At 42.3% G+C, this 144,179-nt stretch overlaps 1 protein-coding gene across 6 annotated transcripts; it reads right to left on the reverse strand.

Moving 5' to 3' along the window:
• Positions 1-13,037: 13,037 nt before the first annotated feature.
• On the reverse strand, positions 13,038-119,609 carry FLRT2 (fibronectin leucine rich transmembrane protein 2). 6 transcript variants are annotated; one of them, XM_061156499.1, is made up of 3 exons: positions 119,449-119,609; positions 65,420-65,549; positions 13,038-19,927 (listed from the first exon to the last, which is right to left on the reverse strand). In XM_061156499.1, the coding sequence occupies exon 3, from the start codon at positions 19,541-19,543 to the stop codon at positions 17,561-17,563; it is 1,983 nt and encodes a 660-aa protein (XP_061012482.1). In that variant the 5' UTR covers positions 19,544-19,927; positions 65,420-65,549; positions 119,449-119,609; the 3' UTR covers positions 13,038-17,560. The 6 variants fall into 6 exon arrangements, with proteins under 6 accessions (XP_061012482.1, XP_061012480.1, XP_061012481.1 ...); XM_061156497.1 differs by lacking the exon at positions 119,449-119,609 and adding an exon at positions 116,019-116,145; XM_061156498.1 differs by lacking the exon at positions 65,420-65,549 and having other exon boundaries at positions 119,449-119,608.
• Positions 119,610-144,179: the final 24,570 nt, after the last annotated feature.

Genomic DNA, 144,179 nt, shown 5'->3' on the forward strand with positions numbered 1-144,179 from the left:
AGTTATACTTTACGTTTTTCAACAAGTAAGGAATACCTTTAAGTTCAGCCTCACCCTTTCATAAAATGATAGTTGGATCTGCAGTGAAATTTAAACCTTGAGCAGGAGGCTCAAGAAGGAGGCTTCCAGGGAAGGCTGCATGATTAGCATGCAAAAGACTTAATTGCAAGGACTCTTGCAATCCACAGCTGTGAAAGGGAAGAATAAGAGGGAAGTTCAGGGTAGGGAGAGAAGTGAAGCTGCTACGAAATCTTAAATGAAGCCTAAACTGAACCTGCAGCCCATTTGTAAGAAGACTTGACCCCTCTGAGCTGATCCAAGTTGCAGTAAAATGCCCAGACCAAGACAACCATCACCAGGCAATGGTGATGGTGACCTGGAGAAGAGGATCTAGGTGAATATTCTCTTTGCTGTTGTTTAGTCACTAAGTCATGTCCAACTCTGTCTGCCACCGTCTGGACTGTAGCCCACCAGGCTCCTCTGTCCATGGGATTTCCCAGGCAAGAATACTTGAGCGGGTTGCCATTTCCTTCTCCAGGGATCTTTCCAACCCAGGGATCAAACCCACATCTTCTGCACTGGCAGGCAGATTCTTTAGCACTGAGCCACCAAGGAAGCCCCACTCTCTCTTTAGACTCAAGCTTTCCACCAATAGCACTGGAGATGTTTCTGGACTGCCAGCCACACAGGCATATCTTGCTCTCCTTAATGTTGCTCCCAAATTTGGCATCCCTTCTGGTGGCTATTCATCTTAGTGGCCTCTGCTCCAAACTTCTCCATCTTTCCTCTTTCCATCTATACTCAATTGTCTTGTTCCATCCTCTACTGCTAATTGTTGGGATAAGACACATATCTCCAACTTGTACCATAATAGCTAGTAAATGCTCCACTTCTTAAAAATTTTGGTAACATGGACTCCTTTTGGTAATGATGCCTGGTATCAAGGGAATGAAGACACTGGTGGCAACTCCAAGCAGAGCGGAGGATGACGGAACAAAGAATGAAAACAACAGGAAATTTAAACTCCTTTTGTATGACATAACTATGGGCTACACACAGCTTCCCTGGTGGCTCAGATGGTAAAGCGTCTGCCTGCAGTGCGGGAGACCTGGGTTTGATCCCTGGGTTGGGAAGATCCCCTGGAGAAGGAAATAGCAACCCACTCCAGTACTCTTGCCTGGTAAATCCCATGGACAGAGGAGCCTGGGAAGCTATAGTCCATGGGGTCACAAAGAGTCAGACACGACTGAGTGACTTCACTATTCTTTCTTTCTTTTATGAGCGGCATAGAGTTAACCTTACTGATATACTGTTGAGAGATTACATCACGTGAGATTTGCAAACATGCCTCATCAGCTCTCCCAGAGATATCCACAGAAATGCCGAAGGAAATGACTATGTTTTAAATCTTAAAGTAATAATTCAAGCAATAGATGAGTATACCTAAACTATGGCAGCATTGATGGGTCCCTGCTCAGAGCTCCATCACTCCTGAACTCATGAGACAGCATCTCTCTTTAGTTGAGGATCTCAGGGAAGTGCATACTGTGAGACCCATGTCAGGAGTTCAGGAAGGCACTTAGTTCTTCCAGAAGGGATAGCAAGGGAAAGGAAAGAGACCAGAAATTACAGGAAGAGGTTGGATGTGGGATGCTTCACCAGGACCGGAGGCCGCCTTAATGCCCGATCCAGGGCCAGGTGAAGTTTCTGCAACAGCCACTGCTCCTCCACCAGCTTTCCCGGAGTTCGTAGAGCCGCCGTTTGGGCAGGCTCCGACCCCGGTGACAGAAGCCTCTGGCCAACACTTCCAGGATCAGGCTCCAACCGAGCCGCCCAAGCTATACCTGCCTCTCCCGTTAAAGTTGCAGGTATTGTCCCTTGACCCACCACACCAGAGCAAAGAAGGCATACCACGCTGACCCGGAGGATGCCAAGTGGACCACCCAGAAGGACCCCACCGACCCACGGGAAACCAAGATCATTCTGAAGAGGAAGAAGAAAACGAGGTCCCGGACGAGCCCTCTACAGGATGGAGCTGGGTAAACGACTCCTGCTGCTCGGCCTCACCAATGCAATTCTGAACCTGACCACTGCTCCTGCACAGGACAACGTCTTCATCTCGTGGGCCACAACTCTGCCAACTGTTGGGTATGTGGGGCTATGCCCCTGTCAATAATGGACAGACTCCCCTGGTGGATATCGCCACTCCGTTCCTCTCTCTCACCAACCATAACCTTTCTTTGCTCTCCTGGTGTAAGAAGAAGCCATCAATGGGCCAGGAACATAGGGTTACATTTAACATGAACACCAGCCTTATGGAGATAACAAAGGCTTATACTCATATATGAAAATTAAAGAGGAAAAGGGCTCCCTTAACAAAAGGGGGACAGGCCTCCCGGTACCTTGAGCAATACTACCAGGCCTGGGATGAATATTTCTGGATGACTCCTGAGAAAGGACAGTTGATTACCCCTGCTACTACTTGCTGGGAACTAAAGGAACAGAAAGTTGGATTTGGAGACCACCCCCTAGACCCAAAAGAATTAAAATATATGGGTTATTTGTCCCTTGAATAATGTAAACAAATCTTGGAAGTTACCTATCACCCCAATCAGTCTGTTCAGTGGCCTGGTTCCGACTGAAAATATAATCCTGGAATCTGCTGGGTAGCCCCCAATGGGACTCAGTGGCTCTGTGGGCTTAACTTATGACCATGGTTACCAGTTGGCTGGGTGGGGCATTGCACATTAGGATTTGCTTTCGCCCATGGCAGAATTAAGCCTAGCCTACACCAGCCTCCAGTAAACCTGCCTTGTTTGTACCCTCTATAGGGACAACGGATATCATGGTTAAGGTAGAGGCCTTAACTAATTTCACTAAACAGGCCCTCTTAGACAGTACAAAAGCCATTCAAGCTTTGAACGAGGAACAAATTCAGATGAGGAAGGCAGTAATTCAAAGTAGGATGGCATTAGACATACTCACAGCAGCCCAAGGAGGGGCTTGCGCCGTAATTAAAGTCAAATGTTGCGTGTACATCCCTGACCTGTCTGGAAATGTATCTACTGCCTTGGAAGATATGCAAAATCAAGTGAAAGCCATGTCTAGTGAAAATATTCCCTTTTGGACTTCAGTCCTCTCCTGGGTAAAGGGAGACTGGTGGAAAACCATTGTAACTGTTGTTATAGTAATCTTAATCATACTGCTCTGTGGGCCCTGCTTCCTGCAATGTCTTGTGAATTTTGTGACACAGAGGTTGATAGCATTCTCTCATGTGGGTGGCAGGAGGGCTAAGGTACAATATATCTCAATGAATGATGCTCATTACAGAAACTAAGAGCATCAAGAGGGGGGAATGAAGAAGGAATTCATAGGGCCTGGACTCCATCTCAGGCCTGTCTGTGCTGATCGTGCTTGGCCACCTCTCCAGTGGACTCTGAACTCTGCTTAGTGCCTGTGGGAACGATAATGGAAGGATAAGACCCCCTCTGGACAGGGGAACCTTGAAGATCATATCCAGGTTACTCATCACCTAAGAGAAAACAGACACTAATCACCCCTGCCTCCGGACACTATCTATCAGAATGTAAACACAGGCTTATCGGTTATTAACTATTTGGAATGTAACTGCGGGCTTATTGATTATTGACTGTTTGAACACATAACACGTGAATGATGGGGTTATTGTAAAAAAAAAAAAAAAAAAAGAGGTTGGATGCAGTTAATGTAGTGAAGTGACTGCTCTGAACTAGGTGTGCCTCTAGTAACTTTAAATGAATTCTCTCAGTAACACTATGGGAGATGTTTTTATCACATCTTTAAATATATATATACACCAAGTATTAAAGAAGTTAGTTATTGACTAGGGAAAACAGCTGGTAAGTGAATGAACCAAGCATTTGAACTCCAAAACGAAGGCTTTTCCCATCATCTCACACCCTTATATGCCTTAGGCCATGGGGATTCTTAACCAACTTTTTTTTTTTTGTAAATTTTGGCAATGCTGGGTCTTCATTGCACTGCGTGGTTTGTCTAGTTGTGGCATGTAGACTTAGTTGCTCAGTGGCCCGTAGGATCTTATTCCCAGAGCAGGGATGGAACTTGTGTTCCCTTCACTGGAAGTGGGACTCTTAACCAGCAGACCCCCAGGGAATTCTCTTAAACAAGTTTCAATGAGAGCAGTTCAATTTTCTAGCACTTAGAGGATTAGTATTTTAAACTGCTTGTTAATATTTTTTAATAACTTCCTGGTTGAGAGGTAAATATTCTCATATTTTCTAAATGAGCCCTGGTTATTTTAACTTGTACCTGTGCCATAAATGATTTATGTATTTAAATACATTTACTCTTATGTCCATAATACACGTTGCCTCTTTTTCTGTTAAAAAAAACAAAAAACAAAACAGCACTTAACACCATTATTTCCTGGTCTGTACTTTGATCACTCTGCTGTAAAATATATATGTTTATGTTTTTTATTTGTGTGTGTGTGTATTTGCCTGTTAAAATAGTAGCAATGTACAGTCATTTTGTTTTTCTTTCTTTTTTCATTATGCTGCTTTTGTTGGTTTGTTTTGGTTTACTTTTCAGATCATCTTAGCTCTTTAAAATAGACTCACTATAGTAATGCTTTCATTAATAAATTCTATCTTTATTAAAATAAATGATTTCCAAAACATGTCTATGAAGTTTTGAATTTCTCTCACTATGGAAAATTAGTTAAGATAAAAAAAGAATGTGTTTTTCCTTGAGGTGACTCCATCTTTCATTTATTTATATTTAAGTATTTAATTTATTTATATTTATTTATATTTAAGTATAAATAAATTTATTTATATTTAAGTATTAAAGATGTTTCTAAACTGCTAGGTAGAATTTCAATGTTTGAAAAAATACTATTAAATAATTGCATAAAGTCTACTTTGATAAATCATTTTTTTTAATGCTATTTTGGTCTTTTATAAAGGCAGAACAATATTTACTTAACTAACATTAAAAAATAATTATTTTACTAATTTGGTTTCATTTGATTAAATTCCCTTTCTAGAATTAATGGACTTTAAAAACTTGATAACAAAGAGCTAATGAATAAGAATCATAAATAACAGCTTGTAAAAAGCTAAACAGAGATGCTTCACCTGAGCTCCAAGGATGACTTTCCAAACATGCCACTAAAAGTCATTCATTTAAATTCCGCATATAACTGGTAACACGTGATGCCTGTCTTTATGGGAAAAAAACCTAAAGAAAGAGTGGCCATTTGCATTTGTATGGCTGATCCCCGCTTCTGCGAAGCTTGAGGTGCTGTGACCCAGCAGTGTGACCAGCTGCGCATGCGCGCGTGTCTGTGCCGCAGGCTCGACTTTGCAGCCCGCGGACTGTGCGCGCCAGGCCCCTCTGCTCATGGACTTGTCCAGGGAAGAACCCTGGAGTGGGCTGCCATTTCCTACCCCAGGAGAAATCACCTGAATGCTCCAATAAAAATTATAAAGTTATTCACTTAAAGTATCAGTCAGTCTGCTATCAGCTATTAGAAAGTCTGCATTAGGGAACATACTTAATAAAACAATGTCTCATTACTAAGTTCAGATGTATGACATAATCAAATAAAGATACTGTTTACTGTTTACTGCAGGGATTCTTAGGTAACGATATTGAGGCTAAACATTTTGAAATTAATATCCCACTGTTATATAAGCAGTGGTTTTATAAATATATTGAAGGTCTTGAAAAGAAGCATTTTCTAATTATTTGAAATGCTTGTCCTTTATTTTTTTTAGACCACAACTGTATACTTTTTGAAGGTTTAAAGATAAGAAACGGCAGAGTCAGGGATAGAATCTGTTTCATTTCATCTAAAATAAACATTTTTCAATCATCATTTTCCTGGATATTCTTCTCATAATTTTCTGTTGGATATTTAGTTTAATAGTTACTGTATAAAAGGCCAGCAAAGATACAGATGAATTTAATATTTTAAGAAACAATTTTGCCTTTTACAGTTGTAGGGAAATCTACCTTTGATATTTTTCATTGAGACAAGGTATTTTATAAATGTGTCTACTTAGTAATATTGCTTGAATTTTCCTGTTTTGAAGGGAAGGTAATTGCATTAATCAGAAAGAGGATTGTTCCTCTTTCTTCTCTTTCTATTCATTTGTAACATTTCAGCAGTAGTGGTTACGAATGAATCCCTGTCACTGCACTGAGCTCTTGAAATAAATTATCTCACTGAGTCCTCAAACGTTTCAGTACCCCATTTCACATGTGAGGAGACTGAGGCTCAGGGACTGTAAATAATGTCATACAGGTACAAAGTGGAAGTTGTATCCCACAACTTGTTATTTTAATGACTGTACATGTTGCTTCCCAGACATATTGAGTTTACTCTTGTTATCGCTAATGGGAGACATGCCAGTCTTTATGATAAAAATTAATGAAACTCCCTGATTAATGAATGAGCATTAATGAATGCTCCCTGATTTCCACTGCATACACATTTTTCTAAAATTGATAAGAACATAGGACATAAAGCAGTCCAATTAAATAAACCTAAACTTCAAAGAAAAACTAACAAGGATGAAACGGAATTTAAAGAACTTAAAAAATCAACCAAACTCTAATGCTTTCAAGTACAAAAAAGAAGCCTGAGAAGTGAATGGTCTCACCCAAAATGCAAGAGAGACTTGAGCTATGTAGCCCAAAGTTTGAACATTAATTCCATATATTTCCAGAAAGTAAGCAACAATTATTGAGCACTTGGTATGTGTCAAGCATGGTGCTGTATTGTTGCTGAGGTAAATTTTGCAATTACCCTTTGTACATTTGAGAGAATTGAAGCATAAATGTGTCCAAGGCCCAAGCATTAGTATGGGTTGCAGTAAGGATGAATCCGGCTCTCGAAAGCTTTGAACTCGGAATGAAAGCAATTCACCATCTTTCAGTAATTTGGCTTCCCACCCAACAGGCAGTATAGAAGCTGCTGGTCTCTATCGGGTGTAATTGGCCTCTATTACAAAGCAATTGTTTTTCCCTTACTTCAGATACACTTCAGGAGCATCCTATATTCCAACTAACCAGGGCCGCCTCTGTGTGAAATATTTAACAATAGAAAGAGCTGTGGGCCAATCTATCAAAACAGACACTGGCCCAAACAGAAGAGAAATTGGCTCTGGACCAAGGGATTGGTAGCATCACCTTACAACTACCAAAGAATTGGCCTGAAACCAATTACACTCTGCGGTCCAGGACTAGAATAGAAAGTATTTTTTTTTTTCTTCCCCCAGCATCAGAATATTTGACCTTCTGCATTTATTGATCAAGGAAAGATGGGATTAAAAAGAAAATAAGGTTAATATAAACCCCGGTGAGGGAGCTGCTTTGAGACTATTTTAACAACCATGAGCAGAGAGTATACAGAAGGGAAAGAAAAAAAAATAAAAAACAGCTGAGGAGGATGCATGTTTCTTAGTTACAACTAGATTAGGAAACCAAGAATGGTATTGATTGCAGAAAGGAACTGTGTGACAGCTGGTAGACCATCGCATCTTCACTGCAGAGCCATTATAACCCTCTTCCTTCACTCTCAATCAAGCGTGGATGCACCCTGCCATAGTCTGTGGTGTAGCAGAATGAAATGCACCTATGTCACTTACCATTATAGATTTCTGAAACAGAAAGTTATTACCTTGATTTTTTTGTTAAGTGTCTCAATTTCTTGATGTCTTTGGAACGCTCGTTCTGATACTCACCCATATGAAACAGTTCCTGAATTAATTTCAGGATAACCATTCCAACCTGTCCTCTGCAGATCAGAGAGGGAATAGCCACACTACACAGAAGTCAATCCTCTCTGTAGGAGAGTGTTCTATCCTGTTCAATGTATCCCACTCACCGATGAGACAGAAGACCTGGTATTGCTTTGTGTTACGGTAGGGAATCTCCTTTTCCCCAACTGTTCAAGAGAAAAGAATGTGTGTGTGTGTGCTCCGTCACATCTGACTCTTTGAGACCACATGGACTGTAGCCCACCAGGCTCCTCTGTCCATGGAATTTTCCAGGTAAGAATATTGGAGTAGGTTGCCAATTCCTACTAAGGGCATCTTCCTGCCCAGGGATCAAAGCCAAGTCTCTTGTGTCTCCTTCAATGGCAGGTAGATTCTTTACCACTGTACCACCTGAAAAGCCCAGTACATGAAAAAAGAATAGAGAAAATAAAAAACTGCCTGTCAAACTTGTATTGAGAATGGTTATACACAGTGATGTTTGATTTTGAATGCTAACTACCTCTAAAGAGATGATTCCTAACAATCTGATTTTAATAATTCTGATAACTATTCTGATCTTAATTCTCAAGAAGCTTCATTTCACCATGTAAAGTTGGCTACATGTCACCCTGTGCTTGTGAATTGGGTTTGTCTAGAAAATACAGAGGCTGAATGTCATTTATTTCAATCCCAGATGATGCATTAACTACTATGCTTGGGTGCTAAGTCACTTCAGTCTTGTCTGACTCTTTGCGATCCTTTGGACTATAGCCCACCAGGCTCTTCTGTCCATGGGGATTCTCCAGGCAAGAATACTGGAGTGGGTTGCCATGCCCTCCTCCAGGGGATCTTCCCAATGCAGGGATTGGACCTGAGTCTCTTACGTCTCCTGCATTGGCAGGCAGGCTCTTTACCTGGGAAGCCCATTAACTGCCATGTGCGCCAGTCACTAGGTCGTGTCCAACTCTTTGCAACCCCATGGACTGTAGCTTGCTGGGCTCCTCTGTACAAGGGACTCTCCAGCCAAGAATACTGGAGTGGATTGCCATTTCCTTCTCCAGGGGATCTTTCCGACCCAGGGATCAAACCCAGGTCTCCTGCAATGAGGCGGATTCTTTACCAGCTGAGTCGCTAGGGAAGACCACCAGCTGCTATGCATGCCTTCAGTTCTGTCAGCCACCACACGTGTTAGTCTTCACTATCTCCATCTAAGGTAAAAGAAACTGATAACCCTAAAGTGTAAGTTACTAGCAAGGCCAATTGGCAGGTCAGTGACAGAGGCAGGTTTCAAAAAAAAAAAAAAAAAAAATCAGCCTGATACAAATTTAAATAACTATCACTCTCCACTGCTTCCTTCTTTATGGGAATATCATTTCTAGGAGAGACTATTTATTCTCATGGTAATAACCAAGATAATGCAATGTGAACCTTTAAATGATATATGCTGTATTTTTGGTATAGGATGTGACACAGTGAATAATGACTGTCCCCTTTGATATTGCTGATGGAAAAAAAAAGTCTAACTCTGTTTTTTATATGTGAAGAATTCATTCTGACTAGCAAACTGTCAAAATGTTTTTCTTTGACTCTGCGTTGCCCAATGCTTTGCATATTTTTCACCACGGTGACATTTTGTTGCAAGAAGATTCTTTAAGATAGCTCTTTATATGCCTTTTGCAAGCTGGCTCAGTTTTGAGGTTGTGTGTAAAATATTCTTTGAATCATTTTAATAGTTCTCTTAAACATATCCTGAGTCCATTTCAAGCTTTCGTATCAGTTAATGTGTGACTATCGTATAGTCACAAAAACAAAATTCTGCAAAAAATAGCAATGGGTTACCGAAAAATATTAAAGAAAATATATGTTTTGCTTTTGAGCAAAACTTATTCTACATAATTCACAATTCTACAGCTCTTTCTGAGGCTTAAAAAAAAAAAAAATCCAGCCACAGTAGATTGACTGGGTATCTGCTTTCTGAGATGCTGTTGTGTGTGAACAGCTGATTCCACAGAGAGCCTGACGTCACCACAGGGGCCCCTGTCCTCCAGTCACGTTTTCTCCAGAAGCGCATATGGGGCACGTGCCAGGGACTGGACACCGTCCTCAGCACTGGATGAGACAACTATCGATGGAAAACCCAGAGCATAGGCACGAAGCAGACGGATGAGAAGTTCCAAGCTATCAGTGGCACAAGAAAAAGGGTATTAAACTTAGAGTAACTGCACAGAGAAGTCACATCTTGGAGAGGTGTGGCCCAAGAAGCTTTCCAAGTCAACCCTTGTTGGGGGTGGTGGTACATTTGAATTGTATCTTGAAGGACAAAAATGTCATCAGACAAGGTGCTTGAGATCTTTGGAGTTAGACTTAAAGATTTTAATTCATTTACTCATTTAAAGTATATATCTGATCCACCATCCATAACACATGAGGAAGAAATACGGTAAGGAGTGCCAGGCAGAAATGTGTGGCAGGACACGTATGTTACACAAAGAGTTTGGTTTCTCTCTTAAGGTCATGTTAATGAAACATTTTGAAATTCAGACAGTGTCACACCAGGTATTCTTTATAGATTACCCTTTGTCCCTCTGGCAAGGCTGAAGTGGAAAGAGAGGAGAGGAAGGGGCTTAAGCATGTCACACATTTGAGAGATTAAGTACTGGAACTAGGATTGTTAGCTGATTGTTTTATAGGTGCCTGAACTCTCCAAGCATTTCCCTGGTAGCTCAGATGGTAAAGAATCTGCCTGCAATGCAGGAGATCCAGGTCTGATCCCTGGGTTGAGAGAAGATCCCCTGGAGAAGGGAAGGTCTACCCACTCCAGGATTCTTGCCTAGAGAATTCCATGGACAAAGGAGGGGAGCTCTCCAAAAAGGCAAAGAGGGGGAAAGAGTGTAGGCTGTGAGTTGAACACTAGTGGCTTCCAGGAAAGATTTTTGATGATGCAAAGTTAAGCCTCCTGGAAAACTGTCTTACTCAGCACCAAAACTTACCTGGTCTCAGCGAATATTTGCTGAATGAAAACAAAACTAATAAAGACCCATACGAACCCAAAGCAGGGAGTTTAATAGACTCACAGTTTTATATGTGATTGGGAAAAGATAGACCCATGAAGGAGGCTTATTATGACAAAGGATGAGAATTCCCCTAAAGGGTACATTGAAATGTTCATCTAGTTGAGACCTCATGCCAAGAACATGGACAAATGAGACCATCAGTAGCTGTGTATGTTCCAGTGACACCAGGTTTGGAGTTAAACATTAAAAATTCTTTACCCTTGACTTTCTGTAAAGCTAATGAAATAAAGCTTGTATAGTAGCCTCTAAAGCAAACATTCTATATTTGTGCTATGAAAAAAAGGTCTAACTCCAGAAGCCAGTTTGCTAACACCCTAATAGATTCTGACATATGAGCATCTTCAGCAGGATTTACAAAATATTTAAAGCAATCTCTCAAGTATGAAACAAATTCATTACCCAAAATAACCTGACTCAAGTCCTTTTAATACTTCTCTCAGCTCACCCTGTGGATATACACAGAGCTTGATTCTATCTGAAGCTTTCAAGTCACATCAGTGTGCAGACGTCAAATAATCACAAAAACAGAACTACTGTTAAAATCTAGGAGTGGATGACCAAGAAAATTCAAAGATATTTGGAGGTTTGTAAAAATATTCCTTTGATTTGTCACAAAAAAATATAATTAGTAAATGTGTCCAGTGGGTGAAGTTGTGGTATCTCCATCATTAAAAATCTTAAACACTAAGAATTTGTCCTGAAGACTAGTCAGTCTTAAGGCTAGTCAAAAAATTAAGAGGCAAGAAAACAGTTAAGAAGGGTCCATGGAGTCAGGCGCCGTTGTTATTATTATTTTGGATTGATTTCCATTCTGGTGCTTAACGGGAATTTAAGAGGTTGCTGTCTGTAATCACCAAAAACAACTCTGAAATTTTCAATGACTTGGTGTAAACTTGAAAAGTTAACTCAATTGAAGTCTGATTTTATTAAGGCACAGTCACTTTGCTTCATCTACTAAACACCAAGGTCATCTATCATTTTTCTACCTAACATATGAATTTGATGCATGATCACATTTATCAACACGTATGTACACCTCTTTTCGTATCTTAGCTATCCCATTGAGTTTTTAATGAGAGAGTGTCAAGTTATTACATGAGCTCTGAGACACTTGGATGTGTTAAAAAAACAAGTTTATTACACAGTCTGTGGGCTTCTTAGCAGCAGAGTCATGTTTTTCTCTGAATCCCCAGTAGAACCTAACAAAATGCTCTGTAAAAAGTAGATGAGAAGTAAATATATGGGATGAACAAATGAAGTTCTTTAGAGACATGGTGGAGGGGAAGATATTCTTGACTTGGCCATGCCTGTATTTTATTATTCTATCAAATCTCTGAACTCAGGCCAGCACCTCAAACAAGGTCGATGTCTCATAAACCTTTTTGAATGAGCAGTATTCCTTGATTAAGGAGCTAGTCTCCATAGAGTAAAGTCTGCACCTCTTGGCAAAAGTAACCAAGAATATGTAAATGTTGTATGTAAAATCTCCCAAATGTAATATGGATCACCTGCTTGCGCTTTCATAGTTAATTCCCCAACAGAGATTCTGCAAATCATTAATACTAGTAACTGGAGTGTCATCATTTTATTTCCTAGTTCCGTCTCTGTCAAATACACTATTAGTAAAAGGCCAAGAGGGATCAGAGAAAGGGGGTTCAGGAAAAATCAGGAGATTAATCCCGAGTTGAACTTGAGCATAGGAATAAACACGTTTTCATGAGTGCTCAGTGAACGGATGGGTGGATGAGCCATAAACAATTCTGAAGAAGAAAGTACCATGAGCATTCTTAAGTGAAATGACATTTTAAATTGATATATTATGAAATAGGGAAAATGACTATTCTGATGAGGTGACTACATTGGTATTTATCTATATTCTAAACACAGATTTCACAAACATAAAATAATATGCTCAGGTAGGTGTGTATATTCAAAAGATATTCACAGGAACATAACAGTTTAGTCAGGAAGTAGAAAACAGCATGACAATTTCATATAAAGCCCTCACACAAAACAGGAGTCAAATGGCCTTAACACACAGAAGTTGTGTTCAAGGTAAGAGAAAGTGAAAAACCCTATTACCTCCTCCAGCCTTCTCAACCTCCAGCATCCGGAAGCGTCTCTCATTTCTCTTTGACTTGAACCCAGAAATGATGGGCCGTAACCCAATGAACTTACTCAGATAAACACAATGAGGTTTCTTTTTAAAATAAGCCTTTACTGAATATATCAACAAGGTACTGTATCGTGTAGAGTGAAGCATCTAGTTAACAAAGTGTGCGGCGCGGTCGGCCTCAGAGGACATGTGATGCGCTCTCCCAGCCCCCTTGCAGCCCCTCGTCAGCGAGAACACACCACAGAAACCAGGAGCGAATCGGCTGTGGCTCAAACGAAAACCCATCATGAGGATTCACCGTCAGTGGCTATATACTGGTCCTAGGACAGACACGGGGGCGGCGCCTTCACCTTGCCTCAGAAAGGGTTATACATCTTCCATCCCGAGGATGTAACTGTGAACACCCCGGTGCGTGGTGTGCGTGTGCATGTATGCAAGTGTGTGTGTGATACTAGCTTCAAAATGCCTGTCGTGATGGCCTTGCTTTGTGCTCTTCTGGTGACTGTGCTGCTAGAAAAACTAAAACTATAGCAAGAGAAGGTGATTTTTTGTTATAACAACAGGATCCCATGTGTACAAAACTGTCTCCCATAATCAGGGACAAGCACCCCGTTTGTCAGCTCTCTTTTCACCCTCGCTCGGGAAGAAATTAGAGAAGGGGGGTAAACTACTGCTCCCTACATGACTTAAAGAAAGTGCCTCAGGCAAGGCTGGACAAGACTACTAAAGAAGGAGGTCTGGGGCTTGCTTTGCATATCTCTTCCTCTTTGGGAAGCTCTTTTCTGTTCTGCTTTCCCATGCAGTTGGAAAGGTAAATCATGAGCAAAACCATGATTCTCCTGTTCTAAAGTGAAACACTGTCTCCTTTTCATAAGGTAGTGAGAAAAATGTTACAAGCAAAGAAGTAATGGAAATTGATGACTTCTAGGTCTAAGGTTGCAATGGATGCTGCAAGTGAGATTAGCTGACCAAGCCATCTGCTTCCTGTGGGGAGCAAGTGTATCACCTTGTGTCTGGAATGGATACTTTGCTCACAACACCCAGACTTTGTCCTTCTCAGTGGGAAAGAAGTTCTGATTCCTGTGGAATGACTAGGACCATTATGATCCAGTAGGAAATGGAGCCATAATATTAGCTATTTTATTCATCCTTTTTACCAGACTGGTCACATTATACCTTTTTTTTTTTTTTTTTTTTTAAATCTCAGGGAAAACATCCAATAAATATTCAACAAACATCCAGATAACTAGAAATTGCATGATTTCTCACGGTAGACTTTTTTGCACTTTTCACACAAGAGAAATAGGCAGGGGAACCCTTTTTTCTCTCTGCTTTTGCTTGTCCCATGTGATGAGCTGCTGATGCATTTGGCAGTTTGAAGGAAGCTAGGGGCCTCTCCACGTTCAAACACGTCTCCCTAAATGAGTAGGTATCCATGACAACCCTGGGTATGAATAATGGTCAGCAATATCTGTGTGCTCCTGGTTATGCCTTTTCCTTTTGGAATTTCTTCTGCACAATAACAGTTACTAGCTCTAAAAGTAGACACATTGTATCTGACGTCACTCCCATTGGGTCAGACAAGCATCAAGCTCTTTATCAACTGGAAAGTATGGCTTTGTTCCTGGTCTTGTCCTGCTCCTTTAATTTTGACTCTTGGTAACCTCAAAATGCATAATAATGATGAGCACAAGAGAGGTCCAACATACAGATGTATCAGCAAAACATTCCCATGACAAAAGTGCCAATCAAAGCAGAATCTGCCACTGATGGTCCTTCAGTGGTTTTCCTAAGACATGTAAGACAGTGCAGATTCCGTGATGTGCTTTTCTATTATGATTCGGGTGAGAGTCCCAGGTATGCTGTTACAAATGGGAGACCAATCTTGGTTTGAGCAGGCTCTGTCATGTTGTACACAAGCTTAGAATTAAGCCTCTAACTAGATTCTATCTCCTCCTAGGAATGCCTTCTAGCAAAAGAACCATTTCAGATCATCCTAATCTTTTCACATGACCAGGTCTCCATCATAGGACTTAAGCCCCAGATAATTCTGCGGATCTCATAAGACATTATAGAAACCTCCCTAACCTTGGTCTTCTTGGCTCAAAGCAAAGACATTTGTTTCAGCAGCCACATATCCCACTGGAGGTTATACACACAATACAAATAAATGAGAATGATTATTTTGTAGATAAAAGGACAAAAAAGAAACTTCAAAAATCAAAGTACCATCATTTGAACACATATTTTTATCTACACAGCCAAGGAGAAAAGGACAGTGGAAGGGAATTATCCAGTTAAATACACAAAGCCCCGTGTCATGGTCCTGCATTTCGGATGGCTTACTGCTACACTAATCGTTTTCACAGATTGTCTTTTCCCTTCACTGTGTGGACCTAGCTTTAAAAAAGCAACAGTCAAAATGAGCTAGCTAATAGACTAAAATGAAAACCAACGTCACTTTAGAATTAATTCAAATTAATTCATAGTTAATTTCAGCTTGACTGCACAGTTTCGATTCTTGTGTCTGCAACACTATAACTTCAGTTATATTTTCGGCTTATTCTGAGGGACAAGGGAGATTAAAACATACTACTTGGGGATATATTATTAAAGAAAATAAAGCTCTTACTATAAAGAAAAACTTGCATAGCATTTTATACCTAAACTTTTACAAAGAAGACACATCACAGTTCTATTTTGTTAAAAGTAAGAGGGACAGAGAAAGCCAAAGCAACATGATTGTGACGTTAACATCATGGGTTCCTAAAATAATGACCAGTGATCAAGGAAATATGCAACACAGTGAAATGCCTAAATTTGCTTTTCAAAAGAATTTTCCAAGGGTGTACTTTTTAGATAAGGTGTGTATGTGATCGATAGCCCTTCTACATCTAAGGGATGGAGAGGAGGACATTATACATGCTTTCTGAAGATGGACTTTGCTTCAAAAAGTATTTAGAATGAAGCCTGGACATCCTTCTCTTCTCTATGCCCTCTGCTCAATGCCCTGCGCTGCCAAGATTAGGGGAACAAGCCTTCCCTCCCAGACTTGTTCATTTTTCATCTGTTATCCTGTTAATATAAGATTGATCATCCCTCACAATTCCCAAAGAAGAGGAACATCCACAATTTAAAAAGAATAAATGAAATTTTAAAAAAAATGGAAGCGGATCAAAGTCAGTTCAAGGTGGAGACACAGTATTGCTTTAAAAAAAATATACGGTATTTTGCCAGCTTTGATGTGTCTTTACAGAGCTATTAGCAGGGAGAATTAGTATACATTTTAAAGTGAGTATGGATATTTTGTGCAACCAAGACTGGCATCCATAGTTTTCTTTCAATTTTTTTAGCAGAGGGGTGACCAACAAATGTATCATCAACAGCTAATTATGAAAATATACGTGAGGTGATTGGAAGACAAGAATTTCCAAGGGGATAAAGGTATTAATTCAAGCTATTTCAACATGATACTAACAAAGTTAGTTGATACAGTATAATGGGACCACTGATTACGTGCTTTTGTCTAAAGGGTATCAATAGTTTTAAAATAACCAGTTCAGTACCAGTTCAGTTTTAAAATAACCAGTTCCAAACATTGATCCCTTGTGGGTCTAAATATCATGTTGACATAGCTGCAGTGAATCTACCCAAATAATTCTCATTATCAAAAATAATTCCATTCAATATAATTCTTCCCATTATTTTATTAGCCTCTTCTAAAAAAGTATTCTAGAATATATCTCTGTTGAATGTGATTCAACCTGATGTATAATTTGAATAGTAACACTTTTAAAGGGAGTTTTCTTGCTGGAATATCCTACCTGCCCCGAAGATGACTGAAATCAGACTCAGGTTTCTGTTTCACATAGGGCCAGGGGAGCCTGAAGGGTGATTTTTCAAGTTCCCAGTCAGAAAGCCAACCCCTGGATTCAAAGGTCTTTTCAAATCTTGTCTCATTTTCTGGATTCTGCCAGGATGGGTTAACTTATCTCATAGGAACTGACTTCCTCCAGAGATGCCTTCTGCATTTCCTCCTTTGGGTCAAAACAGGGTGACTACCTCCTTTCTTAGGTTCTACAAGCTTTCGCTTTTCTTCCAGACCCAGAAGTATAGAAATAGTATGAAGATATCTGGGGTGCATTTCTTGTTTTAAGACTATTATCTGCCCTACTCTGATGAGTCCACTTTAACCTGCCCTTTTATCTGACCACCAACTCTAGGAAACGAATTTGTTCTGAAGCATCCACAGTGAAGTGGCGAATTGCATCAGGAGGAAGAATCACTCATTCTTTCACCCTGGCATTGGGTTCTCATTGTACAACCCTGCACAGTACTTCAGCAACTATTTTTTTTTTTTTTTTTTTTTTTTTAAGATTTAAAAAGCAAAGAGTTACAAAACTGCTTGTAATTAACTTGGAATAGAAAAGATAGCACTTTTTTTTTTTTTAAATCCCATTATATAGTACACCGTATAAATTACAGAGTATGCAAATGCACAAATGCATCTGTGTAACATTTATCAAATGTAATCCGCGTGTCTCTATGTGCACACACGTGTGTGTTCTCGAGTCTCCGTGTCCGTCCGCTTCGGCGTCTGTCCGTCACGTATGGCAGTGCTCCAGGTCTGGCACGCTGCTATTGCAGTATCGCATGTTGTTGGGGATGTGGCAGTCTGTGTAGTTAATGCCCCCATTCGGGGTGTAGATGGGCTGCAGTCTGAAATCTCCTTTAAGGAGCTGATCGTTATTTAAGGAGACGATCTGGAAGCTGGTCTCCGTCATCTCCAGGATGGAATTGTCCTTCTTGGTGCCCGCCTCGCAGTAGTCGTCTTTCCGCCGGCCTCGGTTGTATTTCCACTTCTGGGAGGTGTAGCGCCCCCTTCTGTGCATGTGCCAACAGAACACGCCGAGCAGGACCACGAGCACAAATATCACGGCGCCCCCTATCAGGCCGGCCAGCAGGAAGGGGGAGCCCATGCTGTGCGAAGTCGTCTGCTCGTGGCTGGAGGCCGTGTTGCTGCCGTTGTTCACATAGGCGTCGTGGGTGGTGGCCTCCGAGCACACCGTGTCTTCCACAGCCCGGTAGTTGAACGCATCCAGGGGTACCAAACAAATCCGGTAGGTGGATCTGGGCTCCAGATTCACCAGGCTCAGATGCTGCTTCTCCCCGCTGACGATGCGCTCCTGAACGATGCCCCCCACCAGACTGTGGCCCATTTTCACCCACGTGAGCTTGTAAGCCATCACAGTGAAGAGAGACAGCCAGCTGACTTGGATGGAGGTGTCATTCACGAAATGGATGGAGAGCTGGATCCGTTCGGAAAGCGGCGGGGTCACCCTTTCTCTGCCGTCCCAGTCGGGAATCGTGGGAGGCTTGGATGCTGTGGGACTCAGGGGTGTGTAGCTTCTGCTGGGGATCGGGGCGGAGAACGTGGGGGGCTGAGTCACGGGAGGAGCTGAACTCGGGGCTGGAGTGAGGGGAGGCAGGCCGGGGGTCGTGGTGGGGCAGGACAACAGATTCATATTCAGCTCCCGCACGGCCATGCCCCTGACTTGCTCGGGACCTTGGCACATGAAACCTCGCACGTTGAGCGAGGCGGGGATGTGTCTGAGCCACTCTGTGACCCATTTAATGCTGCAGTCACAGAACCAAGGGTTGTTCCGAGCGGTGAGCTGCTTCAGATTGGAGAGGTTGTCAAAGACCCCTTGAGTCAACACGCGCAGCTGGTTGTTGGAGATGTCCAGCCGTTCCAGCTTCCGGAGGTTGGAGAAGGCCGTCAAAGGGATGTGGCTGATCTGGTTGTCCTGCAGGTAGAGCCTGACCAGGTGCGTACCCGGGAGGTCAGGAGGCGGGCGGGAGAGCGAGTTCCGGACGATGGAGAATTCCTTGAGCTTGGTGAGGTGGCCGAAGGTGCCCTCGGCGATGCCCTTGTTGGTCAGGAGGTTCCCGTCCACGATCAGACGCTCCAGGCTCGTGAGGTTCTGGAAGGCCATGTCTGAGATGACGGCGATGCGGTTCTCGTCCACGCGCAGCTCCTGCAGGTCCACGGGAAGGCCCACCGGGACGCTGCTCAAGTGGTTCTTGGACAGGAACAGCAGCTTGAGGCTCAGGGCCTCGCGGAAGGCCCCGTCTTCCACGCCCACGGTGGAGATGGAGTTGTCGTCCAGGTGCAGCTCTTCCAGCTTCAGGAGCTGGGCCAGGGCCGCCCGTGAAATGGTCTGAATATTGTTTTCCTGCAGGTGGAGGATGCGGACGTTCTTGGGGAGGTTCATGGGGAACTCGTCCAGCTGGTTGCCGTAAAGGTAGACGGTGTGCACAGACTGAATGCTGTGTAATTCTGCAGGAAACCCAGCATTATTAATTTGGTTGTTATGGAGGTAGAGTACCGTGACGCCCTCCGGGATCCCAAGAGGCACTGAGGTCAAGCTTCGCTCGTTGCAGTAGACGAAGTTCCTGTCACAGCGGCACACGCTGGGGCACGCCAGGAATTTTGACACTTGGGAGGAGAGCCCCAGGGAAATGAGAAGCCACGATTTCAGGAAAAAAGCCCCCTGGCCGGGCCCCTGTGTGATCTGGAGGCCCATTTCTGAAGTACAGAAATCAAACACACTGCTGTAGGGAAAAGAAAAGTAAAAAAAATAAAAATAAAAAATAGAAGCACACAGCCAAACCAAAATAATTGAACAGGGTTCTCAAGTCCAGAACTCCAACTAGAGGAAATGTCCTGAAGGCCAAGGTCAAGGAATCTTCTTGAGGTCTCTGGTCTTCTCAGCCTGTGTTGGCCTCTTTGCTGTTGTCCTCCATGTGCAAAAATATTTCAATAGGAAGAATTTTCCACCCAGGCAACAAGTGAAGCCAAGTTATCTGCGGCCAAGAGGGGCCCAACCAGGCCGGCAGAATTTCTTCTGTGGTCAGTTAGGTCACTGTGGATCAGCCCAGGAGCTTCTTGGTTAAGCTCAATCTGCAATCTGTTGTAGGAAAGAAGAGAGAAAAGAGTCAGTGAAGGGTAGACAATGGCTTAAGTGCTGATCTGACTGTAGGCTTTTCAAAAATGCTGTGATTGGGACTAAACACCCAGAGGCCAGGACTTGGCATTAAGTGATGTGTTAAGTAATAATAATTCACTTGAAAAAGTATTCAAGAAATGAAAACGATTTGTCTTCATCATCAAAAGAAAATCATATTGTTGCCTCTCATTATCAATGATCATGCAGTGAATTTTACATCACAGTCAGCATCTTCTCTCAGAGATCTATTTGCATATCCAAACAGAGAGGCATAAGAGGCCTGAGGCTGAATCTACTGAATCAAGGATGACTATTTATAAATGCAACTGGTCACAGTCATATTTCACCATGAAACGACTGACTGAGCAAAAAATACAATTTAAGTGGAAAAATGTGAAACCCTTTCCAGTTATAAATAAATGCAAAATGGAGACTGATAAAGTTATTTGGAAAGATGCATCTTTTTCATTTGCCATTTTTTAATATATAAAAAACTGAATTGGTACACCTGAAATTAAAACATTGTAAATCACTTACGTTTCAATAAAAAATTATCAAGTAAAAAAGTGATAAATGAAAAAGATGCATCTTTCTAGATAATTTTTTCCCCATTTTGCATCTGGTTTCCCTGGTGGCTCTTACGGTAAAGGATCCACTTGCAATTCAGGAGACCGAGTTCTATCCCTGGGTCGGGGGAGAGATCTCCTGGAGAAGGGAATGGCTACCCACTCCAGTATTCTTGCTTGGACAATACCATGGAAAGAGCAGCCTGGCCGGCTACAGTCCATGGGAGCGCAAAGAGTTGGACACAACTAAGCTACTAAGCACGTGAATATGTATCAACTATACATAAAACATAAAGATGCATCCTTTTGATCTGACACTGTGATGAGGCAGCTGAAAGGTGACTACAGATGCACGTGTGAAGGCAGAGGGATGACTTCTCTTTCCCTCCCCACTCCCTGCCTCCTCTCATCTCTGTCTGCCTCCCAAAGAGCTCACACTTGAGTTACCACCTAGAATGACCAAACTCCAGTCCATGACACATTTCCACTTATCCCCTCTTTTGAGGCCTCTAGGTACAGATGAAACACACCAGTGTGATTCCTTTGAGAGCTGACAAGCTCATGACTAGGAATAAATTATCTTTCAACAACGCAACCTTCCTCCCATCTGTGAGTGTTTTCCTGCTTCTAGAAAAGGACTTTCAGCAAACTTTGAAATGACAGGAGACACAATTGGGGAAGTAAAGGCAATCTGCAGATACTAATCAAACCTTCTTGCTCCAGAACTCTTCCATCTATTTTTGTATTAGAGACGTAAAGATGTTAATTGAAAGATGTCAGGTTTGATTTCCCTATAAAATAAGCTAACATGACAGGACATGGCAGGCTCGAAGTCGCTTAATTCTCACCAATGTGCAGTAATGAGACAGCTTGTATCTCATGCACAGAGGAACCATTTGAAACTGTTTCCTTGGCTATCTTTACGTGCATGAGAACTAAGTCACTTCAGCTGTGTTCAACTCTTTGCAAGCCCATAGACGGTAACCCGCCAGGTTTCCCTGTCCAGGCAGGATTCTCCAGGCAGGAAAACTGGAGTGGGTTGCCATGCCCTCCTCCTGGGGATTGTCCGGACTCAGGGATCGAACTCTCATGTCTTACGTCTCCTGCATTGTAGGCAGGTTCTTTACTATTAGCACCACTTGGGAAGTCCTCTGTTTATGTTTTTAACCACAGTTAAAAAAGAAAAAAAAAAAAGTAACCTCTATTCAAGTGTCCAGAATGTTAAATTTGATCTACCATTAAAAAGATTGTGAGCCATCTAAAAAATGCCTTTGCTTACCAGAAGTGGTAATATACATTTTCAGTTGTTCAGAAAACTTAAAAAAAAAAAAAGGAGGTTGGTTGAGGGAGTCTTTTTTCCACGCAAAAAGGATGGGTGTGATACTTTATTAAAAATCAAGAATTATTTAATTTGTTAAAAATTACAAATATGTGTTTTGTCACAGGAGACAGGAGCGATCTCCTCTAGCAAAAATCTTCCTATAAGCTTACTGAATAATTTAGAAAAAAAAACTAAGGGTAGTGCGGGAAAAGTGAATTCAATGCCATCAGCTTGATGCCATCCCTAGCTTAGGTTTCAAATTATCAAACCATCCCAACATTCCCTCATAGCTGCTACTCAAGTGTGGCCTTTGGTGCAACAACATGAACCTGACCTGGGAAGTGGCTGGAAACACAGAATGCGTGCATTAGCAAGAGCCTAGGGCATGCACAATGAAATTTGGGAAACACTGCTCCAAACACAGTGCCGTCTTTCTTAATCATCCAAATGCTTTAATTTATTAAATGTAAAATAAATGCAAGAGCATGTCAAGTGACTGATTTGAGAAGAGCAAAAGCATAAGGCATACTAATCACTTTGGTCCCGGGGAGATGGTCTCAAATTACATCTTATATGTAAATGACATCTTATAAGGAGAGTAGCACAATGACCAAATATATCACTTGGCTTCAACAGATCCTTGGAGATGTATGTCTGAATGAAAGACACTAATAGCCAGTAGGAGCTAAAAGAGTTATTTGTAATCAGAGGAACACACTCTCATGAAGTGTGATTTATTTAAGAACAAAAATCTGTTTGGTGCTATTAGCATTTCCTCTTCAAAAGAGGTAGGAAAGTGAGACTAAAAGAATAGAATCTAACACATTTTTGAGGATTCCACAGGAATCTTCCAAGTGTGAAAGTAGTGCACAAAGAACATAATTTTCCAAGGGAGAAAAAAATAACTTCCCCAGGGTCTTCAAATTCTTATGTAAAAATAACAGATGCTTCTTCACTGCATTTAAAAGCCCAGTTTTAAGGTCCTAGAAACAGCAAACCAATGTCTGAAGACAGTAGGATTTGTTTAGAAACTTTATCCGTGAATAGCCTCAAGGCACTCATGACTGAAGCAACAACTCACTGGAAAAGACCCTGATACTGGGAAAGATTGAAGGCAAAAGGAGAAGGGGACGACAAAAGATGAGTTGGCTAGAGAGCCTCACTGACTCCATGGACGTGAATTTGAGCAAACTGTGGGAGACAGGGCAGGAGAGAGGAGCCCGGCGTGCTGCAGGCCATGGGGTCGCAAAGAGTGGGACATGACTTAGCGACTGAACAACAGCCGTGATAATGATTGGGCGCCAACAAAGTTTTCAGGAATGGAGCTGGGGCCATCACTGTGCATCCAAATGGCAAATACTCCACTTGCTACAATCGTGTTCCCTGAAAGGGGAGAAGAAAAACCCTAGCAGCCAACCCTTTGCCCCAGGTCTTGGTCTCTGGCAGGTGTGCTTTACTTATCAGTGGTTCTTGGATAATTACATAAGAAGAGGATGTGGTCCTGAAGAAAGCTCCTAATGGGATTACATGGGGCAAACTGTCACTGTTTATCCCCCTCAACAGGAGAAAAACCCCATCTAGATCACACTGTCTTGATCAGCTATGACAAGTTCAATGTTGAATGAAAACAAACTCTCAGGGCTTCCTTTGTGCTTCTTGGGAATCCCACAAAATAACTGTGCATGGTAGACTTGTTCTAATTCTTGGATCAACGACAGTCTATACATTATGTCAGCCAGTAGACTGTATCTTTGTTCAAATCAGTGCAAGTGTAAAATCGCAGCCACCTAGGCAATAATGATTTTTAAGTCAAGCAGGCTGAAATCTCCATATTTTCAGCTGTAACTCCTACTAAATACTAAGGGGCGAAATCCTTCTTCGGAGAAGTCTGCTTTGGAAACTTCTTAAGAGAAATCCTAAGATAGAGACTGAATTTATAGAGACAGTAGCAGAGTATAATGGTCAAAAGCATAGCATCTGAGTCCTCACTCCACCTCTGGTCCCGAGGAGCTGGATAAATTACTTAAACCTTTTAAATCTTAGTTTCCTTATTTGAAAAATGAGGATAAAATAGTTCCTAACTCCACAGCACTGTTGAGAGGATTAAATAGGATAATATTTGTGAAAAGCTGTATGGGGCCAGACATGTGACAAGGACATAATACATAAAACTGTTATTCTCGATGTACTTGTTATGATTCATGATATCCAAAGAGGTGAACTCCAAAATGTAGAGTAAAATAAAAATCAGCTTTGACCATCCAGGTTCTCCGTACTGACAGCTATTCCATGATTTCTCAACATTAGCACTATTCAAATTTTGAGCCAGATAATTCTTCTGCTCTGGAGCTGCTGGGAATGTCCAGAGACGTCTCCAGGTATAGGTAAGTCCCCCGGGGAGGCAAAATGCCTCCAGTTAAGAGTCGCTGACCTAGCCCATCTTTCAAGTACCTTAAAAGTTTAGTATTTTTATTCTGGTTTTATAGAGTAAATTAAAGACAAATTTCTAATAAACAGAGCCTAAAAGTGCTTCATGCCATGGATACCAAAAAGCATGGAAACACAATATGTTTTTCATTTATTTATTCAGCCAGGATATTTGTGGGGGGGAGCACTGGAATGAGTGTACCATCACGCATAGCTGATACGGTTTTTGACTTTGTGAGCCTTAAAAACATAATGAGGGGAGAGAAGTGAATAAGCAAGGAATTATGGTGCTGTGTAAAGATTTCCAGCCTCAGGGCATCAGGGAGCTATGGGACCTTATAAAAAGCTCTAATCTAGTCCATGGGGTAACAGGAAGAAGATATCAGCAGGAGGATTGCCTTTGTGAAGATCTGAAGGATAGGAGGGTGCAAGCCGGAGAAGAGATTTCAGAAGTTCTGCCCGGGGACAGCCATAACGTGGATGCAGAGGGGAAAGCCAGGCCCGCTCAGAGAAGGAACGGAGCTGGGACCACACACAACTTTCCTCCAACTCTGACTGCTTCCCGCTGAGACCGTGCTATTTCTAGAAGCTAAGAAACCAACCTGTGTTTCAAAATCATTAGACACTTCATAATGGTTGGATATGAAAAGATTCTGCTTTACAAGATGACTTTAAAATACTGAGAGCAAAAGTTGTGGGTTTTTGTTTTTTTTTCTTTTTCTTCTTTCATCTTTCCTGTTTGTTTGAATATTGCACTGACTGTGTCTCCTCTCCAGGAAAGGAGAGATTATGAAGAAAGACTTAATGGAAGATGGTAGGTAAAAACAGAACTTTTCATTTAAATCAGAAAACACAGTTTCAAAAGCCTAAGTATAAATCAACATGCAACCAGTTCTCTTTGGAGACAGCAAGAACCTGGCCCTGACTGTCTGTTAAAGATGACAGTAACAGCAATTATCCCAGGCGCCTTTAATTTAACTCTTTCCATAAAAACTGAGATTTAAAAGACATAAATCAGGTCAAAGCTTTCTGTACAGTGTTTCTCTCCTAGTGCTACCTACAAAGGTTGTTTTTTGTTTTTTTCCTTTTTTAATTAATTCCAGGAGCTTGTATTCCAGGAGCCCTTAATAAACTCAGACTATAAAAATCATAGTACAGAAAATAGGGATTGTCAATAAGCACCACCGATTGCATAGTATAGTGACATCAGGCCAAACCTAATGAAATCTTAAATGGTTCGGCACTGAATGGATCATGCCAAGAGACAACACAGTGCCTGAAGTGATGCTACCAGTGAAAAAGCTAACTTGACAAGGAGTTCTCCTAGAAAAGTGTCCCTGGGCACATCGGATTTAGAGCTTCTGGAGTTATGTTTGTGCTTAAAAATCAGACACACACAGGTGCAGAATCCATAGGCCCAAGTACACTGCAAATGTCTTTGTTGCAATCTGGAAACACTAAAGCAATTTATAGATCTTGTGCACATTTCCACATTCCTCTAGATAGGTTATAAATACTGTCCCTACAACAATCAGGAGAGTTCTATACTTAGCTGGCCAAGATGTGGGGATTAGCAGAGGAATTTAAAGAAAAATACAATAGCTACCCCCTAACTTGAAACCATTTTTCCATCTCATTCACTGAAGCTTAATCAAGCCCCTTGAAGTTTTTCTCATTAGACAAATATTTTTCTTCGCTAAAACAAAGAGAGAGAAAGAAGGGAAAATGGGTGAAAGGAGGGAAGGAAAGAAAGGAAACACTTTATTTAAACAGTTGACAATTTTCTGGCTCCAGCCAGTCTAGAATTGAAAACATTAAAATTGGACCAAAAAAAAGAAGAAGGAAAACTATTCTCCTGACAAGCATAAAATTCTCTAACACATTTGAAGAGTTGTTCTCACATGGATTTCAATGCATTGGTTTAAATAATAGGGGTAAGTTTAGAACTAGTTACAACGTTACAAGCTCAAATGCATAAACTTTGAGGACACATTTATTACTGCCATACGGCTGCTCTCGATCCACTGGGGAGCTCCCACTGACCATCGCCGGGGTTCATGTAAATCTGCATAATCGAGGGCTACAAGACTGAGTCTTTAGGATATTTCATAAGCCCAGTGGTGAACAGACACTAACAGAGAAGAATTTCATTGAGGCATCACCAATAGGGTAAAAAAAAAAGAGGAAAAAAAGCATATGGTCCATAAAGGATGGAATTTGCCATAGCTCATGAATATACACTTTTCAACCCATTTTAAAGGGAGGTAGTTCAGTCATTCATTCATTTGCTCAGATACTAAGCATCTCATAGTTCAGGCAGGAAAAAAAAACAAAAAACAAAAAAACCTGGTATTTTTTAGACTCATCTTTTGGAGAGATTTTCCCATCATTTGATCCAGTGATTTCCCATCCCCAGGGGTCATCAAAAACACTTGGGGAAGATGATGAACCATTAAGGTTTTTGGGTCCTACCCCGGTAGATTCTGGTTTGACTGGTCTTCAACGAAGTCTGGGCAGGGACATTTGTCAACTTTCCCCAGATGGGTCCGATGATCAATCACTTCAGGGTCCTACCACCCAGACATGCACTGATCAGAAACTGCTTTCAGGAAGTTGAGACAACTGGTCTTTCTTGTGTCTAGACCAAACCAACAAGTGAGAGGTAGAAGTGAGGTGGGGGCCTGGGAAGACCAAAGGGTGTCAGGATTGAGTAGAGCCAGAATTTAATCTGACCTCAGCTCAGAATTCCAGAGAATAGCAAGGAGAGATAAGAAGGCCTTCTTAAATGAAAAATGCAAAGAAACATAGGAAAATTCCCATTCTAGAATGGGAAAGGCTAGAGATTTCCAGAAAGTTGGAGATATCAAGGGAACATTCTGTGGAAGGATGGGTATGATAAAGAAAAGATAAGGACCTAATAGAAGCAGAAGATATTAAGAAGAGATGGAAAGAATACACAGAAGAACCATATAAAAAGAGTCTTCGTGACCCAGATAACTGGGTGTTATCTGGGTGTGGTCACTCACCTAGAGCCAGACAACCTGAAGTGTCAAGTCAAGTGGGCCTTAGGACTAGCATTTCTGTGAACAAACTTAGAGGAGAGAATTCCAGGAGAGCTATTTATAATCCTGAAAGATGATGCTGTGAAACTGATGCCCTCAATACATCAGGAAATTTGGAAAACAGCAGGGCCACAGAACTGGAAAAGGTCAGTTTTTCATTCCAATCCCAAAGAAAGGCAATGTCAAAGAATGTCTAGACTACAGTACAATTGTGCTCATTCCATATGCTGGTAAGTTTATACTCAAAATCCTTCAAGTCAGGCTTCAACAGTACATGAACTGAGAACTTTCAGACTTACAAGCTGCATTTAGAAAAGGTAGAGAAACCAGAGACCATATTTCCAACATCCATTGGATCATAGAAAAAGCAACAGAATTCCAGAAAAAAACATCTACTTCTGTTTCAGTGACTACACTAAAGCCTTTGACTGTGTGGATCACAACAAATTGTGGAAAATTCTTAAAGAGATGGGAATACCAGACCACCTTACCTGCCTCCTGTGAAACCTGTATGCAGGTCAAGAAGCAACTAAGAAGCAAGTTAGAACCGGACATGGAAAAACAGTCTGGTTCCAGATTGGGAAAGGAGTATGACAAGGCTGTATATGGTCACCCTGCTTACTTAACTTCTATGCAAAGTATATCATGTGAAATGCCAGCAGGCTGGATGAATCACAAGCTGGAATCAAAATAGCCAGGAGAAATATCAATAACCTCAGATATGCAGATGATACCACTCTAATGGCAGAAAGTGAAGAGGAATTAAAGATCCTCTAGTTGAGGGTGAAAGAGGAGAGTGAAAATGCTGGCTTGAAACTCAGCATTCAAAAAACGAAGATCATGGCACCCAGTTCCACCACTTCATGGCAAATAGATGGGGGGAAAGTGGCAGCAGTGACAGATTTTGTCTTCTTGGGCTCCAAAATCACTGTGGATGGTGACTGCAAGCATGAAATTAAAAGATGCTTGCTCCCTGGAAGGAAAGCCAAGACAAACCTAGATGGCATATTAAAAAGCAGAGCTATCAGTTTGCTGACGATGGTCCATATAGTCAAAGCTGTGGTTCTTCCAGGAGTCATGCAGAAATGTGAGACTTGAACCATAAAGAAGGGTAAATTGAAACATAAAGAAGGGTAAAACACTGAAGAATTGATGCCTTTGAACTGCGGTATTGGAGAAGACTCTCGAGAGTCCCTTGGACTGCAAGGCAATCCAACCAGTCCATCCTAAAAGAGATCAGTTCTGAGTGTTCATTGGAAGGACTGGTGCTGAAGCTGAAACCCCAATAGTTTGGCCACCTGATACGAAGAGTTGACTCATTGGAAAAGATCCTGATGGTGGGAAGGATTGAGGGCAGGAGGAGAAGGGGACGACAGAGGATGAAATGATTGGATGGCATCACCAACGCAATGGACACGAACTGGGGCAGACTCCCAGGGACAGTGGAGGACGGAGGAACCTGGTGAGGTTCATTCCATCAGATCAAAAAGAGTCAGATAGAAGTTAGTGACTGGACAACAAGAAACAACAGCTCAGCCACTTCTATTAAGGGAAGGACAGTGGACACTTAACCTCTTTCAACATGGCTTTTTTATGTCATAAGGAGATAATAAGTGATGGGAATTGCTGGGAACACTAAATGTAATGCATATGAAGTAAACCAAAAGCACACGGTGATTCAGAAAGGTAGAGATTGCATTGGGTTGACCAAAAAGTTTGTTATATCCTATGGAAGGGCTTGAACAAACTTCTTGGCCAACTCAATGTAAGAGAGAGAGCCTGTCTCTGGGGGCAGCTGACTTGGATAGCTTTTCCAGACCAGCTGTGCTAACTTGGGCACATTACTTCATTTCCCTATGCCCTCGTTCACTCACATGCAAGATGGGGAAAGCGATGATGCTAATCTTATGGTGGCTGTAGGACTATAAATCAGACGATTTTATCTAACATATGGAAAACATGCCTTCAGTGTACCATTTCTATTATAAACATTTTGAAAACTAACAAAAAACCCTTGTTTCAGGGAGCTTTTGTCCCTAATTTAGTAGAGAGGAGCTTCTTTTGAATTCAAGTTTTATCTTCCTCTGGCTTTCATTCCCTATTTTTACCATAGTTCTTTCCTATCTAGACACATACACCGTTCCATACATTAACCTTACAAATATGTGAAGACTTTTATTGTGTCTCTGAGCTTGTCTCCTTTCCCCGTGTAAATGTCACTTCTATTTCATGTGTTCCAGGATCTCAGCAATGCTGATGCCTTCGTTGGTAATGCCTTTCTTGATATGCATTGCTCGGAATGGAAGATAAGGCTCATCATGCTCTGACCAGCAGCAAGTACAGCTTAGGAAATACTCAGGAAACATCCATTCCCTGCCAGGCATGGAGCTGGTTACCAGATAGCTATGACATGCCCCTTGGTTATTGAGTGAGTAAAGGTTCATGTCAGATCAAATAACTCTTTGTGTAGGCTCTTTATGGGGCTTCCCAGGTGGCTCAGTGGTAAGGAATCTGCCTACCAATGCAGGAGACACAGGTTCCATCTCTGGGTCAGGAAGACCCCCTGGAGGAGGGCATGGTGCCCCACTTCAGTGTTCTTGTCTGGAGAATCCCATGGACAGAGCAGCCTGGCAGGCTACATACAGTCCATGGGGTTGCAAAGGAGTCAGATACTACTTAGCGACTAAAAACAAAACATAGACTCTTTAATATCCAATGCATTTTAATATGTTTCATTTTATCTAATCCCACAACAACCCATCAGAGATATTTTTATCAACCTCAAATGAAGTCCACAGAGATGACATAATTTGCCTGAAGCCACATAGACAGCACAGAAAATCAGTATGATCAATTTTTTACATGAAAATGCAAGCTTCAGGTATAATTTTATGAATGGTGTTACAGTGGTGTTGAAACCAGGACCCACCTTCCTGCAAATCTAAAGCCCCTCCTCAGTGCTGAAATTTACAAAGCTAGCAGCAGCCTGGCATTTAAGTGGGTACCACTTGCAAGCAGCACTGGTACATAAGTAAAGGATGATTACACCAGGGGGCCCATTACTGCTCTCCCTAAGTGACTTCAGTGCTCAGCAGGAATGGGAAATCAAGGGCTGCCCAGCTGATGAGCAGCAGCAAGGAGCCAAGGATTGGAGGCACTGAAGGACAAGTGGCTACTGATAAGTTGGCAGCAAGACAGACAGCAAAGTCTCCTTGTGTGTTAGTTGCTCAGTCGTGTCTGACTCTTTGCGACCCCATGGACTGCAGCCCACAAGGCTCCTCTGCCCATGGAATTCTCCAGGCAAGAATATTGGAGTGGCTTGCCATTTCCTCCTCCAGGGGACCTTCCCCATCCGGGGATCAAACCCGAGTCTCCTGCATTGCAGATTCTTTCCTGTTTGAGCCAGCAGGGAAGCTCCTTGCCCCCTTCATATCCAAGAGTCCTAAATTTGTCCCCACTACATTCTACAGTTTGGGAAAATCTTTATGTGGGATCACTATAGGAAACGTAAGAGACGTGGATTTGATCCCTAGGTCAGGAAGATCCCCTGGAGGAAGGCATGGCCACCGACCCCAGTATCCTTGCCTGGAGAATCCCATGGACCGAGAAGCCTGGTGGGCTACAGTCCACGGGGTCACAAAGAGTCTGACATGACTGAAGTGACTTCGCGCACATGCTCGCACGTGCTTCAGGAAAAGCCACTGAAATCATAAAGTAATTGACAACTGTCTATCATACAGCCACATTATGTACACTCTGCAAATGAAATGTTGTAGGTGTCCTGAGTTCCTTGAATTCCAAGTGAAAACATCTGTAGAAAGTGGGAAATGTAAGCTACCAAACAGTACTTTTAGGGAAAATCCTTGCTCTGTCTTCCTTTACTCTACAAGAGGCTGTGTTCAGACAGTCCCATAAAAGCACCGGACACCAGGGAGTCTAAAAGGCTCCCCCCTCCTTCCCCCGGGGAATTCAGCACGCAGCGCTCATTCTGAATATGTGTGCTCCTTCCCATACTGTCCCCCAAGTGCAATCTGCCAGCATTGACCTGGAGGAGCGGATGAGAATGAGAATTTGCCTCTTTTCCTCAGTCCTGCCTCTCTCTTTATCCGAAGGCAAGCTATGCAGTGCTAGAACAAAAGATTCGGGCTTCAATTTTAAACAGTTCCTGATAGTTCAAAAGAAGGAATAAGCAAATAACTCTACCCACATTATTCACCACTAGGCTCCCGTATATAGCCAACTTGAGTTCAGATTCAGCTAAATATTCTAGTACCTACTGATAGCTAGCTACAACTAGTCTCGCGAAATACCTTACAGAAGCCTGAGAAATAAGTCATCACTAATTTACAAATGAGGAAACAAGCTTGGAGAAATCGGTGACTTCTACCCATTCAAATAATAGCATATCCCAGAAACAGAACTGGGATATGCAACTCAGTTTTCCTGGCTAAAATACATCAGTGCTCCACCCACGACACCACATTTCTCTCCTTATCAGTTTAGGATATACAATCTCTCATTTAAAAACTTCCTCTGCCAACACCCCAGGTTCTCTTGTCCTCGATTCTTTCATGACACCAATCAAGCAAACACTTGACTCCCATGTCCGCCCTGACTTTCAGATTCCCATCCAAGAAAGTCACTTAACACCAGAGGCTATGTCTATCTTAAAGAAGAAATCCCAGGGACTTTCCTGGTCATCCGATGGTTAAGAATCTGACTTTCAATGCAGGAGAGTCAGGTTCGATTCCTGGTAGGAGAACTAAGATCCCATATGCCATGGAGCAACAAAGCCCACATGCCACAGCTAAAAACACCCATGTGCTGCAACTTGAGAGAAGCCCATGGCCCCACCTAGCAATTTTACTGTATTCATACTTCTCTGGAAGGCACCCTCTCCCATTCTCCTCAAAGATGGCATTAACCTTCAGTCTCTTTACACCTCCACTCGCAATAAAACAATGCATTTTCTACTGCTATGATCCCCACAGAGGGAGTGGCTCCAAGTTATTAATAAGTAGCTTCTCCAAAGCAGATCAGCAGAAAAGAGACACGGATGGACTTGACCTCAGGCGTGGTCTGCAAGGCCTTGCTCCTAACCTGTGTTCTGTCTCCCTGTAAACTCCACACAGTTGCGGGATGGTCTGCTCGTGCTCACTATTGTCTCCCCAGAGTCTAGAGCGGCACGTGGCAGGCATTCAAGAAGTGTCTGCAGAATAAATGGACATATCAAAGGGCGACCTTCAGATGACTACTTTGTTTGAAGAAGCAGTCTGTAAAAACTCTTCCACATCTTCAATCTGAGGTCCCATAAGGAATCATGGAGATAATATTTCAGAACTGGCTTCAAGAGTTTTACGCTACACTAACCTAGCTGGAGAGATTGATGGATAAATAGTCCCCAAACACAAAAGAACTAAATGACTTTAGGAAAAGACACAGACCACGCAAGTGGAAAATAATTGTAATTACTACAGCACTGTACTTGTTTTACAAAATGACATCAAATTCTCTGCTCTTCTTCAGCAAGAGTACCACTCACATAAGATCAGTGTGATCTATAACTACAAACTCTGTTTGATGAAAGGCATGTTTGAGCACGCTAGCTACTTAACACCTCAGTTCTAAAATGGTGATGATCTGAATGCAGGTAAGTCTTTACAGTCTATAGCAAATATGTGTTTGTGCACATATATACCAACAGCTTATAAATATTTACATACATTCGGTGTGACAGTTCAACTGTGTTTTAATTGTGCATCACTTTACCACTTCACATAGTTAGAATCACCACGAAATAGGCCAGTTTGAGAGCTATAAAAACACTCATGGAAAAAATAAGCTGAATCCAAAAATATAAACATGGCCTATTTTCACACCAACATACTGCACCCCATATGTGATAGATATAATGAGACAAAATCTCATGTCTCCTTCACAAGGAGAATGCAGGTTTCAGGCATGATATCGATTAGGCACGTGAAATGAAATTACATAGTGTGTATTTCCAGGTAAGCTATCTTTTTTTGAGCCTAAAAAAATGAAACATTCATTGCTTAAGCCTATTTCCGTATGAAAGGAATGGCTCTGAATGTAAATGGTGTAAAATTCCCTCACTGAATAAATAGGCTTTACAATGCACTTTCTCATCTTCAGAATACCTGTCATGCAGAAGTGTTCAGGAGACTGTTTCTGGATTTGGGAGATGAGAAGGGACAAGAAACAGAAGAAAGACGATTATTTCTTATCCTTAGCCCTCTCCTTCTCTCAAGGACATTCTGCCTTGCCCTGACCCTGGATCACATTCAGAGAGGGGCTAAGATTAAATCAAGGGATTTCTGAGACATAAAATAAAACCTCAGATGAGAGTCATCAATACCATGTTCATTATGGCTACAGAATTCAGAAAAGAAACAGTTCATAAAAAAGCAACAATAATAAAAAACCTACACAACAGATTTTGAAAGCTACTTATAAAAAATCTATACTGGTGGCCTTTCTCATCTAAATGAATTTTGAAATATGCCCCCCCGCAATTCTTAGCAATTGAAACATACAAGCAGATCCTTTTATAGGTTTACACACAGTCAGAGTCCTGCTTTCATTTATAAACTCTGCAGGTTTCCAGCTTTACCCCACATGCAAAAAGCTTGTATTCTCTAAAGTATATGCTGCCAAACAATTTCAAACACTTTAGTCTTTGTTTAAATAAATAAATAAATAAAAATAAAAGAGCTTCCACCAAAAGAAGAGAAAAGAAAAAAAAAAATTTAGGAAAACCTGGTAACATTTCTTTTCTTTTTTAAGGAAAGCAAGCCACAGTCTGACTTAGTCCATGTCACCCAGGCCCATGAGCACAGAGCTGGCACTGAAGAGAGGCAACAAAGCTGTAAGATGATCCCAGTAAAACACACACACAGACACACACACACACAGACACACACACACACAGACACACACACACACACACACACACACACACACACGAGTTACATGAAAAAGAAAGTTTTGACTGGCTTTTCATGTTTGTCTCAGCTACTTTATAGTTGTTCAGAAAAGAGTTCCTATCTTCCCTTGTAAATAAAACTAAAATCCCATATACTGGAGAGTAATGTGAAGTTTGGGATGATAAAGCAGATTTTAAAGACCATGAATGGGAAGCAGAGCATCACATGTTTGAAATCAGATCGTATTACTCATTCCTTCCTTAGCTACACTTTCACACTTGACTGAAATGCAGGGGCCCCTGGTCCTTGGGAATATTGTGGTGGGTCTAACAAGTTTTAACTTCTAAAGTATTACATCTAAATGGCAGGTCTGTTCTCTTAGACAAAACACTCAAGAAACAGATCAAGGAAGAAGACTCGTGGGTGGGCAGCCACTTAATGTGACATGGTTTCCCAATGGACCCCTGTTTCCTTAAAAACCTTTTTACACCAGCTTCCTGACACAATTTCACAATTATAAGCCAATTTCTTTGGACTAGAATGTTACCCTCTCTAGAAATCCAAATATCCTTGGCAGACATTCTAAATCAAGTGGAGTGTACAGACTTTCTCCTAAAGCTAGTGTTTCTCATTCATTCATTCATCAAACAAGTGTTGAGTGGCTATTCTGTGCCAGACACAGCTCAAGGTCCTTGGGATACAAAGATGAACAAGACAGATAAAGTCCCTACAGTGAGAAAGGTGATATATTTCAAAAGCAAGACGGAAAAGAAATATCAAATAACAACTACAAACCTGAGACTGGAAATAATAAAATTACAAGCGATGTCCAGAAGGACATAAAGAAGTATGATAATACTGGGGAGCTGTGAGTGTGGACTTAAATATGGTGCACGTGGGTGGCATCTTGGAGGACGGGATTTCCCAAAATGAGCAGTCGATACCCGCGGGGGACCTGGGGCCAGGCAGAGCAGAGGCTAACCCAGCAGGCAGCTCTGAGTGTGAGCAGGGGCAAAGTCAGAAGGGAAGAAGACTGCTCTTTCCCGGAAAGTCCAAGACCAGTGTAGCTGGGGACGCTTTGGGGAAGAATGGGGTGCGTAAGGGGGCCAAGGGTTCTGAAGGGCCTGGACACACAAGGCCTTGAGGCTTTGATAAACTACTTGGATTTTTATTCTAAGGGAAATGGAAAGACTGCAACTAAATGCACTAGAGCAGCCAGGGAGAAGGAAGGTAAAGATGAAAACGGACGACCTGACGCTGTACAGCCTGGAAGGGAAAGAAGTCTGGGGGGAGGGGAAGTAAGGATGAAGCAAAAGAGGCAGTTTTATCAACAGGATGAGTGGGGGGGGGGGGGGGGGGAGAGAAAAACACCTCCAACCTGCTAATGTCTGAATTGTTGCCGCAAACGTCCTGTTTCAGAGAACCCCCCCAAGACTGCCCCGCTTCCATTTTATCATTTCTCCAATTCTCTTTGGAAATAGACGCTGCATACATAATGAATAAATAAAAGCAACACGGCTCTCCCTGAAGAATCTGGAAGACAAAGCGAGGTACCCATGCGGCATAAAGATACCACGCCATTCATTAGAAAGCTCCCCCCGTCATTCATTAGAAAGCTCCCCCCAACTTTTATTGCGAGCCCTGAAGCCTGTCACCCTGCTTGGCAGGCTGTCCCTTCCACCGGGAAAGGTGCAGACCACCCACTGTTCCCAAGCAAGTCAATGGGTCCCTCGCTATAAATTATTCTGTGTGGTGAAGAAAAGCATTGGCTTTTTAACATTTTTTTCTGAAGCTTTATGAACATAGCCCGGCAAGTCACCATAGGTAGTTCTGAAAACGCGGCTTTTCATGACCCGGTGACCCACGAGTCGCTCCTGTGGTCGGGTTTGGCATCCACAAGGGGTCAGGCCATCTCACGGGGGTGCAGGTGTGCACCTCCGCCCCGGCTCCCTGCAGGCGAGGGGGGCACCCCACTTCCTGCCTTTACCCAAAATCTGTTCACACGTGTCCAGACCTGAATCTCCTCACAAGGAGCAAACCGGTCTTTGGGGGAGACTTCACAGGTGCAGAAGCTGCGGGTGTTTAGCGTCAGGATGTAATGAAGTGAATTCCCACGTGAAACAACCACCTCTGTCTGCTTCCTTTGAACGTGGCTAAGCCCTGACCCTGGGCTTGCCTGGTGGCTCAGAGGGTAAAGAATCCACCAGCCCTGCAGGAAACCTGGGTTCGATCCCTGGGTCGAGAAGATGCCCTGGAGAAGGGATAGGCTACCCACTCCAGTATTCTTGCCTGAGGAATTCCAGGGACAGGGAGCCTGGCAGGCAGGCTATAGTCCATGGGGTCGAAAAGAGTCACACACGACTCAGCGAATAACACACAAGCTCTGACCCTGGTGTTTTCTCCGAAAGTTCTGATTGCCGGACTCTCCTGCTCACGCTTCAAGGAAGCCAGACTATAAGGATAATCTCAAAGCTAGTGTGAGGTCCTGAAGGCACTGAAGCTGATCAGACAACCACGCTCAGACCACGACCATCAGGGCAAGGAGCGCAGGGGCCAAACACCGTGCCCGCCTGAAGGCTGGGTGGCACCTGCCTAGCTGCACACTTTGTAGCCGAGGTCCAGAACTCCCTGCCGCAGGCCTTCTCCCCGGGCTGGGTGATTCGCTCACGGGTCTGTCCTCTCGAGGTTCCGACACCTCCAGCTGCGGCTTGCTTCCCTGGGGGAGGAGAGTGCAGAGCTGGTAGGCGGGGGCCAAGCCCCCTGTGGTTCAGGATGGGACCCCTTTGGGAACAGAAGAGGCTTGGGACCAACTCTCTCTTCTGCTCCTTTCCACGCAGCACTGGTGGAGTCAGACTTCTAAAGTCAAACCTGCCTGGCCTTCCAGGACATTCTGAAAGACAGTTCAATCACAGGTCCAAGGTAGGAGGACTGTACAGACTTTATGAACAACCTTAATAAGAGATAACTTTTCAAAGACTAGATCTGTGGCCGGCCTCTCTCTAACCCTTGCTCAGGGGCCTGCGAATGTTTGGGACATACCCGCTGATGGCAGGGCCTCTTCACATGATGAGAGAACCTTCCTCCGTGAAGACTGGTGAAGAGTTACTCAATAAATATGAACGTCACCTTGGGACTTAACTTCCTAAGCGTATCTTCAGGGTAACAGAAATATAACAAATTTAAGAAATTTATCAATAACTCACATGTATTGCTAGAATTGCTAATTCTTCAAGCAGCAGAAATATGAATAAATAATTCATTTGTAGGACCTCCGTGGCGGTCCAGTGGTTAAGACTCTGTGCTTCCACTGCAGGGTCATGGTTTCTATCCCTGGTCAGGGAACTAGGATCCCTCATGTTGCCAAAACCAAAGAACAAAACAAAAATCCATTCATTCATTCATCGTCAAATGCTCACTACCCAACTGGTAATGGATTGTTATGAACTGAACTGTGTCCTTTGAAACTCAAATGTCAAAGTTCTAATTCCTAGGACCTCCGAATGTGACATGAGGACTTTAAAGAGGCATTGAGTTAAAATGAGGTCATTACAGTGGGCCCTAATCCAATATGACTGGTGTCCTTGTAAGAAGAGATTATAGGACATGGACACACCCAGAAGGAAGGCCAGGAGGACACAGGGAGAAAATGACCACCTACAAGCCAGGAAGGGAAGCCTCAGAAGGGGAGCCTTGATTTTGAATTTCTAACCTCCAGAGTGATGAAAAAATAAATTTCTGTTGTTTAAGCCACCCAGTATGTGGTACTTCGTAGCATCAGTCCAAGCAAACTAATACAGAGATACGCTCAGTTTGATGATTCATAACACAGTGGAAAAGAAATATATGCCAAAACTAATCATAAGACAAGGTGATTAAAAACAGCTCACTTACATCCAACTCTTAGAGCAAGACTGCAAAGCAGACTTGTTTGTAAACTGAAGGAAGGTTTTTCTTCTCAACATCCACTTTAAACCTAATTTCAGCTTCTAGAACTCCCCAGAAGGATTTCTCACTCTTGGAGCCGAAAACGTTCTTTTCCCAGGTGCCATGGTCATGTCCCCAGCAGTTCCAAGAATCCACCCATCAGATTATTTTCCCTCGAGGTTATTAAAACACAGTGAGTGTAGTTCCCTGTGCTATATAGTAGGCCCTTGTTAGTTATCTATTTTAAATATAGCAGTGTGTATATGTTGATCCCGTCCTCCTAATTTATATTCCCACTTCCCCTTTGGCCGCCATAATTTATTTTCTAAGTCTGGGAGTGTACTTCTGTTTGGTAAACAAGTTCATTTGTATCTATTTTCCGATTCCACATGCAAGCAATATATATGATATTTGTCCTCAATTTGACTTACTTTACTTATCACACTTTAGTATGATAATCTCTAGGCCCACCCGTGTTGCTACAAATGCCATTATTTCAGTCTTTTACATGGCTGAGTAATATTCTATTGTATGTTTATAGCACAACTTCTTTATCCATTCATCTGTTGATTAATATTTAAGCTGCTTCCATTATAAAAAGTGTTGCTATGAACACCATGGGGTGTGTATCTTTCTGAATTACCGTTTTCATCTTTTCTGGACATATGTCCAGGAATGGGATTGCTGGATCATATAGTAGGTTTGTTTTCAGATTTTTAAGGACTTGCCTAGAGCTCTTCACAGTGGCTGCACCAATTTACATTCCAGTCCACAGTGCAGGAGGGTTCCCTTCTCTCTATCCCCTCTCCAGCATTTATTTACAGGCTTTTTGAAGGCGACCATTCTGACTGGAATGAGTTTTAATTTGCATTTCTCTAATAATTAGGGATTATGCAAACTCTGCATTATAATTAATTAGAAAAAAATTTACAATGCAATAAAATAGGGAAACAAAAAAGAGCTATTCATTGTATGTAAAACTACTTAAGTGGCTTAGAAACATTCCTGAAAGACAAGTTAGTCAAAGTTTCTAGCAAATTAGGGCTCATGGAAGTAAGGTGAGGATAGAATCTTAAGAATCTGAAATGATTCTACACTCAGGTTATTCCCCACGCGCCTAATGCTTTTATTTCAATATAAGAAACTAGAAATCAGAGTTGATGCATTAGGGGAAGGAAAACAAGATTAATCCAATCAGTGGGTCCACAGGCAGGCAATAACTTGGACCCTACATCAGAATATTGGCAAGGTAGTGTCCATTCAGACAGTTTTGTGTTTCACTGAGCAAATATTTTTATGACTTCTTAATTTAACTGAAATTATCAAAATTATGTCTGACATTAGATTACTTGTACACTACATTTGTTTTCAAATATATAACATGGTTCTATTAGCCCTAAAATGTGGGGTGGGGGGGGGAAGACCTCTGACTTATTATTGAGGCAAAACTTAAACTTAAGCAGTGGTGCTGAGCACCATCCAATGGAGAGACTTAACCATCACTGAAATAAATGATGCTCCTTACTTCAAGTTATATTTGTAAGTTATTGAAAGAGTAATGTGGCCAAGAGAGATAAAACAAGGGAGTTTCTTGACAGAAGAGAGCTAGAGACAGAGGCAGCAAAATAGAGACAGAGAAGAGATGGAGAGAGACAGAGAGGGAAGCAGGTGAGGGGGGAGATTTTAATCAGATGGAAGGGAGGCCAGGGATAATATTAAAGGAAAAGATGAAAACGCTCAAGAGTCTCCCATACCCAGGCACTTCTGACTACCTGAATTATTTATCAGGTTCACTGCAGTTAGGCCCCCAAAGGGCTGTGAATTCTTAGTGGTGTCTTCTTTGTAACCTGTGATGATTCTGAAATTTCGCTAAGAGTCATGCCTTTGCTAAACAGCAGTACAGCGGAAGAGGCTCTAGGGCCACTGTGGTCTTCCCATTTTCTTTCCTAATCCCCCCATCCCACCCCTCTGGGCAAAAGCAGCAGGAAAGACTAATTTCTTCCCACTTTCTAAGCACTCTTTGAAGGCATTTCCCTAGGACTGCTCTGAACGGCAGCTATTTAGAGCAATTTAGTTTATCTGCATCCTTTTATTCCTGCTACCATTAGTCCAATTTCAAAAACAGTAAGAACAACACAAAAAAATCTTCTCAGTTTTAAAAACAATCTTTAGGCTTATTTGTGGTGCTTCTGATTTTTCTTCTTTTTCATTTTGGTGGAGCTTTCCACCTCTCACTCAATTTCTTCATCCACAGTAATTTGGGCAAACAAATGCTGCCTCCAGCAATCATTAATCCTGAAAGGAGGGCCTACTGTGAATAATAATGTTCAAAGACTTGGGCTTGGTCGTAAGAGGCCAAAAGAAGTCAAGATATGATCCGAGTCCCTAAACCATGTACATTATAGTTTCATAAACAAAATATACACATTAGAGGAGATTACGAAGCAGCAGATAAACATGTGAAATATAAACGAAATAAGGTATAAGTGAAGGAGGATCCAGATAAGTGGTAGGAAATAAATCATGACTTAACTCCTAAACATTCCACTGATATAGGCAAGCCACTTAGTTTCCCTGGGCATCCAATCAGACATCTTTATGGAATGGATGGATTCCCCATTATATCTAAGCTCCTTTCTTTCTGTCCATCCCACCCCCCGCCAAAAAAAAATCAACAAAACACTTCACAAAAATGTTTTCAAAAACTCATAAAACGAGGTAGGGTTAACTTAGGTGGGACCAGCTTTGACATTCTTGAGTTCATAAAAATACATTATAGAAAGCAACAGATGGGGGTTTTAACCAAAGCAGCACATTTTAACATTGTTAAAATGGTCCCATTAAGACACAATGAAAAGTCACCTTTTGCTATCCAGAAACCTATACAGTTTTAATCTCTGATCCTTCTCCCTTCTTCATTCAGGACTCAAATACCTGCCAAGATTTGACAAAAAAGAAAAAGAAGGAAAAGTAAAGAGGGAACCCTTTCATCTTCTATTAGAAGTTATCTGTCCTTATCTTGTCCTCAGCAGAAAGCATCACTCATCAACGAACAATAAGAAAGACAGGGGCATTTTTTAATATGCCGGTTTTAAGCTTATCAGTTATTCGGTCAATGCTGTTTTTTATAGAAAGAATTATGACACGCCTTTTTTTTTCTTCCTTCCTTAATAATCAAGGCCCAGATCCTCAGCTTTCCTATCCTCTATGGATACAAGCAGAGGGGTCTTCATCGGCTCTTGCCTGGAGCTCCCCTCACTGGAGCAACAGCAGTTACCAAGTGAGCCTGTATGAAGCACAGGGCTCGAGACTACAGCTTCAGGGAATTCAGAAACGAATGAGTCCAAGTCCTTGCCCGCATGTTCCTTAGGAGACCGGAAGACAAGGAAGAAGGATAAATGAATAATTGAAGGCAGAAGGTCATAAATGCCATAACTGGAGGTATCAACACAATTATATACAGGCAGAAAAAAAGGGAATATTTGATTGGGAATATCTGAAAGACTTGGAAAGTAAGTGGCATTTGAGATTAGCTCTAGTTCTAACTCCTTACTGAGCTGTAAAGAAGAAAACCAAAAAAAAAAAAAAAAAGAAGAAAACCACTTCACAACCCCCAAACTCCCTAAATAAACCTGAGCACAGAGATAATCATTAATATGGGGCTAAACAGATTTTTCTCTGCAGTGTATCTTAAATACAGTTATTAATTTGTTTTAAGCAGGAATGAAGAGTCCCCACACAGAATTCACATGCATCAAAGGATATGCTATAAACTCAGAATATTCAAGTAACTTGTTTCCTAATAAATAATTTGCCAGATATATTCAGCTAAAGGGCAAATAATGTGATGTGAAGCTAAAGTTCCTAAAGCAAAATTATGCCCACTCTTTCTATTTGACTCTCTATAATAATCAGAGGTTTTGTGAACTCGCAGTTTTCTGTACTGAACGTAGCACTCCATCCATTAAGCTACTCTGGCTTTGAGAACTCGAAGTTGGCTCTGAACAAACACTGGCAAAGACAAAGAGAGCACAGAAAACAATCAATCCTGATTTCTCCCATTTGTTCCCTGAGCTACAGGGTGCTGCAATGAAGGCGGAAATGCCAACTCCCTGCAGTGAGGAAGGTAGACAGAAAGAAGAGCCAAGAGTGGCCCAGGGATGATTCTTGAATGATAACAACAAATCTGAGCCCAGAGACTATTTCAAGGTTGTTTTAGCAAGATGGTTAACTTTGAGAAACCGGAACGAATGTATCATTATTTGAAAAGACAACGTTGTAGGATACAGCAAAGAAAATAAGGTAGTTATGTATGTATGTTCATGCAACAGACATATACATTTTTATATGCTTTTTGTAAAATGAGATCAAACTGTCAACATTCGTTGGATCATAGAGAAAGCAAGGGAGTTCCAGAAAAAAATCTGCTTCTGCTTTCTGGTCTACATTAAAACCTTTCAGTGTGTGATCACAACACACTGTGGAGAATTCTTAAAGAAATGGGAGTCCCAAACCACCTGACCTGCCTCCTGAGAAACCTGCATGCAGGTCAAGAAGAAACAGTTAGAACTGGACATGGAACATGGAAAGGAGTACATCAAGACAGTACATTGTCACAATGCTTTTTTAACTTACATGCACAGTATAATGGGAAATGCCGGGCTGGAACCAAGATTGCTGGGAGAGATGTCAATAACCTCAGATATGCAGATGACACCACTCTAAAGGCAGAAAGTGAAGAGGAATTAAGGAGTCTTTTGATGAGGGTGAAACAGGAGAGTGAAAAAGCTGGCTTAAAATTTTTAACACTCTAAAAAAGAAGTCATGGCATCAAGTCCCATGGCTAGTAGAGGGAAGAAAAAGCAGAAGCAGTGAGAGATTTTATGTTTTACTATGGATGGTGACTGCAGCCATGAAATTAAAAGATGCTTGCTCCTTGGAAGGAAAGCTATGACAAACCTAGACAGCATATTATAAAGCAGAGACATCACTTTGCCGACAAAGGTCCATATAGTCAAAGCTGTGGTTTTTCCAGTAGCCACGTACGGATGTGAGAGTTGGACCATAAAGAAGGTGGAGCGCCGAAGAACTGATGCTTTCGAATTATGGCATTGGAGAAGGCTCTTGTGGGTCTCTTGGACAGCAAGGAGATCAAACCAGTGAATCCTAAAGGAAATGAATCCTGAACATTCACTGGAAGGACTGATGCTGAAGCTGAAGCTCCAATACTTTGGCCACATGATGGGAAGAGCTGACCCATTGGGGGAAAACAAAACAAAACAACAACAACAAAAAAAAAAACTTGATTCTGGGAAATACTGTAGATAAAAGGAGAAGGGGGTGGTGGAGGAAGAGATGGTTAGATAGTATCACCAACTCAGTGGACATGAATTTGAGCACTCTCCGGGAGATAGTGAAGGGCATGGAAGCCTGGCATGCTGCAGTCCGTGGGGTCACAAGAGTTGAACACGATTTAGTGACTGAACAGAAAGATGAGTGTGTATATGTATTTATTCACAAAATATACTTATACCCTCAAAATCAACTTCCCTACCCTTTCCTGTAAATATTTCATGACAAATTTCAGATATGGCTTTTAAAAAAGTGTTTACTGCAGAAAGGGCCTTCCTCTATACAGACAAAGAGATCTTCTTTTTTGTGGACAAAGAGATTCTCTACCTGAACTTCCAGAGCAACCATCTGTATAGCCTGGTGATCAGAACACTCCACAGTAGACTCAAGGATACCACTCCCATATGTGAGTACTGGATGTCAGATATGGGGCAAGCCTTTTGCTAGCCATATTTCTTAGCCATTCACATCTCTGTGGCTTTTCCAACAATAATGATGGTTGTTTAAAAAAAGTAACATTTGCATGTAACTTAAAATTTACAAAAGACCCTCCCATATGTCTAATTTGATCTTCACAACAACTCTATAAGGCAAGTCTGTCATTGGTCCCATCTTGTAAATGCAGAAGTGAGGCTCAGGCAGTTTCAGAGATTTGCTTAAACTTATCTAGGTAGTAGTGGGGGCATCCATGGTGGCTCAGATGGTAAAGAATCCACTTGCAATACAGGAGACCTGGCTTCAGTCCCTGGGTTGGGAAGATCCCCTGAAGGAGAGCATGGTAACTCACTCCAGTATTCTTGCCTGGAGAATCCCCATGGACAGAGGAGCCTGGTGGACTATAGTCCAGGGGGTCACAAAGAGTTGGATATGACTGAGCGACTAAGCACATCTAGGTAGTGGGTAGCAAGGCTGGGGTTTAAGTCCAAGTGTTCTGCTTCCAGAGTTGTGCTCTTTGCTTTGGGGTGGGAAGAGCTTTAGAGCTTTTCTCCCCAGGCCATTAATCCACTGCAGCCTGCCATTCCGCAGCTGCTAGAGCAGCCTGCTGCCTTCCATTATCCGGAGACCTGCGGTCTCCCTGGAGAATTGGTGATGTGGGGCATGATTTTAGCCCTGGATGCCTGGCTGTGCTCCAGGACCTCTTTATTAGGCTCACACTGTGTCCTTCAAAGTTCAGTAGGGCTTGTGAGCTGACAAAATGGCTCTCCGATGGTCTCTGAGTCTACACAAGTTCCACGCAGTCCTGACGGATCTGGGCTGCTGGTTCCCTGCCAGCCCAGGGCCACACTCGGTCAGGGATTCTCTTCCGCATTTGTCTTCCCTCCAGGCTCATCGTGTCCTCTTTCCAGGACTTCTGTTCTGTCCCTGCAGCCTCACCGCCTTTCTGAGCATCATCCCCACCTGGCCATCGGCTGAACCTGCTCCTTTCTGACGTTAACCTGTGTCCTTCATCCCCATCACCCTGCTTACCATTGGACGTGGTTTCCAGTTGTTTCTTTGAGATCATGAATCTTTAAATGTATAAAATGAGGGGAATGTCTAGCTTTCTGATTGGATAAAAGGTCAAATTAGTCATTCAACAAACTGGATGAGGCCATGGATAGCATCTCGAACTAGGTCTTCGGTGATGACCAAGATGATCAGGTCTCCATGATTCCAAAAACTCGTTCCCAGCACTGGGAGTCTGTCAAACTTCCAGTCCACCTTTCTCCTTGCCTTCTTGTACGTTACATTATGTCTATTTCCTACCATCTGGATCTTTATAATTCAGTTCACACTATCCTTAAATACTTTTGAAACTTCTTTCTCAGAAGTCCACATTATGATTTCATAATATAGAACCCAAAAGTCTCTTTCAATCTTCCTTCACCCTGACTTTTCTGCAAGGAGCAATCCTGACCACCTTTCCTTTCCCTAAACTCTCCCCTTCTTCAGTTTCTCTGATATCCCATCAGTTTTCCTTTTACTTTGCTAAACCCATTTGCTTTTGTCCCAGTCTCTAAATGTGGACAGTCCTGACAGTCCTGTCCTCATTCACCTTCTATTCGGTGCCTGATTCAAAAATAAATACAATGTTACTGCTTTAATCCTACGAGTCTCGATCCCAAATCTCCAAAACAGTTCCAACACCCCATAGGAAATCCAGTCCCTACATTTCCATGTCCATAGACATCAACAGCCATACATCAAATCAGGATCTTCCTTTGACTTCTTCATTTGGACCATGGCATCGGCATTCTCTTAGCTACCCACAGTGAAGAGATCACCACTGCCTCCTGCTTCCTCCTAACTTACCAGGCAAATGAGTCACTGGTGAGTAACTTTAAATCTCCCTCTTCTGATACTGCTAACTCCATAAATAAGCTAAACTGAAGTTGCCTCATATCTTCTCCTCACCAGTTTCTCTTTTTTATTCACCCTCAACTAGTTACAGATGAATATCCTGAAAGTATCACTGTACTGCTCTACTCAAAACTTTATATCTACTGCCTGTGCAGATACTATAATTTAAACTTTTCCGTCACTGGATGCAGTTTTTATATTTGGGTCTTGGCTTGGAGGCCCAGATGCATCACTTCCTGGCTGTATGGCCTTGGGGAAGTTACTTAAACTTCCTGTGGTTGCCTCATCTGTAAAATGCTTATGCGTTTAACTCACTGATAAAAGAAAGCAAGGATGAATGATCAAACTGAATGTCTAAGGTCAAATTAAGAAGGAGAAATTCATTTTGTTGTGCATGGCACCGTTAGACTTACTTGATAATTTTTTAAATTTTTAATTAATACTTTAATTTTGTTGGTCCATTATGGTACAGAGGGAAACATATAAACTTTACAGTTAGAGAAACCAGTGCTCAACTAAATATTCTATTGAGTATCTGTATGACATTGTGAAAGTCATGAGTAATGGTTTTTTCCTAGTAAATAGGAATAACAATACTAACCCTACAGAATTACTTGCAGAATTAGGAATAGCATCACGTTATAACTATAGTAGCCACCAATTCGATGGTAGCTACTAAGGCTAGTTCAAGAATGGTATAAGGAGGGGAATTTAGAACATGGCCATCTATAACACTGGGAAGTATTTTTCATCTATAGATTCAAGAATCTTTCATGAAGTCAAAAGCTACTTGCATTTGTCATTTGAATTTAAAGCAAACAAACCCATGTCTGCATTTTATCCTAATGCATTGCTTTGTAAAATGTGATGTATATGACTAAATCTATTACTCAACAGTACTTTATAACGAGAGGCTGTCTAAACAGTCAAAAGATGTAAAGTCATGGATTCCAGAAACCTGGCTCTTTGTCATAGTTTTGTCACAAACTAGATGTGTGGCCTTGGGGAAAGTCATTTCATTTTCTAAGCTTGAGTATTAAAACCGCAAGGGGAAGGGGGTTTTTCTATTGCCTAAGGTCTCTTTCAGGTTGAAAACCACACAAGTCTCTTCGATGGAGTGCTACCCATTGGCAACTGGGAAATGGTTTTAAGATTTGAAGGACTTCTCTGAGCACCTGAATATCCCCAGAAGAAATCAGGGCTTAGGATGAATAGAGTGGACATAAAGCATTGAGGAGGATGACAAAGAAGACTTGATTTCTTAATTCTGTTTCTAGTAAGCATCATCTGTGTACTGCAACCAAAAATCACATGAAAAATCTAAGGAGGTTTAGAATTCCAGTAAAATATCTTTACTCGGTTGAGAAACCTGCTTAGCTCCAGGAGGAATATATACAGCCAGAGAGACTTGTGTGTCCGAACACTTTCCCTGTCATTAACGAGCTGTAGGCAAATATTCAGCAAATCATTTAGCTTCTCTAATCCAAAATTTCCTTACAACACGGTTGTAAAGATTAAATGAGGGCATTTATGCAAAGCTTTTACTTAGTAAATGGCCTGAATGGAATAAGTGCTCAATAAATGGCATTCATGATTTTCATCATTTGACTTAGACTGTGTCTATAAGAAGGAACCAAATTAACAGTTTTGAATGAAACAATTACACTGAAATAGTGACACGTGTAGAGAAGCCATTAAAGAGAGTCTAAAACTCAGGAGATCAAAGGTTTATTTTCCAACTGTAGACAATTATGCTTATGACTGTAAATAAGTCGTTTTGTTGCTGTAAAAACAAAATATGCCACCAGAGCATATTATCTCTAGAGTCCCACTCAGCGGTCACACTCTATCAGTATGTAATTTTAAGTCACACACTTTACCGTGTAATTCACCAGTGACGGAAGCATAGAGACACACAGTATCTCTGTGAACAGACCAGACTTCTCACAGGTTGTTTAAACCCCTAAGTATCCTTAAGTTGACTGCATCTTAGCATCTCTGGCATTCCGTTCTAACAATGAAAACAAACAGTGCAATTTAAGAAAAATATCACCCCCTAGGTTTTTAAAAAATAAATTGGGGGATAACTGCTACGCTGTGTTGTATTCATTTCTCCTATGGATCAGCCATAAGTGCCGGTATGTCCCCTCCCTCACGAGCCTCCCTCCCACCCCCTCACCCCCAGGCCGTCACAGAGCACCTTGAGAAAGAGTAATTCAAAGAGATGCCCACATTGAAGCACTGTTTACAAAAATCAGGACACAGGAGCAACCGAGATGTCCACTGACAGGAATGGCCAGAAGCTGGGGCACACGTGAGCACAACGGAATACTGCCCCATAGGCTTCCGTCATTCCCTTGGGGACGACAGTCGGCAAAATCTAACAGAACAGATGAAGAAAGCAAACCTACAGTGGGACCTCCAAGTCTCTTCCCATAAAGAGATCAAATGTCTCCAAAAGACTCACCTTGTTGGCCCACGCATCTCTCACTTCATAGGAGACCGTGTAGCGAGTACTACATACACACATGTAGGTCATGCCTAAATGCCTAATTTTCCTCTTCATTTCTCTTTCACACCCTGCCACATTTTCCCTCATTTTCCAACTCCTTAAATTACATTTTTCCTTATTATATTTTAATTGACTTTTCATATTATATCTTGCTGGAAAGGCAGATCTGAGTTCAAAAGCACCAAGCCCTGTATCTTTGGAGCAGAGCCTTATGCTGTGTTTAATTTGATCCAGACTTTGATAGCAAATTCTGGTTTTCCTCTTTCTGTGTTCTTCTTCTCCACACACTACAATATGATAAAGGCAGAGCTAATAATCATAAAGATGGAAGAAGTAGTTTCTGTCATTCAAACCCTCCGATTTCACCTTGAGTTTCACACTAGTGAAGCTCTATCATTTTAAAATGTTTGCCTGCTTTCTGAGAATCAAATCGTTAAAACCATATGCTATCTCCCAGCCTGGCATCCTCATTACCATTTAAAGTGGGCTTAAAATCAATTGAAAGTCAACACATCACATAACAAGGCCCAGCTAACATGTTCTGATCTGTGTAGCTGCACAGTAACTGCTTGCCTATGAAACATCTGAATTCTCCCAGGTATCGTGGTGAGAGGCAGAAAGAGCTTAAACAGTGAAAATGTTTAAAAGAGAAGCAAAAAAAAAAAAAAGAAAGAAAGAAAATCTCCCAAAAGATGACGGGTTCAGTTACTTTAGAAATTCTAAATCTGAAGTTCTTTTATCTTCTTGCACCTTGGACAAATCCGGAAAATTAATTCTCACATGAAAGTCCTTTTCCCCTTAAGAAAAGAAAAAGTTACTTCAAAAAAGAGCCCGCCTTGTGTTCCTATCTAATCTCTAGTTTGGTCCATGGCTCGACAAGGCATAAACATGACAAACAGCAAACAAATGTGAGGGAGCTTCTGAAAAAAGGGAAAACAAAAAACTACATGAAAAGTGCGTGTTGGACAGCTTTAATATTTGCAGTAATGTCTGACTCCTGTGAGGATTCTTGTGAAGATGAGGGCTGGTGGTTATTGAAGTGACCCCACCCAAATCCTAGAGGATAGATTCTGTGTCAGTCTGCAGATCTGGAAGAGAAGATAACCTGTGAAAACAAACCGCGGCGAAAGTTCAGAGGAGCGTGTTTCCTGGCCCCTGGGTGAGATGTGGCCTCCCTGCCCTCTTCAGGGAGAGGCTGTTTGTTTGTTGGATGTCAGTATTTTCAAAGGCCCTTCCTGAACAGTCAAAAATGAACTGTAATTTCCTGAGAGAGGCAGCCACAAGTCTGTCCGAAGATGAATGAAAAAAAACTCCCAGCTCCAACAGCAGAAATCTCAAAACCCTCCACATCCTTCCCAGGAGACCCGCAGAAGTTGACTCCAAGCGACAGACCAAGCAAGGAACATGCTCGCCTTTTGCCAGTCAACTGAGCCGTTCTAAGGCACCAGGAGAATATATACGTGAAGACAGGAAAATTCAGCAAGACAGATATGGCCCAGTTGTCCCACGGGGCCTGTTACTTGATATTGAGAACTTATCCCCCTTAGAAATAGCTACGGGTTTCACTTCCAGGCCTTTCTGCATTAAGACTTCAAAGAAAATTCGGAATATTAATCCTATTGATGCTATTTGAACATGGTAGGCACTTATACCTTGGATAGCAGCAGGACATTAATTCCTAAGCTCTTTTCATACAGACTTCAAAAGGTTCTTTCTTCCCTATCTTTGAAAGGAATCCATGAGTTCTCCTAGCTCTGTGCGTATCCACATACAGAAATAAATAGGCATGAATATACATTCAAAATGTGTCTAGGAACTATGGACTCTCAGGCCAAGCACCTTGTCGGGCATTTCTTTACGTCTTATCACTAATCCTCAGAAAACCCGTGCAGGTACCTCATTACTGAGATCTTTTTAAAATCTAAACTTAATTAAAGTGAAATAATTTGATCAAATTCACACAGATTATACACACCGGTTTTGAACCTAGGATGATGTGAACATCAGATCCCAGGGTCATTCAGACACATCACAGGTTTCCCGTTAGGTCATGACCAGGGCTGTGTATGAAGCTGTGGAGAAAACGGTTGAGTTCTTAGCCAGATTATATGAAAATGGAGTGGGAGGACTTCGAATCCAGTGTCCCAGAAGATAAAAGCCTCTTGTATGTTTACAGACTGAAAATGACAGAGATGAGGACAACATTTTTCTTTTTTTTTGGTACAAATTCAGTGTAATATCTCTACCAGAAGCAAATTAGTTTTAATTAATTTTTTGGCCATGCCTCACAGCATGTCGGATCTTAGTTCCCTGACCAGGGATCAAACCCACGATCCCCTGCAGCAGAAGCAGAGTCTGCACCACTGGATGGCCAGGGAAGTCCCAGGGACAGCTTTTAGGGTCCACATTCTTCCAGAGCTCAGAAAGAACACGCCTCACTGCTTATCAAGCACCTGCTAAGGGGAGAGGGACTTGGGTGTGTGGTGAAGGGCCGAGTGGGTACAATTTTAAATAAGGCGTTTGAGCTGAGACTTGCAGGAGGGAAGGAGTTGGACACACAGTTACCTGAGAGAAGCGATTCAAGGAAGTTCTGCCGTCACACACACAGACACACACACACACAAAGCCACACTCTGAAGTCACACATTCACACACACACTCCATTCCAGAGGCAACAAATCCTCCGTCCTCCCCGGAGTAGTGATTGCACCCGCATTTCTCCGGCTTTCCTTCTACTGAGGACAAGCTTAGAAACACAGATGGAACCTGAGCAAAACTCTTGCACCCATTTAAAAAGTCACTCCACCACACAAACCACATTTCCAATCCCCAGCCAAATGTGTGACTTCCTCATACAGATCTGCAACTAGCCTTAGGGTTAAGCCCTGCTTCTTGACATACATGGGGCGTGTTTGCGGGATTTTTTTTCTCCTTTTATTCCGTTGCTGTTTCCTTCAGTCAGATGGTTTGTTCCCTCTGTCTTTTCCTTTCTAAAATCACCTCCATGGGCTTATTCTTATTCTAAGTTAGAAATCAACCTTAAAAAAAAAAAAAAAAAAAAAAAGAAAGAAAGAAATCTCATCCTGTTGTAAGGGTTTAAGACCCCCCTCCAATCAAGATAAACTTTTATTGCAAAATGCATTCTTATCTGAAGAAAAGCTCTGGAAGGGTTCACAGGAAGGAAGGCACACTGATGGGTAATAGATGCAGGGCATCCAGCCCGCTCTGTCTCCTGCCTCCCGTCCACGATTCACGTTCTCAGCCATAGGAAGAGGCTCATCTCAGTCACATCGAGGCAGAATCTAGCTGTTGTTCATGTGGCTGTGGAATTACCTAGGCCAACCAACTGCAATTTGAATTTTCTAGAGAGACTGTCCTGAGGAGCTTAAACCTAGTATTGGCTCATTAAAATATTCAGAAAGCCACAATTGGAGCAGACTGAAAATCTCATTTCTGTTGAAAATCTGAATTTTAGCTTAGATAAATTATTTTCGGTTAAAGAACATTAGTCATTCATCTACTGATAAAAGTTTCATTGTTAGTTTGTTTAATATTATTCAAGTAGTCACATTTAAGTAGTATATTGTTGCTCAGTTGCTCAGTCCTGTCCGACTCTTTGTGACCCCATGGACTGCAATGTGCCAGCTTTCCCTATCTTTCACATTCTCCCGGAGCTTGCTCAGACTCATGTCCATCGAGTCGGTGATGCCATCCAACCATCTCATCCTCTGTCGTCCCCTTCTGCTCCTGCCTTCAATATTTCCCAGCATCAGTGTAAGTAATATATACTTCATATTAAATACTGTTTTTAGATGAACTTGAAAACAAATTAGTAGCAGATACTTGTGACTGGCATGTTCTAAACAAGCAAACAGATGTTAGAATCTATAGTATATAAGAGGGATAGAAACTTTTAAAATACTATTTCTAGAAATCAGATATTGAGATGTTTTAACGTTCAGAACCAGGCATAAAATAATTTCAAATCAAGAAAAAAAACCACACAGGCAACTAAGAGCCCTGTAAACAATGCTAAACAACCAAAAAGCACAGTTAAGGAAGAGTTGGCAGGGCTATAAAGAGTTCACAATCTATAAAACATTATTAATTGGTTTCCAGATAGACTATAAAGATCCAACAATATCCCTCAGTTCCAATCCCCAGAAAATACACGACATATTTAAAATCCTACTGGCACCTACTGATTTTGACTGAACACGTTTAACCTTATCAAATCAACAGGGTTTCAACTGTACTTAAAAAGACATTATGTGAAAGGCACGACAAGCCTTAAATTAACCTACTGGCCATGCAGTCAGGAGATGGGCTACAGAAAAAAAGAGCTTGAACATCATAGGAAGAATCAGCTTTTAGTTTCATGGAATGTGCAGCACAGAATGGGGACACACAGACATCACAGAAAAACTTGGACATGTTTTAAATAACTAGCTCCTGGGAGCCTGCTGTAGGGCAGAGGGAGCCCAGCCCCATGCTCTGTGGTGACCTAGATGGGTAGGAAGAAGGTGGGGGTGGGAGGGAGACTCGAGAGGGAGGGGATCCATATACACATGTAGCTGGTTCACTTTGTGGTACAGCAGAACCTCGGGAAGCAATTATATGCCAATAAAAACAGGAAAAGTCTAGTAACTCATCAATTAAGCATTAATCTAGAGTTAGTATACATACATCGAGACAAGTACCCCTCTTCTCCTTTCTTCGGAAGCAGCATCACTTCTTACATTCTTAAACATAAGAGGAAAAGAAAATGTTACCCTTATCCAGATGTGTACTGAGATTTAGTGTAGGGTAGATGAAGATGAATTTTGTGTATTTTCCACCCACGGATTTGAAAATATTATGCAAAATATTTACGTAATTTGCAAACAGTATGGCATGCCTACAAAGAGAGCCCTGCGCTTGTAAACAGCCAATGGAGCATGTTCTGCATGTCTGGAGCCCCCACAGCACTCAGCAGGGCAACCTGCAGAACAGGTGCAGAATTAATGTGGGTACAGTTTCTGACTGAGCAAGTGATACCAGTCCTTCATTGTACATACCAGATTCCACTTACTTTCAGAGTTGATGCACTTGTATGCCCAAAGGTTAAAGGATGTACCCGTCCTTCTTATCTGATAAAGAAGCAAGGGAAAGAGGAAGTCTCCATCTTCTATGTGTCCCACAATTTGCAGCCCAGTGTCCTACACAATTGGGTGGGAAACCAGGGATGCCGCTACTAGGATGATCAGCGCAGAAGAAAGGAGCTGCCTCTGCTTTTCTCTAGAGCTCGCTCCTTCCTTTTCTATTTTGTCCTCCATCATCACAGAATATATTGATTAACACTAAGAAACCAGAAAGTCATCTTTATCCTACCACTTTGTTATTGCTGTTAAAAAGAGTCTTATAAAATATTTTTGCTTTCTTTGCATCACATCTCTCTCTTTTTTTTTTTTAATCACATCTGTTTTTAACGACCCATCTCAAACAGAGTTCAGCGGTAAAGAATCTACCTGCCAAGCAGGAGACCCAAGCATGATCCCTGGGTCAGGAAGATCCCCTGGAGAAGGGAATGGCAACCCACTCCAGTATTCTTGCCTGCAGAATTCCATGGACAAGGAGCCTGAAGGGCTACAATCCATGGGGTCGCAAAAGACTGGGACACAACTTAGCAACTAAACATCTCAGACAAGGTGAAAACTACTACGCAGAGGTAGAGAAATATTTAATTTGACACTTAAAAGTCAATTTGCAGTTTATTTTGCTGTTTCAGTTTACTGGAGTGACTCATTCATGTCTTGACTGTTACATGTGTTTAAAAAGCTAAGATAAATGCATATTAAGTTTATATAGCATTCTATGTAAGTCTAATGCCCCTTTACTTTCCACATCCATAAGAGTCAGGGTTTAGCTCGTGAAATATTTATTAAGCAATAAAAATGCTATATATTCAGCAAACAAAACTCCACCTCATTTATAAATTAGATACCCATGTATACTTGTCACACAATAAATCAAAAGCAATTAAAAAGAATTACATTGAGTTGCCTGCTAATCTATATTTATAAAGATTTACTTTACTCTCACCTAACTATTTTATGTGCTCACTGGCAAAAACAATTTGATGGCTGTTTTGGAAGCCTGAGGTGATAGGATTTCTCATCACCTAAGCGTTCACCTAGGTTACCTTTTAGGAGCTATTGGAACCTGCCCCATACATTCCTCAAGCCCGAGGCAGGGGTCTGGTCTGTCCTCTGCCTGTGTATCTTCAGACCCTCAGGGTGCACGCATTTTTCTTTTTATAATTTTATTGATTTATTTATTTTCCTCCTCGCTGGGTCTTCCTTGTTGCTCCTGCTTTTCTCTGGTTGTGGAGAGCGGGGGCCTCTCTGGAGTTGCAGGGCGTCGGCTTCTCCAGGCAGAGGCTTCTGTTGTTGCAGAGCTGGGGCTTTAGGACACTCGGGCTTCAGTAGTTGCGGTACCTGGGCTTAGATGCTCTGCAGTCCATAGGATCTTCCTGGATCAGGGATCGAACCTGTGTCTGCTGCATTGGCAGGCGGATTCTTTACCCCTGACCCACCAGGGGCATCCCAAAGCACTTTCTCACTGCAGACTTTCTAACCTTTGGAATAAATTCCCACGGGACCATGCACTTCAAATGCACAGACCCTGAAAGAGGGCGAGACGCGCCCTCCGCTCCTATGAAATGAACGGATGACACCGACGATGTGTGCCTTCACTACCTTTTTCCAAAATGGTTTTGTATTTATACCCAAATCCTCAGCTACGAGAAGGCCTGAGGAAGTGTCTACCGCCGAGAAAACCGAAACCAACGAGGACTTGGGAAAGGTGTGTGTGGCTACCTCTTAGCTTTCTTCTTAAAAGTATTTTATGTACTGATGGCTGATCAATGGACTATTTCATCTGGAAAGTCAGTTATCTCAGTGAACGCATATCCTTTTCCTTTTCAAAAATTGTATTTACTTTTCACTAAACCGGATGTCTTAGAGTTCCTTCCAAAATGTTTAGGAATAAACACACCACTCTCCAAAGTGAAAGGTAAAAGGCATGGTGATGGAAGGATGGTTCTCATTTTCTCAAAAAGAAAAAAAAAAAAAAAAAGAGGAAGCACAAATGATTCAGTGACTTGCTGAAGGCCACTTAGTGATTCAGAGAAAACAGTGATAGAGGTCTGACACAGCAAACACACATTCAGCAAGCAAGAGAGATGAACACTTTAATTTACTGTCTGGCTCTTCATGCGCGCGGCTATGAGTATGATATTGCCTGTATAAGGCACAGATCCGTCACCATTTTACACTGACCACACCCACAGTGAGAACAGGAAGGTGTTTGTCAAAGAACTCGGTCCATCCTCAAGATGAACAAGCAGACGCTAACCATCACTTGCTAAGGACTAAATCTCTGTGTTCAGAAGAAAGAAAGGAGAGAGAACAGAAGCTGGTCACTGTTGCTATGTCCTGTATGAACCGGGAGTGGCGAGACAGTAGGAAGAGTGAAAGTGAAAGTCGCTCAGTCGTGTCCAACTCTGGGTGACCCCATGGACAGTCCATGGAATTCTCCAGGCCAGAATGCTGGAGTGGGTAGCCTTTCCCTTCTCCAGGGGATCTTCCCAACCCAGGGATCGAACCCAGGTCTCCTGCATTGTAGGCGGATTCTTTGCTAGCTGAGCCACAAGGGAAGGCCAAGAAGACTGGAGTGGGTAGCCTATCCCTTCTCCGGGGGATCTTCCCAACCCAGGGATCGAACCGGGGTCTCCTGCATTGCAGGCGGGTTCTTTGCCAGCTGAGCCTTCAGGGAGGCCCAAGAAGAGTTAAGAGGAAGGGAATCCGTCTAAAACATCCGCAAGCTCTGCCACGTAACTGGCACAGTGATTCTCAGTCTGGCCATTCTGCCCCCCTCCCAGGGGACGTTGGGCAATACTGGAGACTTTTTACTAGTCATGGTTAGGGCTGCAGCTGGCATTTAGAGGGAAGAGACGGTGGATGAGACCATGGATGTTGCTCAGTCTCCAAGAAGGCAGAGTGCAGCTTCCCACAACAAGGAGCTAATTTCAGTTCAAACTGTGGATAGTGCTGCAGTGAGAAACCCTGAACCAGTGACATGACCTCGAATAAGTTACTGAACTTCGGGAAACGCAAGTCTCTTTATCTGTATAATACTATTAATATAGCCGTCCCTACCTTGATGGGTGGGTGAGCTACTGCAAGAGATAATTCAAGGGAAGCCCTTCATTCTGTTATTGGAATGTTTAGAGAGCTGGAAGTATTTTTAAATTATTTTTTGTTAATAATAAAGCCCATGTCACTTCACGTAACAGCACGTGAAGAAAGGAAAATATATGGACACCAGAATAATGCAACAGTTTAAGCTTATGATAGTATTAAAAAATAAAATTCAGAATCAGTCTCATTTGGTTCAGTCTAGACTATTTTAATTTAATCCCATTCCCACCAATAAGAAAAACTATAATGGAGTCAACCCCCCAGAACATTCCTCATCATTTACCCTGTGAGAGTTCTAGAGATTTCCCTAAAAGGATGATTCAGACAATACAGCCTTACAGTTTTGTGGGGAGTGTTTCATCAGGAGAAATTTATGCTAAAAGGGGATGTTTAAAATTATTATCATTTTAATATCATCTTTGAAATCCGAGCTTTTATTCCAAGAATGATTTTTTATTTCAAGTCTTCAGGGTTTTGATTTCATTCTTTTGAACTGTCAGCTGTGACCACATCTAAAGAGACAGTTTGCATTTGTCTGCTGAACCCATGGTAGGGTTTGAGTAACAGCAAAGTGTTTACTTAAAAAAAAAAAATTCCACAGTCAAGCCCTTTAATTTGTTGAAACAGTTAGAAGCTGGGCGAGTTCTAGTTAAAATGAACTAAGAATCGAATATGTTTTTCTGCTTTAGGTGGTGAAAGGGGCCAGGAACCACAAGATTATATATCAAGTGAGCAAACAAAACAAATCTGGGAAATCTTGGACAGCAGAAGTAGCTCTTCCTTGGGAATTCTTTGGAGCTGTTGGCACACTGCTGTCTGCTGTCAGTGACAATTAGAGTGACCAAAATAAGCTCTGTTATTTTTCGTTCCTTAGCCAGCTACAAACTAGATGACAAAGCAGTTTCAAGGCTGAAATCTACTTGGGCCCATGTCCTGAAATGATGAACGAATGTAAACGTGTTTTTTCTTAATATCATTTTGAAAACAAAGTAAAAGTGAGCTTCCTCATTTGATGGTTACCTTTTCGAACACATAACCAAGGGTCAAAAATCAAATAAGCTATTGCTTATATAACATAGTGTAGGTTTGCCTGTAGCCAAACTGGAGAATACTGATCTATAAAGGAAAGTCAACTCAAAAATAAAAACCTGTACTATCTTTAACATTCATATGCTACCTGGGAATGTCTTTGACATATCTAAATTCCATGAGAACCGGCTTACCTTTCTGCGTTGATCTCTTGGATTTGAACATTTTTCTTCTGATTTTGAGACATATCATGGCCTCATTATATAAATGTTGGGATCATTACTAAACTGATGCCATGTCTACCATGCCCATGAGAATTTGCCTGACTGGTGTTGGTGTTCTAGCTTCAAATGTTTTTTCCTTTTTTTAATTAAACAAAATCCTCCTTTTACTTTGATACACACACATAGATATAAATATATAGATATATATAATGAACATTACATTTCCAATTCCTAAACTGTGGAATCACTTCATGGCAAATATATGGGGAAACAGTGGAAACAGTGGCTAACTTTATTTTTCTGGGCTCCAAAATCACTGCAGATGGTGACTGCAGCCATGAAATTAAAAGACACTTACTCTTTAGAAGGAAAGTTATGGCCAACCTAGACAGCATATTAAAAAGCAGAGACATTACTTTGCCAATAAAGGTCCGTCTAGTCAAGGCTATGGTTTTTCCAGTGGTCATGTATGGATGTGAGAGTTGGACTATAAGGAGAGCTGAGTGCCAAAGAATTGATGCTTTTGAACTGTGGTGTTGAAGAAGACTCTTGAGAGTTCCTTGGACTGCAAGGACATCCAACCAGTCCATCCTAAAGGAGATCAGTCCTGGGTGTTCATTGGAAGGACTGATGCTGAAGCTGAAACTCCAATACTCTGGCCACCTCATGCGAAGAGCTGACTCATTTGAAAAGACCCTGATGCTGGGAGGGATTGGGGGCAGGAGGAGAAGGGGACAACAGAGGATGAGATGGCTGGATGGCATCACAGACTCGATGGACATGAGTTTGAGTAAACTCCGGGAGCTGGTGATGGACAGGGAGGCCTGGTGTGCTGTGATTCATGGGGTCGCAAAGAGTCAGACACGACTGAGCGACTGAACTGAACTGAACTGAACTGAAACTGTGGAAAGATTGACACATAAAGATGAGTTTTACCAAGACTGTAAAATGCTGCTTTGGGACATTATTTCATATCACTTTTTTTTTTATTTTATTGTGGTAAGAGCATTTAGCAAGGTGACCCTCAACAAATAAAGTGCAAAATGCAGCAATTGTTCATATAGACACAACGCTGTAATACAGATCACTAAACCTTACTCATCTTTGCATAACTGAAACTTCATGCTCCTCGATCACTATTTCTTACACCAGCATTATCAGTGCAGTGAGCAGAACAGATAAAAAGCTCACGCTCCACAGCACCTGGGGCTGAAGCTGGCCTCTGTTGTTAGAAGCTGTGTGGTGTGTGGGCGAGTTACTAACCTCTCTGTGCCCCATTTTCCTCCTCTATAAAAAGAAATAAATCATATATGTGTATATGCTATATATATTATATATATTATATATTAGTATGTGTGTGTGGCATGTAGAACTAATGCCAAGAAGAGAGATAACATAAAAACATTTGCAATCATTATCACTATCAGCAAGTTGAAGCACTGGTACGACAAGAACATCAAGAAAGGAAAATGTATACGCCTTTGTCTTCTCATTCTAAAATGAATAAGATCCATGCATCCTCCATCTCAACAAACTTTACATTGCAGAATCCAGAACACTGAATAAAATATCCACCACATATACACTCTCATACCTATATAACACACACATACACACACACACACACGTGCAATGATTCTGTGTACTGAGATTATAATTGTTGGTGATTTCACTCTTTTAACTTTGGATTTTCCAAACTATCTACAAATAAGCTCACCTCACCTCTGCAATTAGAAGTAAAGAGGTTCACATTTTTCAAAGGAGGATAGTTGTGGAATTCTCATTACAACTGAATAAGACCAAGCCCTGTTTGCATAAGGGAGACAAGGTTAGCAGACTGATACTACAAAGACTGCCCTGAAAACAGAATCATCTGGCGTGAAGCAGGTGGGGAAAAGAACAGTAAGAGAAATAAAACATTTGAGCCATGTCTTGCTCTTTGAATGCAGAGGACACCCCTGAGGAGGGGTGGCTTGGAAACACTTGGGCCCTGGAGACCTTATTGAATGCTGATGACGGATAACCTGACAGGCATTATCTCCCTCAATCTTACCTCCACCTGGTAGGTCGTTATTTGGACCATTTTACAAATATGGAAACCAGAAGTCAAGGTCACATTGACCATCAGCGGCCATGACAAAAGACCACTCACATCCCCAGCTCTGTTACACACCCTTTCAGGATACCACAAAGGCCCTCGTCCGCCTCCTGCCTTTCCTCAGCCCTGAGACCTTTCTTCGTTGCCCCTACCACACTCCCCCTTCAAGCCCACCCTGTTCCTGGCTTTCGGGACGTTGCCCCATTTGCAGTGAAGAGCCCACAGGAGGAAAAAGCCTCATGTTGCTCCCACGCAGAAGGCCTGTCTAAGGTATGGCCAGAGGTGTCCGCACCCACCAGCATCTTCACAGATGAGCGGCTGCAGGCATGCACACAGACTCCGTGAAGCTTCGGAAAGCATCTTTCGGCGCCATCTAGAACCCTCTGTCAGCGGGCATCCGAGGAGGAGGCTAGGTCCCGCACAGGAAGTGGGTCTCTGCTGAGGTCAGGCAGGCCTGCATGGACCCCAGAGGAGGACATCCGTCCTCTGTGGCTCTGGGGGGCACACCATCCTGACCCGAAAGCCCTGAAGGGGAGAGAAGGCTGCAGAGATGTCTTAGGACAAAACTCCAAGCCTGCCTGCACCCGGCTACCCGATCTCGCATGGAAAGTCTACTGCTTGACAGAAGTGCAGAATCAAGACCTCATTAAAAAGTACCTTTTATGATTTTAATTGACTGCCACATTTTTTTTTCATGTATACCTTTCAGCTCCCCCCCCCCCATGTAATTTTTCCTGCTAATTATTTAAAGAAGAAAGGAGTGCAATGCCCAAGTCAATACTATAAGTCCTTGTACGTGCTCACGCCATTCCTAAAAGGCATTTCCCAGTCCTGTACAAATATTAATCAACTCTTGCATTTTGTGAGGCAAGTAGAGAAGAAGTCCCAGTTCATCAGTGCTTAAACAGGGGTTAGGACAAGAGAGCAATGTAATTGCGGAGGCTTCCTCGGCCTGAAAGCTCACAGCTAGGAGACAGGGAAGCCCATACACCCTGAGGGATAAATAAATAAATCCTATTACAGCGAAAAAGACAGTCCAGGGCACCACAGAGCCCATCAATAACAAAAACCTAGTGCCAATCTCCTCCCATTCTTAAAACCTCCACGTGCCCATTGTCAGATTCTGCTTAGCTTAAGAAAGGCGCACTTCTCTCTTCCGTTTCACTGATTTTCAGGACTCAGCACAGTACCACCAACAGGCAGCGCCTCTGTTACATAAAGTAAGTTGTATCTTCTCCCTTATACAATGCCTTGAGGAAATAGCCTTTAAGTAAGCCAGGAGCGCTGATCCAGACTATATCCCTAGGAGCCCTGGGATGTGCTGCGAGGCTCTCCTCATGGCATAGACTGCCTGATTCTGGGGGTACCCAGGGCTTCAAGCCACTGTTGCCGAAAGAGGAGTGCTCTGCTCCCAGAATTCATTGTTTTCACCCATATCTGAATCCTGTTCATGGGACACAGTGCCGTTCAGTTGCTCCATAGATTAGCTCCTTGACTGTTACCCCTGGGGAACTCTGCCCACTCCAGTTGATCGGCAGCAAGGATTTCAGGCTTCACATGCACGAGGCCCCGGGTTCAATCCTTGGCACCTCCAGCTGGAACTCAAGTTCTTGTGTGGCGTTACTTCTGTGCTAACCAAAACTGGTCCTTGGCTTTGAGGACTTCCCTGGTGGCTCAGTGGTAAAGAATCCATCTGCCAAAGCAGGGGACACAGGAGACTCGGATTTGATCCCCAGGTCGGGAAGATCTCCTGGAGAAGCGAATGGCAACCAACTCCTATATCCCTGCCTGGAGAATCCCATGGACAGAGAAGCCTGGCAGGCTACAGTCCATGGGGTCACAAAGACTCAGACACTGTTGAACAACTAACACTTTTTCTTTCTATTTCTTTCAGGAGTATGACAGCATAAAAAAATTAAATGAATCAAAATTAAAAACAAATAAATGCCCCCAAAGTATTTACTACCAGAAGGACTGGGACATTCTAACATTCAGAGTTGATCCCTCTCAATAATTTTCAGAATCTTATAGAGATTATCTTTCAATGATTTTCTGCACACAGTTTCTAGAGCCCTAACTTACCTTCACAAGGGCAATTTCATTCCTCACATGGGAATTTTCTCTAGGTCCATTTTTTTTTTATCAAATGATTTTCTATTCTAGATAAGTGGTAGGAGAGGAATGTGGAGGAAGCTTAGCTTAACCTCCAAAGATGAGCAGTGAAACAATGTGCAACTCTTACTCCGAAAAATTATACAGAATACAATGGAAATATAGAACAAGACAATAAAATTGATCTAAGAGACAGAATCCTGTGGAAGGGTGCCCTTTTTTCATAGTTACTACTTAACATCTCTCAAAATTGGGTGCTTTCATTCTAAGTTAATAATAAAAGCAGCTAGACTTTACTGGGCACTTTCTTTGCAAGACAAATTAATGCATAACTACTGTATGTAATCCCCACAATGAGTGCATAAGATAGGACCAACTCTTATCCCCATTACATATATCATAATAATGATTGTAACAGCAACAATTGCTAGGATTTATCTACTTAGTGCTTAACTCTGTGCTAGACACCTTCCGGGTAGCTCAGCTGGTAAGGAATCCACCTGCAATGCAGGAGACTCCGGTTTGATTCCTGGCTAGGAAAATTCCCCTGGGGAATGGATAGGCTACCCACTCCAGTATTTTGGGGCTTCCCTGGTGGCTCAGATGGTAAAGAACCCACCTGCAATGCAGGAGACCTGGGTTTGATGCCTGGGTTGGGAAGATCCCCTGAAGGAGGGCATGTCAACCCACTGCATGCCCTGGAGGATCCCCATGGACAGAGGAACTTGGCAGGCTACAGTCCACGGGGTCGCAAAGAGTCAGACATGACTGAGTGACACCTTACTTAATCGTCTTCATTTAATCCATATAGTAGCATCATGAACCTACTTCTCTAGTTGCTTCCATTGTACAAACGAAGACATTGAACTCACAGAGGTTAAGGAACTAACCAAGATCATTACAATGAATGCCAGCCTTTCAACCTAGATTGAAATCATTCTAGACTTCTTAATCACTTTGATCTATTGCCTCAAACAAACACAAAGTACAATGAGAATCAATAAGTGGGATTGAGGAACATCTCTATGAGTTTTTGTTTGAGGCAGTAGTTCAAAGTGGTTAAGAAGTCTAGAGTGATTTCAGTTTCAGGCACTTTGTCACTTTCACAGAGGTTCCTAAACTCTGTGAAACTATGAAACTATGAAAACTATGATTACCCATTACACACACACACACACACACACACACACACACACCACATAGTCATAAGGCAAATGTATCAAAATAACACTCATCTTGCTGTTGATAAGAATATAAAAACTTTATTTTATTTTGCCTTACCACCAGCCTGTAGATCTAAGAGTAGGTAGGACCTAAGTCACCTTAAACAGGCAGATCCCACACAAAATGGGATGGTAGGTGATTAAGTAAATATCTTCCACTGTTAGAGTTACTGGTTCCTATAAGTAGCTTCTTCTTTAAGCTTCATGAGAACATGGCAGAAAGATTTCTTTTGCACAATTTAGAGACATGAAAACTTAAACACAGAAAGATAATGAATCACAAATATTTAAGATTAGTTCTTCCTCCAAAGCTGGTACTCTCACGAACAGACAGGGTCAGCTCCCCACTTGTCACCCCTTCCAAGAAAAAGCAGCCAGTGTAAACGATAAACTCCGTGAGTAGAAAGGCCACTACAGTCAGTACCTAAGTTGACACCAACTGCCTCAGTGGTCACAGGTACGGCTGTCATCTAGAACCAAGTCTTCATCCCTTCAAAGACTGTGGCTCGAGTTGAAACAAAGTAACAGAATCATATTCATCACACATCCTAATTGTGGACAAGATGATATGGAAAAATAACACTGTAGAAAGACCGCAAATATCAGACATTTTTTCACTCAAATCAAATGTGGCAAATGAATTTTTGGACCCTATCTTCTCACCTCAAGCCCACTCTCCCAACAAAAAACCCTCATGTTTTCTGAATAAACAATTTTATTATATAAAATCTATTTTTATAAATTAAAAACAATGGATGCTGTAAAACAAACATTATAAAAAACATATCATGTCGCCACTGCAGAGGGAGAATCGTCAGCCTTTCGCTCCATTAGACAATGGAAGTCTTCAGTGCTAACAGGACTGGATTTGTGACTTCAGTGAATGCCCAGGAGGACTGACTGGGCCTTTGAACCAGAGGAAGGGAACAGCCACCATCTAGTCCCAGGAAGAGGAGAAGTGGTGGGATGTCCTACTAAACCGTTTGAACTAGGACTGCATGGTCCTGTGGAACTATCGCTTTCCTCTCTGTGACCACCAAGCACAGAGGCCGGTCCTCTCTGGGGTAAGTGGCATCCTGTAAGGAGCCAAGAGAACCCACTGTCTTGTCATTCAGGGCATTGCCGGCTCTGTTCTAGAATCCTGGGACACCCATGCCTGCCACCGCCTCCTGACCATCTCCAAACAAATGGGAGGCTGATTTGCATAAACCTCATTTCCATTTTATTCATCCCCTGCCCAAATCTAGATCAGTATGTTTAATATCATCCCCACTGTGGGAGGTCTCGTGAATTCAAAGGCCATTCGTGGTCAACAACGAGAAGGCCTGGATTCCCAGATGTGGGTTTATACTCGAAATTAAAAGCAGAAACAAAAGAACGTGTGTTGCCAGATACAGAGCATGGAAAACAAATGGACCAGCTAAAGGATAAACGTGGCAGAAACCAGAAACCGCTGCTAAGGTCACCCATTTCCACTGATGAGCTAGCAAGTCCACATTTAACCATTTTTTAACTCCCAAATATATAAGGAAAGATCCAGAGGAGAATGACAACCCAAAGGCAGGAGGTTTTCTCAATGTTAAACATCCTCTAAAGCAGAAGAAGCAACATTCAAACTAGTGTCTGGCTATAACCCCATTCTTTCACACACCACCCCAGCTCCCCTCTCTGCCACTGACCCTTGGATTTCTGACATTAGGCCAGAAAAGTATCCTAATAAAGGTAAACAAAAACCAGTGATTCATCCAGTATTTGAGTGTTTTCTTCTCCTTGAACATTAAAAGGACAAACCATTAAACTAAACTCTAGGTTTATGAGTCAGATTTTCAGAGTGTGTGTGATTACTGGTTTCCAAGAATAAATCTGCTTAATGTTGTAATAAACACATACTCACATACATATATGAACACATAATTTCTTGAGCAAACACAGTCCCATTAGAAGGAGAAAACACAACTACTTGTGAAAACTCTGCAAAAATCCTGCAACACAAACAGTATCTTCGCTGGCTCATTAATTCTGGCCTAAATTTGCTACTGTCAGGCAAATCAGGCACACCGTCCGGCAGACACCCACCTGCTCTTAGGCTGAATGTGCCTGGCGTCTTGACATTCTATTGATTCCAATCCAAAGCTTACGTAAAAAAAAGCAGCTCAGAGTCCAAAAGGAATTTTAGCCGCAAATACTTTGGGAGAAATCCAAACAACTGAAAACAGAAAGAAAGACAAGATGCAAATCTGAGTGACAAAATTGAGAACCCAAACCAGCTCAAGGACAAATCAACAAAGGACCCGGCTTCCCCTTTTGACAACTACAGATTTTAGGATATTCCAATGACCAACACATTGAATGGGAATTCCCAGGTGGCTCTGGTAAAAAATTAAACTGAGAATGCAGGAGATGCAAGAGACTTGGGTTCGATCCTTGGGTCGGGAAGATCCCCTGGAGTAAGAAATGGCAGCCCGCTTCAGTATTCTTGCTGGGAGACTTGCATGGACAGAGGAGACTGGCGGGCTACAGTCCATAGGCTTGCAAACAGTCAGACACGACTGAGCAACCAAATACCCACCCTCAACAAATCTGCACTATCACTACCCACAAAGCAGTTCATTACTACTCCACAGGTGTTGCTTTCAAAGAGGATTGCCAATTTCTGCCTGCCGGAGCCCTGTGAGTCTTCACTAGAAACTTGCTGTATCGTCCATAGGATCCTGATCCCGACAAAGGTTCTGAAGCAGTTCAGAAGAACCAGAGACCACTTACAGTGCTTAAGAATACTGCATACTTTAATCTTCAGAACAGCCCCATGGGCTAAGAGCTTTATTGCCATTTTACAGATAAGGAAAGCTGAGGTTCTGAGAGGTAATTTTCTCCAAGTGACTGAAAAAATGAGAGACTAAAGAGAGAGCATCAGGATTCATTTAGAAAGTTTCTGGCACCTCCCCAGCCTCCCTCCACTCCTGAAATAACCTCAGCCTGAATGGAATGGGTGTATGTCCAATTTCCCAGTCCTGGCGCTCGTGGCTTCGGTGGCAGCTGCTCGTTACAGTCAACTTTGCATAAACAGGCTGGCTCTGGTGGTGTTCTTTAAAACCAGAATAATTTCTTTACTTTAACCAAGGGAAGACATGCATTTCAAAATAAAAGTGAGTATCTATCTTGAAAAAGAGGCAAAGGAGAAACCTGCAATCCCACAGAGCAACACATGGCTCTCAGCTGGCCCCTGTCCGTCCCTCCACCCACCTCCCGGCTGCCATCAGCCGCTGCACGGCGCCCTCTGGCTTCAAAGGCAGCTCCGGGGGGAACAGAAGCCCCAGGTTCAGAGGGCCAGCTGGCAGGGGGACCGCACCCCTCGGGAAGGGTGGAAGAGGAGCGGAGATTCACCGCAGAGGCCAGTCAGCTCAAAGACAAGAATTCAAAGGGTTTCCAAAAGCTGATTTCTATCAGGACTGCCAGGGCAGATCAGAAGGTATGAGGTTCCAACTGGGAAGGATGTGTTTCTGCTGCTCAGATGCCAGGTTTGCGAGGGGATCCCAGGTTTCTGAGTGTCGGGCTGGATTTCAGGGGCAGGGGTGGCCATCAAGGTGTCCATCAGACTCATTTCATCCCCAGCACCACAAGGCAGCAGAATTTCACCCACCAATAAAGCTGTCTGTGATTCTTGAGCATTTCTGTGAGTTAAAGCAATATGCTTTTTGCAAGAATGCTCCTGAACTGAGCTAGATAAACTAAACACTTGAAATAAAAAAGTTCCTTAGGATGATCTGTAACATGCCTCGACCCCCACCCTCCTCACTCTGCTGCAGTCATCTTCTTTGTCCCGTGATCCGGGTTGGAGGCCGTGCCTGCAGGTCAGGCCAGCGCATCCTTCCCTTTGCTTGGTCTCTGACTTACAAGGTGACTTCTCAGAGACAGCCGCTTAGCCATCTATTCTTGGTTTATCATCCATCGGTTATCATTGTTACTGCTGCCATTTATTCAAAATGATTATGGACTTATAAAGATGCTCTCCTCTGACAATAATGTTTGCAATATGCTTTCACACTGCCTAGTTAACATGGCGTGCCTGTGATTTTTGTTCCGGCACAAGTCGCAAAAACTGCTGCAGTGGAATGGTTTGTAGCCTTCAGAATGGTTACCTGTAAAACTGGTGGAGAAAAAAAAAAACCAACAGGTGCCTATGTACCTATCTATCTATCTATAGATACCTGTGCATCTATATTTGTATATCTATAGATAGAGATATGTATATGCATAGATATAGAGATATCTATATCTATAGATAGAGATATGTATATGCATACACATAAACATTTTAAACAATGAATTGTGTAACATTGAGAAAGGCAGCACCACATGCAACATTAAAAATATTGGCCCTTCCCTCGTCGGCTTAGTGCGACAGACTCACGGCAGTGACTGCCACTTGCTGCATCAAGGCCCAGGTCTGCCCTTGACCCTCTCCCTCAAGTCCTACTGACAGGTGGGGACTTAGAACAGGCATGTGAAAGGCAGAGCATGGTCCTCAGAGGCTAATAAACTGAAAACGGGTATCCTGGCCAGAAAGCAGAGTCTCAAAAGGGAGTGAGGCTGCAGGAAATTAATAAAACTCCATGCCTGTCTTTTTAAAGTCAGCAGCAGTGGGCTGTGACTGGAATTCACCTCTTCAGTCATACACTCGCCTCCCCTCGATATGGACAGGAGTTCTATAAGAGCACTGCAGGAGAAAATGGATTCATACGTCATTTAAAATGAATCATTTCACTTCCTCTCCTCCATTTTTATACATATTGACAAAATATAAAAATACATTTTAAAAAATCGATTCGGCTTTGTCGTTTTCTACACCAACAGCAAAAGCAGACATCAGAATTATAACACTCGATAGTCTCTGAATAATTATTTAAATGGGGTCACCCACAACGGACATTCCGAGGGCCTCAGATGGGCCAACCCCAAACGAAAAACAGGCAGTGCATTACAAATCGCATCTTATTTCGAGATTTGAATTTCCATTTTATTTTTAACAAGAACTTCACAGTTCGCTGACAAATGTCCTGAGCTATATTTAGAAGAATAATAGTATTTAAGATCAGGAGCTCACATGGACAGATTCAGCTTTTCACTTTTCTAAACAGAAATATACACCATGTGGGCATTGTGTGAGTTTCATGTCAAGGATTTGGATTAGTTATCAGAATTTCTGCTCTCCTCTGAGTGCAGTCTGTCATGCTCTTGTGGGTATATTGAAGGGCTTTCGAGGGGTGTCTGTAATGTCTTTTCTCTGATGCAATAGAATATTTCCACCATCAAGCAAGCAATCATTTTAATATGGCATACTGCAAGTCTGAAATGCGTTTGAAAACGAAATCAACAAATGACTTGTTAGGCTACTCATGAAAGGTACAAGCCGTTTGCACTGCTGCTGCTTTAGGAATTACATTTTCAGAAGTTGGAAAGCATAGTCTTTGACTTTCCTTGAAAGAATGCTAGAAGCAATATGCTGATTATTTTTCAAAGAAGGAAAAGGAAGTGATGAAAGCTTTTAATAACATGTACAATTCTGAATTTGTAAGCACCGAACACAAAACAATGTAATGCTTTTGCACTTTATAAGTGCAAGGAACTCTCTCTACTGTTTGGAGACAGCAGATACTTGTAGACAAATTATAACATCCTCATTTCTATGCCCAGATAGAGGAAAACAACCAAATACTTTGAGGCATCAGAAAATAACCATGAGGATGAAAATACATAGCTGTTGTTTCAAAAGGAAAATACAAAAGCACCAAGCATAATTAAAATAGTAGCAAACCTGAAAGCAATCCGAATAACTGAGGGTTTGCTTATAAGTTTCTGAGACTGTCTCTGACAGTCAGAGTTTCAATTACAGCATAGACTGCAAGAAAAGAAAGATTGCTTTACCTCTAGATTGGTCACTGGTGAACTCGATGGCAGATTATTAATCAGAGGAAGTACAGAGTATGAACATAAAAGGCTGTGAACAATCTCTTAAAGCCTTAGTGCAATAAGCCTCCTTCCCAATTCTAGAATGCCCTCCCAAACAGAGTTTTACAGGCAAGAGAGAATGAAGGTTTACTGAACTCCTTAAAAGCCATGTCCCTCCCAGACACTGTGCTAAGCACTTAACATATATTCCTCGCTTTAATCTTCTGGATAGCCCAGCCAAGGAGGCGGTATTATCCCTTCTTTACAGATGAACAAATTGACACTCAGAAGTGAAGGCGCTTAGCAGCGGAGCCATGGCTGGAAGGCGGTTCCCTGGAACAAAGGGGCCCGGTCTGTCTTCCCTCCTGCTCTCCGCAGCCTTTAGAGAGGCTTGAAATTGCTGCTGCAGGTTGTTCATTAGTCCTTCCGCCCCATGGGAAGAAGCACAGTCTAGGGCAGGGTTTCCAACATGAGCTCTAAACAGCTCTGACTCGGAGCCTCGGGCATTCATTCTGTTCCTGTCTCCTTACTCCATTTAGCTACCCAGGCGGCTCAGTGGTAAAGAATCCACCTGTCAGTGCAGGAGCCACAAGAGATGTGGGTTCGATCCCTGAGTCGGAAAGATCCCCTCAAGGAGGAAACGGCAGCCCACTCCAGTATTCTTGCCTGGAGAACCCCATGGACAGAGGAGCCTGGTGGGCTACAGTCCAGGGGTTGCAAAAGAGTCAGACACGGCTGAGCACAGCGACAGCAGATTACCCTCGTGGGGCCCGAGGAGCCCATTCGAGAGAGAGAACTCTCGTTTCCCCCACTTCCAACCTAACTTATATATACTTACAAACAAGGAGTGCCAATGTGAGGCCGTCTTTCTTTCTTGAGCTGCGGAACAGCTTGTTGCTCTTGCTGTCCACTCGCTCAGGCGTGTCTGACTCCTTTGCAACCCTATGGGCTGAAGCCCTCTTGTCCATGGGATTTCCCCGGCAAGAATACGGGAGTGGGCTGCCGTTACCTTCTCCAGTGGATCTTCCCAACCCAGGGATTGAACCTACATCTCTTGTGTCTCCTGCATTGCAGGAGGATTCTTTACTGCTGAGTCACCGAGGAAGCCCACAGAACCCCTTAATCAATTCTAAAATAAGTTTTTTGAGGAGGAAATAGAGGGTACTGGTGGGTATTTACTGAGTATCAAGAAACATTTTATTAAGAACAAACTGTCCTCAGCTCCAGAAAGTGGGAAATGGAGTCCTAAGTCACAGAGTCCCTTGTTTCACTCACATTCACTCCACTCAAAGTTACCCAGAAGTATCAGATATACACATTCAATATTTACCTTGAGCCTCTTTTAGACTAAGGAATGTGTAGGATGATCTGGGTCCAGGTTTCAAAATCTCAGTGAGATGATAAAAGTCCAGGAGCAAAGGCTGGGGATGAACAACCTTCAGATGGCGAAGGCTGCGTCCACACAGCTGAACTACTGCCTCGAAAATCACAGCAACAGTTAAAGTCTCTGTGCTGGTGCTACCTCTCTCATAGACGGGTATGCCCACTAACTGTACCCGAAAACTTATCAAATAAAAGCCAAAGTGAAAATATCTGCTCACCTAATGACGACAGGGTTTTGTTTTTTTTTTTGCTGAGTCAGTCTATACTAAACATGGATGGTACCCAGAGATCAATTTCAGGGGAAATGAATCCTGGTGGTGTTGACCATGACCTGATCTGCTCTTAAACAATGGCCAAGGCCTTTGTTTCCTACCTTACCCAGTATGTCCTGGGTAAATTTTTTTTTTTTTTTCCAAAGGAGACTAAAGAGATGCAATTTACAAACAGTGGAAAAATATTCTACTTGGAAGAATAACTATTTGGAGAGACAACAAATTGGTCAATGGGGAAGTCTCAGATTCCTCACAAGTCTCATCAAAATAAAGTTCTGAAATTTAGGAGATGGTAGCCGTATCCATATGAGAAACATTGAAACAGATTTCCACATGAAGAGATGGCTTAATAGGAGCTGTGTGGCTAGATTCCTTTGCACTCGAAAAGAAACTCTGCAATTTATGTCAGGAGTAAAAGTGAATGCAGCACCAGCAAAATGCAGCATAAAGGGAAGGAAGCAAATAGACGATTTTAAAGAGTCACCTTCAAATTTCTTTCTAATACAATGATCCTCCAAAGGTTTAAGATGCAAGTTTGCAGGCTGTACCAAAGCCTCCACAAACCTATTTTTGTATAGGGATCCTTTTTGACCCCTTGATATTAACACCTGTGAAAGAGTCAAGACTCTTCTGGCTTTCTACGGCATGAAAAGTTGCCAGATAAAATAAGATATGAATAGAGCATGGGACTTAGACATGCAAACAAATATTCACTGCTTATCAGAAATTCAAACTTAACTGCATATCCTGTATTGTTATTTATTATATCTATTAACCCTGTCATAGGGAAATGGCAACCCACTCCAGTCTTCTTTCCTGGAGAATTCCAGGGACAGAGGAGCCTGGCAGGCTACAGTCCATGGAGTCACAAAGAATCAGACACAACTGAGTGACTGACACACACAGGGCTTCCCAGATGGCTCAGTGCTAAAGAATCCACCTTCCATGGAACAGAGGCAGGTTCGATCCCTGGGTCAGGAAGATCCCCTGGAGGAGGAAATATCACCTGCTCTGGTACTCTGGCCCGGAGAATCCTTCGGACAGAGGAGCCTGGCGGGCTACAGTCCATGGGGTTGCAAAGAGTCAGACACAAATGAGCGACTGAGCACACAACCCTATAAAAGAACAATCAAGAAGTCATGAGCAAGTTGTGAATGAACGATTTTCAAGCTGGTTAATGGTGCAACCAGAAGTCCTTAATCAGTGGCATGCCTCATGCTTTCCTGGGAAGCTCTTGGAGAATGCAGACTCCTGGGACCTTGCCCTAGAGATGCGTTCTCCTATGGGTTGAGAATGACTGTTTTAACCCAGACTAATAAAAATAAATGAGGAAGACACACTACGCCTTTTTTTTTTTTTTTCTTTGATGGCTCAAATCACTCCACTAGGGCTTTAGAGGTGGCTCAGACATCCTAAATCCTAAGATGGTATGAACTTGAGAATAGCGAAAGGATATAATGTAAAACCAAACACTGGTTAAGAAAATACTGTCACAAACCACTTCTTCCTTAGCCACAGGAGGACACTGAGGGAAAATCACTCACTAAATTAGCAACCCAGAAGCACAACCCAAAATAGCATCTTTGACACTTGATGCCAGAATTCACCCCACGCTGTCATCTCTAAACAGTCCCTCCTGACATCGTCTCTCTCAGACAGCTGAAAGAGCTGGCACACCCAACAGAAGGAGCTGCGACATTCTTCTCCCCTGAGCTAATGTGTGAACTTCTTTGCCCCCTTGTAATACGTCCAATCGCAGTATAACAGAATGATATCCACATAAGAATCAGGAACTAGCTCAATAGATGTGAGCTGTGTTTTCACTGTATCAGTAAATACTAACATAATGTTAACAGCGAGTAAAGAAAAATCAAATTGTTCTTTGCTGAAAATAAAGTTCCATTACTTACATTTTGTTTCCGAGGATATGCCATTTGTGCCTATGTGTGTGTGTTGCCTAAGAAGGGACAGAAACGATGGAGGAGGGAGCATTTCCTTCTCTTAGCATCAGAATTTTTTCCTCTGAGATAACGTGTGTATGCGTGTGTTAGTCTCTCAGTCGTGTCTGACTCTTTGTGATCCCATGGAGTGTAGCCCACCAGGCTTCTCTGTCCATGGAATTCTCCAGGCAAGCATACCAGAGTGGGTAATCATTCCTTTCTCCAAGGGATCTTCCTGACCCTGGCATTGAACTTGGGTCTGCCACATTGCAGGCAGATCCTTTACCATCTGAGATAACAGGGAAACCTTCTCCGGGGATATACTGGTCATTTACACTAGCTCTCTTGCCAACCTTCTATTTACAATACATAAAAACTTCCCTTCCAGGGAAGCTATGTTTGACAATCCTGGGTTGCTAACTGAGGTCCAAATGACCAAAAGGATGACTCAGCTACAGAAAGATGCTAACACAGAAACTCTGGTGCATGAATGACTAGAATGGTCAAGAACTGGAAAGCTAGAATGAAGCGTGGGTCTGTACGCAGGAGAAATTCAGTAGGCTGAAACGCAGGGATTGAAGCTCTGTCTTGAGAGCTTTTCAGGTTTGCATTTAAGTCTGAGTTCCGTCCTGACTGGCCCTGAGACCTTGGGCAGGTTACTCAAATTCTCTGTGCCCCTTCGGCCTCTAGAAAATGGAAGCAGCAGCTAATTCAGGGAGCTCCTATGAGGGTTAAATACACGAGTGTTTGTGAAGCACCTACCACAGGGCAGGGCACGTTCTCATTAAATGGGAAGAACGCGAAGCAAGAATGTGTGTCTCTGTGGGCCAAGAGGTCGGCCCATAACCAGGTATTCACCAGCATTTAGGCACAGACTCAGCCTAGCCACATACAGGACAGATGAGCAACAAAAGAACATCAAAACCTACTTCCTGTCTGCACAGACTTACATTCAACCTACTTACATGTCTGCATTGTCTTATGATCAATGAACCAATATATGCTTAATAACAACACCTGCCCTGAACTTGGGATCCGATCATCTGATGTAGATAATACAAAACATCCTAAGACCCGCTGCCCTGCCACCCGTGTCTTGGTTGAGGAGATAACATACATCTCCTGAAGAAGTTAATAAAAATGACGGTTGAATAATAAACATAAAAGTACAGAAGGCAGTAGCTGAATCTCTGATGAGCAGTCAGACAAGTGGTGTAACTGATAAGGCCCCTGATGACCTCAGAGAAAAAGAAATCTGCTATGAGATAAAACAGTCTGGGAATTCTTCATGGAAGATAAGCCATTTGAGACTGGCCTTGAAAGAAGAGTAGGATTTAGATAAGCGGAGAAGAGGGAATCCTAGGTTTACAACACAGGGAAGAGGAGGGCATGGCAGCCCACTCCAGCAGTCTTGCCAGAGAAGCCCATGGACAGGAGAGTCTGGAGGGCTGCTGTCCATAGAGTCTCTCAGAGTCAGATACGACTGAAGTGGCTGAGCACACACACGTGCATGATACAGGGAAAGTCACAGAAATGGGAAAACACAGGGCTGAGTGATAGGCGATCCAACCAGTCCATCCTAAAGGAAATCAGTCCTGAATATTCATCGGAAGGACTGATGCTAAAGCTGAAGCTCCAGTACTTTGGCGACCTGATGCAAAGAACTGACTCACTGGGAAAGACCCTGATGCTGGGAAAGATTGAAGGTGGGAGGAGAAGGGATGAGATGGATGGATGGCATCACCGACTCAATGGACATGAGTGAGTAAATTCCAGGAGTTGGTGATGGACAGGGAGGCCTGGCGTGCTGCAGTCCATGGGGTTGCAAAGAGTTGGACATGACTGAGCAACTGAACTGAACTGAAAGTGACGCCTTACTGACATGCAGTCCATTACCCATGCTGTTTGCAAGACACAAAAGTTGGACCATTGCTATGTAGGCCTGTGGTTTTCAACATTTTATTGTTTGTCTTACCACTCTACATTCTCAGCACTCCCTCCAAAAATATTTTGGTGACACAGATAAGACCGATTACAAATTAAATAAAGTCTTAGCATACCGGCACTAGTATCCTCCCCATTCCAAACACACACACACACATTTCCATTTCACTGAAAGTAAAACAATGGCCTCTCAACACATAGTTTCCTGGCTGTCTTAAGATAGGAGCCTCTAAGAGCTTTGCTAAGCCAGATCAAGAGACACTTGATATGGAAAGAAGGTGCTCGGGACTGCTATGTACATGCTGCTGTGTTGAAAATGGTTAATCAACAAGGATGTACCACATAGTACAGGGAACTCTGCTCAATATTATGTAACAACCTACAGGGGAAAAGAATCTAAAAGAATAGAGAAATGTATATATATAGTTGAATCACTCTACTGAGCACCTAAGCTACCAGCTCTCACAGTATTATTAATCAACTTTACTCCAGTATTAAATTAAAAGTTTTTTTTTAATTAAAAGAGGGAAGATCTGTATCCTTAACAATGTACATATCACATCTTACTAATAAAACAATGACCCAGAAGCCTGAAAAGAGTAATGGAAATTTTTGTTTTAAAGTTATTAACAAAAATGTCTAATGAAAGTGGAAAAAAAAAATAAGAGATGCTGCGCTCTTCAAACCCCAAGTGCTCTGAGTCAGAAGAGGGTCCTTCTATGGCTCTGCACCCGTGGCTTCACCCCAGTACCTTGTTACAATTCCTTTCATTCCGCAATGGTAAGAGAGTTCCAGAAATAATACCAGATGAATGATGAGTGGGCTTCCCACGTGGCGCTAGTCATAAAGAATCCGCCTGCCAATGCAGGAGACATAGGAGACGGGTCAGGGTCCATCTATTCTGTGTCAGGAAGATCCCCTGGAATAGGAAATGGCAATCCCCTCCAGCATTCCTGCCTGGGGAATCCCATGGACAGAGGAGACTGGCGGCCTACAGTCCATGCGATCACAAAGAGCCAGACACAACTGAAAACACTTAATTCTCTTTTTTGGAATTAACAGTTTGATGGAAGTTTTACAAATTTCAGTGAAAGAGAAGAGCCCAGAGATTAGATAAGCCATTTCTTCTTTCTTAGGCCCAGATCAATCACCCCAGCCATTAGGTTATACTTTTTAAACTGTGAACTGTGAATCCTTGAATTAAAATGTCATAATAGGCACTATTTGGCCATCATATTTCAATATCCTCTTTGCCCCATAGGGTTCTTTATAGTTTGTTAAAGTTCCTGAAACTAATATTTAGGAGGGTGATAATTTCCATTCTAAAAGAAATTCTAGAACATAAAAATGTTACAGCAGGTCCAAATATAAACACATTATATGCTTATGCATGCTAAATTGCTCAGTTGTGTCAACTCTTTGCAACCTTACGGACTGTAGCCCACCAGGCTCCTCTGTCCATGAGATTCTCCAGGCAAGAGTACTGGAGTGGTCTGCCATGCCCTCCTCCAGGGAGTCTTCCAGACCCAGGGGTCAAACCCATGTCTCCTACATTGGCAGGGAAGTTCTTTACCACACCTGGGAAGCCCAAACACATTATAGCCAACCCTAAAGCTAACATAATTGGCTCTTAAAATCATGCACTGTTCTAGAGAAAAAACCTTAGCAGAGAGCATTCTGTGATAAAATAAGAGTCTATCCATTTTAAATTTCACCCTTGAGATCAGATAAAGAAAAGTCCTGAAATCCAAATCCTTAGGATGTCAGCAGGGCCAAAGATACACTGCAATCACCTTACATCACCCAAACCCAGTACCACTGAGAACCATAAACAGGTATTTTCTTAACAGATAGGTCTTACAAACACTTGAAAGTCTATAAACTCTTGATTCATTGCAGATTGCAAGAAGTATAATGGTATATATTAAAACACCGGGACTGTTTTCAAGGAAATGATAAAAAATTAAAGGAAAACACATGCATAAAGAATTCCTTTAAACCATGCGCTTCACTCTTAGCTCTTTCATTAAGTGGATAAATTAAAGCACATCTATACAATGCTTAAAAAAAAAAAAAACAACACACAAAACCTCTAAATGCAAATTCATTTAGCTGCTTCCAATACTGTGGTCAGGCTGAGGTAAGAAAGTACCACTATGAATTCTAATGCCTAACATGAAAAGAGTTCAGTTATTACACGTTCAATTTTTGTATGGATCCACTTAGCTATCACAATATCCTCACATAGATTACAACCTGGACTTGGAATTTGAAACCTACAAAACCAAAGGCTTTCACCTTCAATATTCAACACAAACTTGGCTTTGGAATGAGAGAAAATCTTTGAAGGAGCCAAGGTATAATCTGGGACAAAAACGGTAACTTGACTCTCCTGGGTGATGACTGGTAATACCTGAAACTAGAGAATGAGGAAGGAGGTGATACACAGTCTTACATAGTGTGAAAGCTTGTCACTTTCTCTTTCTTGATTTTTTCCTAAGGTTGAAAGATGATATGCCCATTTGGAGAAAGCCTATTTGAAAAGTATAGATGAAATGGACATACCAACATCCCATCAATGCCACTAAGACTCTCTGTCACATTTCATTAGCATGATCCCCGAACTGAACTGGCCAAAACTTTTCAAAGAAAACATCTTGGTAATGGCAGCACTTGTGATGATTTTTATCGCTAATGCAAAATCCTTCCAAAGAGACAGAAAAAAAAAAAAAAAGATGCTTTAAATAACCTTATTTCAGGATTGGTATCCTGCCATTGTCTCATTGGTGTTCAGCAAGATAAATGTATTTTTCAGTAGCTCCGATGAGACGAAAATAAACTGCTGTAACCAAAGGGCTCAGAGACTAAACAAACCTCATCGGAAATTCTCAAAACACACTCCTGATTGTGGCTATCTGCAGAATTTTATGAGAACTCTAAAGCGTGCTCACTATTGTCCTGGTTCCTACTGGTTCCTTGTCCCCAGCATTTATCTCTAAGGGCCGAGCTAAGCGCATCCAGGGTGGTGCTGGCCGCAGGAAATGGTCCCTTCTTCCTGCTAACCTCGGCCTGCTCCAGTCCACAGTCCCAGCACAGAGGTCTGGGCTCCACGCTCCCTGGTGCCCCTGGAATCGTTTCTTGCTCAGTTCAAGAAAGAGAGGAGCCCAGTTGCGTCCTGCCTTCCTCCCCAGTCTCGTAAAAGGAAACATGCGTGAACAAGGGTCGCCTTCACAACAGATGCTCAGCTGCCAGCGAAGTGGGGTAACGGCGGAGCTGCTTTGGGTAGACAAACCTCCTCTTTCTTTTCTAGGGGAAATTCAAGAACCGTGCCCAGAAGCAAAACGATCACCTCTCCTAGTGGCTGAAGTGCCTTCCTTCTCCCCTTGCGGACCTCTCAGTAGATCGTCACAGTCTCCAAAAGGTGCCTCGTGAATACAGCCCTTCTTTTCAGTGAAGGGCTGTGGTTGCTAGGAAATTCACATCACCAGGTCACGACTTATCATGATAGGGTTTGCTCATCAGTTGGTGTCATGGCTGGAATTTCTAAGATGAAAGGTTGAACTGCAAATCCATATGACAGTAGGATAAGAGGAGACGGGAAGGAGAAGCAGAGAGAAGTGGTTAATACACAGCAGGCACCGTGCTAGACACCCAGACTGTGTCCACTGACCTCAGAAGGGACTCGAGGCGTCTCCATGTTCCAGACAAAGAAAACGGGTTTCAAAGGTCAAGTAACTAAGAGGCGAGAGGTGAAGAGAAGAGGAGGAAGTAGCCACGGTGGAGCCCGCAATGGGGCATCTTCAGTGATTGGTGTTGGAGGGGGGTCGGGACACTGGGATCCCTGAGGAAGTTCGTGGAAATAAGGACAAAAGAGGTGACAGGCAAACCAAGTGTGGAGCTCAGTTATCATCTTGTGAGCCATTTGACCCAGAGTTGCTCCAAGCTTCCTGAACATGAGGACATTTCTTTTTTCTTGTTCTTTTTTTATATTTAATCTGGGGATAGTTGCTTTACAGTGTTTGGCTGGTTTCTGCTATACAACAATGAGAATCAGCTATAAGCAAACATATATATATATATATATATATATATATATATATATATATATATATATATATATATGTATACTTCCCTGCCTCTCCCTCTCTCTTGAGCCTCCCACCCACCCCATCCCACAGTTTAGGTTGTCACCAGAGACCAAGTTGAGCTCCCAGTGTTACACAGCCATTTACCACTAGCTACCTGTGTTACAGATGGCCAATTTACACATGAAAAGACGCTCAACATCACTCATTATTAGAAAAAGGTAAATCAAAAGTACAAGACCATTTGATGAATGGTCTTCATCAAAAAATCTACAAGTGATAAATGCTGGAGAAGATGTGGAGAAAAGGAAACCCTCTTGCATTGCCGGTGGGAATGTAAATTGATACTTGAGAACGTTTTTAAGAAAAATCCCCTTCTATATCATAAGAAGAAGGAAAATTAAATTCAGTTGAAAATAATACTTAGCAGTGACCACTCCTCAGTACTAAGGTCTCCCTCACATGTGGTTGTTAAAGTTTTTCAATCATTTTTTTTTAATTCTATTAGAATATAGTTGATTTTTTAGAGCCAGTGTGGCTCAGATGGTAAAGAATCTGCCTGCAATGCAGGAGACCTGAGTTCGATCTCTGGATCAGGAAGATCCCCTGGAGAAAGGAATGGCAACCCACTCCAGTATTCTTGCCTGGAGAATCCCATGGACACAGGAGCCTGGCGGGCTACAGTCCACGGGGTTTTGAAGAGTCGGACAGGACTGAGTGACTAACATGTTGCCTTTCACACAGTTGATTTCCAATGCTGTGTTAGTTTAGGGTGTACAGTAAAGTGATTCAGTTATACATATATACACGTTCATTCTTTTTCAGAGTCTTTTCTCAAATAGGATAGCACAGAATATTGAGCAGCATTTCCTGTGCCAGACAGTAGGTCCCAGTTAGTTACCTGTGTCACATGCTGCTGCTGCTGCTGCTAAGTCGCTTCAGCCATGTCCGACTCTGTGTGACCCCATAGACGGCAGCCCCCCAGGCTCCCCCGTCCCTGGGATTCTCCAGGCAAGAACACTGGAGGGGATTGCCATTTCCTTCTCCAATGCATGAAAGTGGAAAGTGGAAAGTGAAAGTGAAGTCACTCAGTCGTGTCCGACTCTTTGCGACCCCATGGACCACAGCCCACCAGGCTCCTCCGTCCATGGGGTTCTCCAGGCAAGAGCACTGGAGTGGGGTGCCCTTGCCTTCTCCGGTGTCACATACAGTAGTGTATGTCAGTCCCGAGCTTCAGACATCTGAATTTCAGCCCTCATCCTCCTTACGATAACCCTTTCTATTGCCCAAGCAGTTCATTCCGTTCAACAAGAAATTGAGTGATCAGCCTAGGAACAACCTGGAACAAGAACCGTGTGCTCTGCCTCAAAGACCCACTTTCCTCCCGCAGCACCCCCTTCCCCACGTCAGCGAGGTTCTGAGAACAGAGACAGTGTTTGCTGCCGTCTCACGGCTTTCTTTGTCCCCTGATGAAACAGGAAAAGGGGCAAATTCTCAAAGGACCCACCGTGAGGAGAACAGAACGGACAACTCTCCAAATGAGCAGGAAGACTCCTCGGTCTGCAGAGGAGCGGTGCGGCCTTCTGTAGCCTGCCCGCTAGAAGAAGGCTAGGTCACGCTGCTCATAGAACATGACTGGTCACTGGATCAGTTCCCTTGATCAGGCTCCCTTGATTGCTTTAGGAAAACAAAATTTACTTCAAAGTCCTGTGCCAGGGGTAGAGCCCATCCTAAGCACTTTGCAGATAGTATGGCCTTCAATTCTCCCAACAACCGTGCGAGCAGGTCTGTGTGATACAGAGAGAGGTACTGAGGCAGAGAGACAAAGGGCTGTGCCCAGCTCCCAGGTTAATTAATGCCAGAGCCAAGGCATAATCCAAGATGGTGAGTCTGGTTCTGGAATCCATGCTCTCAATCCATATAATATGGCAGCAAGGCAAACACACTTATGACATAGACACAGTGTATCTCTTCCTAGAAAGCTCCATTTCGGTCTAAGACGAAGTATATAGAAAGAAGAGCCAAATACCTCTGGCGTTTCTATTATGCACAGGCAGCATGCCAGTGACGGGGATACCATGATGTTCAAGACATTGCCCAGATGCCCAAGTGGTTCTGAGGGGATGTTATCAAACACGGCAGCTGACCCGGGCTGGTTGCAGCCACTTCTGCAAAGCTCATGTCTACTACCCTGCCCCCGATTGATGCAAGTGTGAGCACACACCTTCCCCAGTTCCTCTGAAAAAAAAAAAAAAAATTACCCCTGAGCAGGGCATCAACACAATTTTCATTTAAATAGATTCTAAGAGATGTGTTCTTCCTCCAACTTTCAATGACACTGGTTGACTCATAAGAAATTTTGGTGACCTGCAGAAACTATTTTCATTACTTTTTAGATCAACACAAATATTAATACTGTTGAAAGTTCTCTACTGTATTACCCTTCATCTGGCAGAAAGAGACTGTTTTTTCATCCTGACTAATTCACAAGCGGCCAAACTGAAACATATTTATGCTTGCTTCATTCCTGGGAAGCTGATACACTGAAGGGGTCTGTTCCTTTTTAGTCATGCCAAAGATTTGATAGGATGCAACGCTGAAACAATTTTTCAGCCACCGGATGACATTTTTTCTCCCTGCAACAAAGCCAGGAATATAAACCCTGAAGAGTCTACCATACATATCTGAATCAGCTACTGAACAATTCTAAATATTGCATTTTCCCAAATGCTTTCACCAAAATAGCAGCAGAAATCTCTGTCTTACACACACACACACACACACACACACACACACACATTCATGGTAGTAGTAAGGATGGTTTCTTTAGGATTAGACTTGAGAAATTACCAGGTGCTATCTTATGGGTTTAAAAATCAAAACGATCCTCTAGACACCTCTACAAAGCAATTTCATTCTTGGAAAATTGCCCCAACTTCAGTCTCGAATGTAGTAACAACGTGTGGTATTCATTCAATGAATATCATCTTCCCTGACCCAGGAGTGAGTGGCTCATAAGGGTACATAAGGCCACAATCCTTTGATTTTTTTTTTTTCCCTCTAATACACCTAGAGACTATTGTTTGTTGACACGTGTGCTCTCACTAGGGCCCTCAACCAGAGTGACCTGGGCAACTGCCAATAGGAAAGTGGATCTCTGTCCAGGTACATTCAACTTTGTATCCAATCTCCATTGTAAGAATCATCAGGATAATTCATAAGACTGCTGCTGGCATAGCAACGAATTTCCCTAAACTGGTTGTTTTCCTCTACTGGTTTATCTGTCAGTATGGCCTAGATCCAGCAGAAAGCAGAGACCCATCTTTCTTCTTCTAATGACTGGAGGTATGGGATAATCTTAAAAGAACTGATGCATTTTGCTTACTCATTCTCTACTGAAAGCATTGAAGTTTCTGTCTGGAAGACTAACAAAGCAATGGCTTTTCTCCCGTAAGACATGGCCTGTCTCTAGGCATATTGTAATAAATTCCATTACAGGTTCTAAACCTTCCCAAGGCCCCATGGATTCAATAGGTAGGACTACATCAGTGTCACACGTCAAGTACATTTTCCCTCATGATTTGCAACAGCTCTTTCAATCTAGGATCTTTTTATGCTATTTCCAAGTGTCTTTTAAGCATGACAACCCAAAATAGCAATCTTTTTTTTTTTTAAAGCTAACAACATGTATTTTAAAACTGAGAACCTGAGCACAAGGGCCCTCAAGCACACACATCTTAATATAACTCTTGTGAGTTTGGCTCCTGAAATCATTTGGAAATTTAAAAAATAAATTTGGTCATTAAGTGCGCATGTACAGAAGAAATGCTGACATTCCTATTAATCAGATTAAGAAACTATCGGGGTTCCAGATATTACATAATACTGTAAATAGCTCCATCAAGGTCATTATTTTTACACCCAGCCCATTAAAACAATTGCAGATTCCCTTGTCTCATATCCACATTTTAACTGAAAATGGATATGACAGATTTCTTAGGAGAAAAGTAATAGCATGCAAGTGACATTATGACAAAAGCTATTTTTATGACTCCATACAACCTGGGAATATTAATATCACTTCTCGTTTGCAAAAACAACTAGCTGACCCTGTGGAAAGCATGTCATTAGGGTCTGGAAGAATTTTGTTATCTTCATCTCAATAAAAATAAAAACCAAACAGTTTTTAAAGTAGGGCATTTCATTTCATTTTTCCTAAGATTCCTGAAAGAAATGGAAATGACAAAAATGGAAATCTAGTATAAAACAAGCCTTCAGGATTTCTGTGGCATTTTACCTTGAATAGTCTGTATAATATCTTATAAATTCTGTTCCTAAGACTGGTATAGTTCATAACTCCACAACTCTTTTCCTGCTGTCATAGAAATGGTGAGACAGAAACAAGATAAAACCAGTGATCATATGATAAATATCTTATTTCCTTCATACTATGAAACAATCAGAGAAACTTCATCAATTTCCCTTTCAATATCATATAAATTGGTTGGAACCACATGATTCAGGAATTTGTATTCTCTTTCATATAGAGGAAGTAATATTTTAAATTCCCAAAGACTTGATTGAATCATAAAATTAAATTGTTTGCTTTCTGGTAAGACCAGGAATGCAATCGAGAACTAATTCATGACTATACAGGAAATATGAGGAGAACAATTTCATGAAACAAAAGGAAATAAATGTAAATGGGGATTATTATGCAATCATAAGACAGGACAAGATAAGCCACATGAAATATGTCTTAATGTACAAACTACCCCATAGAATCAGAATAACAAACACCACTAGGACTTAGGCACGAATAATACTCGTCAACTTGCAAATCATTTTTTTGATAGAATCTCATACCTGATCACAACAAAAGCCTTTGAGATCAACACTATTATAATGCTCATCATATAGATGAAGTTGATTTGCAGACCTACACAGTTTAAGAACTGTTACAGTAAATTACATATCATTTGTTTCGATCATAATAGGTTCAGTAATATTTTTCTGTGATCGTGTTAATCATGCCTACAAAAGACTCAGAAAATGGTTCATATTGCAGAATCTTACTCACAAATACTTTTCGTGTTATCTGTGAATCTAACAGGACACTCAGAAAACTAGCCCTTTTTTCCAAAGTCAAAATGTCTTCACATAGATCTTTTGTAAGTACATTTCAAACGGTCATGGTTGGCCTAATGGACATGTAATGATTTAGGCTCTTAATTACCTAAGCATGTTTCTAACCCAGGTCGTTAGTGATGGTTTTCATTGCTGAATTTCTGATTATCCTGCATCTCTCTAAGATAATCATTTTGTATGAAAATGAGGGAAACCAGTGCTCTTTCTAACACTCCCAAATCGGTACTCACCAAAGGTTTAAAAAAAAAATCACTAAAGCTTCTAAACCTATCCATCCAACTCAAGCAATGCATAGTCATTAGTCAAATCAATTCAGGAGACATGAAAAGAAAGTCATTTGGTTACAATATTCTCCATAAACAGGCAGAGAAGTGCAGATTGCCAAGTCCCACTTTGGTTTTCAACCATGTACCAATTGAAAACAGTGCACCGAAGACTGAACCCCGCCTACCTGATACTGCCCTGGATAACATCCTCTTACGAATCAGTCGAAGGAAAGAAATCAATGGCCTGACTTCCAGCTGTCTATTCAAGTGTCAAATGTAGAAATACCTTTTTTAAGGACCTTATCATGCTCAGACTTTCACCTTCATCAACACTGTCTTCCTTTTAACTCTACTATCTTCCCTGAGATATGGAGTCAACTATCATTTATGAGGTTATATACAAAGAGCAGACGCATCCTCCACCTAGGAAGAAATGTATATAATAGTTCATATTTTTGAGAGAGAAGTCCAAACTGCTCTGTTGTTTTTCTTTCTCAAGGTCATATAGAGCACCAGGGTTTGGAGGTAACAGAAAATATGAATCATGTCAGTCATGAAAGAATTGCCCCTGGCAGGGAGGGGGGTAGACTGCAGTCACATAGAGCTGTTCCCATTCCAATGTCATGACTTCCTGATTGTGTAGCCCTGGTGACAGAGGTAACTGTTGTGATATTACTTGGGTGTAGCTGTGATAATTCATTTTTCATGAAGCTTCTGTGGTAGATACATTGAGTAAGGCAACAGTGTCCAGAAAACCATAATTCTCAAAAACAATGGCATGTGTTTCTCTTAAGGACTAGATGTCCTATAGATGCTTCAAGATCGAAACTCACTTAAGAAAAAGAAAACAAATTTAAAAATACACATCTTTATTATTTATCTTTATCCTTAACACAGTGGAAATAGCCTTCAAAAAGCAAAACAAGAAGCCGGAATTCTAGTCCACACAGTTTCTCAATCACCTCTGGGTCTCTGAGACTCAAGAGCTTTGTCTCTTCTTGCCGGGTTCTATTACCATCCATTGATTTTTCCTCACAGTATAAAATTTCCTTTGTTTAATTTCATTGGGCCATTTCCCCTGGGTCACTCTGACCACTTATGTTCCTTGTTGTTTATACTGTTCAACCTTCAATAGATTTCATTTTGAAGAACATGATGCAATCATGTGATGGCATTCTTTCCTGTTATTGATCTGTTGTTGCCCAAAGAATGTCCTAAAGAACAGGAAATAACTGATGCCCATAAGTATCACAATCATTATGATAATTGTGAAATAAATTAGAGAGCCTGCACGTTGATTTAGAAAAAAAGTGGAGGAAGGATGGGAGTTGGGAACTAGCCTCAAGTAGCTGACATTATACACCCATTTACTCTCTCTCTCTCTCAGATCCTTGTATCACCTCATCTGACTCTCAAGACAAGGCGTGACTTGGTATTATTGATGTCAGTTTACAGAGGAGGAGACTGTATTTCCAGAAGGCCAATAATCTGCCTCCCAGCCAAAAAATGGTAGAGATTGCACTCAATCTTGGTCCTGTTGATGCCAACTGCCACACACCCTCCGTGGCAAGTCCAGGAATCACATAAAATATTTACCTCGTTTACATTACATTCCAATTTCTTTTGGCTTGTATTTCAGAAATATCCCTGTGCACGCAGAATGAAATATCCCTTTGGAGACCTGAGTCAGTGGGACTCTACAAGCTGGCCAGGTGTGTGGAACTTTCAGAAGGAGACGATACCTTTCTTCCCATGAACACTCTTCCCCAGTTGTTCAGTAGCTGCTCCAACCCTTCCATTTCAGAAACGACCTGCATTTAGTCCAAGGCTTTACATATACTCTGAAAATGCAAATCTTTTCAGGAAATGAATGCTGAGCATCGGTGTCTGTCATGTTCACTGTAGTGGGAGGGGGTTCCAGCTTTTCTTGAGAGAGGTTTTATCGGTAAGACAGCTTGAGGACGGAAAAGAAATATGGTGACAGAAGTGTCCTGCAGAGGTGAGGCTCAGCTCTGTAATCATAGGGGCACTAAAGCCAAACAAGCAACTGCTAATACAGAGAAAACAAGAACCACGATGGAAACAACTTGGTACTTTTACTCAAGTCTCAAGTCTGGGGCTGTCATAAAGAACTAATGATTCTCAGGGCTACATTACTATTCATTTTACAACAGGGGACATTTACCATTCTCTTTGGAAAGGTTCTGGTGTGATCCTATGTGATCTTATTGCCACTTTATCACTGAATACTAGGCAGCCTTTCTGCAACTTTACTCGTTGTCAACAATGTCATCCACTGTAATAATGGAAGGAGAATTTCCACGAAGGCAAGGGCCATGTATCAGGAGGCCTTGTCCTCTACCTGCCGGGGCTCTCGGAGCATTCCAGTATATTTCCAGCATCCATTCTGCACAATTCATAATCTAACAGATGGCACCATTAAGCAAGCATCCCTCGCAGTCAGGCTCTTCGAAAATGAGGGCAAAGAAATGCAGAATAAAAATTCCGTTGACTTGAAGAAACCGCATCTTTATTCCTTATGGTATGTTGACAATGGCTGACAAATTCCTGGCGGATATAATCTTGCAGAGCATGCATGGTAACGTTTTACAACAACATAAACTGAGATTGTAAGATACCTTGATAAATAGCTACTTTCTCACCCTGGGCTGTGTGCTCCCCTCTCGAGACACGTGTAGCTCCCATTACCATCCAACAGCCAGGGGAGAATTATATACTGCTCAGGAGATGGCTTCTGAAACGAGGAGGAGATGTTAAAAAGCCACACTGAAATCACACAGTAGCGGAGCAGAAGGATGCGAGGCAGAATGTAATAGCTTTGGAGGTAAAGACATATCCCCTGTGCAACCACAAAGGTAACAGGAAAAAAAATTCAGTGCTCCGCTCGCTGACATCGAGCTGTTAGCAAGGTAAAATGACCAAATATCGGTGCGATCTGGGGCTGGCGTTTTCTGTTCGAGGACTTGTGATAATGTGACAAGGTTATTGTGATAATTAGGTGAGCAATTAAAGCAGAGGAGTAATTGCTCTTTTGCATTTTTTTTTTTCACAGTCAGAAAGATCATACTGTAGAAATATAAAGGAGAGAAAAGAACATTCTTCATTCATTTTTAAAAACTTCTCATGAGCATCTCAGAACCCAAGAGCAGGGAGTCTAGAAACACTGCACCTAGCACCTTTCAATTTTCTTCTCTTGAACCACTTTTTTTTTTCTTTCTTTCTAGCCTTTACAAATTACTTGTCACATAGCATGGATTCTATGTGTGAAGACTGTCTTTATCGGGAGTCGGGTTTTGGGCTGTGTGATATCATTTCTAAACCTGATGGGTCAGGATGTCATTCTCCTTCGTGCTTCCCGATTCTGGACTTAGTTTCAAGCAATCGTATGTTCACCCTGTCTCACCTATAAAAATGAGGAGAAACATACTTGTTTCACCCAGGCAGGTACAGGTCTACATCCAAAGAGAGACAAGTCAAACTTTAGAAAGAAAGACACCTGCCCATCCCCGCAGACTCAGAGCCGGGACAGACAAGGTCTGCTGTCTGTCTGGCAGAAACACTTTCAAGTACGGAAATGAAGGAGCAGCGGGCGTGAAGAGATTTGGTGAAATTCCTGGGGGGGAGAAGGGAGCCGCTTTGGCAGAGCTACAAGGAGTCAACATTTCTGCTCAAATCCTGTGGGCTTCTTGAGACAGATAAACAGTCCTGTCGATCCAGCACGAAGCGAGAGCGATGGGACAGGAAAACCATCAGATGGTGCCGATGCCGGGGGAAGCCTGGGATCCAAGAGGGAACCTGGAGCCTGCCATCCCACCTTGGGGTGGCAGTGGGCAGCACGCATCTGGGGAAGGGTGGCGAGTCCCGAGAACATCCTGGGAGGGAAACTGGGCCACGGGATCCTGTGCAAGACACAGAACTTCTATGAGCCTCCCTTCCCTCATCTGGAAAATAATGACTCTGTTCCTCTAACTCGTTGAGCTGCTAGGAGGTAAGAGGGGTGGGGAGAAAGTGTAAAGAGCCTTTATAAACCACATCTGTATTACATGTACTCAAGTGTACATACATTACACATATATGTACATATACACATATGACTCAGCACATATAACCTTACAGCGTGAAACTATGGCTCAGCTCCCTGACTCCCTTTCCCTGGGGCAGTGCATTCAAAGGACAGCTGAATGTTTTAAAAACAAAAGAACTCATATTCATTTTGGCATAAATTTAGCCCCAAAGTGCTCACTCACTTTGCCTGGTAGACCTCAAACTGCTTATCTGCTTAGCTAAATTCCTATTTGTCCATCAAAGATCATCTCAAAGGTTATTCCTCATGGAGCCTTCCCAGACTGCCAGGGGGGAGATGAACCCCACTTCTCCTCTGCCCCCAGGCCTCTGTGTACCTCCCCCACCATCGCAGCCTGCCCTCCTGATCATCGGCCACCAGAGTGCAGACAGCTTGAGACCGCAGTTGAGTCCCCGGCACATCTGTACCATTAGGCTTAGCAAGTGTTCAGAAAGTATGTGGTGGCTGGGCTGAATAACAAATTCTTCAGGAAGAGTAACTCCAACAGTTATGCGTGTGCATGTGTATATGTATACATATACGTATATATGTATATGTGTGTGTGCATAAGCAGGTGTACACATCTACATGTGTACACGTGTTTAGATGTGTATTTATCTGGCCACATGACTATTTCTTAAACAGGTTTCTTTGATGAGGACATGAAACCCTTCGGAAGCTGCTAGCCACCCATGTTGCCAGATCCAGAGAAAGCAGTGGGGATAACCAGTTCCTTTATTTCAGATCACCTTATTTCCTAAAAGGTCTTAGACTGCTCTGGCAATTGCAGCGTCATCGTGATCACTCTATAAGAAGACAGTGTCCAAAATCAGGAGAAAAAGGACTCAAAAATCAAAATGCTGATCTAGAAGGGAATCGTGCGGCAGGAACTCCCCACTGAATAAACACCTTGACACCAAAGTTCCGGCCGCTGTTCTTCTGAGCAGCTGCATCTCCCCCTGTCCTTTGAGATGTGATTCTAAACTGAAAGCATTAGGTAGCCAGCAGCCCTGTAATTAAAGCTTCAAACAGAAAATGACTGAGAAAGACTTCTCCTTTGAAAGTGCATTTCAATTCTCCCCGTGTCACTGGAAGAAAAGTGCTTCTGACAGTCTATATTTTACCCCTGTTTCATTTAATACTGCAGATCGACGTTTATCCAGGAGCATCGGCCGTGGCTTTACTTTTCATTTTAATCAACTAAACACCTGCCCATTCCCATCTCCCCCCGCCCCCTGCCACCTCCACCAGGTTGCTTTTCTCTGTTTGTACTCATTTACTTACTTTTTAAATTAATTTTTGAAGCAAGGATATATGTTTCAGGCTGCAAACACTAATTCCCTGAAAGATCTGAGTGTAACTCTCAAGGCAAAGGAGACCCTCTTGCCTCCTGCTCTGCTTACAAAATGACAAAGTCATAACCCAGGTGAACACACACACAGAGGACATACACATTCTAAGAAAGTGAGCCAAAGAGACCACAGAGGCTTCGTTATTCTTCTGATCTGTGCTTATAACAGAGTAAGAGATTTTTTTCCTATAAAATTCCATTATGTGCTTTATTTCCTCAAAAGGATTCCCAGTTTACTATTTCTATAATCACCATTTTCCTTCTAATATGAGCTCGTGTTATATACTAGTTCTGAGAAGTATCTTTCACACTTTGCTTTTATTTTATGCTTTCTGGGTCTGTGTAGGGACATTAATTTGCCTATCTCCTTTTTCAAAATTGAGGTACCCTACTAATAATATCTCCTATCCATAAGGCTATAAACTTTGAAGAAGAAATCATTTAAGCAAATTTATTCCTCACTTCAATACTCTGTTAGGAGATGTGGAGACATTTCAAGATGAATATGATATGAACCTTGCTCTCAGAGAATCAGAAAACTATAATGGAGCTTCCTTGTAAAAATGCTTTAAAAAGAACACTTTAAAATAGTTTACGGCTTGGGTCTGTGTATTTTGAGGGGGTTTATCACTTAGAAGACAGAGTTCACACCGTCATTTACTAGGTCAATTATAAAAGGTAGAGGAATTGAGCTAGTAAAGCATTATTTGTAAGTAATCATCATAGTTATTACTTTAATGGGTATGAACTACATGCTAGGTACAGTTGCGAGCATACTCTACCAATTCTTTTAATTCTCCCAACAACTTTATGCAGTAAACCTTATTTCCATGCTCAAGTTGAGAAAACTAAGGCCGAGAGAGAGAGAGAAGCAACTTATCTAAGACAACCAAGTACAAGAAAGAGAGGGGATCTGAACCCTAGGGAGTGTGCTTCCAGGACTCGATTAATCATTTCCTACAACTGCCTCTAAGCCTCAGTGGACCCCCTGCAGTCTAGAGCACACGCAACATATTGGTTTGAAAATGGATTTTCTCCAAGAAACATGTGTGGTCCCCAGACCAAGCTCAAACTCTGATTTCATTTTTAAAGCTACAATATTTTAGCAATAGAATTTTATCACTAGCTTTTTAAAATTAATAGAGCACTACTTGCAGGTGAATTTAGGGAATGATAGCAGGTATCTGGGATATTAGATACTCTGGGTCTCAGTTCAGTTGCTCAGTCATGTCCGACTGTTCGCAACCCCATGAACCACAGCACGCCAGGCCTTCCTGGCCATCACCAACTCCCGGAGTTTACCCAAAATCATGCCCATTGAGTCACTGATGCTATCCAACCATCTCATCTTCTGTCGTCCCCTTCTCCTCCTGTCTTCAATCTTTCCCAACATCAGGGTCTTTTCAAATGAGTCAGCTCTTTGTATCAGGTGGCCAAAGTATTGGAGTTTCAGCTTCAACATCAGTCCTTCCAATGGATATTCAGGACTGATTTCCTTTAGAATGGGCTGGTTGGATCTCCTTGCAGTCCAAGGGACTCTCAAGAGTCTTCTCCAACACCATAGTTCAAAAGCATCAATTCTTTGGCACTCAGCTTTCTTTATAGTCCAACTCTCACATCCATACATGACCACTGGAAAAACCACAGCCTTGACTAGATGGACCTTTGTTGACAAAGTAGTATCTCTGCTTTTTAATATGCTATCTAGGTGGGTCATAACTTTCCTTCCAAGGAGTAAGTGTCTTAATTTCATGGCTGCAATCACTATCTGCAGTGATTTTGGAGACCAGAAAAATAAAGCCAGCCTCTGTTTCCACTGTTTCCCCATCTATTTGCCATGAAGTGATGGGACTGGATGCCATGATCTTAGTTTTCTGGATGTTGAGCTTTTAAGCCAACTTTTTCACTCTCCTCTTTCACTTTCATCAAGAGGCTCTTTAGTTCTTCTTCACTTTCTGCCATAAGGGATATTAGACTAGGATTTATCAAAAAGTAAATGAAATATCTAAAATTAAGCTTTACCAATAAAACTACTATGCCATCCACACACCCATGTACACCTAATTTTCAACCAGCCAGTAGGCATTCTCTTTGAATGGTGAATAATGCAGATGAAATTCATATGGTCATCTCTAGGATGTGGTGGTTTAGTTGCTAAGTTGTGTTTGACTCTTCCGAGCCCATGGATTGTAGGCCACCAGGCTCCTCCATCCATAGGATTTCCCAGACAAGAATACTGGAATGGGTAGCCACTTCATTCTTCAGGAGATTTTCCCAACCCAGATATTCAACCTGCATCTCCTGCATTGCAGGCAGATTCTTTACTTCTGAGACACCAGGGAAGCCTGTTAGGATACTAAACTTTATAATTTTAAAAAATTATAAACATCCAGAGAGCACTGCTTATGATTGATTGCTTTAATTTTAAGGAAATCACCTGTATATTCCAGACAGTTTTATGGAAGTACAAGTCCTCTACATTCACAAGACTATATTTAGCAACTTCATTTCTTTAATTACATACTTTCTATCTATACTATAGTAACATCTCACTACTATAAAATAAAAAAAGTGCTTACATCTTTATGCTTATTTCTTCTGCTAATTATTAAAAGTGTTAATAGTCATCAGCTTTCTAAGTTTTAATAGCTGGGTTTCTTCCTGTTTGCGTCTCTCCTTACCAGATACATTTTAAGAGTTTAGACATTGAAGAGATAATTATGTTGCTGACCTGTAGCATCTCATAGGAGTATAGGCAGATTCTGACATACTGATTAGTTCATTTCTGAAGGTGCAGCAAGGTTATTAGGACTGCTAACCTCCTTTGGCCTGAGCTCAAGATCTGAATCTACTGTGAAATCTGACGTGAAAAGACTTCAATACCTCACCACTCTCAGACTTGTCCTCCCTCCCTCTCAATAAAGATAGCTTTTACACAAAGAGTAAAATCAAATTTCGAACTAGCAAACCACGTCTCTAAGGACCAAAATTGCATTACCAGAATGATGCCTATCTCCATTAGAAAGGCATTATTAGATGATGTTATAGGTCTTTAATCCACATCAGTGCATTCCGTGGTGGTGATGTATACCCGATGGGTGAGGGCATGTGAAGCTGACGTGGTACCAAGGACCACCTCTGACCACAGGACAGCAAACCACCTTCAGGGAAAAAGGACCTCAGACTCAGACCTCAGCAGGCATCCAGGAGTGATGAAGAACTGTTCTTTTAACTGGGCCGAGCTGATTGAAATTCACAGCAGCAGCTCTCCATTTCTGAATTCAGAAAGGAATGGCTAAAGAAACGTAACCATGCCTCGGATTAGTTAAGCACCACACTCATATTCACTGTGCTAATTGTTTGGTCAAAGCCAATGAATTAAATTTTACAAATAATAGATCAAGTAGAAATATCACAATCTTGAGAGGCAGAGAGTCTCAGACCGATTAGGCGAGTGGAATTCATTGTCAGCTCTAACTGGAAAGTCAGGATTCAGTTTAAGGAAAGAGGCGGAGGATCCAACATAGGTATTCAAACCACATAGAAGGGGTCTGATAAAACCTGAGTTATCTGTATGCCACTGGCAAGCTTTGCAAAAAGAAATGAAAATGTAGTACATCCTGGACTGTATTTCTTAGGTGCATTAATGTATCAGGAAATAAAGCACGTAATACTTCTCCTCCGCAGCCAGGGCGTTTTCACCCTGCAATGGTCCACTGACGACTGTTTTATCTTCTACGATGTAGATGTATTTTTTGCTAGATGACAGTTTATTAAATCACCCCAGAGAGAACACTAAAAACTAGTACTTAGAATGTTCCAGTATTTGGGACTTCAATTAATACTGTTGATCACTGTCTCCATCACGAATCTTTGTTGTTGTTTTTTTAACTTAAAAATATGTGGTGCCATGCAGAGCATGATGAAGCCCCCTAATAAGTTCATCCCCTTGAAAAAGAAAAAGAAAAAAGAAAATGTTTTCCCCTTTCTTCTACAGAAGAAAGTGAAAACAGGAAGGGAGGCTAGGGTTTCTGTTCTTGATGAGACTTTCCTTTCAATGGAAACCCTCACAATCACATTTGAAACTATCTGCCCTACTTTATAAGCTGATGAATGGAAAACTGAGTCGATGCTGGTTTTTGGAGATCTGTGTCAAGCGCACAGGCAGAGCTGTACTTTAATTCACTCCAAAGATCCTCTATTACACTGTGCCTTTAATAGGATAAAACAACTATCCACTTTCCAAAACTACAATGCAGAACCACCACCACCGCCAACAAAACTTCTTATCATCACTTACTGGAGGTAAGCTCAAAGCATCTTGATTTTTACCATCTCCCCCCTTCCTTCCTCCTCCCTCTCTCACTCCTTTCTGCCACGAATATTTGCTGTATCCCTACTATATCCCTGATCTGTTCTGCAACCTGAGGATAAAAGGGAGATTCAGACAGCCTTCATCCCAAAGGATTCAGTAAGGGAGAGGACTCTGAGATGGTCCTGTTGGCAGAACCCACTGAGGGAGAAGAAGAGACAGAACAAGGATCCCTGGGGGCAAGCCACTCTGCCAAATACCGTGTCTGCATCCTTAATATCGTGTCATCACATCTCATCCTGGTTTCACGTTTTGTGGCCATCACTGCAGGTTGTGATTGCAGCCATGAAAGTAAAAGACACGTACTCCTTGGAAGGAAAGTTATGACCAATCTAGACAGCATATTAAAAAGCAGAGACATTACTTTGTCAACAAAGGTCCATCTAGTCAAGGCTATGGTTTTTCCAGTAGTCATATATGGATGTGAGAGTTGGACTATGAAGAAAGCTGGGTGCCAAAAAATGGATGCTTTTGAACTGTGGTGTTGGAAAAGACTCTTGAGAGTCCCTTGGACTGCAAGGAGATCCAACCAGTCCATCCTAAAGGAGATCAGTCCTGGGTGTTCATTGGAAGGACTGATGTTGAAGCTGAAACTCCAATACTTTGGCCACCTGATACAAAGAGCTGACTCATTTGAAAAGACCTGATGTTGGGAAAGATTGAGGGCAGGAGGAGAAAGGGAAGACAGAGATAAGATGGTTGGATGGCATCACCGACTCGATGGACACGTGTTTGGGTGGACTCCCGGGAGTTGGTGATGGACAGGGAGGCCTGGCGTGCTGCTGTTCATGGGGTCACAAAGAGTCAGACACGACTGAGTGACTGAACTGAACTGAAACCTTTATCACTGCAGTACCTACCACATCCTTTTGCTCTGTCTGAATGCTGCAGAGGAGAGTGGATGTGCATGTCACAACAGTAACCAGCACAGGTACCTGTCCACTCTTACCTGAATCAAAGGAATGTGCTAACAGGTGGGAGCTGGCTGCCCCCTCAGCATCCCCTGGCTTGTTTACCATGTGGTGCCTGAAAGTAATTCACAAAAAATTCCATACTGAAAAAGTAATGCGAGAGTCTTAGCCTGAGCACTGCACCCAGAAATGCTACTCCCCTTGTGGTCTTCTAAACTGAGATCCTAGAGGTTAGGCTGGTAAAATTGTCAGACATAATGTAGCGGCAAGAGCATCAGATATACGGGTAGCAAGACTCATTACTTACAGCAGTGCAGGCCTCTTGGAAGGATTTCTAGAATAGCTCCCTCACATCAAAGGTTTCATGATCAGCCCTCCAAGTATTAGCTGCTCAGTCGTGTCCGACTCTTTGCAACTCCATGGACTGTAGCCCACCAGGCTCCTCTGTCCATGGAGTTCTCCAGGCAAGAATACTGGAGTGGGTTTGCATTTCCTTCTCCAAATCGCTCCACAAATCACGATGTCTCTGTGTCTTACTTGTGTGCACCAGGAAATCCCATGCTATGGCAGAATCATCAACAGTTATCTTTGTGAAACATCGGCTGAGCTCCTAGGGGGAGCGAGAGGGACCACACCTCTTCCTGAAGAGGCTGTGAGATGTTCCTCTCAGATTACCCTCTGATTACTTGGTAGCTTTGAAGAGGATGACTTGGTCTGTTGGGTCACTAACACAGAGACACATTAATGTCTACTGCTTTCCCAAAACCTCCAAAGTAACACTCCCAAAGTGACACTTGGCTTATTCTTTTAATAAGCCATGTTGGAAGACTTGCTAATCTTTACTGAGCACTTAACTCTACCCCATACTATGATCCATGTGTATTATCTCATTTAATCCTCATGAAAACTTGTTTTTTTAATAGACATATTTAATAGAATTGCAAATTTGAAAAAACACATGCAAATAATATTAGTGATTGTTACCAGTAGTTAGGATTATACATGACATATTTTCCTTTCTATAATTCCTAGTGTTTAGTCTGTTTTCTAGATTATTGGATGTTGCAACTGCTATATCAATTTATTTTTCTTTGTTATCCTGCTGTTTTGCAGTTGTTGATGGTGGGGTTACTGTTGCCATTCATTTGCTTTATTTACTTTCTCTTTGTGTAGCGTAACCTCTGGTTCTTTTATTTTAGAACTTCAGGTGTAGTTTTTTAATGGGATTGAGATGTCTCTTGTAAATAGCATAATACTTGCTTTTTTCCTTTACCAAACATGGAATCTCTGACTAATGTGTAAATTAAATCTACTCACATTTATTTCAACTACTTATATATTTATTTTGCATTTTATTGACATGCTTTTTCTTTGGTCTGTTTTGTATTTGGGCTTTTTTTTACAGTTTATTTTACTGAATACATAAGGCGTTCACTTCTGTTGTGCAACTAAGCAATTTAGTTATACATACATTTTTTTTCATATTCTTTTCCATTATGGTGTATCACAGGATATTGAATATAGTCCCCTGTCCAATACAGTAGGGCCTTATTTCTCCTCATGGCAATTTTTTAAAGGAGGCTTTAGTTTCCCTGCTGCAGAGATGAGAAAGGTGCAGCTTACAGAGATGAAGTACTTTGCCAAGATGCCAGAGCTGTGAAGCAGTGAAGCCAGCTACAAGCCCAACCAGACAAGACGCAAAGCCTGTCTCCTAACCTCCAGTGCTGGCTCCCAGATCTGAGAATTAGAGATTTATGTAACTATCCAGTCTTAATCAAATGAAGAAACTGAGGCTCAAGAGGGTTGAGTAATTTGACAGAGATCAAAGATTTTTTTTTTTAAGACAACGGAAACTAGAATGCAGACCTTCTGCCCACCAGTCTATTGATCTTATTTTTTAAACTGGGGTATAGTCGCTTTACACTGTTCTATTAGTTTTTGCTGTTAGTTTTTCACGAAGCGAATCAGCTATATGCATGCATCCATCCCCTCTCTCTTGGGCCTCCCTCCCACCCCTCAATTCCACCCCTCCAGGTCATCAGAAGAGCCCCGAGTTGAGCTCCCTGGGATGCATAGCAAGTCCCACTAGCCATCTTTTTCACACAGGGCAGTGACAAATGTCAATCCCAACCTCCCAATTCATAGAGTCTGTCATACAGAATGAGGTAAGTCAGAAAGAGAAAGCCAAGTATCATATATTAACACACGCATGTGAAATCTAGAAAAGTGGTCCAGATGAACCTACTGGTCTTTTGATGATCTCACACTGCTTGTCCAGTCCAATTCACGGCACGGATTGTTGATGACTACTTGGTACACAGCTATACAAAGCAGAAATGGACATGAGTTTCCCACGCCATCTTCCTCTCTAGGAATCTATGAGACAGCAGTAAATGCACACACTTACTGCAGGACATCAGAAAGGAAAACGACAGCCCAGACCGAAGGCTTTAAGAAATTAAAGAAATAAGAGTTCTAAAAATGGAAAGTATTAAGAAAAAAAATGTCCATCTTCAACTTTACATTTCACAGCATGCTTTCTTTCTGGCAATAATTAAATTAAATCTTTAGTTATTCCATTAGGGTCCACTGCAATTCTAAATAAAATGAATCTTTAGAGATTTCAAGGCACAGTATACAAAGGCATCCATCCTTGTATGCACTCAAGCATCTATTCTTTAAAGAACTTAGGATAGAGTGGTGAAAGCATCTATTCTTTAAAGAACTTAGGATAGAGTGGTGATTAACCATAGACACATAAAACTAACAATAAGATCCTACTATGCATAACATTTTGCGTAACTTATTTAATCTTTATAAGAACTCTATAAAATACTAATGTCTCCATTTTATACAAAAGGTTGAGATAAAATTTACAATTTGCCCAAAGTGTCACAGTGAGGTGGTAGTAGAGCTGGGATTCAAACCCAGGGTCACCTGATTCCAACACTGAACGACTGTGTCATCCTGGACATCCCCGCTACCTGGAGTCATGGGTGGATGTGCCCATGACCACAAAGAACTAGCTCCTCCCACCTCCTTCTAAGTAAACAAGACTAGTGGAGGTGACACGGGAGGTTTATTGCTATCACGTGGGCTCCAGACAGTTAAATCACAGAGTGACATGAGAAAAGCCAACACTGCATTTTTTAATGCAGTTCTCAATAACTATCTGCTGGAGAAGGCTAAGAGCTACTGAAGGCAGAAAAGGAGATTCTAGAAGACTATCTCTAGCAGCGGCATGCCCATGTTCTTCTAAAGCTTCCAGCCCACCTCCACATCCTAGTGTTCCCAAACAGTCCCATTCCTTGTATCACCTCCTCTGCAGCCTCACGGTTCTGTTCACCACACCTCACAGATGCCAACTAGCTCTCCACCATCAGCAACCTGCTCTAAATCTTGAAGAGAGATATGGGACTTGAAGCTTCAATCCTTTCATCTTCTTATTAGGGCTTCTGATAAAAAGGTGGAACCTCAATCACACCCAAGCTACCATTAAATGAAATTAGAGATTTCCCTCTTCCTTTCATTCTTTACAAGTCTGCCTGTCACTTAAGGATGAATAATCATCTGAATCTTCATTTCTTCTGGAATTCATTTGCTGTGTGTTTTCACAGAAATGCCATTAATGCTCTAGAAATAAAGAATTATGAAAACAAGAGGGGGCAGTGACAAGCCAGCTTGTGTGCATATCTGTTAAAGAACATCAAATTTAAGCTCAGATATCAAGGTAATTATTTGTGCTATCTGAAAAATTGCTAATGAAGGAAACACTACAGTTTTCCCATAAAATCCCTTCCAAATTTCCAACGTCTTTTACAGAAGAAGATCAAGATTTCCACACAAAGAAAAATATAATCAAGGGTAAGCTCAGATATTGGTTTATTAAGGGTAAAAAAAAAAAAATATATATATATATATATATATATATCATGTTGTATAGATCCTTCTTTATCTGCTAACATGTGTTTCCAGACTGTGGACAAGCCTTTCAAGTGAAATCTAAGTAGAGCTGAAACAACACTGACATTTTACCAGATAATAAGTCTACCAATATAATTTCACATGGCTACGGGGTTTTGATATGAAAAGCACCTTTGTAACTCTGGAAAGCCCTAACATTATGCAGCAAAAGAAAATGTATTCATTAGCCAATTATAATTACACTGGTCATTCGTGCTAAATGAAATGCCTCGCATCCTATCATATTTTCCACAAGGTGGACTGGCCACAATAAAATTATTTACTTGATTTACCTTCATTGCGTCCCTCTTTGTAATAGCTTTCATTTCACTGTTTACCTGTTTTCTAATAGACCGTCCCTGGGGTTCTTGAAGAGTTAATAACGTTCATTCTTAGAAGCTTTTACCTGAGATTTTTACAAGGTGGCAACACTCACAGCATCATCCCCACAGAATACATTATGAGCACTGCTATTTTCGTGTTTATAGTGACAAGATCAAATTTAGTACAAAGATTCTCTTCTTTTCGCCTGTTGATAAGCCAGAGTCCTCTGCGGGCAGTTGTTTTTAAGAGCACTCTCTTTGGGTAATTCTTCTCTAATAATTCATGATCCCCACTGTTTTTCAGGCGATAAGACTGCTGGAAAGATTTCTTTCTTTCCCAGAAAGCAAAATGATTTTTAAGAGTTCTTCGACAGTGAGTGTCCTAATTGAGACAGAGTGATAACTATTTCTAAAACATCACTTCCTCTTCTGGATCCCAGAAATAAATACTGCTAAGGAGAAACTGGGCAAGAAGCACTATGACCGCACAGAGACACCCTTTAGGAAACAGTGACATGGTCTTACAGAACTGGCTTGTCTACGCAAGACACAAATAGCCATGTATAAACCACAGCATTCACGTTACTCTGGGTTGGAGTGCAAAAAGGGAAGAGCTAATGCTTACTAGTACTTGATGTCTGTCATGCTCCATCATTCAGTCCTTTTCAACTCTGTGACCCCATGGGCTGAAAACCATCGGGCTCCTCTGTCCATGGGATTCTCCAGGCAAGAATACTGGAGCAAGTAGCCGTTCCTTCTCCAGAGCATCTTCCCAACCCAAGGACTGAGCCCAAGTCTCCTGCATTGCAGGTGGATTCTTTACCATCTGAACCACCAGGGAAGCCCCACTTGACATGTGCCAAGCATCACTTCATCTATTCATGGCAGGGATCCTATGAGATGTGTATTGTTTGTCCTCTATTTAAAAACTAAGGAGGTAGACACAAGGAGGAAGAAACACACTCAAGCTACCCTAGCAGAACCAGGTTCAAATCCACCCATCCGCATAACATTTCACCGCATGTATGTACCACCTCTTCTTTACCCATCCCTCTGCTGACGGACACTCGGGCTGCTCCCATGTCCTGGCTGTTGGGGACAGTGCTGCCATGAATGCTGGGGCATCTGCGTCTTTTTGACTTATGGTTTTCTCTGTGTATGTGCCCAGGAGTGGAACTGCCGGGTCATGTGGCACAGGAAACTCTACTTAATGCACTGAGGTGACCTGAAAGGGAAAGAAATCCCCAAAGGGCAGAGATACAGGCATGCCTATGGCTGATTCATTTTCCTGTATGGCAGACACTAGCACAACACTGTAAAGCAACTACATTCCAAGAAAAATTAATTTAAATACTAAAACATTGGAAAAAACAAACCAAAAAATCCATCCATCTGAATCCAAACCCATGGCCTTTATACTAGCCCCACCCTCTGTCATTACACAGCTCCCTTTCTAAAAGAATACAATTATGAACATAATAAAATGCATGTGATTGTTGTCTTTTTTCCAAAACATCCAGATGTCTCCAAAGATTCCAGCAAGCTGGAGTCTATGGGTTCACAATGCTGCAAGCATCTCTTTCAGTATAAACCAACACACCACTCACTTTGGCTATCAAGTCTCAGTTATAAGAATGCATTTCAACATCATCAAGTCTAATGCCTCTGACTATTTCTATTTGCTCTTGCCTAGAGGCCTGGAAAGACTACAGATTTTACAAATATCAACAGAGGGTTTGTGATGCTGGTGGAATGTTCTACCTTCCTGTTTTCAAACCAAGAGAGCACTGCTTTGACAGAGAGTTCCAGAGAGGGAACAAAGGAAGCTTCTATTCAGCAATTTTACAATTCAAATAAGCAAGAGTTACTTCTGCAAACTTTGCTAATGTTAATCTGCTTAATACTGAAAATGATGGAAAGCAGTATATGTAGAGGGAGACAGGAGATTTGTCCTGTGAGTTTTGGAGGTAAGTTGGAGTCAGGTACCTAAGTTCAACTGAGTTCCTCAAACATTTATTGGGGACAGCCTTCCCCTAAATGAGTTCATAGACAATGGACACAAAGCATTAGGTAAGATTTCACACCGCAATGAGACTATTATAAAGATAAAAGTGAGAGCTCATCCTAAATTTAGTTCAGAAGAGAAGATGAACTTTTCTTTGGGAAAATAAAGGAAAGCCACAGAAAGAATGGCCTTAAGTGTCAAGCTTAAAAGTTTAGCCTTGACCTCGTGAGTAATGAAAAGTAGTGTTATCTGCAGGAGAACGATCAAAAGTAGCTACGGTGTGCAGGTCAGGGGGGCAAAGACACACCTGGGTTCAACTGCAATGGAGCCACAGTCAGGGCAAGAAGGACAGTGTTTTTAAAAAATGCTTAAGACTGGTGATGGAACAGCTGAAAATGAGTGAAAGGGAGTAATCAAAGACGATTCAAACTCCTGGTTCTAGACAGCACATCTTGTTTAATAAAGAACTAGGGATTACACAGAATGAAATCGTGTTGAAAGTGAGTGGCTCCCCATAAAACATATTGATATTGAAGTCTAACAGAAAATCCAAGTGGATTCAGCACTCAGAGTGGAGAGGGAAAAGGGACCCCGGGTTGCAGGTGGATGCGTTAGAGATGCAGGCGGTCCAGAGGGGCCAGGCAGCCATTTTCAGCAAGACTGACACAGGTGTGTTTCAGCATCTTTCATGCGGCCTGATCACTTCTCAGTTGCCAACTGCAGAGAGCAAATGTTTTGCTTCCACTGGATTCAGCTAGACCCCTCACTGGCACAGACAGAAATAACACAGAATTCACCAGAGGGCCAAACAGAGCTGGTGTTTTCATGCAGTCCTGAAACTGGGGGCCACTCGCCAAAGTGGACAGAGCCTGCATTTAAAAACAACCCCATCGACAAGCCCATCCAGATTGACCGGACTCAGAAATCCTGTTATGCTGCCCCATCCACAGTGGTCTCATGACAGATGATGGGCGTGAGGTGACAAAAGAGCTTACAAACAGCAAGATCCATGGTCTAGATTAAGCACCGGGCCTCTTAATTTAGACAGAGTTAAGAATATACAGGGGCTTCCTTGGTGGCTCAGCAGTAAAGAATCTGCCCGCAATGCAGGAGACTCACGTTCAATTCCTGGGTGGGAAGATCCCCTGGAGAAGGAAATGGAAACCCACTCCAGTACTCTTGCCTGGAGAATCCCATGGATGGAGGAGCCTGGCAGATACAGTCCATGGGGTCGCAAAAGAGTAGGACATGACTTAGCAACTAAACAACAATATACAGAACTAGGAAGGACAAATAGTTGGAGAGTCTTGATTACAGTCCCCAAATTCATAAAACACAGTGTGAATGCATGCAGAGATGTGGACTCAGCAGAAAGGGTGAAAAGGGATGGATGGTCAAAAATCAAATTCAGCTGGGTGAAGACTTGTAAGTGCTGGGCTTATTTCAAACTATCAGTGTGGGACAGCCTTTTCCAGCCCATCTCTGGATCATTTTTTTACCCAACAGGGTCGACCACCTGAGCAATCACATAGATTTAGAAAAGGAGAGAATCTGACCTATTTATAATACAGTCAATTGCTCATCATTTCCAGGCTCTCTCAGAAGCCTCTGACTCTATGCTATTACCTGCCCTCTGGTCACTCTATGGCCCATTATCACCTTCCACAGGGAAAAAAGAGGTGCATCTCACATCAATCCCTTTAACTATGTATTAGCAGTGTTGATAGAAGGGTAAAGATAAGAAATGGAGACTGTGCTCTCCAATAACTGACTCCTTCACTCCTAGATACTTAACAGACACTCATTACTACTGAAAATATGCTAGAAGTTGTCACACTATTTTTTTTATTAATGACTCTTTTTTCATTTTATAGAAATATACTGACAGGCACTAGAAGTGTTTTCATTCAAAAGTGGCAAAGAACAAACAGTGACTTCTTAGGTAATTACCTGTAACAAAGTTAACTGTGGAAAGATGGACCACACGCCGCCCAGGGGACAAGGAGCAATCATCCGGGAATTTGATTTTAAGACATGGGAAGATAAATTTGGAGTGCATTTTGGAAATTACCCAGGTCTTACCTATTCTATAAAACTAACTAACAGCAACTACAAAATAAGATGGGCTTCCCTGGTGGCTCAGATGGTAAAGAATCTGCCTGCAAAGCAGGAGACCCAGCTTCGATCCCTGGGTCAGGAAGATCCCCTGGAGAAGGGAATGTCTACCCACTCTAGTATTCTAGCCTGGAGAACTCCATTCACAGAGGAGCCTGGCGGGCCACAGTCCATGGGTCTGCAAAAATTAGACATGACTGAGCAACTCACACACACACACACACACACACACTTAAATAAGCAATCTGATACAGTTCTTTCTTCTTTAGCTTCCCTGTGTATTGTCATTGTTTAGACTCTAAGCTCTGTCCAACTGTTTGCGACCCCATGGTCTGCAGCACACCAGGCCTCCCTATCTTTCATAATTTCCCGGAGTTTACTCAAACTCATGTCCTGTGAGTCAGTGATGCCATCCAATCATCTCATCCTCTGTCATCCCCTTCCCCTACTGTCCTCAACCTTTCCCAGCATCAGGGTCTTTTCCAATGAGTCAGCTTTTTGTACCAGGTGCCCAAAGTATTAGAGCTTCATAAAATGGACTTACTAGTGGAATTTCTAAAATAGAACTACTTATCCAGGATTTTTGTGAATATTTAAACATGATAATATACATGAACTACATAAGCAGCACCCTAAATGAATTGCACAATTTATGCAATTACCATTGTTAACTATTGCCCTTATTATATTATTATTAGTCCCCCTAGATGAGAATGTCGCCTTATTGACACCCAGCATGATTCAAGAATCAGGAAAGGGTATTTTTTCTAAACCCTGTAAAATCCTTGGGCAAGGGTACGATTAGTCCATAAAACTCAAGCAGAGTGCTTTATCAAAAGTCATCTCTGGTCATCCACACATCTCCTACTGGCATTGGAAGTGTTGCCGGTCTAGAAATGGCCCAGGGGGGACCAAAGGTTAAAGTGGGGGCATATCAAAATGTGCTCCACCATCTTCTAATCTTGTGAGCCACTGAAAATTTTGCTTACAAAGGGGGGAAGAGGGACCGGAGTATGTTTCTATGTGCATATACCCGCCTCACCTGCAGGCAAGTCCCCTCTGTCATCAATTGGTTATCCACCATGAAAGCAGAAGTGTTAGAGCTGTCTCTTGGCCAACAAGAAGGACCTGAAGTCCAGCTTCTGTCACCGCCATGATCACATTAAACCACACAAGTTTAGAATGTGTTGTAACCTTCGCACTTGCTCTGAGTGTGCGAATCGTGAGGACAAGGGAGACTCCTACTTTGTGGAGGTAGGGTGACTAAGGTTCTATGATTTCTAGTCTTCTCTTCTCCTCTCTGGAGGGCCCTTGCTCCTTAGATAGCACCATCAGGAAATAATGTGCCTAAGACAAAATAAACAAAATAAAAACAAGGACAAGGAGCAAGAACCTGAAAAAGAACAAATGCAAAACATCATCATGAGTTCTTTGCTCTCTTTAATTCTGCCAGAAAAGAGATGCAAAGTTAACACTGTGAGTTAAATGTCTGATTTTATGGAAACCACATCTGCATGAACATCGACTTAACTGATGGTTCCATTCGGTGCCAAGAAAGATGTTTCATCAGGCAAAAGTGTTCCTTCTTTAAACAGATCTTCCAGTGTGGCATCTGAAATCGCCTTCTGTGAGGTTCGGAAAACTTGATGTGGATCAAGGTTGGGTTAGCCAGAAAGCTTTTGCCTGACAAACCTGTTTAGAGTAAGGCAGAATGGTGGTGGTTGCATTTCTTTTTTCCCCAATTGAGCAACCACATCTATAGGAATGGAAAAGCACTTCTGAGGAAGAGGGCCCTATCACTAGATGATGAATGTTCTTGTTTTCCAGGAGGGTACAGCATAATTACATACTTATTCATTCAGTTACATTTATGCAGAACCTGGGGCGCTGAGCACTATTGTTAGTATTATTACCAGCTAGACAAAGGGACGAAGGAGCCACGGTTTTGGAGTCCAGAGGGGGAACAGATGCATTACAATTTACAACCTCAACGGGGAACTCACACGGGACAAGCAAAATACTCTAGAAGCACCAAGAAAGGAATGACTAATTTTGACTGGGAAGGAATGTGACATTCTTGTGGGTCTTAAAGGAAAAGAGTTTGGCAGGTGGAGAATGAGCAGGTAATATGCTATGTAAAGGATAAACAGCACGAGAGAGGCTGTGTATCGACAGGCCTGGCCTTACCACCTTTGGAGCATCGGGGCTGAGAATGGGTGCTGGAGGATGAGGCCTGAGTGATCATCTGAGACCCAGACTGTCATGGACCTCATGTCATGATAACAAGCTTGGATAAGCCTCATCCAGAGGCACAGGAAATCTGGCCACAGGTGACTAGTAAGTCTGAGCAAGCTCCGGGAGACAGTGAAGGACCGGTGTGCTGCAGTCCACGGGGTCGCAAAGAGTCTGACACGACTGAGTGACTAAACCTCAACCGCAACAATATGGTGGGATTTGCTTTACTAGGGCACTAACTCTGAGGACACCAGGAGTGGGAGACAGAGGTGGAGACACCACACAGGAGACCGCGGCTTTCGAGAATGTAACAGCCCTGATGTCTGGTCACTTCGAAGGTTCCCCTGGAAGAGCGGGGTTAAATGGAGCAACGTTTCCTAGGTGGCAACATATGTAGGAAAAAATACTTTCAGAAATTCACAAGTGACTCTAGGCAGATGACTATAAAACCACTGAGCCTCTGACTCGGGACAAATTCCAAAGATGATCAGTTAGTGATCTCCAGTACCGTGGGCGTCCACACTCCCAGGCTTCATCACGGACGGAGGACATCAGCCTCTCCAGGTCTCAGGTCGAGGACCTGCATTTTTAACCACCTCCTTCAGGTCACTCAGATGGCTGAGTCAAGTTTGGGAAAGGGGAACTCTAGGTCAGGTCCATCAGATCTCCTGGTGAGGAAGGACAAGGTCTTCTCTGAAAGAGTATCCCAAATGCTCGGCACAAAACTTAGCATGATGCCTGGCATATGGTGAAAAAAAAAAAAAAGAAAGAAAAAAATCAACCTTTGTCAAATCCCCAGATACAGGCTTGTGACTTAAATGGATGTCTGCTTTGCATTCCTTCAGGACTCAGAGATTATGAGAACTGAGCTTCAAATTCCATTGCTCTCAGCACTATTGGACTTGTTCCTTACCTATTTGGGTAAGAAAAAATATTTTAAACTATTTCCCAAAGAATTTTAATCTCTCTAATACATTCTAAAGTAGCAAAACAGGGTCTTATTGTTTTATGTTGAGTGGAATGTTGATTCAGAAGCTACTTACTAAGATGTGAAGAGCTTGCCAAGTACAGTGCCTGCTTCTCTCTGCTCCAATATGATTGATTATATGTATACATATTACATATATAGTATGTGATTTTAATAGGAAAAGCTTCTGTGTTTCCAAACTTGGAAGTTAAGGGTTCCTAACATCTTAAATATATAACCTTCCTACATTAATTTACAGATTCAGAGTGTCAAAAAAAAAAAAAAAGAACCAAGTCTCCATTGTTCAGTAGAATGCAGAAATTATACTATACATACATGCAATCATAATGATAAATGCAAAATAACCCCAGCAGTGTGTATTTTGACCAGTATTTCTGAGTGCTGTTAGGAGGGTCCAACATAGGCACAGTAAGAAGCCCCTTTACTTAAATTAACTGAAAATGGCTTTCTGAAAGAAATATTTCCATCCGGAAGTGTTAACCCAGGAGCATCATACCGATTTGAACATCCATCATTATACAAGCAAGGCGTAATCATTCTATAAGCACAGAATAAGCATGATATAAGCAGAGCAACGATTTACATGTTAATATTCTGCAATAAAATATTTTCTTGACTCTGCCAAGAGTCATGTGTGAGATGAGTTGTGGGAAGCCAGTGTTTAAAATGCTTTCTGGTAAAAATCTTTGGACCGGCAGAGACATCATAGCCACGGTTCACTATGTCCAGGGTCACCGTCTAGACATGGGATGTGTTGTAAGCTGCAGGTACGGTGCCCGTGGAAAGGTACGTGGAGGTGAGTCGGGGTTGGCATGCCAAAGGTGATGCTTTCAATAACCAAAGAAACTACAAGTTAGGCAAGACCCCGCTGATGTCACCTTCTGATTCCCCAAACTGGACAAGCCTCTTTTTTAATTTTTTTTTTTTTGGTCCCTGTTCCTTCTCTCTGGGCCTTCTCACACCATCAGCCCACACTGTGCCCTGCTAGCTATGAGCTCACTCTGCCATTGAGCGGAGGGCCCTTTCCTCTGCCGTCCCTTTCACACGCTGTTACCTGCAAAGATTATGAAATTTTCTTTTGCAGAAGAAGCTGTAACCTGTTAGTGAACAGGTTCAAGGGGTCACAAGGCTTCTTTGGGATTCCAGGGAAATGCAAAGGTTTGTAGACGGGGAGAATAACATAATGGAATCATTATCATTTCAGAGAGAAGGATCTGCAGTCAGCATTTATTAAGCCTCTACTGTGTGCCAGACAGGTAGACGTTTTACACAATTATCTCAGTCCTCAGAAAAACAGCTCTGGGAATAGAAAGAATTTCCTTCCATTTTTCAACTTGAAGAGGTGAAGACTAAAAAGCATGTTTAAAATGTGCCCCCAAAGTGCATGAGCTACGTCGCTCAGTCGTGTCTGACCCTTTGCGACCACATGGACTGTAGCCTGCCAGGCTCCTCTGTCCATGGGATTCTCCAGGCCAGAATACTGGGGTGGGTAGCCCTTCCCTTCTCCAGGGGATCTTCTCAACCCAGGGATGGAACCCCAGTCTACCCCACTGCAGGCAGACTCTTTACCATCTGAGTCACCAGGGAAGCCCCAAAATATGGTTTACAAAATTCACAAGGGACAAAGTCAGCATTAGAACCCAAGGCTCTCTCCAGACATAAAACCCTTTACATTAATGTTCTGGGTTCCTGACACTGTTTTCAATCATGCCTGAAACTGCCGTGCCGTTAGGCTTTATGTCTTCCTCTCTTTTGGCTGGCCTGGGTAGCCTCAGTGGAGGGATCCCGCGTTACCTACACATACGTCTCCAGTTTTACTCCATGCCTGGTCCATAGAAAGTGAAAGTGAGAGTGAAGTCGCTCAGTCATGTCCGACTCTTTGTGACCCCATGGACTGTAGCCTACCAGGCTCCTCCATCCATGGGATTTTCCAGGCAAGAGTACTGGAGTGGGTTGCCATTGTCTTCTCCAGGAGATCTTCCCGACCCAGGGATTGAACCTGGGTCTATAAAAATCATCTCTCCTAAAACTATGAAAAAGCTTTCTTCATCATTGGATGTAAACCTTTGCCTCTACAAAAATAACACCTCCTTCATGAGTATCATGCCATTCACACAAAAGTAGAACCCCTTATTGCAGTGTGTGTTTATCTATGTAGAGCTGCCCTGCGCTCCACTGGGGGCTCAGTGGTGAGGAACAGGCCTGCAAATGCAGGAGACATGTGTTCAGTCCCTGGGTCAGGAAGATCCCCTGGAGGAGGAAATGGCAACCCACTGCAGTATTCTTGCCTGGAGAATCCCATGGACAGAGGAGCCTGGCGGGCTACAGCCCCTGGGGATGCAGTCAGTCACAACTTACTGACTGGAAATGCTCTGCACAAGCCTTATTGTGCAAAACCAAAGTCTGAAAAAAGCATCATCTATTCTAGTAAAGACTGTGTTTTTGCAAAAGGTTAACATGGATGGCTAATATTTAAAGCCAGCCAAAAAGAAACAACCCTACTTCAGGGAATGTTTTTTTTTTTCCCCCAAAAGATCCCCAGTGGAATCCATTTGTGATAAATTCAGTTTCCAACAGCAAGCCAAGCTGTCACAGAAGGAAAGTTTGGCCCTTGTGCCCAACTTGCCCTAACCAGAATACTTGCATCAAAATAGATCAAACTCACCCAAGGAGACGGTGCACCATTAAACGAAGTGATGGAGTGATGGGGAGGACCCCCAGGCACTTCATTGGTGAGCAGTATCTCAGAGAACTCACAAGAAGCAAAAGCTCCTGGAGGGCAGGGCACTCTGACCTGGCTGTGTGCGCGCACACTCAGTCACTAAGTCGTGTCCGACTTAGTCGTCGCCATCCCTTGGACTGTAGCCCGCGAGGCTCCTCTGCACTTGGGATTCTCCAGGCCAGAATACTAGAGCGGTTTGCCATTTCCTACTCCAGGGGATCTTCCTGACTCAGGGATAGAACTGGTGTCTCTGGCATCTCCTGCATTGGCAGGCAGATTCTTTACCACTGAGCCACCTAGGAAGCCCTCTGTCTTGGTTACCTGTCTATTTACATAAAACCTAGAACTGTCCTAGCACCTGACACTCCACAGTGATGAATGTTATCAATTTGACTAATGCCTCTTCATGGGAATATAACACTGAATTATTAGTAGGGTATTTTCACACCCATTAATCTTATCTGACCCCACAACAACCCTGTTGAACTCTGCAGAGAGGAAATTAAGTCCCCAGAAGATGAAGTAATTTGTCCAAGGTCATCACTGTAGAAAGCAGTGTGCTGGCGTGAGAACACAGGTTTTCTTTCTGTTAATACATCTTTTCTTTCTTCCAAAACAACCTCCCTATTTCTCATTCCCCATCACAGTACAAGTCCCAAAACACCAAGCTGACATCATAAAATTACCCCTGGGCTAACGGACAAACATATATCTTGCATGATGGAGGAAAGACAGTGAAAGGCTGTTTTTACATCTAAGTATTTACACGATTGCAAGATTTTTTTTTACAGTTTTAATTTTTTAAAAATCCACCTCTGATCATTTTGGGTGAGTCTGTAGAGAAGGAAGTTTCTTAACTGTATCAGAGAGTTCAACATCTAGGTAGTTAAACGTAATATTCATCATTCCGGACAGTCAAATGGTTTAAGGGAGGAGTCTGTGCAACCTTAGGTGGCCTTCAACTTCCTTCTGGCTCCTGTTATCCAATGGGAAGCCAGGTGGGTGGGGCTCTCTGGGACGAACTCACAGAAGAGGAAGACAGAAATTAAATCCTCTATATGAGCACTGGTAAACATAACAGAGGAGGGGGATAAATGATTGGGAGGAATGTGTTTTAAAATCAGTGCCATAAATACTGCTTGACTCCACTTAGAAGAGGTGCCTAGAATATTCAAACTCGTAGTGTCAGAAAGAACATTAATAAATGACGGACCTGGGGCCCCGGGGGAGGTAGTGTTGAATGGCCCCAGAGATTCAGTTTAGGAAAGTGAAAACTCCCAGAGATGGACGATGGCGAGGCATGCATGGCAGTGACTTCATCTAGTGCCACTGAACTGTAGAGTTAAGTATGGTTACAATAGTATGCTTTATATTATGCGACGTTCACTGCCATAAAAAAAAAAAAAAAACATTTAAAAACAGAAAAAGTAAAATCAATATCATGCTTCAGGGTCTAAGCAGAATTTTCTGGAACTTCCATACCAAATGCTTATCCATCTACCCCCTGACCTTCACCACCTCTTGGCCTAAGGCCCATGAGGAATATTAAAAGCCCCTGCATGATCTCCATCTTCAAGACACGCGAGTCCAAGCTCTGGGGCCAAGTGGAGGGGAGAACTCTTACACAGGCTCTCCTGACACCGGACTTTCCTGAAAGTGACAGGCGCCGGCAGCTGGGGCTGAGCGACGCCAGCACGTGGGCCTATTTTGGGGCCGATGCGAGTCTGATGTTTTCCATTCAGCCTCAGGACCTCTGTTGACTTCAATGGGCCGTGTGTATTTGTGAACCAATTTTAGGAGCCGCTGTTCTGTCGTTCCCTGTGGAAGGAGGTGTCAGTGTTCTGAGACCTCATAGCCCTGATGAACCTGGAGACCTGATATTTTTCAGTGGGTTTAAATCGGAAAGTGCTCAGGTCCTTAAAAGGTTCAGCTGGAAGATCCTTTTATCTGTGTCTTGAAAGCTCTAATAAAGAGAACCGAAATACAGCGGGTGACCTGTGCATTGAGCCGAAACACAGGAACTTTTGCCAAAGTTCTCGCTCATTCATTCCCTTAAAAGCAACCTGGGAAGAAAGTGAGAAAAACTGTGCAGATCTAATGAGCACTGAACAGATAAGGGCATCACAGATTGATTTTGTAAATGACTCAAAAAAAAAAAAAAAAAAAAAAAAATGGCTGAGGTTTTCAACCAACCGCTAAACTGCTGGAAAAACGTGTGCCCTTATTGAGTATCCACAGAATAACTGACAGGTATTTGAGAAACACGGTTGTGGCCTTTTGACCTCCCACATTATACAGGGATATTTTCTGGAACCTTCCCTTATGACAGGTCCGTGAAAATGACACAGCTTTGTTCAAAGGACCCACGGCGCTGGACTCTTCTGCAGAAACACCCCACCCCATTAAATTAAGTTAGAGGTGGTATTTGAAAAATAAATAAATATCGGAGTTCCAACTCACTGCAAATGGTACAGGAGGCCAGTAAGTGGGGAGCATGCAAGAGAAGGACTTCTTTTAGAAAGATGTTTTACAGGACTTTTTCTGCATCATTAACTCCTCTGGAATCCTGAATATAACATGATGAATTTCCCCAAAAAGTAGCTACTGTTTAATTTTGAATCACTTCAAAGAGCCACAGTAGAAAGAATCCAAGTAAACCAAAAAGATTCCAAATTCGCCAAGGGGAAAGGAAAAAAAAAAACAACAAAAACCAAGAAGGTTCTAACAGATTTGACCATGTACTGAAAATAACACTGATTATTTTACTAATACAGTGTTTTACTGTTCCGTGAGACTGAAATAAGTCTCTGTATTCATCAGAACACAGGATATTTTTATTACAATATTTGTGTCAGAGTCTTTGAAAAAGAAACATATTTCAAACTTTGAAAAGAATCTCTGTCTTAAAATGGCCCTTGATGTGTACCTGTGTATGTTTTACTATAAACAGATATTTAAATGGAAGTCACGTTAATGAAAGGAGTAAAAAGATACTGATAACCTTACTCCAATCCCCAACGTGCAGTTTCGGGAAAAAAAAAGAATGTAACTTTAAAAAAAGCAAAGCAATTTGGAGGGTGGGGAAAAGTAATAAAGCTAGGATAATACAATAGTTGTCTAACTTTAAAAATAATAATGATAATAATAATTGGTCTTTAAAAATGTCTTTGGTATAAAACCTGCCCAGGGGAAAAAGAAAGAAAGCCTCCTAAAAATTCTATATTCCCAAATACCAAGAGATCAAAAACCATCTGGAAAATGTCAGATAATGGTATCCACCCACCTAAGAAAGTCAGTAAACTTTGTCTTCAATTACTGTTTAGGATAATCAACTCAAATGGAAATTTTGATTTGAAAATGCTCAGAAGACAAAGCTGGATTAGGAACCAGATTTTAAAAGTCTCCTTGAAAGACCATCTGTTTACAGACACCCTTCTCACACCCCACCTCGCCCTTGATTTGGACCATAAGTTCACAGCAGAAGCACCGCTGAATTTAAAGACACACACACACTGCTACTATGAAGTCCAGTTCCCACATATATGTTCTGAGCTTGTCTTGTTTCCCCCGTTATGTAACCTCTCTGGGGCAATAAAACTTCACTTATATCCAGCAGTTTGCAAGTCTCAAAACATCAGTCTACCTGACTACAATTCTTTTATTGGCAATCGACAGCACTGGTGTTTTATTTACGTTGATCACATAGTCGATGCTATATGGAATAACCATTTAGTAGCCTATTAGCCTGTAACATTTTTATTACTGTTGTTAAATATCATTACCCATACTGAACTGTGCAATAGAAAAATCAAGTCGGAAAATCTAAATACTCAGAACTACAGAGCTGTTACTCACCACCCCCCACCCCTGCCCCAACACACCCACTTAATCTGTAGATTCTGATGAGAAGAAAGAAAAACAATGAGTTTTCACTTCTCACAGATAGAGGTCACTAATGGCCTGGATTTGAATCGCTGTGGCAGAAACCACAAAGTTATTAAAGTAATCTAGTGAAAAATGAACTTGAATAGAAATTAAAGATACCGAAAGACGGTTATCCAGAAGGGTCTGACCTGAATGGAAATGAAATTACATCACCTTGACCTTTGTTGCATCTTCTAAGCAGAGCAAAACCAACAGAGAGCCGCAGGCACCCTCGCTGTTTTTTAACTTCAGACACTGGGGACCGGGGAAGTGGCAATTCTTCCCTGCAGAGCACAGAACTGAAGAGTCAGGAAGAGGAGATGCTCACACTGGGTCTCTACAGAATAAGGCTTCTGCACTTCTACCTGCTTAAGCCTTTCTTGAAACCAAGCTTCAGACTTGAAAGATATAAGGTTGCTTTCGGGAGATGTGTCTAAACCCTAAATCAAACTCTCCAGCAGGCCAGAATATAAATGTAACGGGTATCAGAGGAGGTTCAAATTAGATCCAGGCAGTCAAAGGCAAACCCGGATAAGATCGTAGTATCTGAAACCCAGCATACAGGATCAGCCATGCCTGTTTGGGGGAACCTGAGGCAGCCCAGCATGGTATCATTTGGAAATCTACTTTCTTGTGTTAAAAGCTTCCCCTGGAATTTCTAAAACTGCAATGAAGCTACTGAAGTGTTAAGACACAGGCATCTCAAAAAAAAAAAAAAAACAAAAAAAAAACAGCATTCCTTCCATGCTAGGTTTGTAATAGGTCTGCTACAGTGCAGATAGCTCAATTCTTTTTCCAATTTCTTGTACCTACTGCCATGAGACATGGAGTGATGTTTGAAAATGCATTTTCCAACCTCCTCCAGTCACAGACACTTGCAATTCAACATGACAGTCTGGTGTTGCACGGTCACCCATGTGATTATTAATAATCCTGAAATGGTTTAACCCTCTCCTGCACTTCTGCTGCGGGGCTTCTGACGAGGGGAGAAAAAGTTGTACTGGGGGACTAGTGACGTTGTAGGCGAACAAGCAACTTTTCATGGCATGCCTGAAAGACTCTTTAGTCAAAGACTGATTCTCATCTAATATGGTGGCCTGTCAATCCTATGTATCTGGCATGTTGCTCAGTGATAAAAAAAAAAAAAAAGTCCAGGGCTAACACTTCAGATACTAACCTAAAATTGTGCATTCATACTGATTCATACTGCAATGACTAAATACATCCCCAGACATACCAACCTGCATTCTATCTACCTCAAAATGTTCGGGGGTCGGGGGGGGGGGGGGTCATCTTTTCCCTGGAGATGTAATAGGTCATACAGCTGAAGTCCATAGACAATATCGGTGGGAGTCATATTAGCTTTTGACTGGGAGAAGTTAGTCATAATAAATTTAGCAAGAAGCCTGTGAGCCAGTGGACATGCCCCAAAGCTCCCTGACCCTGGGTGATTAAAGAGTCTCCCAGCTGAGTAGGGAGCAACAGCTCCCATTTAGAAGAGGCTTTGCATACCAAATGCTGCATGTAAAGAAATCTAATCAGCGCCTTGCACTTCTGCGCGAGCATTTACACGGATTTGTGCCTTGCACTTGATTAGCTTCCTGGAAGCTTTACAAGAGATTCCCTCCACTAAAATTCATCAAGAGCTCTCGGAGACTGATTTCCATGTACAAGAGAAGGCAGGAGGAGTTTTCCAGGTGAATAAATAAGGATCACACTAAAGATGATGGAGCAGCAAACGCCGAGATGCTTGGAAGCTGGAAACTCTACTAGGGGAAAAAACGTCGGGGAGTTGGGGCTGGACCCTTTTTGCTCTCAGGGTGAGACGCAGGAGCTATTTGACGGGCATAAGAGAGGTTGCTGCTCAGGAAACGTGAGTCCGCCGCCCGCGGCTTGGAGCACACACACGACCACTCACTACCCACCCCCCCACCTCCCCACGCCACTGTGCATCAGGCCACCGAGGAAAACCGGCCTCTCCGCCACGCCACTGACCCTCCACACGCACTCACACACCCGGGCAGACAGACGATCCCTGCACATCCACACCACAAGCGGTTAGCGTGGTTCCTCTCACCCTCCCTCAATCAAAATGAGACTTCCAAAGTTCCTATTTTATGACGCCAGAAGGTGAATGGAAGGAGGGAGGCAGGGCTCGGGGGATGCGAAAGGGTGAAAAATACATGTTCCCTTTGCTTCGTATTGTCGCACCTCGCCCCCTCCCTGCCAAGTAGCTTTCTGGCAGAAGCTCAAAGGGGCAGGAGAATGAGGATGGGCTCGTATCGTTTTTGAAAGACACTAAATTTGGGGTGAAAGAGTAGGAGGGCGAGGATGGGACTGAGCGAAATCTACGCAGCATTTCCTTGGACTGGAGAATACTAAAAGCCATTGAAGAAAGATTCTAAATGTCCTCTGGACTCCAAAAGGAGGCACCAGCTGGGGCCGAGGGCTCCCACCCGTCCTCGGGGGAGGCTGGCCTCCCAGTGCAGCTGCCCACCCGGCGCGAAGAAGCGCCCGAGATCTCGCCCACGTTCCAGGAGACCTCCCCGCGCTGGGTGCCCACTCCCGGGGATCTCGAACTTCGCCTGGATCCGACTTGCCGCCAGATCCGGCGAGCGTCTGAAAAGGCGCTGGGGGAGGGAGCGGGAGCCCCGCGGACCCGCCGGGAACGGGAGGGTAGGGGGGTGCGCATTACCTGCGAAGGTTTTGGAGGTCTCCTGGCGGCCCCAGTAGAAATCCCGCTCGGCGCCGCGTCCTCCCCCAGATCCAAACTTTTGCTCCGTTCTCCGGGTGGCGGCGGCGGCGGCGACGGAGGCGGCTGGCGAAGCCCGGCCCTATCGCCCGCAGCGTCGGGGCGCGGGGGTGCGGAGGCCAGAGCCTCGGAGCGGCGCGCGCCTCCCCGCAGCCCGCGGGCGCCCGGGCGCCCGGCTCGCCTGGCTCGCTCTCGCCTTCCTCCCCTACGGAGCCGCTGCATCGTCTCCCCACGGCCGCCTCCGCCACCTCCGCCTCCAGGGCTCGGGCATGCCACTTTCCTCTGGGCTCCGGCCGCCGCGGCCCCCGCCTCCTCTCCCCGCCTGCAGCCTCCCCTCTCCGCCTCCGCCGAGCCCACGCGCCCCGCGAGCAGGCGGGGGAGCGGGGGACCGCGGCGGAGAGCGGCCCCGCAGCGCCTGGGGCTCCTCGGAGACGGAGGAGCCCGGGGGAGGGCAGCCGGAGAGCCGGGCGGGAGGGCGGGCGCGCCTCCGACGCCGGGGAGCCGATCGCGCCGAGCCGGGCGCAGGGCGCAGCGCTGGGCGCGCGGGGCGCTGAGTACCGCGGCGGCTCAGACCCGACTGCCGCCTGGGTACAGCCCGGCCGGGCTAATGTAGGCGCCGCGGCGCCCACCCCCAGCCCTCCGGACACCCCCGGGAGGTGTTTACTGGAAGGAATTCGCGGGATCGCCTCCGCCGCTGCCGCGCTCCTCCTCTGCCTCGGTCCCCGGCGCTCTGGCGCGCTCCCCTCCTCGAGTCCTCTTTCTCTCCCTCCCTCCCTCCCCTCCGCCCTCCCTCTCGGAGTCCCTCCCACATTTCTGGTTTAAAGAATGCTCGGGAGGCGCGGCTGCTACCCCAAGCTTTCCAAGAGGCAAAGTCAGCCGCGGCCGTTAACCCTGTCCTCCCTGGAGCGCGTGGCCACGGCGAGCGCCGGGGCCAACCCCGCGGGTGCCGCCCGGACGGCGCCCGCCCTCCCAGCTCACTCTCTCCGCTGCACCCTCCCAGCCCAGCTCTGAAGGACGTGGCCACCGTCGGAACAGCCGAAAGTTGATTCCCCCCTTTGCCCGCCCGGCGTGGTCCTTAACCAGCTGATCTAGGACTTAGACGCTGAGGAATGATCGAAACGGGAGATTAGAGGGTAAAAAATACATCTTTCAACCAAGATGGCGTAATTTCAAATGCAGGCAACCTTGGTGAGTTGCCCCCTACCCCACCTCTCGTTCCCTGATCCCGGATCTTCTTAAATAATTCAACCGGGAAATAATCCAAAGTTTAATATAATTAATTCAAACACCCCCATTTTCTCCTTGCACCCTGGCCGCTGGAAAGAGCTCGTTCATTTGCCCCACAGATGACAAGGAACGACCACTTTCAGACGCATCGTTTAGCAAACAGGTTCGACAGCGGGGGGAAAAAAAAGCTTGATTTGCATACAGGCTCCGTTTCCACTCGGCGATCTCTTTGCAAAGGTTAAAGAGGAACGTAAGAAAACCAGGTCCACGTCTCTGATGGAAAAGAGGGGGCGGAGGAAGCTTCTGCTTCTCTCCTCTCACTTCATTACTGTTCCTCCTGCCTCCAGCAAGTTGCTGTCATGTTTTAACAAGTCTGGAGAGAGGCTCAAGCTGAAGAGAAGAGGGAGAACGAGTTCGCGCCAAGCGCGGGGCTGCGCCGAGACGCGCCGTCGGTGGGGCCGAGCGGGAAGCAGCCCGCGAGCTAGAAGGCGGCCTAGGAACATCTCCCGAGGGACCCGCTCGGCTATCGCGGCAGAAGAGTTAGGCGGGGGAGGTGACCATCCGGGTTTGATTTCCCCGTTCTCGGTTCGGAGTCTAAGTCATTTGGCACCACTTTCCTAATTGTTTTTATTTCCTTCGCATCCCTGTTGTGTCTACCGCCTTCACGTTTTGTGAGCGCCTCCATGGAGTTAGGCAGACTTGGAGGAAGGCCCAAAGTGCCTCCCAAGCACAAGTCGCACCGAGATCCACCCAGACGCATGCTCGAGACGCACGCTGGCACACGCGCTCACACACACACGCACACGCACACACGACCCGGGGTCGTGCCCGCGGGCCGCTGCTCCCGCGTGGCCTTCTGAAAAGGTGGCCCAGGAAAATGCGTTTGCCTTACAGATGACAAAACCGCCCTCCTCCCCTAAACTCAGCGTGTGATTCATACACATCCCGGGTTGGGGGTTGGCTGGGGGAGTTAAGAGGACCAAGGCTGACAGTGAGTGCCATCTTGCTGGGAGGTGCCAGCATCAGAGCCTCAGGGACCACAGCAGCGGTGGCCTCCTCCTCCACCCGCCGCCGCCGCCGCCGGCCGGAGCCCCAGGCGCTCCGGGAGTTTACCCGGCATCAAGTGTGGGTTCAGCCCGCCCAGGCGCCCTCTCTGGATACTTCCTTTCCCTGGTTAGTGCCCCGACCTCAACCGGCAACCTTGATCTTGGGCCTGATTACAAACGAGAAGTGACCGCGCCGGCCCTGAAAGCGCGGGGACTAGCCCGAGACTGGTCGGCGTGGCGGAGGAGGCATCTTTCCAGGCTGGGGCGCGGTGGCAGCTGGCGAGGCTCCACTCGCGAGCTCCTTGCTGTCCGCCTCGCCTCTCAACCCAGTGCTGGGAGGCGTTAACCGCCCCCCTCCCCGCGCCCAGCGCCCCCGGAGTCGGGAACGCAATCCCAGTTCAGCCTGGTGGGCTCCTCCCGCCTTCGCCGTCACCAGTGGCGCGCCTAGAAGACGCGCTGGAGGGAACTCAATGCCAGACCGCTGAAGTCCAGCACGGCTGGAGAAAGACTTTGGGGTTGGGGGGTGGCGGGGGGAGTAACTTATGGCCCAACCCGAAGGAAAACGAACCAGCACCCTCCGCAGCTTATTAGCCACTCATGGATCCCCGGGTGCGGGCAGGGGACAAGCTGGTGGTTTTAGATGCAACCGCTTGATGGTAACGCTGGTGACAGTACCAGCAGATGGAGCGTGCGCAGGGGTGGGGGCCTAGAGGAGCGTTGCTCTCTCTGAAGTTAGCATTCATCCTGGGGAAATGAGAGGTTGGATTCAGGCAAGCTTAGTGGATCTAGAAACCCTAATTTAGGATCGATGCTCCGGGGGACTAGCTCACTTGCGTCTTGACCCAGAGCTGTTAAAGAAACTCCTTAGAGGAGGGAGGTTCGACCTGCAGCTAGATTTCCCTTCTCTGAAATCGGGAGAGAGTTAAGCAGTCTGTTCTTTCGGTGGATGAAAGATAAAGCCCAAAGCATCCTACCCCAAGGATCACCCCCAGCGGATTAAATAATAGTAATAACAGTCCCCCTTAAGAGGCCGCGTGGGGTGCGCGAGCGGCAGCCCCGCCGGTTCTGGCAAAGTCCACCTGGCACCTCAGCCCCTTTACCTGGCGGCCGCGGCTCCTCTCACCGCGCTCATCCGAATCCGACAGGGTCAGGGAGGTGGGAAGGGAAGGAGCTGGCTCCACAGCAGCGGGGCTCCCGGGGCATGGTATTATTTTAGGGGTCGCCGCCAAGGTCCCTCCTGCCCATCGTTGAGAACTGCCACCCGGGCTGGGTGGACGCGGCGGCGGGCGCGGAGCTGGCGCGTCTCGGCTCCTGGCCGCGCGGGACCGCAGGCCAGAGATGCCCCCGGGGGCGGGGACCGCGCGGCCGCTGGGATGATCTCCGAGCCCCCCGGTTCCTCCGCGGCGAGGCTGGAAGGTGCCACACTCGCAAGCGACGGCGAAGGGTTTCGAACGTACAACTAACTCGCAGGTACCCAGCCCGAGACTGAGAGCCGCCTTCCCCCGCCGCCGCCTCCCCCCCTCCCGGGGAGGGCGCTAATTTAACCCTGTGTGCGCCCTGCGCTCCTCCCTGGAGAAGCAGCGAGCCACGAGGAAACCGCAGGCGGCGGCTCCCGGGCTGCGAGCTTTGTTCACGTGCGTTTCCAGTGGGCGTGTTCCTGTCTGGGGGCACTCGCGTGGCAGGACGCCAGTGGCAGGCTTCCAGCGCCCGTCTCCGGCATGGGAAGGAGCCCTAGCGTTTCATCCGGACCAGACCCAGCCCTCCCTTGGAATCTAATTTTTTTTTTTTTTTTTTTTTTTGCCAACAGTTACTAGATTTATTGGAGTTGCCAGCGAAGTTGGGTTTTATTCCTTTTTTTTTTTTTTTCCTGCCCCCTCCCCCTCCTACTCGGGACCCCCGGATTATTTCCTTTCCTAGACGGTGCTTTGAAGTGTGGAACTCTCTGGTCCTTCTGACTCTGGATTTTTAACTGTTTGGCGTGTGCAAGACGAATTGTAGAAGGCACCCACCCACTCACGCCAAATTGAAACGAAGCCGCAAGGAAAGGGGTCTCCCAGCCACCCAGTGTCTGCAGCAGCCCAGAGACCACAACATATTCAAATATGATTAAGAGATCGGAAGATGGGGGTGGGGTGGGGGTAAGGGATTTTTGAGACCTGAATGGGGAAGAGGTGAGGGACGGGGGGAGACACAGACAGAGCCCGCGCCTTAGAATGGAATCAACAAGGCAAACACGGAAGAGAATGACGATGCAAAAAATATGTGAGACCCGACATGGAAAGCAGTCAAATTTAAGAACCTGGATTTTAATGCTTATTTCCCCAGTTTCTTTGGAAGCGATAAAAAGAATATGAGCCTCCGCCTTGGCCACCCAGATGCTTCGCATTTTGTAAACATCTTCCAGTAAGTGCTCCGGACTCCCAAGAAGTTAACTGAAATTGGAGGCGAGGCATCCCGTGGAGGAGGAATGGAAGGTTAGACGAGAGAAAACGGAGAGCTGAGCGCCTCGCTGTCAGCGTCGGCCCCCAAAGGGCCACTCAGAGCGCACACTCAGACGTCCCCAACCGACTCCTTCCTTCCCCATCTCCATTTCGAACTAAAGAGAGACCGAGCCTTTTAAAGCCATTCAGAGAAGAACACTTGAATCTTGCCGAACCCAAGTTATTTTAAATAGAGGAAATCCACCGGAGGATAGATGTTCCCAGTTTCTCTCCGCTGCATAAAAGCCGTTTTAGCCGCCTCTCTGAGCCAGGCCAGCCCTCCTCGTCAATGGGAACGCTGTTTCCAGCCCGCTGGGTACAGAATTCCGTTGTAAATCCTTTTAGTTTGCCAAGGTGGCAGCAAAGCATAGGAATAACTCCTCAGGCTGCAGCAGCAACTCGGGAGACCACAGTTTAGGACGAATATTCATCTACTTATTTTAAACAGTCATCTTCGTGTGTGTGAGTGTACATAAGTATCCGCTCGAGGTGGTTCTTTGGAAACCTCAGTGTGATATGGCAGTATAATTATTTCATCTTTAAGGATGCATTTTTGTTTAAATGCAAAACGGAGCCCAGTTTGGGTTTTACTTTCTGATGTATGCTGCTGGAAAATGAATGAGACTGAGAGAGAGAGAGAGAGAGGGGGGATGCTTGCAGATGTCCAGAATTTGCATATCGATGATTGCTGTTTCGAAAGTACAAGAAGAGACTGTGGTGAGAACATACTCCCCATTAAAGACTGCTGGTGCTGTTATTTAATCAGGACAAGGAAAATGAAGTATGGAAAATACCACACCAAATGTATGAGCCGAATCACTGTAAGAAATGTCTTAGGCACATGACCCATGAGTCAGCTGTAGAAAAGTATGATGGTGAGGCCAGAGGAAGCAAAAAAAAAAAATAGTTAATGTGGTTCAGGGGCTCCAGAGTATAGTAGTTTTGCAGACTCACAAAACTGTGATAGTTAGGTTATTTTATAGAGAAACTATCACTAATACATAGGTATACAGAAGGAGAGAAGCAAAAAGCAAATTTGTGAGCTTCAAAAATCAGAAAGGCTGTTAACTGTGCTTAGGACTTCAATCTTCAGTCGAGTTTTCAATTGAAACTTCATAGTTTCAAATCCCCTAGGGCCTTCTCTCCATGCTTCTTATCCCGCCCCCCTCTGCCCCCTCACATGTACATTGACTTTTCTTTCTACTACTTGATTAAAGTAAAGATAACATAGAATTTGGATTAGCAAGATCATGGTTTAAGCCCAAAGGCACTACAAATTTTGATCCTGGGTAAATTCAGCTTCAAGCCACTGTCCACTCATTTATGAAATGGACATCACAATATGTATTCTACCAGCCTTATAATACTGTCAAATCATGAGTCAGTGTTTGTGAAACTGCTTCAAAAATTTCAGTTGCTGTTGTTGGTAATGGTGCTATCATCACATCGTACAGTGTTAACCTTCAGAACATAGGAAAGTCACGTCAACCTAAAGGTAGTTTCCTCTGATGGTATCATCTTAGATCACCATGGAACATTTATCAAAAGGAAGAACCAACACTGTTGCATTGCGACTAACTAAATTCAAGTCTTCATTCCTATTCATCAGTTTTTCTGCTATCGTCCTTTGTCTCAGAATCTCAGCTAGGGTACCAAGCCGCCCTTAGCAATCACCTCTCCTGTGCTGTGATGGGTTCTCAGTTTTTCACTGTTTTCCATGATCCTGAGAGTTCAGAATGAGTAAGTCGGGTATTTTGTCTCGCAGTTTGGGTTTGTTTGATGTTTTCTCATGACCAGACCCCAGATCAGTCTCTAATTATGGGCTTGGGGAATGAATACCATGGAGGTGGAACGTCATTCTCATCACGTCTTATCAGGTGAGAGAAGATATCAGCATGACATCACTGATGCAAAAGTCATTACTCCTTAAGATATCATGTGCAAGATTTCTCCACGATAGGATTATTTGTCCATTTCCATGCTCTGTTGTTTGGAAATGAGTTACGAGTTCCTGCCCACTCTCATGAATTTAGAATTTTTGAAAGGGCAAAATAACTGTGCAGGGGGCTCATCAACACCCCAAATATCAAATTCACCCAGAAATTCTCTCCCAGGAAAAATTCTTCCTGTATCTATGTCCTTAAAAAAGTGTTCAACCATCTCCTCTTGGGAACGTATTTTTAACCCATCTTTCCAAATTCAGTCATTCTCCAAATCCTGTTCTTTTCTAACATCCCTTTCCTTTTCAATCCTTCCTGCCATGTGTGATTGGTTCAGAATTCCAACTTCCCTACGGAAAGATGACACTCAGGACTTCTTACTTTTATCTTTCTTTCATGGTTTTCTGATAGTATGGTGTTCATTTCATTCTCCCTTAAAGTGACAGTAGCTGTCTTCATATTTGTCTCTGGACGAGATCTAGTTGTTTCAAAAACTTGAGATAGTATTGGGTTGGTTTCTATTTTCCCGGTAAATACTCAGAGCACCTGTGTTGACTTTATGAGTTAGTTCTTCCAGTAGGTAGACAGAAATGCATTCTTTCTCCTACATTGAAAACCAACATAAGGAAATCCATGATTCACATACTGCAAAAAAGTGACTTTCCATTTTTTTCATTAAGTATAAAATACTCCTAACACGTGACGGCTCCCCTGGTAAAGAATCTCCCTGCAATGCAGGAGACCCTGGTTCCATTCCTGGGTCAGGAAGATCCCCTGGAGAAGGGATGGGCTACCCACTCCAGTATTCTTGGGCTTCCCTGGTGACTCAGATGGTAAAAAAAATCTGCCTGCAATGTAGGAGAACTGGGTTTGATCCCTGGTTTGGAAAGATCCCCTGGAGAAGAGAACGGCTACCCACTCCAGCATTCTGGCCTGGAGAACCCCATGGACAGAGGAGCCTGGTGGGCTACAGCCCATGGGGTTGCAAAGAGTCGGACACGACTGAGCGACTAAGTCCAGAACAGCACAGTGGTGTGTGACACTTGTCTTACGAGTGTGGCTTGCTTTCTGTGATTCAATGACATTAATAAAGTGAACATCTTTCTGACTTTGGAACACCACGCTACAGTATGTGGTTCATCTATTCATCCAACTGACGTCTATAGAGAACACAAAACAGATAGCAGGTATGTGCTGAGTAGACTCAGTTCCAATCTTGTCAAAACTTTCAGTCTGGTAGAGACACATTGCCAAATAATTATATACTCACGAGGTAAATATAACAACTGAGGTATGTGCAAAGTACTTCAGTGTCCTGAAAGAGATTCTCTCTAGAGGGAAGACCTCATGGAAGTGATGAGGAAGATCTTTTGACAAGGTCTTGACTTTAGAGGGGATTCTCTGTCTTTCTTTTATATCCAGCTGTCTGCATACTGCAGTCCCAGGTACCAACTCGACTCTCATGTCTCATGGAAAACTCTTTGGGCCAAGAATTGAGAAAGTGGTGTGGAAGTAATTGCTTGAATATCCATTTCTCCAAGCCTTGGTTTCTTTGACTTTCCACGCGGGTTACAAGATGATTATAAGTGAACAAAAACAGAAGGTGCATACTGACAGGAAACAAAAGTACATTAAACCATGGAGATTTCCTCTTACATAGACCTGCCATTTGTCAAGCAGTTGCTCTCTGTTCCAAGCGAAGCTGGCAAAAACCCTGAAGCAAACACTTTCCAACAACACTAGTATAGAATAAGTGAGGGAGACGCCCTTTTAGCAACGCTATAGGAGTGATGTAAAGATATAAGCCATTTTAAGAAGAGATGAAAGACCTACTCAGGGATTTATTCAAACCTGGTCACAACCATTGTGGAAAATGTTCCCCAGCCTTCTATATCTGACGGTAGTATTGATGAAGGCAGAGGTGCTATTTTAATCTGAGAACACAAACTTAATTGAATGAGTATATAGGATTCTGATTGGAATATATATTTGCATACATTTATATTTACTTATATATAATTTCCCAGTACACTGTACATATACATGCATGCACATATATGTATACTTCCTACGGTCTGTTAACATATTAGAAAAACAAAATTGCATTCTTTAGAAGGTCAGAGACAGTCTTTATGAGAACAAATATCTTATCACTTAAGTTTTTTGTATAGTTGCAACAGCCCTGAACTTGGGTTTGTAAGATGGTACTTTAAGTCGCCAGACTTCCCAGGTGACTCAGTGGTAAAGAAGCCACCTGCCAACTCAGGAGATGCAAGAAGCAGGAGTTTGATCCCTGGGTTGGGAAGATCCCCTGGAGGAGGAAATGGCAACCCACTCCAGTGGGTTGGAGAATTCCGTGGAGAGAGGAGCCTGGTGGGCTATAGTCCATGGGGTAGCAAAGAGTCTGACAAAAATTAATGCTTCATGTCACACTTCATATTTTACTCTGTATAGCCTTCAGCCATGGGTTTTACTTGTGTTGTGATTTTTGCTTTTCTGGTAGCCTTGTCTCCAAGCTTCAACATACAGAACTGCTAAGTTTTTGTAAAGTTGTTCTAAACAATACTTTCTGGTACCACTGTTTGCTACTGAGTTGAACTACTCGAAAAATAAACTTTCTCAGCTTAGGAAATTCTTAGCTTATCTTCCCATTGTATCATTAAAATGTTTCCATAAAATTCTATTGGCCAATTTTCTTTCAGAGTTGTTAGTTTCTCCACTTAACTAATAGAGGTAAACTAAAAGTTTTTCACATGATTCTTTTATTTAGTCAAATATTTTTCCCCCATTTTATGGTTGGATTATTTCAGTTCTTGATTTTCTGGGTTTAGTCATCTCATTTGCTTATTCAGTTGAAACAACTTAGATTTCATGTTTCCACTTTTCCACTTACAACATTTTTGAAATATAAAATTAACAATAAAACTTGATCATAAAAAATTTTAAAGAAATACTTTGTCACAGATAAAGCTAAAAAATCATGTATCATGAATGTAAGTAAGTTTATCAGAATTTGGTTTTCACTATTTATCAGTAATTGTACGGAACAGAAGATAAATTCTACTCCCTTAAAACTGAAGAGCCACCGTGGTTCGCCAGTCTGTTTTGTAGGTTTTGACAAAGGCCTTAAAAAGACCCTGATGCTGGGAAAGATTGAAGGCGAAAGGAGAGGGGGTGACAGAAGATGAGGTGGTTGGAGGCATCCCCGACTAACGGAAGAAACTCCAGGAGATAGCGAAGGAGAGGGAAGGCTGGCCGGCTGCAGGCCGTGGGGCTGCAGAGACGGACAGGACGTAGCAACGGAACAACAACGCAAAGTTCGGTTCAGCTCAGCTCAGTTCAGTTCAGTCGCTCAGTCATGTCCGACTCTTTGCGACCCCATGGACCGCAGCACGCCAGGCCTCCCTGTCCATCACCAGCTCCCAGAGTCCACCCAAATCCATGTCCATTGAGTGGGTGATGCCATCCCACCATCTCATCCTCTGTCGTCCCCTTCTCCTGCCTTCAAAGGCCATGAGGTTAGTTTCTCCAAAGAAGTCATTAAGAGCTTGAGTTTGAAAGGTCTTCCCATTCCTTGGCATTTTAACGAGCTGGTTAGTAAACCCCAGACATGATGTCAAACCACAGAAAGACCTAAATTCTTCTGTTCTTGGATAATGTATTAATTTTTATTTTTAGGGATTCTGATGTATTTTCACATTTGTATAGTGGGATTTCTTTTCCCTTTCACTTCAGTGCTTTATACATGTTAGAGCGTTGGATTATTAAGTGCAACAGATATAAGAATAAGGATTATCAGATCAGACTTGGTGGAAAGTCAAGCAGTCAACATAAAGAATACCTTCATTTCTGGGCCCTTTATCCCTCACAGCATTTCTAAATTAATTATTTTTATAAGAGAACTCCCTACCTCCCGCCCACGTCCCAGGTCACAGAACCAGAGAAGTACCTAGTACTATTGATATATTTCAGGTCTCGAGAAGCCTGTTCAGAGTTTAGCCCCTAGCCCAGCCCAACTGTATGTTATATTCTCTCATAAGCAGGAAACTTTTTTTCTTGTCACTTTGGATAAAATCAAAGATTATTTAAACATTCCCCTATGATTTAAAAGCCAGATTCCTTTAAAGACACAGTGTATTCCTCACATATCTGTCCTAAGCAGACAGGCTTAAAATTGCAGGAGTAAACTTATAAAAGCTAAAGAATCCTCAACATCATTAAGGAATTTCAAATCATAACCACAGTGAGATACCATTTCACTCCCACTATAACAGCAAAAAAAAAAAAAAAGCTACCCACCCCCACTCCAATTCTTCACTGTCAGTCCAGTAGTTAAAACTCCATTCTTCCAATGCAAAGATTTCATCCTTGTTTGGGGAACGAAAATCCCACACTCCTCACGGTGCGACCTAAAAAGCAAACCCCAAACCCCACAATAACCAGTTGGCGGAAAAGCAGATAATTTGGAAGTCTCATACGTTGCTGATGGGAATGTAAAATAGTACAGCCATTTTGGAGAACAGTTTGGTGTGAAGGTTTCTTAGAAAGTTAAACATAAATTTACAATGTGACCCAGAAGTTCCACTCTCAGTTATATCCACCCAAGAGAAATGAAAACATAGATTCATACAAATACTTTCACATGACTGTCCTTAGCAGCATTATTTGCAGTAACCCCAAATGGGGAACAACTAACGTGTTCATCATCTGGTGAATGGATAGACCAACTGTGGCACGTCCAAGCCATAGAACACAAATTGGCAATAAAAAGAACCCAGTGGGGATACATACTAAGGCATGCGTGAACTTCAAAAACATCTTGCTCAGTAAAATAAGGCATACTCAAGCGATCTCCTATTCCATGTTTTAATTTATAGTAAATAGAGAGAAGAGGCAAATTTGATGGATGCAGAGAGCAGATTGGTAGTTTCCGGAATGAAGAGAAACTGGAGGAGAGCGAGAGAAATTGGGGACTTCACTGGGGGTCCAGTGCTTAAGACTCTGCTCTTCCACCGCTGGGGGTGTGGGTTCAACCCCTGGTCAGGGAACTAAGATCCCACTTGCTGTGCAGTGCGGCCAAGTAAATTAGATTAAATTAAGATTTAAAAAAAGAAGAAGAAATGGAGATTGGCAGTAAATGTACAACTGATTCATGGTTAAGAGATGCATAACTTGGTAAATTTACTGAAAATAATCAATGAATCGTACACTCGAAAAAAGTGAATTATGTGGTATGCAAATATGTCTCAATAAAATTATTTTTTAAAAGCTAAGAGGGTTGATGTCAACATCCATGAATATTTAATCTTGTAAATATTCTTGTTAGATCCTCATACATCACCAGTAAATAGGACTTGAATTATCTCGAGTGATAAATAAAGAACATGATGGTATTAGAAACAGCGAACTAATATTCAAGCTTCAATAATTCATTCTCCTTCTTTAAAACAGCAAGTTATTTGCAATCAGTAAATCTATGCATGTGGTCCGTAAAATTTAGAAGTAGAATAAACAAAATACTGAGTGATATATCCTCTCCACTCCCTTGTCTGGAAAAAAAAAACAAAAACTAAATTTGAAAAATGTCTATGAATCACTAAGGAAAAACAAATATTCTTCTTTGTATTAAGTTCTCTGCTTACCAGACTCCTCTGCCAAAAGATTCTATATTCACAACCCATAATACATTTGTTTACTATGGTTCAAGGAAACATGATTTTCTATTAATAAAAACCTATCTTTCAAAATAGAATTACCAATTAGTTTAACGTATCTCTTTAACAGCTAAATTCCTTCAGAGATTCATCAGTCAGGGATCTTGTTTCTCTCTGTCCAGTTGCAGCAATATAAATATCATTTTGTGGAGATGTCAAATTTTTCTTTTTTCTGGCAAAACAAGAAAGCATAAGACAGATGGGTTAAGAAGAAAGTCAGACACAGTATCGGCTGCCAAGGGGAAAAAAAATAAAATAAAATAAAGACAACATCTTGTCCATCAAGTAGCTCAGATCAAGAGTCTCTCTTTTCTCAAGTGGTGACAGATCCAGACCTGTGCATAACCAGAAAATAAATAAGCCAAACCACTGAAAGTGTTTCTCCATGGTTTCCACTGTAATGTCTGGAATAGATACACCTGTCATTTTACTGGGAGGATTACCTGGGGTCGGGGGAGTGGGGGGGAATAGCTATAGGAAAGGAAAGAAAGGAAACACAAAGGAAAAAGAAGAAAATGGAACAGGAGCACGCCACGTGTATGACACTGGGATCAACTGTCATCACGCTTTTCTGGGTACCACTGATGATCATGCTCAGGAAGAATAAGCTACCCCAAATAGTATAAAAGGATTCAAAGGACAGACTGATAATCTTCACGTGAGGAGCTTCAGGACGGCTGACATAGCTGCTCTCAGTTGAAAACGGGCCCTGAGGGGTGCTCTGCCTTCATTTTTCTCAGCCAGGAGTTTGCCACACCAGATGCGGTCAAGTCGAGTTTGAGTGTTCTCTCATGGCTTTTTTTTTTTAAAGCCAGGAAGACCTTGTTTTTCAGGCCTCAGGAAACTGTTGATAGAGTGAAGGAGGTTAGAACTGTGACTAGATCTGCTGGACCTGTGGGCCATCCATCACCCATTCACAACAGTATCCCAGCTGGAAGGGAAGTGGGGATGAGCACGTTTAATGAGGTCTGAGCTTTGAAGGGAGAGAGAAACACAAGTCTGAAGGTTTTGAGATTGACTTCTTGAATGGATGCAATGAGAAGTATTTAAAATATTTTATCATGGCTCTGAACCACATTTTTTTTTTTTTTTTTTTCACATTTTGCACTCTCAGGCTCTAGGAAAAGCCTAGGTTTTGAAGGTATTAAGAATGTTTCTTAATGGTCCAGATTCTTTGCCAATGCCTCATAGGAGGTGTTTAAGTCTAAAAGTGGGTTGCAGCATATTTGGATTAGAACCAGGCTGAGTTCTGGTATCAAATATGTTTCCAACTAGCTGAGTATTTAGGAAAACCACTCAATTTTCATAAGGCCCAGATGTCTCATCTCATAGGTGATAATAATTTCTGGCAAACTTGCTTTACATCATTTTGCAAGCATAGAATAAAATGATAAATGTAAGAGTATCTCAGAGAAAAAGCATTTCCCTAAGTTAAGGCATCATTCTTATGAGAAAATGAGAATGTCTTCTCTTTAACCCCTTGGTTTGCTTGGAGATGAAAGCCGGGGTCACTCCTCTAGGAAATGATCAGTTTCTGGTTTGCGTTTCTTAGGTTATGAGGGGGATAAAGGGCTGATCCTCAGCTGTGACAAGTACAAAGTCCTATGCGTGGCCTGGCGTTTGGAGAGCCTCATTAATCATGCTCCATTGTGCTGCAAGTTCTATAAACAGTGCAAAAGCATAAAGCACAGCCCTTCACAGGGGACATCTTTCCAACCTAGCTCCGGGAAGCCTTTGCGATTTCCTCAAATGGCTGGGTTTCGTTTCAGTCATCAGTTAACCTGCCTGCAGGCTGCCTCTGAACCCCGCCAGGCGGGGGTAAGGGGATCCATATTCAAACATCACAAGCAGGGCTTGTGCTCCTCACATCAGCATTGGGAACAGCAGGGGGCTTTCCTTCCTCGGGATGAGTCAAATCATTTATGCGGATCCCATAATATTCCACATTATTACTGCCTTTGAAAACCCATGTCACAAAGTGACAGTTAGGGAAAGAATGCTGACCATCCTTCTTACGGATACTCTGGGTGAGATTAAAAGGCAAGTGCCATTTCTTACAGATTTATCTAGTCTATTGGGAAAGTCTTTTCTTCAAATAAATGAGTGACTATGAAACAATATAGAAACTCAGGTCACCTTTGGGACTATGAATCAGAGAACATTGGGGTATGTTCTAGGACTCATCCACTCAAAGTTCCTTATTATATTTTGGTTACACTTATCTTCCAAAGTCTGTAAAGTCTTTTTGTTTCTAAAGATTTTCTTATTTCTTTATTAATTAATATTTTATTAATAATTTCCTTCACAGAAATGTTTTAAAGCATATCTATCCATTGGAATATAGTTCTTTTTAGCTGTGAAAGCAAAAACCCAACAGAATTAATGCAAACAAGATCATTTAAATAGTACTTTGTGTGAAATTGGTACAGAGACATTGTTGTTGTTTAGATGCTAAGTTGTGTCTGATTCATTTGCAACCCCATGGACTGTAGCCCACCAGGCTCCTCTGTTCATGGGATTTCCCCAGGCAAGAATACTAGAGTGGATTGACAGTTCCTTCTCTAGGGGATCTTTTGTACCCAAGGATTGAACACGCATCTCCTGGATTGGCAGGTGCATTCTTTACCATTGATTCATGAGGGAAACCCATAGATATACATAGAAATGCATATTTTTATACTATTAACTTTACAATTTAGTTGAAGAAGAATTCATTGAAGTCCCAGTTTCCAACTTGTTTTGGAGATCCAATACAGTAGATTGAGTAAAAACACTCAGTTCTGGCTCATTTTCTTGCCTTTGATGCCCACTGTTCATTCATATCCCAGGAAAAGCCATGACTATGGTGGTTAGACACTGGTTTAATGAGGCAAATGCTGGAGTCTACATAATAAGCAAGATATTATCCCTCATTATAGGTAACATGGAAAACTTTATAAGCCTTACAGTAGGGTGACATTTTGAACAAGAAAAGAGCATTTGTCTGGATCTAAGATAATCTATAACCATAGCTCAAGACAGAAGATATTCCAGTAATTAATAAAACATTAATGAAAAATGAAGCATGTGTTTACTTTCCCTATAACAGTGGGTTTCTTCAAGGTTATCAGTGCTCCTAATATTTCTCCTTCTCTGACTTCTAAATGCTTTTTCCTTTTCATATGAATACTTTGCATTTTTTCAAAATAGTGAGATTCAAAATAAACAATTATTAAAGTAATAATAATTTGCAGAGGTAAGTTAGAATCATTAATAACAAGATAAATGATGTGATAATGTCAACATGCTTAGAATAATGGACTAAACATTGTGAATTACAACTATGGAATTTTCTCCTGGTCCTTGTATTTTATAACCCAGTAAATATGTTGAGTTATTCCATCATAGTTTCTCATAGAATATTACCTGTACAAATATAGCTAATTTCTCAACAAAAAAAAGTCTATATTCTTCTATCACTCTTGGACTTTTTCTACATTGCTCTATATTTGGTTGTTCTGTTTGACTTTTACAAGCTTCCTGTCATAGTTTTTTTTTTTTTCTTTTTTTCTTTTTGGTAAGTATCTGCAAGGTGTTCCTGTTTTATTGCTTAGGTTATTAAATACGTCTGAAGCCCTACTGTGTGCCAGGCACTTCATTTGATCCTGGCAACAGTGGCAAGAAGTAGATTATTGCAGAGGATTCAGACAAGTAAGTGGAATTATAGTGCAATTGTGTCCAGTACTAGCTAGGGGAAACATGATGTTCTGTGTAAGAGCACAGAAAAAGTAAGTACCTAACTCAGTCTTTTGGAGTCAAGCATCCTTTCTGATATGGTATGAAATATGATAGAAATGTGAAGCTGCTTACTTTGCTTGGCATATCTATTGTCAAGGAGAGGAAAAACAGAAGAGACAGAATTTAATAACATGGCTTGCAACTTGTGTTTAAAAAGTTGAGTTTTATACTGAAGGAAAGAGGAAGTCATTGAAGGTTTTTAAATAAATAATAAGATCCAGTTTGTGCCTTTGCTATTCAACCTTGCCATAGACAACATGTCAACAAATAAACATGTGTGCTTCAATAAAGCTTTATTTGCAAAACAAGGAAGCTGGCAGGAATTGACCCACAGGCCACAGTTTGCAGAACTAGAGGGCCCCTGCTGAGGCAAAATTGCAAGAGTTTGGTCACTGGCTAGAAATAAGGGATAGGGGGATGCCAAGTTATTGGCTCGGTCAATGTATCAGAGAGAACTACCAGTGGATGAGACTAAAATTGGTTAAAGGCATATGAAATTATATATCAAGTAAAATATTGTAGAAGGCAATGACGCAGTAGAAGTGATTACAACTTGGAAGATATCATCCAATGGCCATACAAACATGAGTTAAATTAAGCCCTGTAAAACCTGAGTGTAAGGTAGTAATTCTATCTTTGTAAAAAACTGTGATGCAAGTTTATACCTGTAAAATGAATAATCATTTTTAAACATAGGAGCTAGGAAGACAGCATTTGAACACCAATGAGTTCTAAGAATAATAGGTGCTAGATACAGGCAAAGTATTATGACGCAGGAACATGCAATATTTTGAAAAGCTTAACAAAGAGTCATACATAAGCTGCAGAGAGTGGAATAAATATGGAAACAGTTAAAGAAAGGATGTGACTCACAGGAAGAGAGCCAATCTGAAAATTCAGAAAAACGTAGGGAGGAGACCAAGGAGAAATCCAGAGTGAGATGAAATAACTGTTTGGGGAGCAGATGGTGCAATATCTCATTCTTAAGAGATAAGAGGAGTGAGGAGTCTGCCTTTTCTCCTTAAAAAGTTACATTACTTATATTTTGTATTCCACTTCTTTTCTTTTGGGAGTGATTTCCTCTGTAATTCATCTTTCTTCAAGATTGGAATGTTATCAGTATCCCATCTAATGTCACCAATGTTACCTTAAAGACTTAAGATTCTCAAGACATTTTATTTTTCTTACCCTCTCCATCACCATTTTTGCTTCCATGCTATATGTTCTGCAGATGAGCATGAAGTCAGTGAGGTTGCACCATAATGTGAAGTTAAGATATTTTGGCAACTCCTAATTGCTGGTTCTGCAAGACATTTGGGAGATATTATATATCATGAATAAAGGCAATCCCCTCACCCCTCCTTTTTGGCATGCTCCTCTCGGGCAATCACAGTTAGACCATCAATGCAAGAAGATGGAGCTTTTAAACTCTTGGCAAATATAACTGGGAATGTCAACCTTTCATTGGTGTTAGCATCCAAGATCCAGATATCCACCCTGGACCCCTCCTCCTTGCCACCTCCCCAATCCCCATTCTTTGGAAACTGGGTGTCAGTGTCTTCAATGTCTAGAGACTTTTGGCATGGAAACCACCGCCAGGCAATGAAACATTTCCTTTACATGTACGTTGAGTCACGTCAGTGTGCTTTAGATCTGGAGAACCCCTCCCAGAACTGTCTAAATGCCACCATTTTAAAGGAAGGCATTGATACAAATGTCAAAAACCAGTGACAGCAGGGTTGATGCCATCCCAAGTTCTTAATTCCAGCATGACAAGTCCTGACTATATCCAGATGTCTGCAGATAAGGTTTCATTTAACTTGTCCAGAAAAAGAACCTGGAGGATTACAATTGAAAGTTGTTTATTCAGAGCCTGTGTACAAGATCTAAGAAGCACATTGATGTGGCTCAACGTACATGAAAAGGAAATGTTTCATTGGCATCTCCCTCTCCCTTATTTCTAGCCAGTGAGCAACTCTTGCAATTTTACTTCAGCAGGGGCTCTCTAATTCTGCAAACTGTGGCTTGTGGGTCAACTTCCACCAGCTGCCTTGTTTTGTAAATAAAGCTTTATTGAAACACACATATTCGTTTGTTTACACATTTTCTATGGCTCAGTTGAGTAGCAAAGGCACAAATTGGATCTCATGACTTATTTAAAAACCTTCAGTGTATACATGTATATAGATATATGTGTGTGTGTGTATACATGCATATATATATATATATATATATATATGTTCCAAAAAGCAGATCCTAAGACTTACCTTTTCAAAAATTTTTATCAACTTCTAAGGATACTTTGGCCACCTGATGTGAAGAACTGACTCATTTGAAGAGACCCTGATGCTGGGAAAGACTGAGGGCAGGAGGAAAAGGGGACAACAGAGGATGAGATGGTTGGATGGCATCCCCGACTCAATGGACATGAGTTTGGGTAGACTCTGGGAGTTGGTGATGGACAGGGAGTCCTGGCGTGCTGCAATCCATGGGGTCACAAAGAGTTGGACACGACTGAGTGACTGAACTGAAGGTAACTGAAAGACCCTCCTAGTTATATTGTCTGTCATGTGGAAACAAGTACACAGGTTTCATAACACATTCTTGAGTCTTTCTCTTTAAAGATGTGTTTCATGTTAATAAAATAAGGAATAGGGTTTTTGTTTTGTTGCTGTTTTGTTTTTTAAAGGAAGAAAAAGTGCTAGCTTTCTACCAAGTACATTGTTAGAATGAGGGTGGATCTGTCCTTGATGGTGCTTCATTGTATTCAAAGTGTAAAGAATATTTCAATTCTACCATATCTAAAATATAGCTGTAAAGACTATCACATACATTGAGTTTAAAATTTCTAAAGATTCATCTATAGCATTGTTTTATTGTCTTAAGTTACAGTAAAATATCCATTACTCTGACTAAGTAATGAAGGTTAATATGGCTTAATCCTAATTTAATTTTCTCACAGCTAAGTGTCTGCAGAGAGCAAGCAAATTACCATATTTCTTTATTAGGTTCATTAAAACCACTGAAAGGTGATATTTACAATTAGTTGTAAAAACTTATTACCTTTGGCTGAAACAAATCCACAGTAGGTGACCAAGATTGTAACTCTTCAAAAGTTCATAGCCACAGTACATGGAATACATTTTAGAGAATTCAAAATGCAGAAATCAATGCCTAATTTTTTTTTTTTAAGTCCTATCTCAGGAAGTTACAACCAAAGGCATTGGATAAAGTTCAGAGATTCACTACTTAAAGTATGCTTATTAATTGACATTACAATAGGTTGGAATTTTTAATGCGGCAAAAATCACCTCATTCATGTCAGCTTTGCTAATTATACCAATCTTTAAATGAAAAGGCATAGCTATCACTAGACCCATTGCTCAGAAACCATCAGAAAGCATAGTCTGCAGGTTTGCCCCAGACTTGCACCTTCTTAAACACAGGGCTTATGCCCTCAGAGATATCTACTAGGTCTCCAAAAACAAGAGTGCAGTTTGTCAGTCTTCTTCCTTTTTGAGTCTCTCAGATGAGGCACACCTATTACTATTGAACATGATCAATATACTCATAAAGCAATTACTTAACCTCAGCGAATAATAACTGAGAATTTACTCCACAGGAACCAGACATCTGTGATTGATATTGGGGATGCAAAGCTGAATAGGAGTCTCTCCTAGCTGTGACCCTTCAGAGTTTGAAACTGGAAGAGACAACATTAAGATGCTTTAGTCAACAAGAATCTTATGCAAAGATCAGATAAAGCCCATCAATGGGTGTCCAACTTCAAATTATCAGTTTGCTTCTGTTCCAGACCTAATTTTCTTAAAAACAGGTATCTCCTAAATTCATTAGCTATCTAACGCTTGTAAAAATGACACATTATTCTTGTAGAACTTTTCTGTTGACTCCAGAACAAAATATGGTTTTAAAATATGTTGTCCCTGTGCTTTGCGCTTCACTGTGAGTTTACATGACATACCTTTAAGTTAACAATGGAAGCTGCAAAGAACTCATTTCCCAGTAATTTAATAAATCTCAAAACCTCTAGGGTTCACCAAGGGTAATAGTCAGGGAGAGAGGAGAAGGCTGACTGTGCCCGACACAGATAAATCTTTCACTTGGGTTTTCCCACTTCCAGGTACTGCTGCCAATTTACTTCCTAACACCCATTGAGTCCCTCAGCTGCAAACGCTGACCTTTTACCTTAATGTCTCCTTATAAACCAAAGGCCCTCTTTTTGCTTGTCTACTGGTAAAACTGAATTAGTCTGGGAATTCTCAAATCTTTACTGAGTGTTAATAGAGAACTGGAGTGGGTTGCCATTTCCTTTTCCATAATAGAGAACGAATAGGAACTAAATGTATAAAATAAAGGAAAATTTTAATATTTCCTTTGAAATATTAAAGGAGAGAAATATTAATATTTCCCTTGATAAGGCAGAAGTATTTGTGTCTATAGTAGCTAACTTCCTTTAGCATCTGCTAGCCTTATCTTACTCAACTAGTTAATTAGCTCTAGAAACTCTTGTGCGTAGTGATCTCAATGGGGAGGAAGGTCTAGAAGGAGAAGAGAGTGGGTGGAATTTCTAGACAATCCTTAGACAGTTTTGCTCTTAGGTATTCTGTCTATTTACATTTCTAGGTGAGGTTTCCTTTGAAGAATATTTTCACAAGCTAAAATTTTTTTAAACCATAACACAAATCATGTTGAGTTAACTACTTTCTGATTCACATGTGACAAACACAACATGGGGACTGCTTATTATGCCCTTCCTTCCAGAAGTTCTCACTACATTCATTCTATCCTCATTGATTCCCAATGAGCCTCAGAATCCTTCTTAAGACCACATTTCAGAGAGCTACAGTTGTTGGTTAGCTTCTGCACATATTGTTTTTGTTCAGTCGCTCAGTCATGTCCAACTCTGCAACCCCACGGACTTCAGCACACCACACTTTCCTGTCCTTCACCATCTCCCAGAGTTTACTCAAACTCACGTCCATCGAGCCAGTGATGCCATCCAACCATCTCATCCTCTGTCATCCCCTTCTCCTCCAGCCTTCAATCTTTCCCAGCATCAGGGTGTTTCCAGTGAGTTGGCTCTTCACATCAGGTGGCCAAGGTATTGGAGCCTCAGCTTCAGCAACAGTCCCTTCAGTGAATATTCAGGACTGATCTCCTTCAGGATGGACTGGTTGGATCTCCTTGCAGTTCTAGGGACTCTCAAGAGTCTTCTCCAGCACCACAGCTCAAAAGCATCAATTCTTTAGCGCTCAGCTTTCTTTATAGTCCAACTCTCACATCCATACATGACCACTGGAAAAAACCATACTTTTGACCATATGGACCTTTGTCGGTAAAGTGATGTCTCAGCACATTAGTTTAATCCAAAGCACTGTCATCCCTAATCTAGCCCTCTCTTAGAGTTCCTGACTTCCTAACTCCAGGCCTATCTTGATGTGTAAGAATATGTTTATTCTGTGCTCAACATCTTGAGCCGAAAGTCTAAACATGTAACTCTATTATCAAAATATAGATAATTAGATGAATCTGTTGGATTTAATTTTTTTTTTTTTCTGATTTTGGTGGCGGTGGTTTAGTTGTTAAATCATGTCCGTTTTTTGTGACCACATTGACTATATAGCCTGCTAGGTTCCTCTGCCCATGGGATTTTTCAGGCAAAAACACTGGAGTGGATTGCCATTTCCTTCTCCAGGGGATCTTCCGGACCTAGGGATCGAACCCAGGTTTCCTACATTTCAGGTGATTCTTTACCAGCGGAGACACCAGGGAAACCCTTAGTACCTTACATTTCTATAAAGTGCTAGTTGGAATATGATTTCTGTTGTATATGTCATGAAAAATATTCCTTAGGCAAATATACTTGGACATTTCTACATACTATGGCTCGTTGTGAAGAGCAAAGATGTGTAATAGCTAAGAAAAGATTCTAAGTGCTATAGTAGAGAATCCTGTCTGATATATTTTAACCAATCATTTCCAAAAATTATCTAACCGTGGAAAACTTTAAACCAATGACACTTTTTAACAAACCCTGAGAACACATTTTGGGAAATTCTCCAATTACTTGGCCAGTTTCCTTACTCAAACTTCTACCTTCAAGACACCTTTTCTTCTGCCACCAAAACTGTCTTTCTAAAATTACACGTTTGATCATGTCATCCCTGAGTTCAAAAACTCTAAGTGGTTTTACTTTAACTATAAAATAAATTCAAGCTCTTGACTATTGAGTTCAAAGCCTGAGGTTTCCTCTGAATTTTTTTTTTGTCAGTTGTAGTGGCAAGGTAAAGAGTATTACTTTGCAAACATTGGGCATCTGCAGGATGAATCTGCCTTTCCTCACCCCCAGTCTCCCTGGTTGTCATTCAGCAGTCACTGACATTCTCATTCATGTTTGCGTATTTCTGCTTTGGATTAATTCATTCCCTCAGGCAAGGGTAGCCTTTGTCTTTATCTCTGTTATCAAAAATACCTATATTTATTTTTAAGCCAGTCATGTGGCATATGGGATCTTAGTTCCCCGGCCAGGGATTGAACCTGTGCACCCTCGATAGGGAGCAGGGAGTCTTAATGACTGGACAACCAGGGAAGTCCCTCAAATTCTTATTTAAAATATAGCTCAAAGACCACTATTGTGCTACTGACGTTCTGGGTTGGATGACTGTTCCGTGCATCATACGATGTTTGTCACCATCCCTGGCTTCTTACCGACTAGATACCTGTAACACCCTTACCTTCCTCCTAGTTATGGCATCGAAAACATCTCCTGGAGGGAAAATCACCTAAAGTCAGGAACCACTGTTCTAGATCAAGTGTTTGCCTTTCCCTGTTCTCTGTCCCGTGGTCAACAAATAGCCTCTGAATTCAGCCTAATTGAATTGTTCTTACTTGTCCCGTGAGGGTTTGATTGTAGTTGACAGGGAAAAAAAGAAAAAAAAAAAAATTTTTTTTAAAGAAGTAAATAAGACATTCAAAGCATGCTGTTATTTGGGAAATCTTATGAGCATTATTCTTTTCTAATTTTAGATTAATCAGTCAAACCTGAGAGCCGTCAGAATGGATTCTCCTGTTCAAAGGTTACCCAGACCTTGGAAGTGTATTTCTCACATCTAGAATTTTGTTATGCAGAAGTTGTCTTTTGTTTTCTGTTCTCACAAGTCTTCAGATTTGGTGAAGTGAATACACAATTGAGCCATTGAGACTCGTTAACTACACTGATTTGTCTTCTTTCTGTTTCTCTTTCATTAATGGTACAGAGTGATTTGTCTCCAGAGATGTTTTTATTTTTTTTTATCCTTTAAGGAAAAAAAAAAACTCATCTTTTATTTCTTACAAAGAGTTGTCTTGTGACATGAAGACTCATCACAGTCATAATTACATTTTGTTTGCCTGCATTGAACTGTCATCTATAAGCATTTGAGCCTGGCATGCAGGCGTCTTTCTGCATTTGCACCACAGTGGTTTTTTTTTTTTTTTTGAGTCACTTCCCAATCTGAGATGATTCGTAAGTGAGTATAAGCTACTTTTGGCACTCTCTGCCTTTAATTTTCCTGGCTCCGTAACAAGATTGTCTATAATTTTCTAGCTGTCCCCAAGCAAAATAATGATGATTCTATTTGTAATTTTATTTATAAACATTTCTAAACAACATTACTTATCATTAACCTTGATGTTTGTCTACATTCTTCATCTGCATCGGCAATTTCTATGCTTTATTCACAAATACCTAACTCCCACTTTAGATGCGGGGGATGAATTTAAGATGTTCAAATACATCCAAACGTTTGGTTCTTTATATGAAACTTATCTGAATAATCAGGTTCCTTCCTGAATCATGAATATCAAATATTGAGCTGGAAATTAGACAGCAACCTCTCTCACTTGACTTCCTGCTTTTAAAAAAAGTTGGCTGATTCAGGGGAAATTGGTACATGCAAAGAACTTCTGTGGCTTCCCAGGTGGCTCAGTGGTAAAGGATCTGCCTGCCATTGCAGAAGATTCAGGAGACAAGGGTTCGATCCCTGGGTGGGGAAGATCACCTGGAGGAGGAAATGACAACCACTGCAGTATTCTTGTCTGGAAAATCCCATGGACAGAGGAGCCTGGTGGGCTACAATCTATGGAGTTGCAAAGATTTGGACAGGACTTAGTGACTGAGCATTCATACATGGGAACTTCTGTACACTTCTGTATGTGGGCTTCTGGTATTTAATTAAAATGACAATAGACACCATGTCAATTGGCTTTGTTTAACATTATACATATTGGACCCGGAAAGAATCTTAAGATCCATTAGAGATTCTGCAATCCACAAATGGGGAAACATTGGTCAAGAGGCATTAAGCAGTTTGTAATTTTAAAAGAAAGATTAAAATCAAGTATAAAAGAATAAAGCTTAAAAATGTTTTTTACTCCTCTAACTTGACGCTCCAAATTCAGGCAGACATTTGACAATCAGTGAGCTTTGACAATAAGGCACTTTTCATTTGATTTTGTACCTGCAGAAATACAGACTTCCCAGGAGGGGCCGTGGTAAAGAAACTGCCTGCCAATGCAGGAGATGCAAGAGATGCGGGTTCGATTCCTGGCGCAGGAAGATCCCATGGAATGGGAAATGACAACCTGCTCCAGTATTCTTGCCTGGAACGTTTCAAGGACAGAGAAGCCTAGTAGGTTGCAGTCAGCCCATGGGGTTGCAAAGAGTCGGACATGCCTCAGTGACTGAGCACACACACACACACGCGCGCGCGCGCGCAGATGTACAGATGTCATTTTAATCTAAACACAAGATAATGGCAAAAAATTTGGCATAGATGTCTGTTTATTATTTCCAATATATAATAACCCACAGCATGCTTCCTTGACATTTTGATGTTCATTTTCCTAGTTAAGTCTCCCAAATCATGACCTCAAATAATGCCGTAAAGAATATATATACATATACACCTCTACAGACCTCTGGGAAGGAACAGGGAGGCTTCAGTTCATAGGGCATACGCTCAGTTTATTTAGTCAAGTGTTAATAGGCTGCTTTCCAGATTGGCTGTTGTGGTTTCTGCACCTACCCCTGTGTCACTACACATATTATCAATACTTACTCAATTTTGTAGTTTGAATGAATATAAAGTAACATCATTATTTATTATAATATTAATTTATCTGATGACTTACTAATGTGTTTGGATCTCTCTGTTTAGAGATAGTATTTGAACTTGCTCTTTTGAGAATTTCCTATTTTGGTATTTTTAAAACATTTAGATTTCTGTCTCTCATTAAAATGAGGAGTTCTTTTTATATTAAAGATAGCAATAGTGTGTTTATTTTAGATAGTTCACATACCTTTTACCAGTCTCATCTGTCAACTTAAATGTTTACCTTGTCTTTTACCAGATACAAATTCTTAAGTTTTTTTTTCATCTTTACTAAGTTGAGAAATACTTACAATGATATTTATGAACATTTTCTTCTGATAACAATAGCATTGCCTTATTGTTTATACTCTTTATGGAGTGTGGTTTTGCATTTTGTGTAAGGTAAAAATACTGTATCTAGTTTTTCTCCATCGAAGGAGACTATTTTAACAATACCATGTATTAAGCAGCCTATTCTGTCCTCCTTGCTTTGAAACACCATCCTTATCACACATTTCATTGTATGACACAGCTTTTTTGTATAAATAGGGCTATTTATAAGCTATGTTTTCTGTGTCATTGACAGTTTTGTTCCTGCATTGTACTGGTTATCTTATTATAACAATACAGTATATCTCAATACTTGGTGAAGTAATTCAACCTAACTCAGCCTTGGTTCTCTTTTTTCAAAACTGACATAACTATATACAGACCATTATTATTATACATTAGTTATATTATACATGTATTACTATACATTAGTTAACATTAGCAGGCATTTTATCAATTTTCTGAAAACAATGACTGAAGATTTTTATGGTTTCCTTTGAATTTGTAGAATAATTTGGGAAGAACTGACATCATCGTCATGATATAGTTTATCATTTTTTATTCAAAATTTTTCCTATGATTGTGTGTATTTCTCCTATGGTTTCTCTTATGATTCTGAAATTCCTCCTATGATTCTGATTTTGTTTAGTTGGTAGCTAAAAGTCATGGTGTTGTTATAAAGAGCATTTATCTTCTAGTTGATTGTTGCTAGGGATGCCTAGTTCTTGATGGGTAAGCAGGACACTAAGACCAGTAGCGGTGTCCTTTGTAGTCAGAGGGACAAATCTTAGCGAAAATCCACAGCCTGCAAAGATGAGAAGATGTGTGGGGGACAGAACGGATTTCATTTTTCTAGAGCCAAAGATTCCAGGAGAGAACCAGGAGGAGAAGAGAATAAGATGAAAGAAAGAGGAGAGTAAGATTAAAGCAAGAGATGGAAGTACATCAATGGCTTATTCGTGGCTTTTGTTTTCAGGGATCTGGTTGAAAGCAACAGCTCTCAAGCCAAACTGCTCACATCCTGACTCCCTCACTTATTAGCCGGGACACTTGGCCTCCCTGTGCGTTAGTCTCTTCATTGGTAAATGGGGATTATGACGCTACTGACCTCATTAGAGTTTAGTGAAGATTAAATCAGTTAAGACATGGAGCAGCTGGTGTGGAATACGCATGCAATAAATGTTTAACTTTTATGGTTTTTGTTGCTGTTTTTATTGAGAAATATGAGCTCATTAAAGAGTTTGATGTGATTTGTCCAGTGTCAGAAAGCAGGTCAGCAATACGGTGAAGAGCACATTTAGGTTTCCTGATTCTAAGCGTAAGATTAGGCTTTTAATCTTGTTGTGGAAACAAATAAATGTATTAAAAGCATCTTTGAAAAACTGGGCATTTATTACAATGCTACAGTGCCCTTAATGAATGAACTGGCACAGTAAGCTCAAATGCTGTCTTCATACGTTTTAAAACACAAATGGTATTTGTGTACCCAAACAGGAAATATTCATTAAATGCCGTAAAAACAATGTAAAACTTCCATGTTCTGACAAGCAATGTTGTAGATATATTTTTACACTCTATTTGAATATGCCACTATATATCACGCTATAAAGAAAAATAAATTTTAATAAGATATTCACTTTAAACCTTGGGAATATTTCGATGGCAAGTTAAGCAGTCGATGATCTCTTGGAAGCTGAAAATGGAGCTATAAAAAGAGATTCAAAGTTATTGATCTCTAACGTAATTTCACAGTGATTAGAGAACAGACTCTGTATGATTTCAATACCTTTAGACCATGAAATTTTTGCACCTTATTTTAAGTCCCTGAATACTTTCCAGTGTCTCCTGGTTTATAGTCTATGGGAACTTGAGTAGAATTTGTACCCAGATGTTGTGTGAAAATTGTATAAATCTGAATTATGTTGAATTGGTGCATAGGGCTTTTCAGATCTACAGTGTCTTTCTACTTTTTTGTCTACTCATTAATTTTTGAGAATTTGATATTGAAATTCCAACTAAAAATCTTAATTTATCTACTTAAAAATTTAATTGCACTATATAGTGGAATTATATGTAACTTTTTTCGGTATTTTCCAATTCTCCTATAAACGTGTTATACTTACATAATTTAAAAAATATTTTTAAAAAAATCAAAGTGATGCTAATTCACTCTTAACCCATGGCTATATCATTAACACTAAACAATATTGGAGACCTTTACAGAAGGTGGCATATCAAGAAAAATTGGCTAGCATCAACTAACTATGGAACAGTTTTTTCCTTCTTTTTCTAATTAAAAAAATGCTATTCTTAGCTTTTCTAGTAAGTACTGTAAACACGGATAGGATTAACATATTTTATCATCATAATATCACATATTCACTTACATTTGAATTACCTTACATAATTCATCAAGGTGTCAACAATGAGGGGCTTTC

This window comes from Dama dama, chromosome 12, assembly GCF_033118175.1.
Source record: "Dama dama isolate Ldn47 chromosome 12, ASM3311817v1, whole genome shotgun sequence".
NCBI lineage: Eukaryota > Metazoa > Chordata > Mammalia > Artiodactyla > Cervidae > Dama > Dama dama.

Bases quoted from the DNA above. Each gene is read 5' to 3' on its own strand.
- FLRT2 (XM_061156499.1), bottom strand. From the start codon at position 19,543: ATGGGCCTCCAGATCACACAGGGGCCCGGCCAGGGGGCTTTTTTCCTG.